Source organism: Morchella sextelata (assembly GCF_020137385.1).
Source record: "Morchella sextelata strain SCLS chromosome Unknown scls_10, whole genome shotgun sequence".
Taxonomy (NCBI): Eukaryota; Fungi; Ascomycota; class Pezizomycetes; order Pezizales; family Morchellaceae; genus Morchella; species Morchella sextelata.
This window is the reverse complement of record NW_025408625.1, coordinates 50,538-191,510: the sequence shown is the minus strand read 5'-3', so window position 1 is coordinate 191,510 and position 140,973 is coordinate 50,538. Positions and strand designations below refer to the sequence as shown.

General features: G+C 47.3%; 24 protein-coding genes across 24 annotated transcripts; 13 read left to right on the top strand and 11 right to left on the bottom strand.

Annotated features, from left to right (window-relative positions):
* Positions 1-802: 802 nt before the first annotated feature.
* H6S33_001030 (uncharacterized protein) lies at positions 803-3,408 on the top strand (the record flags this gene model as incomplete). The annotated part of the gene is made up of 5 exons (XM_044832702.1): positions 803-873; positions 1,006-1,926; positions 1,979-2,419; positions 2,506-2,902; positions 2,962-3,408. 5 exons carry the CDS (start codon positions 803-805, stop codon positions 3,406-3,408), a joined length of 2,277 nt encoding a protein of 758 aa, XP_044693997.1.
* A 5,050-nt stretch (positions 3,409-8,458) lies between these two features.
* On the bottom strand, positions 8,459-11,350 carry H6S33_001029 (uncharacterized protein; the record flags this gene model as incomplete). Its single annotated transcript, XM_044832691.1, has 1 exon — positions 8,459-11,350. The coding sequence occupies one exon, from the start codon at positions 11,348-11,350 to the stop codon at positions 8,459-8,461; it is 2,892 nt and encodes a 963-aa protein (XP_044693996.1).
* Positions 11,351-22,666: 11,316 nt separating this feature from the next.
* Positions 22,667-28,254, bottom strand: H6S33_001028 (uncharacterized protein; the record flags this gene model as incomplete). Its single annotated transcript, XM_044832680.1, has 3 exons — positions 22,667-22,734; positions 22,792-27,819; positions 28,017-28,254. The coding sequence occupies 3 exons, from the start codon at positions 28,252-28,254 to the stop codon at positions 22,667-22,669; spliced, it is 5,334 nt and encodes a 1,777-aa protein (XP_044693995.1).
* Positions 28,255-39,056: 10,802 nt separating this feature from the next.
* H6S33_001027 (uncharacterized protein) lies at positions 39,057-40,893 on the top strand (the record flags this gene model as incomplete). The annotated part of the gene is made up of 5 exons (XM_044832669.1): positions 39,057-39,221; positions 39,422-39,659; positions 39,744-39,967; positions 40,249-40,560; positions 40,615-40,893. 5 exons carry the CDS (start codon positions 39,057-39,059, stop codon positions 40,891-40,893), a joined length of 1,218 nt encoding a protein of 405 aa, XP_044693994.1.
* Positions 40,894-47,608: 6,715 nt separating this feature from the next.
* H6S33_001026 (uncharacterized protein) lies at positions 47,609-49,267 on the top strand (the record flags this gene model as incomplete). Its single annotated transcript, XM_044832658.1, has 6 exons — positions 47,609-47,902; positions 47,966-48,073; positions 48,137-48,525; positions 48,577-48,644; positions 48,703-48,796; positions 48,865-49,267. 6 exons carry the CDS (start codon positions 47,609-47,611, stop codon positions 49,265-49,267), a joined length of 1,356 nt encoding a protein of 451 aa, XP_044693993.1.
* Positions 49,268-54,102: 4,835 nt separating this feature from the next.
* Positions 54,103-54,351, top strand: H6S33_001025 (uncharacterized protein; the record flags this gene model as incomplete). The annotated part of the gene is made up of 1 exon (XM_044832646.1): positions 54,103-54,351. One exon carries the CDS (start codon positions 54,103-54,105, stop codon positions 54,349-54,351), a length of 249 nt encoding a protein of 82 aa, XP_044693992.1.
* A 1,219-nt stretch (positions 54,352-55,570) lies between these two features.
* H6S33_001024 (uncharacterized protein) lies at positions 55,571-57,170 on the top strand (the record flags this gene model as incomplete). The annotated part of the gene is made up of 8 exons (XM_044832635.1): positions 55,571-55,732; positions 55,909-55,927; positions 55,993-56,076; positions 56,157-56,185; positions 56,241-56,248; positions 56,703-56,794; positions 56,867-57,000; positions 57,141-57,170. 8 exons carry the CDS (start codon positions 55,571-55,573, stop codon positions 57,168-57,170), a joined length of 558 nt encoding a protein of 185 aa, XP_044693991.1.
* Positions 57,171-57,212: 42 nt separating this feature from the next.
* On the top strand, positions 57,213-58,199 carry H6S33_001023 (uncharacterized protein; the record flags this gene model as incomplete). The annotated part of the gene is made up of 3 exons (XM_044832624.1): positions 57,213-57,329; positions 57,382-57,840; positions 57,918-58,199. 3 exons carry the CDS (start codon positions 57,213-57,215, stop codon positions 58,197-58,199), a joined length of 858 nt encoding a protein of 285 aa, XP_044693990.1.
* A 5,081-nt stretch (positions 58,200-63,280) lies between these two features.
* Positions 63,281-64,992, top strand: H6S33_001022 (uncharacterized protein; the record flags this gene model as incomplete). The annotated part of the gene is made up of 4 exons (XM_044832613.1): positions 63,281-63,386; positions 63,493-63,653; positions 63,727-64,326; positions 64,390-64,992. 4 exons carry the CDS (start codon positions 63,281-63,283, stop codon positions 64,990-64,992), a joined length of 1,470 nt encoding a protein of 489 aa, XP_044693989.1.
* Positions 64,993-67,837: 2,845 nt separating this feature from the next.
* On the top strand, positions 67,838-69,639 carry H6S33_001021 (uncharacterized protein; the record flags this gene model as incomplete). The annotated part of the gene is made up of 3 exons (XM_044832602.1): positions 67,838-68,122; positions 68,193-68,986; positions 69,051-69,639. 3 exons carry the CDS (start codon positions 67,838-67,840, stop codon positions 69,637-69,639), a joined length of 1,668 nt encoding a protein of 555 aa, XP_044693988.1.
* Positions 69,640-71,971: 2,332 nt separating this feature from the next.
* Positions 71,972-73,305, bottom strand: H6S33_001020 (uncharacterized protein; the record flags this gene model as incomplete). Its single annotated transcript, XM_044832591.1, has 3 exons — positions 71,972-72,257; positions 72,323-72,951; positions 73,033-73,305. The coding sequence occupies 3 exons, from the start codon at positions 73,303-73,305 to the stop codon at positions 71,972-71,974; spliced, it is 1,188 nt and encodes a 395-aa protein (XP_044693987.1).
* A 3,235-nt stretch (positions 73,306-76,540) lies between these two features.
* H6S33_001019 (uncharacterized protein) lies at positions 76,541-76,952 on the bottom strand (the record flags this gene model as incomplete). Its single annotated transcript, XM_044832580.1, has 3 exons — positions 76,541-76,650; positions 76,718-76,840; positions 76,916-76,952. The coding sequence occupies 3 exons, from the start codon at positions 76,950-76,952 to the stop codon at positions 76,541-76,543; spliced, it is 270 nt and encodes an 89-aa protein (XP_044693986.1).
* Positions 76,953-81,762: 4,810 nt separating this feature from the next.
* H6S33_001018 (uncharacterized protein) lies at positions 81,763-83,414 on the bottom strand (the record flags this gene model as incomplete). The annotated part of the gene is made up of 10 exons (XM_044832569.1): positions 81,763-81,769; positions 81,823-81,881; positions 81,946-81,993; positions 82,058-82,105; positions 82,159-82,167; positions 82,254-82,407; positions 82,469-82,740; positions 82,805-82,967; positions 83,027-83,212; positions 83,284-83,414. The coding sequence occupies 10 exons, from the start codon at positions 83,412-83,414 to the stop codon at positions 81,763-81,765; spliced, it is 1,077 nt and encodes a 358-aa protein (XP_044693985.1).
* A 4,183-nt stretch (positions 83,415-87,597) lies between these two features.
* Positions 87,598-88,721, top strand: H6S33_001017 (uncharacterized protein; the record flags this gene model as incomplete). Its single annotated transcript, XM_044832558.1, has 4 exons — positions 87,598-87,840; positions 87,903-87,944; positions 88,005-88,320; positions 88,411-88,721. The coding sequence occupies 4 exons, from the start codon at positions 87,598-87,600 to the stop codon at positions 88,719-88,721; spliced, it is 912 nt and encodes a 303-aa protein (XP_044693984.1).
* Positions 88,722-89,845: 1,124 nt separating this feature from the next.
* On the bottom strand, positions 89,846-91,405 carry H6S33_001016 (uncharacterized protein; the record flags this gene model as incomplete). Its single annotated transcript, XM_044832547.1, has 1 exon — positions 89,846-91,405. The coding sequence occupies one exon, from the start codon at positions 91,403-91,405 to the stop codon at positions 89,846-89,848; it is 1,560 nt and encodes a 519-aa protein (XP_044693983.1).
* A 261-nt stretch (positions 91,406-91,666) lies between these two features.
* H6S33_001015 (uncharacterized protein) lies at positions 91,667-91,943 on the bottom strand (the record flags this gene model as incomplete). Its single annotated transcript, XM_044832535.1, has 1 exon — positions 91,667-91,943. A coding segment is annotated over one exon (277 nt), but the record flags the coding sequence as incomplete, so codon positions are not given.
* Positions 91,944-102,446: 10,503 nt separating this feature from the next.
* Positions 102,447-103,505, top strand: H6S33_001014 (uncharacterized protein; the record flags this gene model as incomplete). The annotated part of the gene is made up of 1 exon (XM_044832524.1): positions 102,447-103,505. The coding sequence occupies one exon, from the start codon at positions 102,447-102,449 to the stop codon at positions 103,503-103,505; it is 1,059 nt and encodes a 352-aa protein (XP_044693981.1).
* Positions 103,506-104,250: 745 nt separating this feature from the next.
* Positions 104,251-105,331, bottom strand: H6S33_001013 (uncharacterized protein; the record flags this gene model as incomplete). The annotated part of the gene is made up of 3 exons (XM_044832513.1): positions 104,251-104,897; positions 104,979-105,119; positions 105,196-105,331. 3 exons carry the CDS (start codon positions 105,329-105,331, stop codon positions 104,251-104,253), a joined length of 924 nt encoding a protein of 307 aa, XP_044693980.1.
* Positions 105,332-111,824: 6,493 nt separating this feature from the next.
* Positions 111,825-113,339, top strand: H6S33_001012 (uncharacterized protein; the record flags this gene model as incomplete). The annotated part of the gene is made up of 2 exons (XM_044832502.1): positions 111,825-111,858; positions 111,922-113,339. 2 exons carry the CDS (start codon positions 111,825-111,827, stop codon positions 113,337-113,339), a joined length of 1,452 nt encoding a protein of 483 aa, XP_044693979.1.
* A 195-nt stretch (positions 113,340-113,534) lies between these two features.
* H6S33_001011 (uncharacterized protein) lies at positions 113,535-115,538 on the top strand (the record flags this gene model as incomplete). The annotated part of the gene is made up of 1 exon (XM_044832491.1): positions 113,535-115,538. The coding sequence occupies one exon, from the start codon at positions 113,535-113,537 to the stop codon at positions 115,536-115,538; it is 2,004 nt and encodes a 667-aa protein (XP_044693978.1).
* A 1,697-nt stretch (positions 115,539-117,235) lies between these two features.
* H6S33_001010 (uncharacterized protein) lies at positions 117,236-117,550 on the bottom strand (the record flags this gene model as incomplete). Its single annotated transcript, XM_044832480.1, has 1 exon — positions 117,236-117,550. One exon carries the CDS (start codon positions 117,548-117,550, stop codon positions 117,236-117,238), a length of 315 nt encoding a protein of 104 aa, XP_044693977.1.
* A 5,535-nt stretch (positions 117,551-123,085) lies between these two features.
* On the top strand, positions 123,086-124,904 carry H6S33_001009 (uncharacterized protein; the record flags this gene model as incomplete). Its single annotated transcript, XM_044832469.1, has 4 exons — positions 123,086-123,385; positions 123,447-123,670; positions 123,738-124,393; positions 124,462-124,904. 4 exons carry the CDS (start codon positions 123,086-123,088, stop codon positions 124,902-124,904), a joined length of 1,623 nt encoding a protein of 540 aa, XP_044693976.1.
* A 6,156-nt stretch (positions 124,905-131,060) lies between these two features.
* On the bottom strand, positions 131,061-133,694 carry H6S33_001008 (uncharacterized protein; the record flags this gene model as incomplete). The annotated part of the gene is made up of 4 exons (XM_044832458.1): positions 131,061-131,839; positions 131,894-132,520; positions 132,594-133,278; positions 133,371-133,694. 4 exons carry the CDS (start codon positions 133,692-133,694, stop codon positions 131,061-131,063), a joined length of 2,415 nt encoding a protein of 804 aa, XP_044693975.1.
* Positions 133,695-134,842: 1,148 nt separating this feature from the next.
* Positions 134,843-136,048, bottom strand: H6S33_001007 (uncharacterized protein; the record flags this gene model as incomplete). Its single annotated transcript, XM_044832447.1, has 1 exon — positions 134,843-136,048. One exon carries the CDS (start codon positions 136,046-136,048, stop codon positions 134,843-134,845), a length of 1,206 nt encoding a protein of 401 aa, XP_044693974.1.
* Positions 136,049-140,973: the final 4,925 nt, after the last annotated feature.

The following is a 140,973-nucleotide window of genomic DNA, read 5'->3' as shown; positions in this document are numbered from 1 at the left end:
AGTAGATTTGTATATATATCATGGTGTACTGAGGGGCGGAGGTATATCATCTGTAGAATTCCATCTGGGTTTTGGTGGCCTGTAAATTTATTTTCATTGATATCATATCGCAAAATCAGTACGGTATTAGCAAGCTAGTCAATCGTTTCTGAAGATGCGGTTGATAAATATCTTAGAAACTTGAAACACACAATCCAAACTATCTTACGTGACTGAATATGGTTCTGTTGGTATCCAAATAGTTTTGCTGATATATATCCCAACAACTCATCTAGGAATATCATCTAGTACGAGCTAGCAGTTAAGACCATGCTAGATGTGTGACCTGTGGTACTACTTTGGGTCTTTTTGCTCGCCCAATTACCCCGAACCCCGAGACTCGAGCTGTCGTTAATATGATGTAGTCAGCCAGATTGTAGCTAGTCTTCGAATATAACCCGCATTTTAATCATTGACCCCCAATTGATCATAGGCAAACAGTACAGCATGGCCCTCAGATCAATAGCCATCCCCCCGCCCCAAACAAGCTCTCTCCGCATCGTAAACCCCAGGCACATCTATCAGAGATCTTCCAGTCGCACCGTGCCGTGCACCCGACCCCTGCGTACACTGCATGATCCAGAGTGACACCCAATGACCCGGCTATACCCCACGCCAAGACCGCCCATATCCGCGCTACATTTCCGCCCATAAGCAGGCCATTCCCGTCCCGTCCACAACCAAACACTCACCACACTCAAGCCTTTTTTTTCCCCTATCAGATCATCTCTCAAATAATTTAAAAAAATACTAGAAATAAAAAATGTTACGGCAAACACCACGGATAACAAAAGAGCGCCAGCGCGTCAGCCGGGCCTGTGACGCTTGTAAAAAGTTTACCCCCCTGCTAGACCCGAGAACCGCCCGGTCATTGCATGATGCATGGCGCGATTGATATTCGATTATCAGAGTAGCCCGGGGGAAAAAAACTGGATAGAACGGGACTAACGCGTGCTGGGACATTAGGAAGAAGATAAGATGCAGCGGGACACAGCCTTGCGTGCGCTGTGTCGAGTGGAACATCGAGTGTCTATACAACGCCGAATACAATCGAGGGAAGCCGCGCTCAAGGACGTGGAAAGCCTGTGGCGACACCTTAGGTCGAGGGGGAGGATCTGTAGCAGGGCTCAATAGTAGCAATAGTAGCAGCAGCACTAGCGCCGTCGACGGCACTAGAAGCATTGGTGGTGGTAGCATGGATAGTAGCAGTATTGGTAGTAGTTCTACCGCTGCTACTACTATCATTTCCACTGCCAGAGCTAAAACACACCACCACCACCACCACCACAGCCCATTGCAGATGGCGGATACCATGATGCCCTCCTCCTCCGCTGGGGCCACCACCGCCGCAGCCTCAAACTCTATCACGAACCCCCACTCACAGATATCCACGCCAGCGGCGAATCATGGTCGTACCTCTGTGTCCACGCCGCACTTGCACCCCTCCTCACTCCGTCCCGAGAGCTACTCCTCCCGCAACTCTCCAGAGCCCTTCCACACGGACCGTCAAGGCCAATATGTCGGCTCCTCATCCGGCGTGTCGTTCCTCCTCCGCGTCCAGAAGCGCCTCCACCTGATAAACTCGCCGGCGTCGAACTCGGCAATCTTCCCTAGTGGTGACGGGCTACCGAGTAGCTATGACGCAGCATCGTTTATCTTGCCGCCCAAGCAGGATGCTCTGGAGCTGCTGGAGGTGTATTTTAGCTATGCGATGCCTACGTATCGATTTCTGCATAGGCCAACGGTCGAGGCCTGGCTGGACGAGTTCTATGAGAACTTTGAAGAGGGCGGTTGCGAGAGGGAGAAAACGGCAATATTGTTGTTGATCTGGGCGCAGGCGAAGAAATACTCGGTGTTGACCAAGAGCCAGAAATCGAGTGATGGCGGGTGAGTCCATACTTTTCGCGTCATCTAATATCAACTAACATCACACTGTCAGTGCCCGATACTTCCACGCAGCTGAGCGATATCTTTCAGCAGACACAGGCCCAATACGCCTCACAAACGTGCAGGCCCGTCTCTGCCAGTGCTTCTACCTCCTGGCCTGCTCCCGTCTCAACCACTGCCGCTCCCTCTTCGGTACCATCGCCCACCTCATCCACGCCCTCGGGCTCCACCGCAAGCCTCGAAAGCCCCTCACCTCTGCTACTACACCAATCGACCATATCGAGCAAGAGTGCCGCAAGCGTGTCTTCTGGTGCGCCTACAACATGGACAAATACCTCTCCGCAGTCCTTGGCCGCCCTAGTATCTTCCACGACGACGATGTTGACCAAGAGCTCCCCTCCGAGGTCAACGACGAAGACTTGCAGCGCGATGGCATAGCGGGCCTAGGTGGAAGGTCACAGTGCATAATGACGGCACCAGTCCTACACGCTAAGTACGACTCCCATTAAATCTAATCACCACCCATCCATGCATGTGTATAGTTAGTAGTACCGTATTTCTCAAACCCTCCGATCACAGACTCGGCCGCATCCTCTCGGGCCTCCTCAAGGAGCTCTACAGCATCCACCGCACGCCAATGTCGCGAAGAGTCACGATCGCGACGCACTACACCACGCTGCTGCAGGCATGGCGGACGAGCCTTCCAGCGTTCCTCGACCCGGATAAGGTGGAGCCTTCGCTCCTTATCCCAATCTTGCAGCGCCAGAGCCGCATGCTGAGCTTAGCCTACGCACATACGGTTATATTAATTAACCGGCCGTTCCTGCTGAGTAGTTTTGCGAGTCTCAAGTGGCGGAAGGGCCATGAGGCTGGCGAGTACGAGGGGAATGTCCGCCAGTGTCTAGACGCAGCCATGATTATTGCTGGGATTGTGGACGACTATAGTGCTGGGCAGCAGGTGTTTTCTGCCTTCTGGGTAATTAGACCATAATCTCTCCATCTCTCGAGACGGTGATGCTGATATACAGAGAGTAGTTCACACAGTATGTAGCTTTCTGTGCGGTCGTAATACTCTATGTGTACACGATCCAACGCAAGCTCGACAGCCCGCTAGTGTGGGAAAAGTACTTCGAAGCGGCCGAGAAGTGTCAAGAGCAGCTCATGACCGCCGCCAAAGACAACTCTCTCGCACAGCGGTACCGCATCGTACTTGAAGAGCTGAAACTAGAAGCGACGGAACAGACGAGGGGGCAGCGGCAGCAGCAGGCGATCGATACGTTTGGGATGATGGGCGGGTATGAGGGCGAGGTTTGGACGGAGGAGATTGAGGAGACGAGTCCGAACAGTATAATGGCGGACCTGACGTCGTGGGAGGAGTTCGACTATTTAGTGATGGATTGTATGGGCAGCTCGGGGGCGGCGACGTTTGCACAGGGCGTGGGGTTTCATGATGCAGCGGCGTTGGGGATTGCGTTGTTGTGAACTGAGGCTTTGTATTCACGTATTAACCTTCTAAAGGAACTAATGGATGCAAACTTGGATCACCTGAGCTGCTAAAAGATTTCATTCGAGTGAGGATGATGAAGGTGATGATGATAATGATGGTGGTGGTGGTGTTGGTGATGATGATGATGTTCTACGATGAAAAGATGAAGTGAAATCTATACTAGGGCTTGTCTGTTCTGGCCACATATTCCCGCCCGTCTACGTTTCCACTGCTGAGTTCTTTCGTACCAATTACATGTACCTAAGCGGCATGCGCCACACAGTGCAGGTTCAACTTGAAGAATTCTACTTTTTAGAAACAAAGGTTCGCAAACATCTATACCATGCAGACGAACATGAAGCTCTACTTATCTCTCGACGATAAGTCGCTTTATTGAGAGGCTAGAAGAAAGATTATACAAATTGCCGCTGCTTGTATGTGTATAGTGATGGCACTCCCGCCCTAGTCGAGACCTATTTCAGATTTATAGAACTACATGTACTAGCCCGATTTTATCTGAGTTTATAAGCTTCTGGCAAAGTTTAGCAGGTTAGCTTGATAGCCTAAAAGATTAACAATTTATCTTGTAATCTTCTAGCCACCCCGTACATCTAATTCAGCCACACCAGAAAACAAATCGTACTAAACAACCAATTAAAATTGAGACCATATGTAAATTAAGTGAATTTTAAAGGCCAATGGCACTGACTACATCTTTATAACGAGAACCCGCTAGCTAGTAGATATCAGTCGTGACCCGAGTTCTGTTCACAAACCCCCGGACCGTTTATCTTATCTTGTAGTATCAGAGATTCAATAATATATACGTAGAGTGAGGCACAGCACCCACATAATAACAGAAAAGAGACTACATAAAATGATTGGAGCATAAAAGAGATTGATAGAGAAATGGCCAACCCCCCCAAAAAAATCACACCTCATCTTCATCCATCTTCTCTTCTAGTATTGAATTCTTGACCACATATGAAGAAATATGGTCCAGGGTTCAATATCAGAAAAGAGATCGATAAGAAAGGCGGGACTCTGGTTTCATCCTCATCCATCTCCTCCTCTAGTATCGAATTCTTGACCACATATGAAGAAATATGGTCCAGGGTTCAATATCAGAAAAGAGATCGATAAGAAAGGCGGGACTCTGGTTTCATCTTCATCCATCTCCTCCTCTAGTATCGAATTCTGAGCCACATCAAGAGGTATGGTCCAGTTTCAATAGCAGAAAATAGATCGATAAGAAAGGAGCAGTATGATAGGAGGAAGTAAGAAAAGAAACAAGAGGGCAACCCAGGACAGGCCTATTTAAGCAAACCCTGTAAACCTAAATGATTCGCCAACGTGGGGTTAACCCTGCCAATATCTTCTTGGCGTCATCAGTTATGATTCGTACCCGTATGTTCGCCCACAGGTGTTACATGTACCTTAGCAACAAGTACGTACAGGAATCCATTCGACACCGAAGCCCATCAGACATACACATAGATGTGTTAGGATTCTCTTTTGAAGGAAGGAAACTTGTAAGTACATGTACATATAACGTATCAATCTCAAGTAACCCATCCAGATCAATACATATATCCTTTAGCTTGCAATTGGTGAATAAGACGGATTACATTAATGTCCACACAGCTCGGCCATCCCTGTGTTTCCGCTTCTCCAGTGTATTCCAAGGCACAGCATCTTATCTTATAAACTATTTCTTTTACAAAAGCTAATAGCCGCATAGATTGTCATCTTATGACTACATGTAGTACGTAGTGTTATCTGTGAATATCCCATTAATATATTAACCCTCATGTTGGAGAAGATAGAACCAAGTTTCTAGCTCAAATACAAATTTATCAAACGGGCAATCAATAGCTGATACTCCCAGCAGAAATCTAGAGCTGAATGCAACTTCGAGAACACCCGGTAACCAGGGGCGAGCGATGCTAAGGTCGGGATGCCAAGTAAATGGACATTGATAATTCATACTTCTACATTTTCCCGAGTGCTCCATAGTGACGCACTCGTCGTTACTCTGAGCACGTGACTGTGCGACATGATAAAAAGATACATCGCAAATATGTTCAAGTCAGACATTATGGATATACCGGCTTATCAGTCTATATCTCTGAACCTGATAACCATATCTTGAACAAACCCACAAGCACTCTGATACATCACATCATCTTCTCCGGAATAGCATCCACACGCTAACCAATAATCACAGCTCGAACGATAAAGCCAATGTCGCCAATCCCGAGTATCTAAGAAGTGCACTCCCCCACTTCTCTCTCTTTACTTCTTCCTGCACCGAATTACCGATCCAAAGATTATCCTGCAGAAGCGAAAGATCTCACCTATCACTCAAGATTACACCATGGCAAATCATATCTTGAAACCGAATTGACTATGATAACGATCGAATGGGACACAATTGATGCCAAACATGTGTACTTAGTGGGACACGATACCGATGGATAACACTGCTGTAAACACTGCCTTCCTTCCAGAACCTACGTGATAATTCATGACCAACGAGACTAATGTGAACCTCAACTAGCTCAATGCAAGCCAAGAAAGCACATTGCGAAACACAAACCATGTGTCGATCCCTTCAACACAATTGGCTCCATCTTCCTCTTTTTTACTTCCCCCGCATCCTACGTGTTTTATCATTACCTTTTTTTTTCTCCTACATACGTTCCGGATTCCGCCACCTCACCGGAGCCTCATCTCTTTTTCTGCACTTACAAACTTGGCCTATCTGATTGAGAGTGACAGCTGGTATGGCAAAACTCAAATCCAGATATCGAATCAGGAACCCATGAACACATTCGGGTACGTGGGAGGCAGAAAAATTGCCGGCCTGCGCAGTATCCCATTTGTCTTTTGTGCTTCTAGAGTCCCCTAGGGCAACCCCAAGTAAGGCTGAGTAAATACACAGATACACTAAAGGGGACAGATAAGTGTGCCATTCTTGATTACTTAGCTACCGACATATTCACATACATACACCCAAACCTCCATAACGTGGGGGCTCCTCCATCACTGGATGAGGGCTGAAGACGCGAAACTGAGCTAGATTACCTATCCACATATCATCGACGAGCCTCACAAGGTCATGTCTCGGAAAAAATTGATCCGGGGACGTACGAAAAGAAAAGAAAAAAAAGATAGAGATCTGGTAAGATCCAAAGTTCGACTACTCTACCTACCCTACATACAAAGAAGAAGAAGAATCCCGGAGAGAGACAAGTACGTACCGGATAATTGTTTGGAATAGACCTACTTGAACAAGTAGCACTCCCGGCACCGAACCTCCCTGGCCACCGGTCTGAGACATGCAGACAGACTTGGTCCGTGCTTGAGACCATCAAAATCCGGGCGGCTTTTTCGGCGAAGAACGGTTGATTGATTGCCGTGATTGATTGTCGTTCACTAGAGTAGGAGAAATATACTAGAGCAGCCAGACATACGTGGGTGGTTGATTTCTGCATGATGTAAAGATTTCTTCGATTCGGGCGGAACGGAGCGAAAGCACACAACTAGGGCAGCAAATTTTCAAAGCGGTGGAGTGGATCAGATAGGCGACCATTCAAATACCAAGATGGCCGCAGCTTGGAAGGTGCGCAGAAACAAGCACCTTATTAGGGGCCAGCAGCTAGATACATGGCTCTTCCCTTATCGATTTCAAGGCAACTATGGGCGAGCGGTGAAAAAGTCCGAACCGTATACCCATCCGTACAATTACAATCTTTCAGCTGTCAACCAGTGTTTTACTCCCAACCAACCACGAACAACCACCACCGCTGTTACTGACTCGACTCACAATCGGAAGAAAGAAAAGCTTTCGATCGAATATCCTATTGATCATCAAGTGCACAATATCCACCTTCAGCTGTAGCGTTATCACAGATAACATCCCAACAATTTTTTTTTTTTTTCCCTCTCCTGCGCTTGTCTCCACCCAGCCAGTGATAACCGCGCCCCCCACAGCACAGCCGCGAGTGAGGGCTCATGACGGATCATACATTCTCACTCTTCCACCCCCCACGCTCTCCGCCCGGCCGGTGTTTGTGTTCATGCAGGATGTGGGCCATCACTCGACGAAATTTCTCATTGGGGCGAAAACCGGCAGCACGCATTGCAGCTTCTCATTCGCGAGGTTTCATGTATGCATTACACTTTATTCGATTGCTACTTTACACGTGCATATGTACCACCGGTCCCCATCGAAATAAAGAATTTCTAAATATAACAGCCACAGCCACAGGGCATAGCCATGCAGCCGGTGAAGTAAGGTAAAGAGAGATAAATAGAGAAAGATGGAAAAAATCTAGCTTATATATGTACTGGATACAAAGGGAAAAAATGGTTAAAAGAGCCTGTTTTGTGAAAGAAAAATTCATCACACATTATGTACTCGTAAAGGGAGAGTATATGTATGCATATATATATGTATACGCCAGATCCAAAAGGTAAAAGGGGATAAGTAAAAAAGCGCCTAGCTGGGCTGAACTGGCAGAACCTGGGACTGAAAGTGTTAGATAGTGAAACATGCCGTCGGCAATAGACCGCTATGACGATGATGATGATGTTGGTGTTGATGACAAAGGAAAAAGGTATTAAAAAGGATCGTTTTTATGATCGAATGAATGAGAGTGAGTACTGAGTGAGTGAGTTGACGATGAAACAGTTTTGTTGTTGTCATCCCCAACCCTCAGTTGTGCCGTGTCGCCAAGTTTTCCACATAGACGCGTTAAGAGAAACCCACAATGGGAAAAAATATCGCCGTAAACAAAGGAAAAAAAAAAAAAAAGACCACCCCCCATAATGAACCTCCCAAACAATTCGATATCCCCAGGGCCGTGAAAAAGAATACCCACAACCGGCCGAAAAATTGAAAAACATAATAGAAACAAAAAAGAAAAGATTAAAACGGCCAGCCCCAGCATCAGATCTTCTTTTTCAGAAAAATCTCCGCCCAATGATAATGGAAAAAAATGAAAGAAAATGCATAGAAAGGTCCACCATTTAGGCCTCCTCCTACTTTTTACCAAAGCCCCTGAACCAGCCCTTCTTCTTTTCCTTCAAGCTGGCCGCCACTATACTTGATGCCTTCTGCTTCTCCACCAGCACAACCGTTGCAGGCTTGCTCTCGCTCTCAACGGGGGTGATGCGGTAGCGCTCTCTTGTCTCTGAGAGCTGTGGTTTTGTAGTATTTGTAGAGACCAATTGCGGCGATGACCGGGACTGCGGTGATGACCGAGGCTGCGGTGTCCGTGATTGTGAATGTGACGGTGGTGTTCTTGACTGTTGACGCGGTGGTGGCGTCCGCGATTGTGGTCGCGGCTGTGGTGTCCGCGATTGCTGACGCGGTTGGGGGACGACATTGCTACTTGCCTGTCGCGGTCTTGCTGGCTGCGGGCGAGCCTGCGATTGCGGGGGTTGCGTTGGGCGCGGGGATTTCGTATTTATCCGCTGCGGGGGCGGCACCGAGGATGTTCGCTGTGTTTGTGGTGGTGGGGGGGGTGGCGGTGCGGCCTCAATGGCTAGTCTTCGTTGTCCCTGCACCTGCGGGGGAGCGGTACTCCTTCGGTCATCAGCTGTGAGCCTTTTTGGTTCTGCTGGTGCCGCTGCCGCTACCTCCTTCTCCTTCTCTACCTTGACTACCGCCCTGCTACTCTCCATACCCCGTCCTTCCTTCACGGCGATCATGTTCTCTACCCGGGTCTCATCCATCTTCTCCCATAGCTCCCTTAGCCCACCCTCACAGTTGTCCAGCGCGTCCTTGCACCCACCACATAGCCTTACTGCACACCATGTGCAGTAGTAGCTCCTGTTCACGGGGACCCCACGGCCTTCAAACTCCATGGCGCGGCACACGGCACATAGGATACTATGCTGCTTGTTCCTAAATGGTGCCCACGTGTGGTCCACCGCGCAGTCGAACTGTATCGTGTGTAGTGGTGCCCATGTGTGTTTCGACAGATCCGGGGCTGGCATGTGAATTGGGCTTGGCGGGCGTTGTGGTGGGCGCTGGAAGCTGGTGGGGCGTTGGCGGGGTGGTGCGGGTGTGCTGGAGGCGGGGTCGACAAAGTTGACACGTTTACCGGCGGGGAGGATATTGGTAGATGAGGCGGATGACGAGGCGGGGGTTGGTGGGCCGCGGCTGTAGGGCTCGGTATTGGTGCGAATAGAGAGCTGTGTTGAAGACTTGGAGGAGGTGGAGTCTTCGGTGAGAGGGGGCGTGGATGGGCCCGGACGCATCACGGAGGGCGGGACTGGTGCTGCCGTTGTGGTTGTTTCCGGGGAGGGGGTGCTGGTGGGCGTGATGTAGTATGATAGCTGGGTGCTAAGTTCCGTGGCGGGTTTGCTGAGGTCAATGTGGGAGGGTCTGGTGGTTGGTGCAGACTGCGGGAGTGATGAGGTCCTGGAAGTGAATTTTGCACTTGCGGTTGCCATGGCGGGGTGCTGCGTGTCAACGGTGAGGGTGTCGGGGATAATGGGCGGCATTGTTCTTGTCATCATGGTCGTAGTGGCGGTAACAGTGGTGGTGGCTGTTGGCATTTCTTCTTCTTCACTTGTATTTGTTGCAGCGGCAAGTGGTTCCGATGTCGTGCTATTGTTCTTCTTCTCCTCTTCTACTTTCTGCTGCGTCTGAACTGTAGTATTCTGGACTGTTGTGTTCTGAACTATTTCTTTCTGAGCAGTATTCTGAACTGTGGTATCCTGAAGTGTAGTATCCCGACGAATTGTAGTATCCGGACGAATTGCAGTATCCCGACGAATCAGAGTATCCTGAACTGTGGTATCCTGAACTGTGGTATCCTGAACTGTAGTATCCCGACGAATTGCAGTATCCCGACGAATTAGAGTATCCTGAAATGTGGTATCCTGAACTGTGGTAGTCTGAGCAGGAGCAAGATCTATAATCCCCGTATCCAACAAAGGCAATGAGAATTCCAATGGCGGTGCAGCAACAACAGGCGGTAGTAGTGCGCCTTTACCGTGCACGACAAGTCTTGACGGGCTCTTTTTATTACTATTATTATTATTTGTCGCAGCAGTGGCAGCCGTGGTGGACCTTCTTGCACTTCCGAACGGCAGTCTCGACGAGGATGAAGAAGCGGCGGCAGCAGCACGGGAGGAGGCAGTAGTAGAGGCAACAGCAAGAGAAGAAGGAGAAGGGGTCCTCTTCAATGTACTAGTAGTCGTCTGACTCTGACGTGGTTTCGACAATCTCTCCACAACAGATAAAGAAGAAGAGGTTTGTGTGACGGCAGCGCGGGCTGAAGAAGAAGACGAGCGATTACTCGAGGGGTGCAGGTGGTGGATCTGTCCCTGGGCCACTGGAACGCCAACAGACCCGCCAACCCCAGCCGATTGGTGCCGGCTCTCATCGCCAATCGAAACGTTCCCCTGCGTGGTAGTAGTGGAAGTTGTTCCAGTAGTGCTACCGGAGGTGCTTGTGGTGGTGGCCGTGGTGGTGGTGGTTGTGCAAGTTCTATTTTTTCCACCGCCAGTCAATGAACCCCCGCGCGTCAGGATGTTGTTGAGCCCGAAGCGGCGCTTCCATGACTCTGATCGCTGGAGTTTCGTGTTTGAATCTGCATTATTCTTATTCTTATCTTTAGCAGTGATGGTAGCTGTACTAGCTACACTGATGGTTGAGGCTCTTGAGGACCTAGTAAACGAGACGAAACTCCTCCGGGGTTCTGCCGGTTGTGACGATCCTTCTGCTGCAGCCACTGTTTTGGACTTCTTCAGGATAGATCGATGCTTCTGCATTGCTGGGACTGCTGTCGGTGTTGTGAGGGTAGTGGTGAGCCCATCATTAGTACTGGCACGAGCACTGGTGATGGTGTTTGTAGTTTTCCGAAGTCGACTAGAACCGGTGCTGCTGCCCTCGCGGGGCGAGGAGAAGAATGACGGCATCAATTGCAACACACAAAATCCTCATTCACTGTACAACGAGAAATGAAAACAAAAAACAAATGGGTATCGTGAATTGTATCTTTTTTTTGTTACTTCTTGTCTTTCGTCTCTCTTGGGTATCAATTCTTCGAGCTCTTCCTCCTCTTGTTCTTCACGTAGGTATAGAAAATAGTAAGTAGTAGGGCGCCGGTAGATTAGGCAGGTAGATTTGTATGGGTTGGTAAGGTATGGCAGTACGGTATGCAAATAGCCGGGGACCTTTAATTTTCCCACGTTTTCAGATCAAATTAAAGTCCGATTCTTGGGTTTTTCTGTATTCGGTATAGAAAGACAATAAAACAAATATTGGAGGAAGATTCGAAGGAGCGATGAGGAGGGGGGCGGTGGAACGAAAGGCGGCGGTGCAAATTGCTAGGGAGCTTGTCTGTAGCTAAAATTAAAGCGAGAGGCTGGCCGGATGAGATATCCTGGATGCGTAGCAGGAAACAAAACAAAACGCTCGAGACGGTTTTGAACAGGCTTCAATGCTGTAACTTTTGAAAAATAACAAAAAAGAGCGCGAGAAAGACAGTAGGGAGGTGTGTGGGCAGTATGTAGCAGTATGAAGGCAGAGAGAAAGTGGGCAGTTACAGACAGCAAGCCAGTAGCAGCAATACAAAACGATCGGATCTGGGGGTCTATTGAACGCGCAATACAAAAAAGTGCACAAAAAGGCTAACCTACCACTTCCAAATGGGCCGAACACGGCACTGGCTGTCAGAGCTCGAGCTTTCCACGGTTCTTTCCTTCCATTCCTGCTAGGTAAGCTACCCTTTCTGCATACAGAGAGACAAACCCTCTGTTCTCTCGTCCTGATCAGTCGTTCTCTCTCTACCAAAAACAAATAAAAAGAGGCTGAAATCCAAGACAGCCCCATCGTGACGTGGAGTGCCGAGGCCACATTCGTTCGCTGCCGAAGAAGCGAATTGATTAACCCCTCAGATTGGGATCTTCAAACACGGCTGAACCTCTGCGGTCCATCTAAATTGGGGATGTGATAAGATACCCGCCGACCAGGGTTTTTTCCCGCTTTTCCTGTCTTCTCTATGGTCGGTATTCGGGTGGAAGATACAACCGACCACCACTACCACGAGGGAGGCGAAAGGGAGGAAGCATAAATGAGATAGAGCGATACAGATAGATAAATAGATCCGACAGAATCAAACCAGAACTCGCTTGAAGTTGCGTATCAGGGTCCTCCATAGCTTCTCCACATCCAGAGTAGATAAACAGAGCTCAATGCCCTATCTGTATGCAACTGAGACCCTTTTGTGCGTTAGGTTTAGGTAGACCATTGTCCTGCGTGAACGTTGTTTCTCTCCACCAAAATCATAAAACCTTGTTACTCGTCGCGCCGTGATTCCGTAACTCAGGTACTAGTACTCTAAACCATGCTCTCTACAAACTAGAGTACGCCTACCCCAGTTATCGTGACATCACAGCCCCTTTCCCCAAAACAGATCCTGGCCAGATTCTCCCTCTTCTTGGCGATCCAACCCAAATGTTAAGAAGCCCCACCCACATCAATCACACACGGGCCAACTGAATCATTGACAACACAACGGAAGTACCCCCCCTCTCATCCACCCATCTTCTTCTTCTTCTTCCTTCTTTCGTCTCCCAACTCGATGCATGGAGCATACCGCGAATCGAACCAACAGATCTATGGGCATCTTTGTCTAAGAGTGCGATCTACTCTAGTCCATTATGCCCCAGGCTCGCAGTGTCGGAAGTATCTTAATGTACCCCTAGAGTTATGTACCCAAGAAACAACATTCATCCATCACTCACCAACGATAACAACTTTACATGTCTTGAGTGACAACATAAACTGTCTCCATCCAGGTTAGGTTAGGGCTAGCACCCCGATTTAGATTGAGATCGCCCCTTATTTTCTTTTCTCGCGCGCCAGGCCAGGATGAAAAAGAAACGTGGGCAACGAAGGAACAGGAACAGGCCAGGAACAGCCATCACTCCCTGGGTTTATGTTGACAACTGTCACCGTGGACCTGTCACTGATAACACGAGACGCCATGTTTACGGAATATTTCGTAGTTGGGCATGCCGACTCACACCATAAAAGGAAGAATCAATCTGCTTTGAGTCATGACAGGAAAACTGCATATCTAGGCTAGGCTACGAAGTTAATGTCTGTAAGACTTCTAGGACACCTCTAGCCGAAATTAGCCTTTACGGGTTAAAATGGTATCGTGAGCGCGTACCTGCGGCGAGTGAGACTTTATGAAGACACAGACCCGAACACTCTGACTAGTGGTGGGTGTTGTTTGGACATTAGTTTGTCGACGAGTATTGAAATAAGATCCTCGTCTAAGCGAATCTACGCGAGGTAGGTTAGTTACTGTAAATCTATGTACTCTACAATCCCTACTATATAATGAATGTACTTCCCCGCCTGGTATCTTCAAAGTGTTAATACTCTGGGTACATACCGGCGATTCGTGCAGCCTTGGGAATGGCCTATGGCGGGAGGATACTGACCTTACTGGGCTTACTGTTACCGGTTCTTGCTGTAAGCATTCCAACAAGGAAACGAAAACTCTCCTAATGGACTTGTATTCTGCAGGGTGCATGCATCATGCAAGTAATGTATTGCAAATATGATCGAGTAAGTAATAGGCACTCTTCTACCCTTGGTACTCGAAAGTAATCTGTAGACTTGACGAACGGTAAGTAGTCTTGTCCTGTAGAATTGAGCAAGTTTATAATTCAAGTCCGCGGAACCTTGCTCAGCAAAAGCGCGATTCTTCAATTCAGCGTTCTAGGCCATTGCAAAGAAGACTGGATATCGCTTGACTTGATTTTGCCATGTAGTCTGACATACCTTCGAAAATCAAAATACCTCGCTCATTGCTCCACCAAATCATTGTTCAGAAACCCATATCCAGAGTATAATCTCATTAGATAGTCGGCTACCGTTTAACAGCCTGTTGTGCCCATTTCATTCGGTCGTACCTCTTCTACCTACCTCGTTTTTGCTTGTGCAACTCCATTGTTCCCGCTTATGTACTCGTGCCGGCATGTGGTGAGTCTCAGCCGGTACAGATGTCTGAGAATCAGGTAGGATAATCAGCCGCACAGGTCACGGTGGCGGCCCTTACCAATCCTTAAATTCCCCTGCCGGGCTGCGTCTGGGTTCCTCGAGTGAGAGTCCGTGATGAGACTGAAAGTGCAGGTTATCTTTTTATCTGATTTCGTCCTATCAAGCCTGGCTAATGTTGCCTGGGAGACGTGAAAAATTATTCTGCTGGTTAGGTGGCGAGCCTTGGAGGTCTGGGCACTATATATACCATACAGATCGTCGCTGATATGCATCCACTTTGGTGAACATTTTTTTTTTTTTACATTGCTGGGTCTCATGCTCTCAGCCACCCGGCGCCACATTATTCGTGCTTATCAGACGATGCCCAGCCGTTACGCTACTAGAACATATGCGTAAACCTGTGGAGTGCAATCATTTGTGGGCATGATTTCCAGAGGTGCCGTTGAGATATAGGATTCCGAATCCGGCGTATACGATCGAGCGTTGCAACGATATTGCATACCGTTTTTTCCCGTTAGAAGTTCTCTATCGACCGTGGAACCTTAATTTGAGGTAACGTCATTTTTGGAATTTGATAGATACATACACAGAATATTAAATCCGTCTTTTTTTTTCTGTGGACTAATGTTACCGAATGGATAGGTAGAGTGGTGTGCGTATTTCATATCATGTGCTAATTTCTTGAAGAGCAGCATAGCTAGCCGATGTGGTGCTTCCGGATTAGGTATCGGACCAGCTATAAATGGCGTGTTATATGTATAGAGGCTGAATGAGGAAGCAGAAGCTTAATATCAGTCGATTGCTTTCCCATCGCAGAAGTGTATACCTCATTCAAGTTGTTCGGATTCTGAAAGTCTCTCAAATGGAACAGACGCTTCATGATACTCTCCAGCCATAAGAGGTCCCATGGGCCCCCAAGAAAGTTGATGACCACTCACTAAAGGCTCTGCTTAATTTCGACTGAATGAGATACACGGCGAGGAGAGGAAGACACAAGCCTATTTTCTTCCACAGCTGCGAATGTCGGTAGGACTAAAGATTTCCCTTCCAGAAATGGCTTTGGTCCGGTGTTTTTTGTTTGGCACCACACCAGTAATCGTCCGGTTTTGTTTGATTTGGGAGGTGGAATGACTGAGCTCGAGCGCATGCAAGGGACAACCTTGGCCCAACCTAGCAGGTCCATACAATTAACACTCCAGCATGGAGAGGCGTTTTTGTTCTTTGAGAGTATAGGAATCTGTAGGTAGGCCATTGGCCTATCGATTACGGGCAGTCCAGTGCATAACTATTGCACACCTTATCTTTACCAAAGATCGAGTGATATTTGATGATTCATCCGTCTTCCTTTACGGGTGAGGGCAAGAACTTACTGACTCTTGATTTCCAAAGTCAGTCTCATGATTTAAAATCATTGGGTAGGGGGTAGAGAGGACCTACGTGGAATGCTCTAAAAGCTGATGCTTGTAGCCCATACTGTCCCACGTTTTTAAGTCTGACATGCCACCAGCCGAGCATAGCCGAATAGTGCTATCGTAAGGTAGAGCCTCAAAAGTAATGAAGACGCAGTCTTTTTGTACGGCCACACATCTGCTGTAGATCCTATCAAATGAATGAAACAAAGTCAGCAGCTGTTTCAGTTGCAAGAGCGATCAGTGAAACTGCTGGAGGCTCAAAATGGCACTGATAAGGACATTTTCCTGCTGAACATTAGCAGATTTGACTTGGAAAAGGTATGTAGAAGAAGAGTATAAAGACGGAATAACAGTTTCTGGGTGATTTTACAGCAGCGATAGAGCGGGGTTGTCTAGGAGCAGCATAACGATGGGGAGGAGGGTTCTAGTACCTGCATTGATGGTTCAATGACCATAGGGGAGCTTTATTTGAATCCCGAAGATAAGAGAAGAAGTGCACTTGTATATGTAGGGAAGGTAGGGAATGAAGTTGATGTGGTACGGTGAAGACTTTGAAAATGACGTATGCATCTTTTGAGACTACGCACGTGACTCTCATCATGATAAGGCCTACAAGGGCCAGCCCATCTTCCCTGTGGGCGGCGCGATTGATAGAGAGCAGGGTTGAGATGATATGATCTACCTGCCACTCATACCGGAAATCTTAATCTGACCTTTCAGAGAAAAACTGAGTGCGGCTTGGCGACAGTTTTTTCATTGAAAAAGGCGCACCAAATATATAGTTCTGACGCTAAAAACCACCTCCTCGCATATATATTTCTCTGTGTGTTATTACTAGACTCGCGCCAAACTACCTCAATTTCTTTCATTCAGGATTCAGAACTACATGCACGTATATGTGCGTATATAATGAAGGGCCATATGGTAAAAATACTAATGCAGTTTTGCGGCTCTTTATTCCCAAGGCTTCCTACATTCAACGTTGGTACCCGTACCCTAACTTGCTGCATGTCTTTCAATTGAGTCCAACTAGCAAAAAAGCATATCTACTTTTATAGCAGCATGGCGCAGTGGAAGCGCGCCGGGCTCATAACCCGGAGGCCCCTTGATTGAAACGGGGTGCTGTTATTAATCTTTTTTTTTTTAGTTTAAGCCTGATTACATATAAGCTAATCAGAAAACTCTCGAGTGAGATTTTTCCCCTTTTAATTATTGATAAAAAGTATAATACCTCAATGTACCAGCTTTACAGTGTCTACATATACAGACGTTAAATGATTTCTAACAATTCCCTGCGCTGATCATGATCAAGTCGCCGGAGTGAACTTCGCAAGGAAGCCCTTCTAGGCTTTCCTTTTGCTAACATCTAATGTCTCACAGCTAGATTATTAAATAAGTTTAATAAGTATGCGTGAAAACCTCGATATAAGCTTCGTTTTATAGCTCATTTTAACCAAAGCACAAGCTCCGTTAGCCGAGTGATAATCAATGATTTCGTATTGCAAGGAAGGGGTTTTTTTTTTTTTATGTTTAATTCATTGCAAGGAAGGGTGTTAGCCGAGCGTATGCTGGTTCATAATCTCGTTTCAGCCTTTGTTACAGCTTCTGCTTGTTGGGGAAAGAGACTACTACAGTACGAAAAAACGGGGTGAAATCAGTACTGTATGACTACGGGACCTAGTGAATAATACGGAATTAAACCGGCATTACAAAAAGAATACCGTAGTAATGCCGTATTTTTGCTGCATTACTAGCGCATTAGTGGGAATAACGTAGCGAATCCATAACCTTTTTTGGCATTGTATGTAGTGACTTAGAAGATTAGAAATAGGTTTACCTCGAGCTCAGGAACCGCCGGTGCACATTTGATTGAGACTAATAGCGGAACTTTGGCCATGGTTTTTGAGATCCATATTATCCTACCGGTAAAAAAAGCAGACTAGAGTTAGGTTCGCGCGAATTCGGATCTAGGTTCAGGCATACGGGGGTATCAAAAAGATCGAAAAAACCCTGGCCTTGCGTAAAACCTTTTGGCTTTTTGGGACGTGGTTTATGTATCGATCTTTTCTTCTCTGGAAATATGGTCTCCTTAGTTTGTATGAATTTACTTACCCAAGAGAGCATTCGAAGTAGGCCAAGTAATGAATACTCTTCATTTCCACAATTTTTGTTTGTATGCGGTCCCACTCCAGTCCGGAAACGCTAGGAAGTTACGAGTACATGTACTCATATGTTGGCAAGTACTCCCAAAAGGTATCGTGACCTACGTAACTCTTCCTTGTAACACAAAAGGATTTATGAAAGCTCCAAGGTTTGTTGACAGAGCCAAAAAGTTTCTATCTCGTTGAGAAGCCTCTGGTCGTCCTTTCTTTGGCAATCGGGTTTGATATAAGTTCTCGTTTCCAATGTAGCCAAGTAACATATTATTGCCAGTGTATATATGGATCATAAATTACTCCGAGAGATTGGGTATATAACAGGTTCATTGCCGGAAGCTCTATGCACTCCATTCAAAATCTGACAGTGCCTGAGATTTAACCTTCCCGAATTTGATAGCGATATGAGCCTTTTATTTGAAGGGCTTCAGACTCAGTTAACTAGCGGATTTCTCTAGATTTTTGATGACGACGTAAAGAATACTTGTCCCTCCAGGGGGTGCCGTTTCCATTTGGACCTCACCCGTAAGTCTGTCTTTGCGGCTATTGTAGGCTAGATTATTACTGGTTTTCTTGGAATACCTCCATGCATGTACACCTAGGTGACCCCTAGGCTTTGACTCCTGGGATGGATGGTTATGATGAATTTTTTGCGTTTGAACGTTTATTCCAGGGTAGCATTCAGAAGTTGATATAAATAAGCCTCTCGGACGACTTTAGAGAATCAATCCAGGGGGTTGATATGCATTGCACGGGGGAGTGATCATCCGCATATATATGCACGGAGGTGATGGGTGTTTCTCTCCCAGTCCCGAGGTATACCTTAAATTTACAACTATAAAACGTGCGGATTAGTCTCAACCAGTACAGGGTGCTTAAAGCAAGGGCGGCCTTTTACAATGTCAAAGCTGCACAGAAACTTCGCGGGAGGCGCTCACAAGCCACTTCAGGCGGGGAGCTGATAGTGCATATCATATATCTAGGTTGAAAATACATGGCTTTTCAGATTTGAGCGATTGCTATTATGTACTCCGTAAAGACCAGAATTAGAGCTGGAGGGCTTATTATCACTCCTGAGTCAGGTTAGAAAGTACACACAAAGCTGAGAATTCTCGAAAACGTACGCAGGTTCTACCCCGCCAGTGTAATTCCCCCGAAAATGACGCTCGTTCCAGAATGTCCCCAAGCAGCAATCCTTTTAGCTCCGTGAAGAAGGTCTATTCGTTTAGCCATGCATTGCCACTCACACAGTGCTAGTACTAGAGCAGTGATCAAATAAAAGTTGACTTGACGTGTGGGCTTTAGTGCAGAGAGCCAAATTCTCAGATCATACCGCTGTACTACCCTTATATCTCGATCCCAACAGTCATACCTACCAATAATAATAGAAGCAAATTAGACAGCTAATGCTGCTGATGATAACAGTCTTAGTGATGATTAGGGAGCCACTGCAGTGGCTTGGTGAGCGGTTTCATCTCGATTATGAGACCTGTACCGGTGTCTTTTCCAAAGGGACGGCTATGAATTGTTTTGCAGCTGTTCGACAAGCAAGGCTGAAGGGGGCTCTGTACAACATCGAAGTTAAAGGCTGACGGCACTGGTGATAACGGCTGAAGTTGTAACGTTTTCTAAAGGTACTGGAGGCAAGGAGGGAAAGCATCGGGACAGCTATTGAAGGGATGGGGGAGGATTCCAAGGATCATACCCTGACTCTGGGCACAAAATATCAGCAAAGAAGAAAAAGGAAGAAAATAAATACTTAGTGGGGTTAGCCCTCTTCCTTGTGAAGAGGAAACATCGGCCAGTGGGAAGAGCAACTAGATGACCATGACCGTCCCTTGGTTCTTAGCTCGAGGTCCCTCGAGACAGCGGTAATATTACTGTTAGAGCTCCGGACGCTGCCCCGCCTTTTACTGGACATCGATCGCTACTCTGACTAGTTTGAGAATTGAATTTTGCTACACATTTGGTCACTTTGTCACGATTACAGTTAAAGACTTGTTGGACTAGCAAGATACCAATTTTTTGTTTAGATCTTGAAAGGTTGAAAAGATCTGTCTAAAAGAAAGAGCAGATCAAGACGAAAGAGAAAGAAAATAGTTAAAGAAAAAAGAAACTAAGGAGGAAAGAGAAAGAGAACCAAAGCCAACGTTGAATACCTCCAGCACAAAAGAAATACCAGATGCCGAAAATAGTACCAAACGATTGCCCCCGGGACTCGAGACCAGTTTTGAAAATTTCTATAGTAGATGTCAGGAACTACTAACTATCAAAGTCAAAGGGGAAAGTAGGGAAAGGGAGGGAACATACCGTCCGCAGAAATATCAGCACCAGACTCAAGAGCCCTTGCTACCTCAGTTCGGCCCTCCGGGCCTAGTAAGGATGATGTATCCATACTGGGCGTTCTCGAGATTCATTCTTCCACCGGTCGAGACGACTGTGTGGCACTTCTCCATGATGGATCCAACGGTGGCGAAGAGGCTATCGCAGTCGTAGCTGACGGGAGTGGACCAAATGCGACGGTCCAAGTCCTTGGGAGGGCAGATGCGAATTTCGGCAGTCTTGTAGGTCATTGGATAACATCTGGTGGACATGGCAGGGAGCCTTGGACGGTTGGTACGGCAGGTCGTAATGAACCTTACCAACAGGTCCTCTGCATCCTGGAGGTTGGGGTTTTCACCAGGAGTCATCATGCGACAGTCGGCAACAGCTGCATGAGTGAAGGGGGCGAGAAGGACGAGGAAAACAGCGAAGATGGTGATGCAATTGAAGAACATCTTGAGATTGATTGGATGGGGAGTGTTCTGGTGAAATACCTTGACTGGATCGAGGGTTCTTGGTAGTGGCGTGGATGTAAAAAAGAAAAATTTTTGGCTAGGAAGGGGAAAAATAGAAGAAAGGCGACTGACTACATCTATTTATACATTTAAAGTTTTCCTTGGCCGTTAGGTGTCATAGTATGGAACAAACGTTTTTTTTCTTTTGGTTTATCACCACTTAGTGATCCCGTGGGCACCTCTTTGGGCTTTTTATGAGATGCGAACCAACATGACCATTGATTACTGAGGTCAATTTACCTAGGCCTAAATCAAGAGTTTGAGATTTGAATTGATATCTGGACGCTGATTAAGCCTCTTCTCAGAGCCTACTTGAGCCGGTAAGAAGACACATTTTTTTTTTTTAGTTTAGCTCTTCACCCGTCCCTTCAAGCCACGACACATCTGCTATTACATAAGAGATTGATCTTCCTGCCGCAGAGACTATAAACCTTAAATTATCCATGTATCGTTTTGGGTGGGGGGAGCCTATTTTATCGGGTGCGAACTTTTAGGCTTTTTCTTAGGCACGCCTACACCTGTGCCCGAAGCGTGTATGCCATCTTTCATAGACATCCAAGCTTCATCTTGAAAATTCTCTACCATTTTCCATTTATCTCGTTAAAGCTGATAGTTCGACATACAGATTGTCTCGAGAACACTATTTGGATTTCACTAGGTCACCAGAGAGTTACACAAAACCCGAGTGATATTCCATGATTCATTGTTTTTCGAAGACTTTGGTTCTCTTAAGATTAGTTCGGACCATCCCCCAAAACTTGTTAATCACTAGACAGTTAATTTTCGAGTTATTACTTTTATCTCTAAGGCTCTGTTCGGACGGTGTGTATGCTAGTGTAGTATTTGAGTATTCGGATGGCCTAAATTATTGGTTTTGATACCATGAATACGCCACAAAATACCTCTGGAGGTATTTATTTCCCGTTGTCTCGTATCTTCATGCCTCTACCCAAAAATATCTCAACTCCATCTACTTTAGTCAGAGCAGCTCTTTCTTACGCTCAATAGAGCTTACGGAAAAGGCCCAAAATGACACACTTTCTGGTACACTTGATGTAGAGTAACACATAATTCAAAACGACACACTTAATTCTACGATGCAAAATAACACAGTTCAAAACTTCGGGCCCTTTTAGAAGAACCCGTCCTCTTTCATGATATAAGGCCCGACCTACATCATACGATAGATATCTTAGTTACAAGAAATGACTTCCAGAATCTTACCTTCCATTTGTTTTGCCAGCAGAACTATAATAATAGTTCGTCAACGGGTACATACTCTAAGTACAGTGCCGAATTTTGTGTTGATAGGTTACTATCAACGGGTCAAAAAGGCCCTCTAGTTCCGAATTTTATAGTAGTAGTGCGTCAACGGGTTCTTCTAAAAGGACCCAAAGTTTTGAACTGTGTCGTTTTGCATTATGTGTACAGTGTTACTCTACATCAAGTGTACCGGAAAGTGTGTCATTTTAGACCTTTTCCGTAGATCTTATTGATGACGTTTACTACCAGAACCCTCTCAGCCACTTGGAATCAAATTCTAATCGGTAAAAAAAGAAGACCTGTCAACTATGGTGAACAGTAGATATCGATCTATATTATGTGGGTCTCATTTACGTATCATAAGAGGAAAACAGAAACCATAGCTATGTGGAGCTTCATGTCTAAGTTAAAGGCGAGTTTCCAAAACAATTTATTTTGGCTATCATGATAGAAATGACTAATGAAAAATGCTATTCGCTAATTATAACTAATAAAAAAGATAAAGTCCATGTCCCATAAACCACTCGCCAATTAAAACAAATAATAGCTTAAACCGATGCCATCATGTCCGCAGAGTAATCAGCGTCCGCCATATATGTGGGCTCTTCATAATACGCTATACTCGTGTCAGAAGAACCCTAACCAAACATTCCGCCTAGAGACTCAAGTATACCTCCAGCGTCAGCCCCGCCCATTAAATCCTCTCCACCTCCACAGTCACCACCATAGTCCTCATATCCGCCTGTATCAGCGCCGTACTCTTCATAGCCCCCAGTGTCAGCACCATATTCTTCGCCTCCGCACTCACCACCAGTACCATCATCAGCAGCGTATTCCTCACCAGTGTATCCTTCCTCTGCATAGCCTTGGTCTGCACCACAGTCACCACCAGAATACTCTTCGCCACCAACATACTCTTCGCCAGCATATTCTTCACCAGCATACCCTTCCTCTACGTATCCACCCTCAACGCCACATTCCTCTCCACCCGTATATCCCCCTTCAGCATATCCGGCATTCGGATCCTCATAACCTGTAGTGTAATCCGCTCCAGCATTCGGATCTTCGTAGCCGGTATTGTAGTCAGCACCCGCATTGGGGTCCTCGTATGCGGCATATTCTGTGCCCGCACCTGCATTCGGATCTTCATAAGCAGCAGAGTTTTCATAACCAGCGTTGGGATCCTCATAACCAGCATTAGGGTACTCATAGCCAGCGTTAGGGTCCTCGTAACCAGCGTTGGGATCTTGGTAACCAGCGTTGGGGTCTTCATAACCAGCATTAGGATCCTCGTATACTGTAGTGTCCTGGTACGTTGTGGTTTCCTCATACGTAGCATTGTTCTGACATGTTGATGGGTCTTCATATACTGTAGTATCCTCATATATTGCTGTTTCCTGATATGTTGTAGTATCTTCATACGCGGCAGTATCCTGGTATGCACCTTGGTCTTCATATCCCGCACCAGTTGTTTCGGTAGCCGCAGGATCTTCATAGTACTGGCCCTCTGCTGCCACTGGGTCTTGATATCCTGCATCTGTTGTTCCGGCAGCTGCCGGGTCTTCATAATACTGGCCATCCGTTGTAGTGGGATCTTGATATGCCGTGGGGTCTTCGGCGTAGGTTTGGTCTTGTGCAGTGCCCTGGTCGGCATACGCCGTTTCCGTGTAGGTTACTTCGGTGTAGGTAGTCTCTACGACAACCTCCTCTTGCACGACGGCCTCTTCTTCTACGGCAGGCTCTTGCTCTGCTGCATACGGATCCTCTCCCGTACCTTCCTCGGCATACGTGCCATCATCTTGTGCTATTTCTCCCTCCTGACCTTGCTGGGGGTCTTGGGCTTGATCCTGTGGTGGATCTTGTTGGGGGTCTTGTTGCGGGTCCTGCTGCGGATCTTGCTGCTGTGGATCTTGTTGTGGATCTTGTTGTGGATCTTGTTGTGGATCTTGTTGTGGATCTTGTTGTGGATCTTGTTGTGGGTCCTGTCCCTGTCCCTGCTGCGCTTGTTCCTCCTGCTGCTGTTGCTGCTGCTGTTCTTGCTGCTGTTGCTGCTGCTGTTGTTGCTGCTGTTGCTGCTGCTCTTGTTGCTGCTGCTGCCTTTCTTGCTGATTCTGTTGCATAATCATCCTCTGCGCACTTTGCATCATACTCTGCTGCATCATACTTTGCTGCTGTTGTTGCTGCTGGTTCTGCTGCTGGTTTTGCTGGTTCTGCTGACCCCGGCCCATCATTATCCGTTGGGCAGCAAGACCAGCGCTCTGCATCATATTCTGGCGCCGCATCTGAGATTGTTGTTGTTGCAGGAACTGTTGCTGCTGCTGGATACTTTGCTGCTGCATTTGCTGTTGCATCTGTTGCTGTGCGAGTTGCTGTTGCTGCTGCTGAATTTGCTGCTGTTGAATCTGCTGCTGCTGTGTGAGCTGTTGGTTCTGCAAGAGCGCTTGCTGCTGTGCAAGCCCTTGATTCTGCGGCAGAACTTGCTGCTGTGACCCAGTTTGTTGGGTTTGCAAAGGCACCCCACGGCCAGCTCCCGGTCCCATGGGAGAGGAATTAAGTAGCCCAGTAGGAAGACTAGGCATGTTAGGCAGGCCAGATCCACGACCCATAGATGAGGTTCCAGCTCCACGACCAAGAGGTTGCATAGGACCTACCCCACGCCCAGCAGATTGAGGACTTAAGCTTTGTGTCATGGGGGGTTTACCATTCCCACGTCCTGTTGGGCCATGCTCTGAGGCCTGTGGCAATCCAGCCGGATTGAGTGGACTTACGCCAGGTGCAGGTGTTGATGCTGATGGATACTGTCCAGTTCCACGCCCCATAGAAGGCGTTGGAGTTTGTCCTTGTGGTGCCGGAGGTTTTCCACGTCCAGCCGCTTGAACGGGGCTTGGACCATGTGCATTAAGAGGTTGTGCATATGGAGTAGGGCTTTGCCCTGTTCCACGTCCCATCGGGGTAGCATGAGTTGCTCCACGGCCAGCTGGATGCGCAGGGCTTGGTCCATGCCCAATAGGAGCGTGACCTACACCACGACCAGCAGGTATTTGACCTGCAGAATCCTGTGCTATGCCTCTTCCTCTTCCCGCTACTACTCCTCTTCCAGCACCTAAACTCATTCCGCCTCTTACCATTGCTCTACCCCTACCTACAACTATCGTAGTCTGTGCCGGTGGTGGGACCCCACCAAAATCGGCGTGCAAGCCTTCCATCTGCTGCTGATGTGCACCCTCGCCCTGATTTACTGGAGGCAGAACGCCGCCAAAATCAGCATGCAGGCTTTCCAGTTGCTGCTGATGAGTACTGGGACCCTGATTTGCTGGAGGAATACCGCCGACATCAGCGTACATATTCTCCGTGTGGTCTTGTTGTGCATTAAATGCCGGTTGTGGGTGCTGGTAATCATGTGTGTTCAGCCCCTGTTGTGGTTGATAATCTTGTGAATTAATCATTGGCTGTTGTGGTAATGGGTTCTCTCCACTGACGAAGGTTGGGATTCCTCTCTCACCCACTACCGGGACACCTCTACCTCTACCTCTACCTCTTCCCCTCCCGACAGCTACCCCTCGGACCGGTCTACCTCTTCCCGCAGTTGCTCCTCGGGATGGTCCTCCCCGCCCTCCTAGACTACCACCTCTAAGCATTTTTCCTGCGGTTGGACCGGCGACCATTAGGATTCCTGTACTAACGCCGCTAGGGTCCATACTAGCTATAACTCGGGCAGCCCCCATAACACCTGCTGCCATTGGCGCGCTCAAGCCACCTCTCGCTTGTCCGCCATCAGCAGCGCCTCTTCCTCTGGACGCAACAACTCCTCTAGTGCCCCCTCTTCCAACGACTATACCACCTCTTGCTGTGGCTGTGGCGCCGCCCCTTACTGCTACTATGCCGCTGCCCGCTCTACCAACCGTGCTACCACCTCTTGTAGTCACTGCAATGGCTCCTCTAGTGGCAATGCCGCGACCTCTTGCAGCCATCACCGTGGGACCTCTACCTCGTACCATGACTCTTGTACCGCTACCCATCATTCCGGAAGACTGCAGCTGCGCTGGGGCTTGTTGAGCTTGCTGAATTGGGGCTTGCTGAACTGGAGCCGGCTGAGTCTCATACTGAAACTGTGGCTGTGGCTGTGGCTGTGGCTGTGGTTGAAGTTGAGGTTGAGGTTGAGGTTGAGGTTGAGGTTGAGGTTGAGGTTGAGGTTGAGGTTGTTGTTGAACTTTGGTCGGAGCAGGCTTCTTCTTTACCTTTGGAATAAAGAAGTTGCCTTTCTCCTCAAGAGCCTTCCTGGCAGCTAGAGCGCTAGCCTTCGCCATAGTACTGAAACCCTCTGCAGCCTTCAAAGCACCAGCAGAAACTGTGTCCTGCTTTGGTGCTTTTCGAGGTCGCAGAATCGAGGTTGAATGAGTTGATCTAGTTGTTGTCACTGTTTTATGGGGATTAATTGTGGATTCGAGGGTTAACGGCCGGTATTGAAGGTGAGTGGATGATCTTGGGAGTGGATTGGTAGTCTGCTGATTCGTGAATACGGGCATGGATTGCCTGTTTTGGAGGGTATGTTGTTGCTGTGCTTGCTGCTGAGGTACCTGTTGTTGAGGTACCTGTTGCTGATACACCTGTTGCTGCGGCGCCTGTTGTTGCTGATTCTGGTACTGCGGGACAGGCTGTTGCTGTATTTGGTTTTGCTGCACCTGATACTGCTGCTGAACTGGATGCTGCTGTTGAACGGGATGCTGCTGCTGAACCGGATGCTGCTGTTGGACCGAATTATGCTGCTGCTGTGCATTCATATTCCCCGGATGTGGAGTCTGGCTAAGATAAGTAGGGCCCGCACTTGCACTCTGTGGAACAGCCTTCCTCGGCTTGATAACGTTCAGATTGCCATAACTAGCAGACTGAGCTTGATACCCAGCACCCGGCGTAGCAGACCTCATACCGCCGTACTCCAGCGGCGTCTGCGTCATCGAAGCAGCCGACATCACCGAAGACTGGCTCGGGCTCCTAGCATGCTGCAAAAACGGCACATTCTTCGGCCCTGGTGGTACCTGTGGCATAGGGTGCTGTACATTCTGGACCTGGGAGGTTGCCGTCAATTGCGGCGGCGGCGACAGAGTGGGTACTCGGGCATTCGGCGTCTCGTGGGATTGAGACGCGGGGGGTGCGCTTATGCCGCTGGAGACAGTGATGTCTGTAAACATCCTGTCTTCGTCTGTGAAGCCTGTGAATTTTGCTGAGAGCTTTGGGGGCTCATCTTCGCGCTCGGAGGAAAGCATTAGCCCAGTTTCGAACCTTGGTTGTTGCTGTGGGGTAGCAGCAGCCTGCGGTGGGACCTCGCTGCCGGCGACTTCAGCGAATCCGAACGGGTGCGGTGTGGCTGTTGCGGAACGGAGACTTATGGGTCTACGATGCGTGCTGAGAGGTGAGACGGGAGTGTGAATGGGGTCGTATGTGGGCTGCTGCTGCTGCGCATACTGGTGTTTGTGGGCGGGAGTTTGGCTCATTTGTCTCTGATGTTGTTGGGACCATTGTTGCTGGTTCTGATTTTGGGGCTGCTGCTGGTGCTGTTGCTGTGGTTGCTGATATTGGTTATGTGGGCTCATTGCGGGTACTATGATTCCGCGCTGGCCATATATGGGCTGCTGTTGCTGCTGTTGGGAGTACATGCCAATTGAGCTTGCTGGGGGCGTTGGGAGCGCTTGGTTTGGCTGGGCTGTGACAATTACAATCATGGGATATCAGATATGCTCAGTAATTCAAATATTGATTAATCATAGTAAAAAATATAAGTCTCCAAATTTCTTCGAACACAACTCCATCGTGTATACAGTTATTCACCCCTCAACAACCTCATCCGGATAAGAAAATATGAAGATAGGAGGACAGAGGGACAGAGAAATCACCACTCACGATGGTCCCACGATACCACTCCCGTTTCTGTATTATGGAAATAGTACTTCTGCTGTCCCTGATCCCAGTATGCCAACCATCCCTGGGGCACCACTGGCGGCTGAGGTATCTCAGATGGTCCTCCATATGGGCGTGGTGTACTTGAGAATCCTGGCTGTTGCTGCTGCTGGTTCGCTTGGTTTGCTTGATACACTGGGTTCACTACCGCGGCGGGATACTGCGGATCGGTGAAGATCATCTTGCGACGGGAAGATAGAGTTGAAAGCTAGAGAAAGAAGGAGTGTCGTAGAGACAGGTATTCGATATCGACCCTCTCCCGAGAGATGGAATGGGTACTGCCGTGTATTACTGCCTGTATTCGACCTAGGCACAAATGTGATAAGCTGAGCACAAGTAGGCTGATATGATAAGTACGCGACCGCCCAGGTTCTTCTGAGAGAATGAAAACCACACTTCCTCAACACGAACACAAACGACGAGACGGAAGAGCTCCAAGGCCGAAAAATGAGGAGAAGGAAGAAAGAAAAAAAAGAAAAAACGACCCACCAGTCAGAATTATAATGCGCATCAGCCCAGCCCAGACGCTCACACAATGATGCGGGGCTTAGAAGCTATCTGTTAGGTACTCGAGAGGTACATACATGTAGCTAGGATATTATGGTGGTACAGGTATTTCAGCCGCAGCCAAGGGGGTCCCGGGCACTCTGGTGATCCTACATCCCCTCTCCGCCTCTATGTAACCAGACTAACAGCCACGGCGTTTATAGGTTGCGTCGAGATTTCATGTGTCCTGTTTTGAGGAGTGGGTGGTGGGGGTGTGGGATTGATTGATTGACTGACCGAGCGAGTGCTAGCACCGCCGTTTAAGGAACATTAACCGAGTCCTCGGCAAGGCTTAGTTGCACCTTTGTTTCCTTGCCCTTTCTCTTACTCGCTCTGCCATACAAATAACCTCATTGCATGTTCTGGTTCTAACCCTCATACCCGTGTATGCTCTCCTGCATATTGCCGGTAACGAATCCACCCAGCGCAAAGTGCAAACAACAATCTCCTCATTCTCAGCAAGCCGATATACATCCGTTCCCAGCGCACCGTGAAAGGAAACCCATTCGAGGGGAGGCTGTGTTACTGTCGTACAGCAGCTGTGGATACCGTGGTGTGTTGTACGGGGGTCAGGGTCGTACAAGAGGTGGGTAGTTCCGCAGGGGTATTAATAGATGTAGATGATCGTGATTGGTGATTGGTGAATGTCAGGGTTAGGGTCGCAACTGTAGCCGTTGGGTAACTTGTATTGTTTTGGCTGGACGGCTACGAATTGGCCGAGACATCTGGTATCTGTTGAGAACCTCCCGCGCGGGCAATTGTTGGTGGATGTTCTGGGTTCTTTGGGGCCCTGGTTTAGGGAAGGGCCAGTACATACTGTGAATATTAATGCGCTCATGAGAGCTACTCATCTAACTTGCATACTTCTCATTGGATATGAGGCCTTCAACCACAAATCCCAAAATATACCGTAGCTCTGGCAACGTACGTATTGTTGGGTGATAAAAGTTCTCGTGATTTTGTACGAGGATGGGTCATGAAACGACTACAGCTCCACGACCACAAAAGATATAAAGGAGATACTTATGTGATTAGAGAGCTGAAAATCGATAGAACATACCTCCTAGGTATGAATCCCGATTACCGACTTTGTGGAGAAAATCACGAGAACTTTTGTCACCCGACAATGCCCTCGAGAAGAACCGATACTCGTCCCAGAGTGTAGTGCCGAAATTCCGTTGCAGGACCTATAGGTTAAGTATGGGGCTAATCACACATACACACCCCCATAACCGCAGTGGCAGTTCCGTAGAAATATCGCCCGAATTGTCCTCAATCTAATGAAAACAAAATGGTGATGGATCATGGAATATCACTCGATTTTGGTTGTGGCATCGTGACTTTAGGCATTTGCTTGCACGAGGATCGTACAGAGGGGAATATGAGAGCGTTTTTATGCTGATAGGTTTGTGCCAAGGAGCTAGGTGTGTATGACTCCATCTTGACATATACTGCGACGGTTCTCCACAGATTTTGCAAACTATGACCGCTCTCTGACGTGACAGGCAGGACACTGCTCCCAGGTTCGCACCTGATAACCAAACTAGATGGAGCTTCTTTAGACAGCTATTTAAAGAGATATATATATAGCTAATTAGCTGCTGCTAGCCTTAATTTAGTGACAGGTTATGTGCTGTGTCGCCCTAGCTATAGATCGGTACCGTATATAACGGTGACCCTTTTAGCATAAAGCGCACCAAAGTATACGATAGATCGAATTCAAAGCCTCAGAGGCAATTGCGCAGAAGAATGGGGTATGACATTTACGCACGCTTACGCATTCTCTGCTTTCTATCTCACGAACAATGTCTGAAGAGCGCGACATGGTTTTCAAAACGTATATACGTTCAACTATATATCATCACAAGCTTATATCCGAGTAGTATACCTGATAGAAGCGGTATATTTTCCTGGGTGTCGATTTTATATATCGTCGGTACTCCTATACATGCTAGTGGCCATTACAATATGTATTTTCTAGACCGTTGGTAAAACGGTAGAATATCGAACATTTACTATGGTGTCTATCAGTCAATCAGAACAGGCCGATAAATATATTTACCTGTTCAATTCTCTGCGTTTTAAGCTCACTTGTCTTTTTTGTTTAAAGAGAATCAAAGACTGGCTACGGTAGGCCTGGAACCAGCGGGATTGTAAGAATGTTTTCTAATCCTAGTTTCACCAAGACCCTTCCCTCGGCCACACATTTGCTTCTCCGTATTTTTGTCAACAAAAGATTTAAAGGTCAATTGAGCTAAAGGTTCACAAAATAAAACCCTAAAGAGAAGTGAAAAAGAAATGCGCCGTAAGGGACTCGAACCCTTCCCAGTTGCTTGCTCTGCTTCCCGATAAGGATAACAATGGAAGGCAACTATGCTACCCCTGCACCAACGGCGCTTGAGATTTTCATCACTTTTTACCATACCTCAACTAAAAACTTAGGCTGGCGCTAGTGCAAATTGGGAATAGTCGGACCCTTGGATCTTGAGCATGATGTTTGTGAATTTGAGGCTGGAGGTTTCAGTAAACACGCAGACTGTTTTCTTTATATAGCTTTGATAGTATTATGGTGATAAGTCGATCCAATAAAAATAATGATTTACCCCCAAAGAGCTCGTGGCCGGCCCATCTAGGAGAAATCACATGTAAATTGTCAATATCAAACTTTTCTAGTTAATTATAAGCATTCTGTTATCCCATAGTCCGGTGATGCTGCCCCCCCTATAATACAGAAATTAAATTTGTATGGGACATCTATTATTTGATAAGTGAGATAACAGCATCTGTTAGTATAGCCACACACAATTTCCTTTTTTTTTTGGGGGGGGGGCAGCATTTTTCGCGCCAGACGAAGGGATAGGTGACTAAATTGATTATAAACACAAATACCTCCGTAGTTGTTGTTTTCATGAGGCCTCCTTTTGGATTGTGGTAGCGATATTCTAGATAGAAATCTAGTACTGTTTGCAGTTCTTGTCCTTTTCAATACCACAAACGGGGTTGCGAATACCGCGAGAAAGAATATCTTGATAGTCATAGTTCTCAGGGTATGACACCATTGACGATTCAGAACCACAACCACAACTTCATTTAACTGTCCAGTTATTGAAAGTACTATGCGAGGGATACCCAGATAAACTCCGACCAAGATCGATACCGGGAGAACAACGGCAATATGAAGAGATTACGATACCATAGGTCCCAGATATCTCAAAATGCCTAATAAGATCATCAAAGAGGATCTACAAAGGGTGCGGTATCGCTCAAAGTCTTATTTTGAGGTCTAGGTTAGGAGATCACAGCTGCCACTGAGATCCTGAAACCTTCCCTTCATAGTCACCTATGGCCGACCCCCAGATTTTGGTCTCTAAACATTTCCAATTAAGTGCATACCACATGATTTCAGGAAACCTGAATATTAGTTTTTAATCGGTGCCTGGGAATATTAGTAAAAGAAATTGGCTTTGATCTCTTCTCAAAGCTGTTTAAGTCCGTTCCCCTCCTAGCGGTTTATCTTTTTTTTGGGGGGGGCAATTAATCCGATATCTTGTATACTCCAAGACAAAGGGGTCCCTTTGTGCTCTTCGGGGTGTGGGCTTATCCACGGGGGCGAAAAATAATTAATGAATTAAACAAAAATAAAAAATAAAGAAAAACGGGGGCGAAAAATCACCTCTGTTTGCCTCTATCTGCCCCAAGAGCAGGTATCGTTCGAAGTGGCAAGGGGTCGAGTTTTGGTGGCGTAGAATTTCTAGAGCTATTTTATCTCTTTTGAGGACGTGAGAAGTTCTCTTGCGAATACCATTTTTGGCGTGGGTTGCGTCATGAAAACTCACTCGATATTCCAGTGGGGGTCAACCAGGCGCAAATCCTCAGACAGTTCACTTCACATCACCTATCAGATACTTAAAGTAGAATCTTAAAAACATTATGTCTGTGATATATATAGTACCCACGGACCCTGCGGTCCGGTTAACGGACTCCACTGTCCAAAGGTATGCACTCGAGCTCCTCATACCCCGGGCTTGACAATCCCTAGCTCTTCATTGGCTCGCACAACCACCACCACGAGAATCCTCACCTGTCGATCCTCTTGGCAGAAGGTCTGCGTGCTATTGGCCGGCCTAACATCACTGCCATCTCCCCGCAAAAACGCCCCCACCTTCGATGTCCACTGCCTTCGCTGCGGCCGCGTTCGTGATTCCCGGTTTCTGCAGAGGTAGATCTCCGGCTCGGACCCTATCGATTTGCAACTTGCATAATTCAGGTTATCTGTATGTCAACAGAAAAGGGCTCGCATATAATGGCGATATTTAGGCCAATGATTGACCCCGCCAAGGATAGGGAGAAGGAACGTCCAGGTACCGGCGACTGAAACGGGCATCTAGTTACTGTTTAGGTATGTGATTCAGGATAGCTCAGCTAAATTAGGTGGAAAGATAATCGAAACGGGCCCAACGGCGGATACGATCAGGTGGTGAATTACTAGTAGTCGAAAAATTGGGTTTGCCTAGCCATTCGCGGGGCAGCCACATCCGCTGTGTAAACGCATTTGGTTTTTGATCTGCTGTTAAGTGAAGTACATTCCGTCTGCTATCGTCAGATCATTCGAGTCAGTAGAAATTAGTCATTTTTGATTTCTAATCATAAGTAAAGTTAATAAAACAGACTAGGCAACTCTTTGCGGTCATGAGGAAATATTCTAATCCGAAGTCTTATTACAATTCACAGCCCCGTAGCCCGTCCAACCGTTGACTCTACATGATATTCATGAAAGCGGTTGGGAACGGTGTATGAGGCCTAATGGCGGAGTAATGAGTAAGCAAGCATCCTCATGACTCCCTGGATCTCGATCGAGTGATATTTCGAGATCGCTTATAACCGCAACAGGCTATAAGGGTTAGGTTGGATTGTAACGTTGTAAACCCACCCACTGAGTCAATAATATACCACTTCTCCGAAACCTACCGGAGGAAATAAAAATTTGCATAATCGGACGTGGCACACATGTGGCTACCTGCATAAATAACTGAGTGTTTATGTAGGTATTGGCCCTGACATTGGTCTTTGGTCGGATAGACGGTGATCCGGAAATATTTCCGTATTTTTTGTAGTTTTGATCAGTGGTATGTGAAGTGTCCACGACATGAAGGTACTGTAGTTCACCAGGCTGGAATCATCTGGCATCACTCGGCGACTTCGGAGCGCGCGATACTAGAGGACTTTCCAAGTTGCTAGTACTCAAGTTTCCTAGTTTCCCTACCATGTGATGTCCCAAATAGTGTGTCTCCGGAAGAGCCTCTGGTCATGTTCGGCCACGAGGTTCGTCCCGCCAAGCTGTCGGTTTCTCGACATTCTCAGTAGCCCATCTGCGCAGCTTCGTGAATCCAACCTTACCTGAAGTTCTCCCCATGCTTCTAGATCAATTGTTACTGGTAACTGAATGTGAACTGTACATCAGACAATATTATTCACACCCACGTTTTTGGTAAACCCCGATCCTGCACGTTCGCTCGCACAGAAAGCCGCCATGCCAAATGAACGGAAAGCTTATAATCAACTGACGTCAATACAAGGGGGAAAAGAAAAGAAAAAGAGGGACCAGAAAAAGGAAAAAAAAAAGAAAAAGGCATTCGAAGAACTCAACGCCGGTCGTGGCACCGGTAGCACAAGGCGGTCTATCTTATCGCCTCCAGCGGCGGTGTGATCATTCGACACTTTCCACCTGTAGAGTACCAATCTCTGTGGTTTGTGAAAGGTTGCGTTGTCACACGCATTGCCTCAGCCCTGCAGCTAACAGATGCGCTAGAAGCATGTTTTGATAGCTGCTTGTGATCGAAACTTTCCGACGCACTCTCCTCAGGTTCTCCGCCTCTGTCCCCGCTGCAAGATCACGTCACATCACTCGACCGCAGTTCGGAGGGGTTAACAAGAGGAACCTAGCAGGTGCGATGGAAATAATACGGTTAACATAATCGGAAGTCCCAAGGTGCGGTGAAGAGGTGAACCCAGAAGTACCCGGTCGGTACCGGGGGGTGGGTGTTACATGATAGCCGACCACAACCGGATTAATACCGGTTTCCGTAGAAGCGCTCGAACCGCGGTGCTAAATAAACCCAAGTACATTACATACTTTAGATGAACATTTTACTTGAAGAGCTTTCTGGCATGAGTACATATGCCAAGGGCATAAGCTTCTCAGAAGCTGCAAGGTCTAAAGGATCGACACCTTTATACGCTCTCCAGCACCGTTCTACAGCTTGCTTCTTTCGACAAATGTCATAATAGTAACATTGTTGCGTAGTAGGATCATCGATTTCCAATGGGGATCAAGAGGCCTTGATTTACGATAGATATCCCCAATGCTGTTATTCTTATGTAGCCATTGGCCCAGCAAAACGTCAACTGCTATGCACTGCACCAGTTCCCTGGGAGACCTATTCAACCGGCAGATACCCAGCTCCATGAAATCATGATCTCCATCTCCCTGGTCAAGTCTTGGCAAGACATCTCCACGAGCAGAAAACTCAATGACGAATTTGCAGACAAAATGGAGGGGTATAAACCTAAATTTTCTCGGTATCATATATAGAAGAGGGGTGATTTTTTAGAAGAGGCCGGATTGGTGAGGCCTTCCGAGCCGCTGGTTGTGATATCTGATTTGGCAAACGAATTGAGATGGTTGTGGAGGTTGTAGTTGTGCTCTGTCTTCTTTTTTTTTTTTTTTTTTTTGTACCGGGATTGGTCTGCGGGGTTCCTGTTGCAGCGCAGCGGGGGATCGCGTACATACGCTCGGACGAACACCGTTCCTCATCGTAGGTTCTGTATGTCATTGGTTTTGTTTGCTATCGGTATCCTCTAAAAACAGTTTATTCAACGCCCTCCTTCGAGCAGCACCAGGCACCTTGCATCTCTAGAAACTCGTAAGAATCTAGATGGCTCGCTAGAATCTCACTAAGGTGTCGGGCCGAGAACATTGGTTAGCCGTGTTTCCTAGCAGAGAAGGCTGTTTTTTCTCTCTTGCCTCTCCGTGAACCGGAATTCATTTTCAGCTCCGGTGTAAATTCTAGCGCTGGATCCACTCTCATAGCCACGCCGACTAGAGCTAGATTCATTAGTAGGATTTCTAGACCTTCTAGCTCACAGGCTAGAACTTGACGATTGGACGTAAACGAGTGAGAACCAGTGAAGTCACACGAGCTAGGTTATTCGTTGGACAGGACAGCTCTGTAGGTACAGTTATTCCGTAGCCGCATCAATCTATTATTACTTACCAAATACGCCTTAGAAACCTGCAATTTCCTTCAATTGGCTTTGCCCATGTTATGGGGGTCAAAGTAGAGTAAAACTGACGACGATAGCAATTTAGATATGCATGTCGTACATATCGCAGTCACAAGCGAGTATTTTCAATCTAGATCTGGTCAGTTATCTTATAATATGATCCTCTATTAATTCCCCCACGCAAATTAAGTGCGGTATGTCCTGTTGCTGGGTTAAGGCACCGTATACCCGTTTTCCCGGAGCAGCAGGACCCTTAAACTTCAACCCGCAGAGTTTGTAGTTCGCGCGGGCTCGGGAAGATTCAATTTCTTGGCACAGGGGCAGGCAGACAAAGGTTAAGACAAGGGGAGAAGCGGTTTTGAATCAACGCCATCTAAGGCAGCCAATCCCAGCCTTTTGTTTCCCAAGCAAATTCCGGCAAACAGTAGTTTCTTATCAAGAGATTTTTTTTCGAGTTACGCGAAGCTGCTGTGACACTGGTGGGGAATAGCAGGCATAAATAAAGAGGTTAGTTTTTGAATCGAACCAGGGAAGTCGCTCATGGCTGTTACCAAGAGCAGGAGCTCGAAGCGGCCAGGCCAGGGGCCTACCGATGGCACGTGCGGGAAACAAACAGGCTATGTTGAATTTGAATTGAAGGGAACCCCCTTCATGTAAAGTAGAGTAAGTACCCCAGTATCAAAAGCAGATGGTAGCAACATCAGGAGCGGTCAAGGGGGGTGAGAGATGGGGAGAGGTTGGTAGGGGGAGGGAAGGAACGGGCAACGACAATCGGTGTGATGGATATGGATGGATGGAGGAAGCTCCGTTTTGTGGATACCTCGGGGGAGAGGGTAAGGGAAGGGGAAAGGGAAGGGAGGAGGAGATGAGAGAGAAATATTCCGTAGGAGGTGTACCGTTTCATCAATCCGTTTGTAGGTACATGTAGGTACTCTGGCACATGGTATCATACCGTTTCTCTCACTTCTCTCACCCCAACACTCAACATACTCGCCTGTCCACTTGCTACAACGAGTACCACCTACATGGTGTACCTTTTTCAACAACCTTCCACGCAATTGAAAAATTGACTTCACTCGCTCACGGACGGCGCAGTTGCGTAATTAGAGTAGGTACATTGTACCTACAGGACACTACATATGTGCAAGGTATGTTTCAGTACAGTTGCTGATCATGGAGAGCTTCAACAGAGCTGTACATACGTGCATGCACCATTCATGTAAGTAAACAATTGCGTCAGGCCGAAGGGCAGCTTACCCGAGGAAGGTGTGGTGAGCGCGCCCGTAGCTCCTGCTTAGCTCCTTATCGGGCGACAGGAGCTTTGACCTTGCAGTGCAGCGCGTGTGTCATTTCAACGGCGGAAAAGAGGAAAAAAAAAAGGGAAAAAGAAAAGAAAATTTTCTTTTCCATTATTTCACAACAAGTGGAGAGGAAGGAGGATGCCGATGGGCAGGCAGGCAGGCAAACCTTGGTAAATGCAAGAGGAAGCGAGCAACATTAAGGTGGGAAGGAGACAAGATGCCTAGAAGTGGCTGAAGATATGTACTTTAAAATTTAAATAAGGGAAAGAGAAAAAAAAAAAAAATGTAAGCCTTGTGCGCGATATCGTGTTTAGATGGGGATAAAGAGATGGGGGGATGGGGATGGATGAACGGGTGGACGGGGGATAGAGTAGGGGCAGAGAGATGAGAACGAGGAAGAAGAAAAATGACATGAAAAGAGCTTTATCGCTGTGTGTGTCCCCGTTGAATGTATTATGTGCAAAGTATCACTCTACTTGTATCTGTACAGCACCTATTTTTGTGGCCATGGATGATGGAGCAAGACCATCACGGTAGACGACATCATGCGGTGTGTGTGTGCCTACGGTACCTGGCTACCGTGTGGGGGGGAAGAGAGCAAATAGACGACTTGTAGAGAAGGATCCGGTTGAGAAATCTTCCGTGGAGTTCGGTTCAGTCGCGTTAAGCGTTGAGACAGCTTTAAACAACAACCAACTGGTAGGCACAGTAAAGTACCTACAAGTTACAACAACATGCCTACAGCATGCCTACATGTAGGACCCCCCGGAGGTACTACATGTATGCTATGATTCGTACTGTTGCTACCTTATGTAGTAGGTGTGCTAGTCACGCAGTTGTAAGGTTGGTTGATAGCTACATGTACTACCACCTATCTCTTTGTTTGCTACAGCTTCTCAGCTAGATACATGATGTAGGAACTCTAGCATGCTCTACAAATAATAATAATGACAAGATGTCTCCTTTGGGTCTTGGTACGAGTTATGTGCACCATGGTGCAACCCAAAGTGCCTCGGGGACAGCTCTCCATCCCTATCCCCCGTTCTGGAGCCACCCATGGCCCAGTGAGCTCTCTCTCGGTTTCCTGGAGCTCTATTTACGAGTCTATGTTCTCTCACTCGGGTTGAGAAAATTTTCTGCCTTCTCCTCTCCTCTCTCCCCTTCCTTCTCCCCTCCCCCAGTCTCCCCCCAGTCTCTCCCGCCTCTTGCAAGCCCACAAACAACCTTCTTGCATGGTCAACTGCCGATTACATTTCGCCCACCGCAGTATTTAGCTCCTTCTAACTCCACTCAGCTTAGCGACCCCGGCAACCCCCCCTCCATATCCCATCTCCATCCTCCTCTTCTTCTCCCACCCCCCCGCTGCCAAGGCACCCACCACGCACAGCTCGTCACTTCGAGCGCCCGGAGCTTCCACCAATCATTTGTAGGTGAATGTGAAAGAGCTAGCTGCTGGAGGGAAGCTATCATCCATTTTCGGCCTGTTTACTCCTCTCTGGTGCCGATTTCCTGGAACTTTTTTCTTTCCTAAACTTTTTTCTACCACTCCCGATTCCGATTTCTTTTCTCTGCGTCTCTTTTTCCTTCCCAGCTCTCCCACCCCCCCCCCACCGGTGCCCACACACACCTACAAAGTTCACCTCACCTCACATTACCTCTCACACACCTACCTCTACCTCATATCTTCGCCCTCACACCCACCTTCAAAACACCCATAATCAATCAATCAATCCTCAATTGAACACAACTTCAAGGGTCCCACACATAATTTCCTCCACAGCGAAAGGAAAAAAACTACACCTATACCAAAAACCTTCAATAATTCAATAACCCTCTTATAATATTGCCCAACATGCCCGTAATGGCGAAAACAACATTGAACTCGAAAAACCCTAGTACTGTCGCTAAAAAGGTCTCTGGAACCGGTGGAGGAATCTTGGGTGGACAGGGCAGCAGCGAGGTTGTGTGTCCTCTTCAGAATGCAGATGGATCAGTGTGCAGGAAAAAGTGCATCGGTGTGAGTCTTGAACAATTTTTCCCAATAAGCAGCAGCCTAAATTCACCCGAAGGGGACCTCTGGACAAAAAGAGAGCTTCGAAGGGGGAGGATGGCAATTGTTTTTAGAAATAAAAATCGCAAAGCGAAAGAGGAATTAGAGTGTTAATTGTTTGCTCTCGAGAGACCTATTGGGTCTTATTGGGGCGCGATATATTATAGAACTTTGCCTACCGCTCAATATGTGAGCACATTCGTCGAGCTCATCCAGACAATTGGATCCCAAAGCTACCAGCTAGCGCTGAGACCTTCGCAAAGATGGTCAGCCTATCCAGAGGAGGAATCCCATCAGGCGCATTCCCTCTTGTAAGGAAGCCAATCCCATCCGCCATCAACACTGGATACCGAAAAGCTTCAAAGTGTGAGTTGATTCCCCTCTGCTGGAAAGAATTCTGCAATGGTTCGTGGTAGTTGAATCCGTTGTTGTCGGTCCAATCATGGATTATCAATCATTTTGTTTTGGTTACTAATGACGCCATTACAGCTATGCCCAAACTCGAAGATGACCAATACATCGACGGCATGTCACCACCTTCATCGGCAAACGAATCAGAAACTTTACACTCAATCTCATTATCAACAAACCCGGCCAACTTTCAATCAAAATTCCCTGCAGCAATGTCGGATTTTGAGCACGATGAAGATGAAGATTCCTTTATGGATGATGAGGAAATGGGAATTGATAGCCACGAAGAACGAAGTGGAACAGTGAGTTTGCCCGAATCTTCGTCATTCATGTTCCTTATTCGCCCCCCAAACGTTTATACCCCATCCGGAGCTATCAATCGGTCATGAGAGCTGTTTTCCTCCGCGGACTCGCACCTGAGGGGCGTTTCTACCGGAAAACAGCTTCCATCCGAGCTCAATGATTTGGGCACCTCTGTTAGTGGAGCGGTTTGATAGCTCTTCTCCCACAAAGCTTTCAAAACGTCAATTTATTGTACCAAATATAGAATTTTGCTGATATATGTCATTTGTGGACTTTTCAGGAAACTGAAGATGATGAACGACGAGGACGTGTTCAACATGCCATCTTCCACCGTGGGATGCGTGGGATAAGCTCACCTCACATCAAGGACTTCAACTTTATCAACCAAGAGCACCGTTCTGGATCATCAAAACGAAAACGCCAGGCTCACCCATATGGTGACAGCACTGAGAGCTCCATGTATGGAAGCCGCCAATCTTCGCTCGGTGCATCACGCTGGGACGAACTGATCGAAGCCGCCACCACTCGCGCCGTGGTCGAAGTCGGGGAATACGCACACTACCACCACATACACGACAACAACGATGCACCTGTTCGCCTCCCTCCTATGCCTGGCTGCTTCTCATCTCCTCTAACCTTCGACCAGCAGACACCCCCGTCTCCTCCCACAACAGCATCCTCTTCCCACGCGCCGATCCTTACCGCATCCCCCTCATCGCGCCAGTCAATATTTTCGCCATCCAGTCGATGCCTCATTTGCGCTACCTGCGAGAATCCCTCCCCAATTGGGAACTCCTTTGCGTGCACTGAGTGTATGGCAGGCTTCTGCGCCGATTGCGCGTTCAGTGCGGGCAAGCGGGGAAGCTGTGGTGAGTGCCGAGCCGTCGGTGCAAAATTCAAGCCTCTCCGGATCATCGTCCGATAAAAAAAAAGTTTTTGATTTTTCCTGTTAATTTTTACTTTTCCAAAATTTCCTTCTTCTCTACATATGGAGCGACACAGCATAGGCACGGCATGGCGGTCAAGTTTTGTTTCTTTACTATTACTTTCTTCCAATTCCAACCATTTCCTGTTGATGCTTTTTCATAAGGGTTTTACTTTGAAATCCTTTATCGATCTCTTTTGTTAAATCTTCAATTGGGGAAAAATATGTGGCGTTAATATAGTCTGTTATTAGTTGTTATTTTCCTATGTTTCTTTCCTTTATCTTGGAGTAATATCAATTGTGGGGCACTTGTCTGATTTTTTTCATCAAAAGTCAAAAGTTTATTTTTTTTGTTTTGTTATCCCAAAAGGGGTGTTGTGCGGGGTGGGGTTTTTTTTTTCTCCAGGGGCATGCATGTCAGGGCAGGGGGAGGCGAAAAAAATACGATTATCGGAGTTAGGCAGTGGGGATAATCTCGACCTGTTTCTATAGCTAGCGGGGCCACTACGAGTAAAGCTTTTGTTTCTTGGAACCAAACCGTTTTTCTTTGCCTTTTCCGTTTCCATTTCGTTTTGTTTCCGGAAGTACTTTCTTTTTTGGAGCTTCAGAAGGAGGAGGAGGAGAAGAAGAAGAAGAAGAATGAATGAATGCATGAGAGAGAAGGCGGGGCTTTCTGGATGGTATCATCCATGTATCTTACGGACGGAGTTGATTTTTTTATCCCTATTATTTTTGTTTTTTTTCCACAGCTTCATCTAACTCTACCAATCGTATTGTTTATTGGTGCGTTTATTCTTCATGTACAGTATCTTACATACATGTATGCACATGTATAAGTACATATGGTGGGGTTTTTGATTTCGCCTTGAGATCTCTGCGAGTTCATGTACTCTGGTTATTTATTAGGAAATAAAATCATAGGCGTTTACACATATTAGGGCAGAGTGTCGAACTCGTTTCCTGGTTTTTCTTTTGTTTTTTTCTGTCCACTTCTTTTCTTTTTTTCTTTTTAGCAAAAAAACGCCATCTGAGAAAAGCAGGCAGCAGAAAGAAATCCAGGTTTTAGGGAATCTGCAGAAGAAGCTCTCCCAAGTCCTACATACGACTTACATGTAGCTAAATAATAGTTTCACGTGGAAAAAGAGGGGTAGGTTTGTTTAGCATGGAGCTAGGGCAGGGCAAGACCAGGGAGGGCACGGAGACATTCTCACATCGTCTTGATAAGGTTAGGGTCAGCAGTAGGTTTGTGGGCGAAATGGGTTTTTTACTCTTTTTTTCTTTCCTTTTCATATGTCGTGATGGAGATATCAACACCAACCTTGACTCTCAATAGAAAATTACCCCAAGATCAACACCAGATCATCGTGTGATGCCATACCTATTTCCTACACGAACTAGAACCTAACCGAGCCCAGTGCAATGTGAAATCCAATTCATATCATACATTACATACGCACATATGGGGTAGGTAGGTACGCTCGAACCAATTTGTGGCCGTGTTGATCATATCCCGTGCTGTAGTAATTTTTTCTCCCACTTCCCTTCTCTGCGGTATCTTGCTTTTCTCCTCCACTCTACATACTCACCGAGCTCCCCCCAGCTATGTACCTAGCTCAAGCCAAAAACGTCCAAATTCCAAAAACGGAAAAGGGAAAAATGGGAAGAAGAAAAAAAGATCATGCTTGTGAAAGGGGCAGAAAAATTGGCTTGTCGGTTCATCGCGAGCTACAAAAATAGGGACGAACTAGCGGTGATCATTTCAAATGATAGGCGTTGAGCTGAGCAGTTAGTCGGGTCGGGGTTCACGACAGACAGCGGCGGGCGGTTCTGGGCCGCGTTCTTACTCGTTCGGCTCTTGGCAGGCATTGGAAATGAGGATATGTATGTGGCGGTTTCGATTCAGTCGGGGGGAAGGGGAAGAGGGAAGGGACTTTTTTCTCCAAAGTGGATTTTATGTAGGTTCCCGCGCGCCGCACAGCAAGCTAGGGAAAAAGTTGAAATGCCGCCAACGCAGGTGGCCGTATTGAGGTTTAAATGAGTAAATGAAAGGGTAGTGAATTCGGGCCGTTCGTTTTTGGGGGGGGGGGGGGGGGGGGGGAGGGGGAAGGGGATGGGGGGAGAGGTCTCGGTTCGGGGGTGTCCATAAGGTGGATCAGGGAGAAGGGTGGATTAGGGGACCCCCTAATCCTGGAGGGAGTTGGGTTGAGCCATCCCATGATCTGAGCTTGTATGCCAAGACATGGCTGGTACTCCTGAACGTCGATATAAGTTACATGTTACATACAGAATTTACTACGCGTCAAAAGCGTTTAGCTGGAGAAGAATAAAACGTCAGTTCTCTTGAACGCAATTATACGTGCAGGACTGGGGCGCCACCAAACTCATGTCAACAGAGTCTAAAGGACATCCAGACTCGTTGGTATATATGTAGGTACATATGTACCTCCTACATACATACAGATGCAGGTGACCATCCCATCCCACCTCATACTAGGAGTTTGGCACGATAACCACAGGTTTCGAGATGCTCCATACATATGTAGACAAATTGTCGGCCAGACGATACTCGTCGTTGGGTGCAACGAATTATAAACCTGGTAATGATGTTTCAAATCCTACCGTATCACTGGAGGGAGTCTTTGGCTTTGACCCTGATGATCAGATCAAGATGCCGCCACCGCTCTCAGATATCAACCATGGAGGAGATGAACCAAGACGCTGGTCTGAACCATAATTCTTATTTCAACGTCTTCGTACGGACAAAGTGGTTGTTGTGGTTATCCGTCCCGTGCATCATTATTTATCACTCGATATAAAATGGGATAGTGGCGGCATTAAAGTTATCGACCTAGACAAACCACTAACATTGATATGTTAGCTCATCGTTTCATATTACTAGCCATGAAATGATTGGTTCAACAACCCACATTCATGAACTGTGTAATTTGAGGAAATACTTACTAGAGATTCCAGTTCTGCATGGCAGACTGAAAGAGGAGACCGAGAAAGAAAGTAAAAAAGAAATATCTCGGTTGCGTGCTCGTAGTCACCCGAGCATAGAGCGCCGTGTTAACTCCAGTGACTCCATAAAACGTTCAAGTTACTATCTTGGGTGAATTACTCCTATTCACCTGTCCTATTGGCCTGAAAAAGCAACCTCAACGTCTTGTGCGACTATTAAAAAAACAGCATCTCCCCCCACAAAAGAAAAGAAATAACCCCCTCCCGAAAAAAAGAAACATGGCTCTAGACTTACCGAGCGTTATCCCTCTATTGTAAACCTTGCAGCACATCGAATTCCGGGGCCCCTCATTTGTCCTCGCAAAATCCAGGGTCCTGATAGAGTAGTCATTCGTTTTGCTAATTATTTTTTCAAGTCGTTAGTGATATTTCTTTTTTACGGCATATCAAAATATTCTCCTAGAGATTGATTAGTTGACTTATACATGCTCCATCACCGACAAATTATATTCATAATATCGAAAATAATAAAACCAAAGGCTAAGGGTCTCGGTCGTAGGAGAGATAGAAATCCCAGAAATAAAACATCGTATATGTGCGAGGCCTCTCAATTGCCGTACCCCACATCATGAGCGTGTCGAAATTTCTTTTGTGGGGGTTAAACGCAACAAGATATTTGGGTGAATAATGAATAATCTTTCAGGAATTTATTGGCCAAGCTAGCATCTTAGCCTCCGCGGAAAAAAAGCTCGTATATCTACAGGATATGAAATTCTTCTGTGAGTCTCACTCCCAAAAAGCAACGGTAAAGATTTAGATTTAAGAGTCTCACCGTATGAATTTTGAATAATCATGATAGTTTTGCAGCTAGCTAGTGCATTGAGTGGTCCACGTGACCGCGGGAGGGATTAATGATATGGCTCGGGGGTGCACGTCTCACAGGGCCTGGTTTCTTCAATCTAGCTGCGGAGTACATCTGTAGATTGAAGCCACTTTCTGAAGAACTCAAGTCAATTGACAAGATACTAAACTCACGGTTGTAGAAGAATATTACTCACAAAGCTTGAGGGATACATTCATCTTCCTAGATAGCGATGAAAGGTGAGCGTTCATTGTTGTCGGAAGTAAATTTAGTAGCTTTGAAAGGTAATGCATGATCGATGAAGGTGTACATGTAGAGGGTGAGGTCGTGGAGTTTGATGATATGAAGTTGCTGTACTTCTGCTGTCGATTGTATGCTAGCTTTGTAAAGATGTTTCCGTAGGTAAGCAGGCGACATTCTGAGGACCGTGCACCACGTGGCGTCGGAACTTTATGTTTGCCGGGATACCGGTGGGCTTTGACAATGCTAGGTTTTGATAACAACCTCAGGGTACTAAAATCTTTTGGAGTTCTTCCATCTCTTCTAAAAGACCTATCTCTCGATACACAGTACAGCCAGTGGTTTCAATGCATTCCAGTCCTAGGGCGTTGCTGCTTTTGACCCGGACACAATGCGAATTCTCGGTCGCTAACAGGCCCATAATTATCCGGAACGCCGCTCTAGAAGTGATCTGTCATTGATCTAATATATCCTCACAGGCTCGAGACCACATCGAGTGAGTGACTATGCACCAAATGTATCTCTCAATCGGCCAACTGCAAGAAACGAACAATCACTACTAATTGGGCTTCTGTTAGTATGCCATGACAAGGCTTAATCGAACCTGTCTCAAACTGATTTTTCTGGGTCAGCGTCGGGGCCACAAAGTGTTCCTTCTCGTCAGGAACATTGATTGGGGTTGTTTCGCACGGAATACACACTATAGTCGCGTCGATTGGCGCATATAAAGCTATAGGCGGACCACGAAAACCAAAGGATCTGCCGCGTAATCTAGTTGTATTTTAGAAATCAAAAATCTACCGAGAACCTCGATATATACATAACGAAGTGCAAAAGGAAGAAGTCATAATTTGTGATTATATCTTGTCTGAAACGCAGAATTCGATGGCATATTACTTTCTGAGCTTCCTCCGTTGTCCAGTCTCACTGCAGGGTCCCTACCGTCCGTCTTGAAGCCGAGTAACTTGGCCCTGGTAGGCATATATCGGGACACGAATCAGGAAGTGAGTGGTGATGTCTCATTGAGATACGATAACTGACCCCGGATTTAGAAAATTATATACAGCACATGATAAGATGGCTATATTATGTTATTGAGATTTGATGACGGGAAGATGTGATTATCTAAGATCAGGGTTCTTATATGCATGCTGTGAATCTGTCACTAAAAGCGCTAGTATATCCTGACAAATAATAGGACCTCAAAATGGCCATGGTTAATAATCCTGGTTGACTTACATATGGTCAATGATATTTGGAGCTTTTGGAACTAGTAAAACCCAACCCAGACATCACTCGAGCGGGAGCATGAAATGACATCATACTATCCCCTCAATACTATACTCTCTTATCATTTCAATGCTCTATTTTAACCTCGAGATCGTCCGGATTATGGTTACTCAGTGCACATACATTTAATCAAAAATCCTCTGATCATGCACGACTACCCCTCGGCTAGCACATAATTATCTGGTAGCGAAACCCCAGTGAACGGGTTTATTCCAGAAGAGCTTCCATTGTGGCGGAGGAGTGAGGAGGCTCACGTAAGATGTCAGAGATGCAGAACAAGGATTTGGCGGGCTATATATAGTAGCATATATATTTGCATAACCGGGTTCTTGGTAAGCAGTACTTACATGTAGTTAGTTACCGTGATACAAGAACACCATGCCACACTCTATGAGTGCGAGAACGAGAGGCTCTAAAGTTCGTCGGTGGCTTCCCGGCAGAATATTTTTGGTGGGCATCGAAAGCGAGTACCAGATCTGGTGGAATAGCACGTTTTATATTTATATTAAGGTTAACTCTACTCGGTCGGAACTTTGTTAAAAGAAAAGAAGCATGGTGAATGCATGTGAGTAAGTATCTGTGATTTAGTTGGTGGTGCAGTTGATCTGGTCCAAGAAGTAGTACTGATCTCATCGACTACAAGATAGGGCACATAATTAAGGCGTAGACATCTTGTATTAATCTATCTATACTAGGTGATTCATCATTTGGAGTGCCTAGAGCGGATATGTACTATTCTACCATTAACCGACTTATGCACTGAAACTGTGTACAGCCACAAATGTTCCAGTTCCACATGCCATATCACACTACATTGGGAAGGTAGCAACCTACTATCACCACCACCACAGTCCATTGTCCATAAACAAAAGGCGAGTGCGGAGCAGTCGATGTTTGTAGCGTGCCTCCGAGCCATATTACTTTGTCAACAAATGCATGGCTCAGGAGGCGCGGATACTCGATTCCGCAACCCACCACCGGTCACTCCTTGCTCAACTCTAAATGCCACAACCGCACGCAAGCGGCTCAGATCCTTTTCAAGTAAGGGAGAGATAATCTGAAACCTTTTATATATATGACAATCTTCATAACAATGTATATAGGCTTTTCCAAAACACCACTGGGGAGAGTTGCACTTCCGGTTGAATAAGAGGGATATATGCTCCAGATGGATATTACATACATTTGAGGATTATGAGACAGACAAAGGCATTCCTTCAATACCACATGCCCATATCGATTGGGCCCATAACCCGGAGACAATAACAAACTCAACTAATTCACCTTATATCTTGTCTTGCACCACTCTTCAGTTCTACTAAAGTGTTTGGAGTTAGATTCGAACTCCTTCAACTAGCAACTATGTCGACAAACAACACCCAGATTCTTCCCTCAATAACCGCAGAGGACTGGATGAACCTCAAATCCATCAAACACCTTGCTGCCGAGAATAACCTCAAGGGCTTCAACCAAGATTTTATTCCCCCTCGGTTCACAGACCCAAACTATGTCATGTCAGATAAGGGAAATGTCCTTTTTGTGCTGAATATTGTGATGGTATCGGTTGTATTTATGGTTGTGGCGTTAAGGTACTATGCAAGAGTATTTATCGCAGGCGGGCTAGGGGCAGATGATGTTGCTATTGGGTTTGCAGTGGTAGGTTTATGATGTCAAGTGAGCAGGCTGAGAGAGATATGGCGCTGACTAATATTTGGGCAGTTATCATTCGTTGGATCTTGTTCACTTTACTGTTTCTCTGTAAAGACTGGTGGGTTCGGGCGTCACATATATGACCTTGATTCCGAGACGATCTGCAACCTGCTCAAGGTACGCCATGAAGATATTAAAACTTTGCTTAAAATGCCCAAAACACTAATATGTATTTACTAGGAAACATACATTATGCCTATTCTCTACAACGTTGGCGTTTTTTTTATCAAGCTTTCGCTTCTCCTCTTCTACCGGCGCCTCTTCGGGCCCAACCGGCTACTACAGCGCCTCGTCATCATCTTCATCGTCTTCCAAGTAATATATACCGTTGGCTCTACAGGCGGTCTCATCTTCATCTGCTCCCCCGTATACGCATGGTGGTATGTTTCGTTACGTGCAACAAAGTGTCCGGATTTTATAAAGACAATGACGATCTTCTTGAGTTTGAGGGCGGTCAGCGTATTCACGGATGTGTTGGTACTACTTTTACCGATGAAAATGCTGTGGGACTTGAAGATCCCAGTTCGGCAGAAGCTTGGGTTGGGGGTGGTATTTGGCTTGGGGATCATGTGAGCTCTCGCCCTAACTTGAATTGTGCTTATGGGCTAATGATATAATAGGGCGTGCGTAACTGCTGCACTTCGTTTGGCATACCTTCCACGACTCCTAACAACCGTCGATGTATCATGTAAGTTTACACATTGATTGACGTTGTCATCTTTGACATAGAGCTAACATCATCCTAGGGCACGTAATTCCCGTCGCGATCTGTGACGTGCTCGAGCAATCTCTCGGCATCATCACCGCGTCCCTCCCGGCCCTCACCGCCATAATCGCCAAGTACAAGCCCCTCCCATCTTCTCCAAACCCATCCTCTGCAAATCCACCCCCACTAACCTCCCGCGCAGATTCCGCGGAAGTGTGAAGCCCGCTCTAAAATGCTCAGGCACAAACAATCCCGACTCGGCCTGCGAGTCAACGACATCGTTCATTGAGCGGACAAAGCCGGAATCGCTATTACCGACTCATGGAAGAACTGGTAGCATAGGGAACTTCGGGCATAACGCCAGTACTAGGGAAAGAAATACACCTACGCCACCGGAATTCGATTTTCTGAGTGTGGCGTATGACCCAGACAATGTGAACATGGGTTTTGCGGTACGAGCTTGGGTGACAGGACCTGAGAGGAAGCGTGGGGGCTGGTGGAGGAGAGTTAGAGGGGACAGCAGTGAGGAAAACCTAGTAAGGGGCTTGGATGGGATTTCAAAAACAACGACTGTGGAGATGAAGGTGGATAGAAGGATTGTATAAAGTTTTGGGATTATGGGTTTTTTTGGAGTTGTATAAATTTTGGTTCATTTTCTTTTGAGTTACGTATGAAATGTATGTGTGTTATATAGATTGGGGTTATGGGGTTATGGGGTTTCTGGCATGGTTATGTTTATTAGATGTGGTTGGATCATGGGTACATATGGAAAACTAAACGGTTGGGATAGCTGGCTGTCTATTTAATAAAGAACCACATCATCAAATCAATGTCGCATTAGTACATTACCGCCCGAATGGGTATTTTTATAAGCCTCCAGTAACGATTTACTGTCAAATAATGCTTAATTAAGCACTCTTTGACGAAAAAGGGTGATATTAGTGTTAATTTGATATAAGGCTCTTTTCTGGGTAAGGGTTGATGCAAAATAAGACACATATATGGCTTATTCTATGAATAACTATTAAACTTAGATAATTATTATCAAATAGCTTAAGCCTTTATACTAGATCTCCCTTATTCATCACATAAGGCTTTTTTAAGGCTTTTCGGTGGATAATATTTGTATCAGGCTTATAAATTCGCATTATATTGGCCATATATTACTTCCAGCAGCAGATTTTCAGTTCTCCTATGGCTCAGTGGGTAGCATGAGGTATATGCTACCTGCAAGGCTCTGGGTTCAACCCCCCGCCCTTTTCTTTTTGTCACCCACAAGTACATGTCCTTATTTAAAAATAGGCCTTAAAATTCAATAAGCGTTATATAAGCGTTATATAATTATAATCCGAAATAAGCCTTATAATTTCAAACAATCCTTACTTGAGATAATGATTATTGGTCCGATTTATTACTGGAGACGTAAAAACGGAATAAGCAATATGCGAGCAAAAACGGTTAAATAAGCCTTATTTAAGCGTTATATAACCCTTATAAAAATACCCCTTCGGGCCATAAAGTACCTGCAGCTGCTCGTTCTCTATCTTTCATCTCTATATGAAAATTCTATACACGGGATAATTCCTTAAAACAATAAAGGTAGCATCACAAGTTATCACTCACATTTCTTGGATAATGTAAAGTACATGTAGTTACCACCCCTCGCTATCAAGTCAACGAACATTTTCAATCTTTGAAAGTCGCCACCCAGCTTCTCCTCCATTCTGTACACAGATATTGAGGGTAGGGTACTCGTATTCATAAACTAATGTACTAAGACAGAGGCCAGTCCTACGTCCCATGACCCCCAAAACTAATGAACATCTCCATTATATATAGCTACTGGCGGTATATACCACTGTCACAAGACCTGCAGTCATAAAATACCAATGCTGATGCGCTCTCCTGGTCGGACCGCCTAAGCATGCTGTGTCAGAGATCCATCCTCGCGGAACTACAATATTTGAGAAAATTGTCGTTCGCAGCATTTATACACGAATAACCAGAAACTGGCTGCAGTCACAGCTGCTTGACGCTGTACAACCACCAGTGTATGATCTACAGGTATGCTCGAGGAGAGGTCTCATGGTATCTGCGAGGCGCCTCGTGCTTACTGACACTTGTCCTTATCCGTCCTCGCGGCCGAGGTGTGCATGTGAGGAATTTGATCTCGAGGTAACTCGAGGATAATAGATTTTGTAGCTGCCTGCAGAGTTGACAACCACATTTTTTAATCTCGGTATGAAAGATATTTTGAAAACAGGATTTTACTGACATTGTTAACTTTACCAGTATATAAAGATCTAGTTACAGTTAACTGCAAAAATCTTGATATTTTCTCTAGAGCTATTTTACTTTTTTACTCGAGTTGTTTTCATCCCAAGGTGCAAAATCTTTCAGCTCTCAAATAAGAAGTACTGGCTGATCTAGATAGCGTCCAAAAACAATCCTCGACTTTACAGACCCTGTTTTAATTACTATAGATTTGTAGTTCCCCCCTAACTCAGCTTTCAAAACTCCATAGTGCTGCTTCCAGGCTGGCCTCCCTCATGCCAGCAGACCCCCCCTCCTCTCCTCGAGTCTCCTGACTCCAAATTAGATTTTTTTTTAATTGTGAACATGGCTCTGCCGCCGGTTTCTCTGTTTCCATTTTTTGGAACGGGGGCTTGACCGAGACTTTCGCAGTTGAATATTTTCACAAATATGACCAATCTCGCGCGTCCCGGAAGCGCCCCGAGAAAATGACACATAACGGTCTCGACGAACCCTGTACTTACATACTACTGGCCTTATATATCATCAAAGCCACATACTCAAGGCAAAGACACAAGGTCACTCGTCCTCGTGGACCACACTGCCCGCCACGTTCAGCTGGGGCGGCAGTGCCTTCATGAATTATCACTCGGTTAAAAGGACGCCGATATGTGCTAGGACTTCAGCCGACGGAGGGAAGCATCGGGATATTTTCTAGCTCTGGGCCCTTCGAAGGGCTTTTCTGCACACCTGTGCGCGCGTATACATAGCTGTTCGAAAAGATTATTTGGCTATATATATTGTAACCCTAACCCTGGGTAATACCACCGCCGTTATTATCAACTCATTAACTGTATGTGGCCTTAAGTTTGAAAGGCTATAGCTGTTTTTAACCCATTAGCTGTAACTGTATGTACCCTTAAGTTCATAAGGCTTTGGCAATATCTGGCTATCCCGGGAATTCCCCTCCAACCGCCGCTTTCAATCTAAAGATAAGAAAATAAATGGCGTATTATCTGATAGACGCCTAAAGTTGGGGAAGTTTTCTCGTATAGGAAGAAAAAGCCTTATCTGCATGCGCATATCTGACCAAATTCTTAATATAAGAGAGCCCGAGCGGAATCGATGACCGACCTCCGCGGAAGGTGTGCATGTGGTAAGCTTTCCACGCGACCATCTAAATTTTCAACTATCGGGCCTTTTGCTTTGTGCTTTAGTACCCCGCGTCGTTCCTTCATGCCATAGGCGTAGTAAGAATAACCTTTTACATAATTGCGGAACCGCCTAGCTAGCTTAAATAAAGCCTCGTTGATATATAATTCGACGCATTTTTTTTTTAAATGCGGAGAGAGAAAAGGAGGGGGTTTGAGGTTTAATCGCGCCTATACCTCCTCCTGTTTGAAAGGCTTTTGGCCAATTGTCTGTGTATCAATACTTGTACCAAATATAGTGGGAGAAGTGCTTATCGGCCCTATGATGTCATACATGACCAATTGTACTGTGCTGACTCAGTGACTGCGATCAATTGATCCTGCAGCTGTGGGTACCCCCAGTAGATACTTCGCACCTGCACTTGCACTGTGTATCATGATTGTGTTTTACGCACGTTTAATGTGTGAACTCAGGATCTGGAGAAACTACATATCCATGTAGCAAGTAGAGCAGAAAGTGAATATTCGAATGTGATGCTGTATGAACGTACGATTGGCCCACAATGCGCGCTCTCCTCCAGTCCCCATGAGGTCTAGAGCACACACACGAGCTAGCCCTACTTGTGACTGACAAGCGGATAAACTAAATTAATCCATCCGTCGTGCTGCAGCACTCGGGCCAGAGAGCCTTAACCTCCATTCTTCATGCTGTTCTGGATTGCATCTCATTAACGTCGGGGTCCATCATCACGAACACTCCCACCGCTGCTCATTGACACAGTCTCACCTCGAACTGACACCAACCTGAGTCTCCTAAGCAGCTTGTACCTACTCTTTATCCTTAGCCCTCTAAGTAAGGCAGAAAAAAAAAGTCCCCCAGAGTCAGGAACAGCGAGTTTTCTCACCCCGGCCGAATAACTAGTGCCAACGTCCTGCACTTTGATGGTAAATAGGGATCACACCCACCTACCGATCCAGTACCTGAGTTATGTAGCCCACCACCATATGCAGGGCAACCAGCTAGCAAGTCAAACCCCTAGATATAGATCGCACCTCCAAACCCTCCACCCCCGATCTCCGCGGCCTGCTTCACAATTAATCCACCACAACAAACCCCAATCACCACCCAGCACGTTACCTCCCGCACGTTTCACCTTACGACCCTTTACACCCCGCCAAGATCTCCGGCCGATCATACATGCACATCTTGGTCTGTATGTATATGTACCCTACATGACATTCGGTGCCAGGCCGGTGGGGTAGGTGTGCAGTCGTCCTTTGCTGACATTCTTGTGCTGTTACTATTTATAGGCTCCCCCGGCCCCGGCTCCATCCACCCCCTTGTCCTCGCAGTTAACGGCGGCGGTCTGACACACAGCCTATCACTCGACGGTTATTACTGTGCCGGCCACGCGGTTATATTAACTGTGTGGCGCCAAGTGTGGCGGTGCTGTGTCATGAACATACCACTCCTTCTGTGGTCTGGTGATGGAGGAAGGGGGGGAGGCGGTTAAGAAGGCATGAATTAACAGTCATATCCCACTGTCTGGAAATAGTAGAGGGTAGGATCCTTAATTGGTGTTTGTTGCTGGTGGTGTGTGGTGGTAGGCTGGCAGTGGCTGAGCCTCGTCTCAGCCAGTTGAATAGTAGTGCGGACCTGGGAACGGATGAAATCAAGATATTTTTGGCCCTGGACCTATGACGGCATGATCGGGCTGCAGCTGGCAATTGAACATTTTTTTTTTTTGCTTGCTTCGAACACTTCTTCTCCTTTCCCCTGGCTTGAACGCGAACGCTCTGGAGGCTACGGTTTCCTTCCGCGGGCGTCCCAGTGCGGTGTGTGATTGCCACTGTGGTTCCTCGGGACTGGCTGGGGCTCTGGACATATATCTGGCCGCTCTCCTCGCCCCCCTGTACTGCACCGGCTCAACACTAGTATTCCTACGATAAAGATAAACGCTTCAACGTTCACGATACCTACAACCACCACCTCAACACCTACAATCACCACAACGAACAAACACATAAAGAAAATTATGCACTCCCTCCCCATCCCGCTTCCAATCCTGCCCTACACCAGCACCCCAGACTTCATCACGCAGCTCCAGACCTGGGACCACCACCTCAAGTCCCGCCCGCCGCCAACAGAAGCTCAGGTCGCCCGCGCGATACGGCAGAGTCTGTATGCGAGCCGCCACCTGAGTTATAAGGTCCTGGGCTACGAGAACGCGGGGATCGAGGGGTCGAGGTTCGTCGAGGTCTTTTATGGGCCTGGGTGGCCTTGAGCTTGAAATTCCTAGGAGCAATGGGCATGTGGGCGTCTTTTTGTGGAAGGAGGTGATTAGCTGGTATGTACTATGTTGCTGTGTGTATGGACGGGGGGGAGAAGATGTTAATGGGGGGTGTGATAGGGCTTGGAAATACCTCCGGTAGCTGCGCTGGTTAGAGATCGGGCAACAGGCACCGGCATGGGCCTTATGGCCAAGACTCTCTGCTGCACTGGGCTGGATTACTGGACCGAATTGTTGACATTGCCATTGTATATTGGGAAATAGACTCGTACGGCTTACCGGCGTCTGGGGTCCGTGGCACAGCAGGGGAGATCCCGGGCGCCGGTGGCAACGGGGAATGGATGATCTGCGGCAGCGTGGTGGATGGTCATATCTGGGCTACATATACCGGCCGGGGTTCATGCGTGGGGATTATGGGCCTCTGCGGAATGCTTTGTGAGCTTGATGCTGCTGCTGGGGGAGTTGGATTGCGTGTTTCGTCTTCTGCGCGATGATTTGATTGAGCCTGTTGTTTTGGGCTTGACACTCTTTTGGTTTTTGTTTCTTTTGTTGTTTCTTTTGTCTTGGTTCTTTTGTCTTTTGGGTCGGCTTATTTGCATCTTATGAGGGGTAATGGTAATGTGGCTATGTTATAATTATGTGTTGCATGTATAAAATTTTCATATGTCTGCTCTAATTACGGGGTGTCCTGGTGTTTGTTTTTGGTATACGTAGCTTAATAGACTCTTACGCAATATTTCAGTAATGTCTCTGGGCACGATAGTACACTGTATTGGAGACATCGTTAGATGATTTTTACTATGGGTGGGGGCGGGTGGATCGAGATGGGATATCCTCTGGTGGTGATAATTAATGGTAGATTTATCTTTTGATATTTTTGGTTATCCGGGGTGTTTCGTAGTCTAAATTCCATAGCGGTTTCATGTTTGCTATTGAATTCCATTGTTTCATTTTGGTCATGTTGTGATTACCAATTTCAACCCCCAATCGCGGCTCACCACCGGCCACAATCTACATATGGGGGGTGCCATATTCTCAGCCACTATAACCTACCAAGTATGTACCTTCAATAACCCATAAACCTACAAATCTACAAACCCATACTCGTCACCTACCCACCGGCATAACTCATCCCAGCGTCCCCCCCCCTTAATACCACTTTATATTTACCAACGTCGCTGACAAAGCACCACCACCACCGTGCTGCCTTATCATGTTCATGTTATCCGATGCTATTATCCCGCGCACAACCGTTTTTGTTTTGCACTTTGATACGCGCGTCGTTGTCGTCTCTAGTTGCCGTAGTGGAAGATATATAGCTGCTGAGATTGCCGACGGAGATACAACCGCGAATATGCATCTGTTGCTCGTGCACGTATGTATTGTATATATATATGTGTGTGTCGACGTCGGGCGGGGTTGTCTTGGCCATGGTGTAAGCCGCGCTGCTGCTGGAGCGGGGTACTTACTGTCTCTCCATCTTTTCCATCCTGTTGACTGGCTGGAATCAAACCCTCGAATTCCTCCCCACGACGTAGACTGCCGGATAAGGCGAAATTCTTCCTTGTAGGTATTTACACAGATCCAGGTTTCCTTTCCTCCGCGCAAGGCAGGGCAGTGCTGATGAAAAAAAAGTCAAAATTTTTCCTTGTGAGGTGGAGGTGGAGGTGGGGGTGGAAGTGGAGGTGGAGGTGGTAGAGGGGGGGATACGCGTCTTATGTCTGTCTGTCGTGTCTGATCGGATAAATGTAGCTGGGCGAGTGAGAGGTTGTGAAGAGCTGGGTTGTTACTATTGTTAGTAGCGGCCGTGGATGCGGTTGCTTGGTTGGTGGGTGTTATCTTATCGATCAGATCAATTGCGTAAGTCGCTAAGACAGTAGCAGACGGGGCAGTGAGTAACGGAAGGAAGGAGGGTGTTTGTCGAAGGCTTTCTTCTTCTGACTCCGAGCAGTGAGCATGGGCACAGAAGTCAATATTAAACCTCCCCGTGGACCGCCTGATCCCAGCCCTCGTATCGTATCCGCTTATATCCCGTTAATTACGAGTAGAGCCTGCCTTATTTCGCGAGCAAACACTACATACTACATACCCCGTCGTAAGAGAGATTTGATCCGCAATCTCGTGCGTGACGACGACTCGAGGCTGTGTTCGCAGAAAACACACACAGACACAGAGAGAGACAAGAGAGCCGCGTTACCGGTTTTTCCTCTCGTGGGAGCGTAACTGCTGCTGGCTGGCTGGCTGGCTGGTTGGCTGGCATACGTAATGGTGTGAGTTATGCGCAGACACCAACTACCCTGCTCACGCACACACCCGAACCAGGTATTGTGTGTAGTGTAGTGTAGTGACAGGGTTGCTGCACTCCACTCCGTCACGAATCTTGGAACTTCGATAGCAGAGACAGATGCTTTGAGCAGCTGGAGATGGCGGTCCTCGAGTAATTGCTTCCCTGATTTGATGGCTGCATCGCCTTCGATGGGTTCGCCTAATACCAAGACGCACGGTGTAGCTGTAGGTGGCCCTGGAGAGAGCCACCGACCGGTTCATCAGACACTTCACCGCCGGTGTGGTGGTGGGAAAGAAAGGAAGACAGAGAGAGAGGATGGGTATATAGGTGATCGTGTGCGCCCCCGCTGTCTGCTCGTAAGTCTTGCATTTGCTTGATACTTGTTCGCTCGTTCGTTAAATCCTATTGTCCAATTTCACTACTGCTACTGCTGCTCCAACATATCAGTTTGTTTGCTCGTTCGTTATTATTCCTCATTAAGGCCTTGTCGTATCAGTTGTCGATCGCAGAGTGGGTATTATACTAGCTGGTAGGTAGAAGATACTCCACAGCAGTAACAACAGCAGCTATGCGTTTCTCCGCCGTCATCCCGATCGTCCTGTCGACGGTCGCGCTGGCCCTCACATGTCTCGCGCTGTTCTCTGGCCGCGAGAAAGACTTCCTCACAGACGTCTACATCATTAGAGTAAGTCACATCCTCAATACATATCAGCAAACAATACTAACCCCCCCCACAGCTCAACACCACCAACATCGGCGCCAACGCCACCATCCCCACCACCGGCATCGCCAGCGTCGACACGCTCACCTCCCAACTCACCTCCTCCCTCATCTCCTCCACCGCCGCCGCCCTCGGCCTCTCAAACGCCTACACCTTCCACCCCACCGGCTACTGCGAGGCCGCCAACTCCACGGCCATCACCCGCTGCACCTCGCGCCCCATGTTCACGTTCGACCCCGTGGGCATCCTGTCGAAGGAGCTCAACGCCACGGGATTGGGCATCACGTTAGATGACATTGGCTTTCCCACGGACGACGTAAATACCGCGGTAGAGGCGCTCAATATCGCGTATAAGGTCATGTTTGTCACGTACTGTATTGGCGCTGGTGCCGCCGCGATCTGTATCATGGCGGGCCTGATCGGCTGTGGCGGCGGCGGGAGGGGCGTGGCGTGCTGTAATTGGATTTTTGCGACCGTGAGTTCCCCCCCCCCCCCCCCCCCTCCAGTAGTAGTATTATTATAGATGGACATTCTGACTAACATGTTTTGCAGATTGGCTTCCTCGCACTCGGCATTGCCTCCGGCGTCGGCACCGCGCTGGCCGTGAAGCTGACGGAGATTGCGAACCGCGAGCTGCGCAACGTTGGCGTGACGGCCGAGTATAGTGTTGAGTATCTGGGCATCACGTGGGGCGCTGTTGGCGCGATATTGGTGGTGGGCTTGTATTGGTGCGGGGCGTGTATCTCGGGCAGGAGCGAGGGGAGGAGGAGTAAGGAGTATGCGGATGAGGGGGCGATGGGCACGGGGGAGGGGAGGAGGAGGGGGTATTGGTAGGGGGTGTGTGGTAGTTGAGAATTAAGCGTGGATCTGGTGTGGTGGCGGTGGGGGATGGGTGAGAGATGGGGAGGGTTGGGTTGTAGGATGGGATGGGAGCGAGAGGGTAATGATTGAAATGATGGCTTTTCGGACGTGGGCTTGTGGGTGCGGGTCGGATGGAGTTTGGCGTGGCTTTTTTTCATTAAATTTGTAGTTTTTTTTTTCACTTTCTTACACTCTCTCTCGATCTCTATCACTGTCTCTTGGCTTGGTTTCTCTTTCCTTTTTTTGTTTTAAAGATTTCTCTCTTTTTTTTTTTTGTCGGGTCCGCTCCATGTACCATCATCTCATCTGGATCACAGTCATGATACTAGTTTTATTGGGGACAAAAATTTATATACTATCTATGTGTGTTTTTTGAAATGCGTTGGTATCTGGCTGCTATGCTATGCTAACTAATCTGTTTCTTCGTTTTGGGTTTGGGGTGCGGTGGGGGTGGTGGGATCTCTGGTGTTGGTGGTGGGCGTGGAAAATTATAGGGTGCCGGTACCGGGCCGGTGTGTTGGGAGCGAGTGATGGCGTGTGATCCGGTGTGCGGGTGGGCGTGGGGGCGGGGTTTGTGTGATTGTCATATACCGAGACTTATGTAATGAGGCATGGAGAATGTGGTTTTGGTGTTAGCTGGGGATTGAGGTGGGTTATATATGTTTGTAATAAGCCAAATGTTAGTTACGTAGGGGCGGCACGTTGGAACTTGAACTTGCAATACGTATTCAGCGTCCGGTTCATGTAATTTTGAAACATGATTTTTCTATTTTATGCAAGTTTTCATTGACGGAGGTCTAACATTCCCTCTTGCAATTGCGAGACCGGGTAGTGGGGAATATCGCGTTTGGATGTGGTGCGGCCGCGAGTATGGGAACGATAGATGATTACTTCCTGGCACTTTTATTACGTGGTAGTATACGTGGTTTTTAGATGTATACGTATGAGTAGAGGAGGACTCTCAAAGTTAAAGCCAACAAGCTTAAGGTCGAAATATACAAGATTGTAGTGGGAAATGATGGAATAGACATGTTTCGTAACCGGTATTTATGATTTTTTTTTCCCCCGAAATCCCTTCTGGTTGGCATGCGCAGAAAGTGGATTGTACGTAGTTTCGTCACCGTAGAGAAATTATTTACTCCCATTAACCCCCTCGGGACCTGTTTTCTTTTTATTCTTATACTCAAGACTTTCCGGACCCCTGTTTGTTGGTTATCTGGTGGATGATCGAGGGGCGGACAGGCAGGTCTGGGAGTTATGGGTTATATGGGGTGATCTGTTCTTTCCTTGACCTAGTCCGAATAGGCGGTGGCCTTTTTGATTTCCGTTCTCCACAAACGGTGCCAGTGGAAGAGAGAACGGTCTGTTTTGTTTTTGGGCTGTTTTCTAAGGGCTTGGGTTTTCGGCTTTGAGTATATATTGCGGTTGGTTCGGGCGGGTTCTGGAGTACTAGTGTTTCGGGGTGGAATAGAGGCTTTGCTCTTGTGTTTTTATCGGGGGTTCGTTTTGTTTCTGGGTGGAAATGTCATCCCCGGAGGGGGTATATGTAGAGTAGTCCAAATCCGAAAAACTTTGTGTCAGTACGGCCGGGGAAATGTGTCGGGTTTCGACAGAGATAGTTGGCTAGCTAGGCTGCTGGGTCTGGTTAAGATCTACCGCTCGTCTTAACGTATCTGGCCTTTCAACCTTTTTGAACACCTTCACAGACCAGGTGAGCATATATAGACAATATCCAAACCACCCATCAATCCAGAACCGCATCTCTCCAAGCCTCTCTTCCTCCACCTCGGCTGTTCAGGCCAGAAACCTTTGCAATTGTACGCCGCCGGAAGAGACAGCGACCGTCTTCCACGTCGGAACCTACGCGGATGATCTTTCTGCTTGTAGTTTTCCGTGCTTGCCGTGGTATATAAGAAGGCCTGGATTCCTCAACTCAACCCGGGGCGTTGTTAGACCAGGTTGTTCTGGTTATGTTGGTGGGAGGGAGGGTTGCCGGATGCTTAGTTATATGGCGCCGTGTGTGTGTGTCCTTGCGGGGTGGTGTCGTGAGAAGAGGTAGAAGTGATCAAACATGGGAGTTCTTTCTTACCGGCCATCCGATGCGGCCGTGTCTTTAATTGGCTCTTCATTTCGATGGCGATAGTGGACCCACCTAATTTCTCTTTACTGTTGTCGCCAAAGCAATTCAACGGAGTCCGCTATTATATAGCATCAGGCCTGCTAGAGCTAGCTAGCCACTCTAACCCACATCGCCGCGGGCTTCATAACGCGACCGGTACTTCCCACAATGCTATTCACCGCTCCCGAAAGAAGCCGTATTATACGGCCACTCCGTCTCATACCTTCCGCTCCCAGCTGGCGCACCGGGTTTCTGGGGCTGTTGATTCGGTGCCGAGTGCAAATGGACACCGGCTAAGGGATGGGTGTTGTCGCGCGCGAAGTTGTAGTTTGGCGGGTTGTGGCGGGGAGCGTGCGGTGATGCGGAGCGGAGGGTGCGGGTGTAGTGTCGCAACCGCTGGGATGGTGTTGGCTGGGTCTGCTGGTTATATGTGGGGGGGATATGTTCTCCCAGAGAGGGAAGTGTGGGTGCGGTAGAAACACTGCAGTGGGGGGGTTGTAGGGGAGCGTGTTTGATGAGCGGCGACAGATGCGTCGGTGTTTCGTGGTGGGACGTTTGGAGTGACAGAGACCTCCTGGTTGGGACATCACTTTTGGAAACAGTAATAAAATAATGGTAATAATAGATAATAGTACATAAATAGTAGAAAATAGTACTGCAGCTCACAGAGAACTCTACCGCATCTGGCACACACATACATTCCAGCTAGCCCGCATTCGACCCAAATAGTAGAATAGTAGATCCCACTCTTCCCCCCCCCTCCACACACACACACACACACACACACACACACACACACACACACACACACACACACACACACACAACAGAAATAGCCATCCATGCCATTACAAATCCCTCTACAAGTCCCCCTCCACAACCGTTTCTCATTCCCCAGGATCACCGATCATCGGATCTCCGGGCGGAACACACGAGCAAAAGGGCAGTGAGGTGAAGGTGGAAGGGTTCGAACATGGATGCCTCTCCCACCACCCGAAACGTGATTGGCACTTCCCTATTTCCGTGATTGAAATTTCGGGCCTCCGTCCGCCCTGCACACAGAGAAGAACTGGGACTAAAATAAGGGCCCACGCGGCACTTTTACACACATAGCTTGCGGGTTAATTCTGGCTTACGGTGCGGTGCGGTGCAGTGCAGCGGGGGAGAAAAAGGTGTGGAAATCAGAAATCTCCAAGAGGTGCTTCGTAAGTCCCAAGAAAGAGCAGAGTAGAAAGGGAAGGGCCTTGCAGAGAGCCTAGCTAGCTGCAAGGGTGTGTGGGTGTGGTGGGTGTGCTGCTGCACCAAGCGAGCACTAACCCTAACCCACCCTGCGGTCGGAGAATTATTTCGGGGCCCGGGGGGGGGGGGGGAATGCAGACAAGACAGACAGACATGCGTAGCTGTGGCGGCGACGGCGGCACAGACAAGAGAGCCAGGGAAAAACGGGTTTTCCTTCGAGAAGCGGTGGAGGGAGAGATAGGGTGGTTAAATTAGAGGAAGAGAGGAGTTGAGGGGGGTGGGGGGGGGGGGGGGGAGACTCGGGAGAGGGGAGAGGGTGGAGGATAAATTTGGCAATTAGAGTAGACTTACATGCAGTGGGTGTCGGCGCTTCGTTTGGATGGTTTGGGTGGTTTCAGTGGGTTGGGCGCACCGTTGAACGGTGCTGCTGCACGATGCACGTAGGGCAGCTGGGTGCATAGACGCGCGAGTTCTACTCTGCTCTCCTGTGGGTTTCTACTGGGCCAATGCTCATCTCAAGAACGCTCAAGCAGCAGAAGACACAGAAATGTGAGTTGACTCTCTCTCTCTGATCTAGTACATGATGCACCATGGTAAATAAAGAACCGGTGATCGCATACGCGGCTTACTGGGCTTTTCTCGTGTGGGGAAGGGAAGGGAAGGAAGGGAAGGGAACGAGGGAACAAAGGATGGAAGGGACTCAACTGCAGTAACTGCAGTAGCAGCACTGCCCCAATGTCAAGAGACGCAAACGCAAACAGGTAGGGGGGTGAGGCTCGTTTCTGGGCCTACGTGTGTTTCACGTTGGGCTGGAATAGGGAACAGGGAGTTAGCCCCTGGATCTTGGACCCTTCCCCAGCTCTCTCTCTCTCTCTCTCGAGGGGGGAGAAGTCACTGTTCCGTCTCTGTTGCTACTGCTGCTACTGACTGATAATACCACCTCTTGCTCGAAAGAAAGAAAAAGAACAGGAATACATACACTCTCTTTAAGTTTCCTGTGTTCCTTTCGACGTTAAGGCTGTAAGTACACATACTCCCAAACCTGTCACATTGACCTCGTAACTTCTCACCTGCAGCAGGTTGTTTCTCGTCAAAGTCTGCAGGCCTTACACCACCCCTCCCCCCTCCCCCTACTACTTCGTCCCATCATCATCATCATCATCATCATCTTGGAGAAGGAGGACCACTCTCTACCCTCTTCCCCCCTCCACTACCCCCCCCCCCCCCCCCCCCCTCTCCATCCCTTTCATCATTATCTCATCATTCCCCCACGATCCTATCAAATCAGATCTGGTCGGCTTTACTCTCGTTACATAGCACCTGACCTCCTCTGACATTGATTTGCTTTTTTGCTCTATTCTAGTTTACCTGCTCTCTCTCACTCAGCCTGGTGCATCACCTTCGTTAAGTTCCAACAGCAACCTGCAGGGTGCCTATCCAAGTTCTTCTCTGGTCGAAGATCGCATCAGCCCGTCTGCGCCCACTCGCTCTCAGTCTCTCAGTCACTCTCTCACTCGATCGTTTCTTTTCTTTCCTTCTTACTTTCTTTCTTTCCTTCCTTTCGTCCCTACTCAGCAGCAGCAGCAGCTCATCAAGAACGCCTCTGCCTGTCTCTCCCGTCACCAGATTCAATATAACGAAGCCACACCCGCCCCCCACCCACACTCGCTAGAATTCGCGACACGAATTCACAACCATGAAGTTCTCTTCGCTCGCACGAGCACTCGCTTCTACAGCACTGCTAACGGCCTCCCTGTTCTCGAGCTCGGCCGTGGCCATCGATGTCGACCCGACCAACCAAGGTGTGTGTGTTGCTGTTGCTGTTGTGTTGAGCGGCGGCTACAAGCCCCTATTTGTACCCGCCGAGAGTGGAGTAGAGTGACGCTGACATGAACGGCCCCCACGCAGACTCTCTGTTCACCGCTACACAAGAGGTCGCCCTGAAGCTCCGCGCTCTGTACCCCGACAACGAGACCTGGTTCGTGGCCGGTGAGTTTGGGCTCATCCAGACGGCCGATGGAAAGAACAATCAGGGCTACTACTGGTGGGAGGCTGGTGCCACAATGGGGGTATGAGAGCTCCCTGCTGCTGCTGCTGCTGCTGTTTGCGCCGTGTCGCTAATTGGTTTTTTTTTCTCTCCAGGCTTGGATCGAGTATTGGCACTACACGGGCGACGACCAGTTCAACGATATCGTGACGAAGGCACTGCTCAACCAGGTCGGTGAGGACGACAACTACGAGCCCTCCGCGCAGACGCTCTCCCTCGGTAACGACGACCAGGCCTTCTGGGCGCTTTCAGTGCTGTCGGCGGCCGAGCGCGTGTTCCCCAACCCGCCATCGGATAAGCCGCAATGGCTCACGCTGGCCATGGCCGTGTTCAACAGGCAGGCGTCACGCTGGGACGAGCTCAACTGCGGCGGTGGGCTGAGGTGGCAGGTGGTGTCTACGAACGCTGGGTACGACTACAAGAATGCCATCTCCAACGGGCTGTTCTTCCAGATGGGCGCAAGGCTGGCGAGGTATACAGGGAATGCGACGTACGCGGAGTGGGCGGAGAAGGTGTATGATTGGTCAAAGACGACGGGCATCATCTCGAGCGATTACAAAGTCTATGATGGGTCGCATATCCCGACGGACACGAATGGCGATGGAAAGGAGCCTGACTGCCCGGTCACTGAGGTCTATCAGTGGTCGTACAATGCCGGTGTCTACCTCGCTGGTGCCGCCTTCATGTACAACTATGTAATTTCCCCTCTTACCCCCCAGTTCCCCATATTTTGCTTTTGATAGCTAACATCAAGCCAGACCGAGGGTAGCGCAAAATGGCAAAACGAAACCAACAACCTCATGCAGGCCATCCAATCGCCCTTCTTCACCTCCGACTACATCATGCGCGAGTCCGCCTGCGACCCCGCCCCCAGCGACAAGGCCGCCACATGCAACACCGACCAGCGTTCCTTCAAGGCCTACCTCTCCCGCTTCATGGCCTACACCTACCAGATGGCGCCCTTCACCCAGTCCTGGATCCTGCCGCGCCTGCAAGCCAGCGCCGTCGCCGCCGCCGCAACCTGCAACGGCGGCACAGACGGGAAGGTGTGCGGTCTCGCGTGGGTCAAGAAGACATACGACGACTCACCGTACGGTATCGCCGTCGGCGGCCTCGGTGAGCATCTCTCGGTCATGGAGGTCCTGCAGGCAAACTTCATCACTACGGCGGTCCCACCGGTGACGAACAGCACTGGTGGAACGAGTGTGGGTGACCCGACAGCGGGGACGGGAACGTCGTCGCTGGAGAGTAAGCTGCAGACGGACCCGTCGACGACGGGGGATAAGGCGGGCGCGGGCATATTGACGGCGATTGTGCTGGGACTGTTGTTGAGCTTGACGTATTGGCTGCTGAGGGGCTAAACGGTGGATGTACTTATAGTGGTGTTTTTTTTTTATACGTTTTTTCTTTCTTGCGCTTTTTTATTATATATTAGTGGGTCCGGAATTGGGATTTTTTTATTTCTTTTTGGGAGGCTGTGGATCCTGCGATGTGGGGTGGTGGGAGGTGTTTTTTTTTTTTCACAGCCTTTTTTTTTTGTGTGCTTTATTATGTTCTTTCAGGACGGGTTGATTCCTTTGTTGCTAATACCCCCCAGGGGACTACTACCTGACCCACCTACCTTACTCTATTTTTGAAAAAAAAAAACCCTCCCCGCCGTATGGGACATATACCATATCCAACTTTTGGTATACGTCTTCACTCTTCTGTATCTTATCTCATCGTATCTACAAAATCCTTCTTTTTGTTGTCCATTTTTTTTTTTTGTGTGTGTGTGTGTTTGTGTTTGTGGTTGATGCTGTTCTTGTTAATGTTTACTCTTTTTTTTTTTTTTATTTTTTACTTCACTTATATTCGTTTCGGTACTACTGCTTAGGTGGTTTACTGTGAGCCTTTTTTTTGTGTGTGTTTTGTTGTAGATAGAACAATTGGAATATAGCGCTAGATCTAATTACGTACAATGTAGTAGTGAGGAAGGTTTGGCAGTGAGAATGAGTGCGATTGAGTGAGAGCGAGTGAGGGGGAATGTGCGAGTGAGTGCAAGTGACTGAGCGAGCGAAAGAGTGGGAGTGGTGCCAAGAGAGAGGTATACGTAACCTATGACCCATGCCAAGAAGGGGCGAGTGATGGACTGTGCGGTGGTGGGATTTTCGGGGAGGTGTCTTGGGGCGTGTGTGGAGTGAAAGCGGACGATCGGGGTGGAAAAGGTGGAGGGGATGTCGGGGTGGGGATATGGGTAGAGGGAGGAGCTAGAGGTGAGAATATAAAGCCGGTGATGAGGTATGAATACCAGCCCTCGAGCTCGGGGACTAGAAAGCTTTCACGATGTTGATCTGCGAGACATATGTCTCGCTGCCTACATACTTTTCTGTAGAAACCACCGAACCACGGCTCCGCCCGAGACTATCATAGCCAAGGGTTGCGGTTCTCTGTGGATCGCCGAGGTAGGTATGCGATAGGGAGGAGTAAGTACTGCAGTTTGTATCTATGGTGCCATAGGAGTTTTGGCTGAAGGGCAGAGAGTGCTTCGGGTTGTATCTTCCACCCCCACATGGCCAACACGCGTCGCCACCGCCGGCTTATCGCCGCTGTCGAGGGGGGGAAACTTGTTCAACTCCTCCAAGTGGAACCGTGTGGACGGCGTTCAGTGTATATGCTAGATTTTGTAGTTATGTTGTTTAGCAGTTTATCTTCCAGTGGTCGGAAAGGCGTCGACTCGCTGAGGAGCTACCATGCCAAACCTTCGCTTTCTGCAGCAATAGTTGGTTACTAATCAGTTGCTACTATTTCGGCCGCATTGGGAAGTGCTTAGTAGCGGGTCATGGGCTATCACCCGCTAGCTGTCACGCACGCGACATTTCTGCCCCGCCAGCGAAAAATGCATTCTCTGGGGAGATGTAAACTCGGCTCGAGGTGGTTGTGTAATCGATAGGAGCTACTGCGAGGGAGCCAGGAATAAGCTTTGTATTCCGTGAAGGTCCTGTCTGTATTGTTGTAGCCACGAGCAAACCTTACACGTACCGCAGCGCTCATTATCGACTAAACGAAGATGCTGCCGTGCTCTAGATGCTGGCTGACCGTTATAGGCTGGGGTGTAGGTTGGAAGGTCGTGGGTGCATGTAGTGGGTGGTGCCGAAGGCCTGGCCGGCTAGCTTACGTAGCTGGATGACCCCGCTCCCGCGCTCACTCAGCACCTCCGCGTCCGCTGTCCTCATCCTGGTGATTAGGCCGAGGGTGGTGTGCTTTCGTACAGAGATTGAGTGTTCTCTGGTATTATCTATGTGAGGGCGTGGGGTTGGGAGCTTGCAGAGCGAGAGGTTCTATCGAATTGCAATTGAGACCTGGCCGTAGACATAGATGGAGGTGGTAGGCCGGAGGCCAAATAATTCAGGTATAACCCTAACCTTAGCGTAATCTACAACAATGCGGCATTCGGAAACGGATTTGTACATGAGGTTTCTTGAAAAACAGAATGGAGTTGCGATTAGCATATGGTACTCTTTGCTATGTGTTATTCTGTCTAGTCAGTATTAGATAACTTGCCCTACCCTTTACTTGAGACCTTTCTTGCGTTGGGAGGATACTTGGTTTTATGTGTAGCGTTTACCTATTCTGCTTAAACCTCTACTAATTTCCGTTGCCGTGAACATCCGAATAGCCGGTAAGATGGCTCGCTGTTTCTCAGCCCGTAAACACCGTATCAAAATGCAGCCCTAGCAAGAGCAGAGGGCCCAACGTCTTTCCAAACTAGAAACCGCCATATAATGCCCCATTATTGCAGCGCGTCTTTCGGTGTTGCGGTGCCGTTTATCTCCAGGGTATAAAACCACTCTTACAGCTGCTTTCAAGATCGGCAGCCCCACGATACGTCGATCCCCAACGCCTTGGCAATGTCCCCGATGTCCGCGGCCAATGATGTATTTGGGTTTGCACCCTTCGTGGAGAGCTTCGTATTGCTTATTGGACGCGGAATGTTACTCTTGCCTGGTCAGAGTAAAGAGAGGCCGAAATGGCAGGCGGGGAGGGCTGCATCAGTGGGTTCGTCGTCTTCTTAAGGTAGCGAGGTATAATAAGTTATGAGTGGTATAGGGTGAAATATAAAGTATGCTCCTGGTAGCAGTATCTAGATATCCGGATAGCAGTGAGAAAGGATACTCATCTCTGTCCTGACATCCACTGCAGCAGCTACTCCATACGCACCTCACAATGGTCACCGTCCCGCCCTACCTGCAGATCTCGCAGCAAAAGCTGAAAGAGCGCGCTGCCCAAATCCCAACTGAATATTTGCTTACCCCCGAACAGCTCTCACAGTTGAACTCCCAACACAACATCACGCACCTCCCTAGATCTGAGGAGTTCTTCACCCCCGCCGAGATCACAATAATCAACTCCTCCGCGCCAACCATCGTCGCAAAGACCAGCGCCGGCGAGTGGAGTGTGCAGGAAGTGATAGAGGCGTTTCTTAAAGCTGCGATGATTGCGCACCAGGCGGTATACCGCCCTTCTTTACCAGTAAGCTGGGGGCGTGTTTCTGTAGTAGAGCTGACAGTAGCGGCGACAGACAAACTGCCTCACAGAGATCCCCATCCCTGAAGCTCGCGCGCTCGCAAAAAGCCTTGACACCACCCCAACTGCTCCACGAGGCCCCCTCTATGGTCTCCCCATCTCGCTCAAAGACTGCTTCAACATCTACCCCTCCGTCTACTCCACCTCTCTGGGCCTCACCGCATGGGCCACCGCACAGACCCCCGCACCCCCCGAGTCCATACTCGTCACGCTCCTCCGCGACCTCGGCGCAATCCCAGGCCACGTCAAGACCAACGTGCCTACCGGGATGATGATGATCGAGGGCGAGAACCGCCTCTGGGGGCAGACTCTTAACCCATTCAGCAAGGTTCTCTCCCCCGGGGGATCGTCAACTGGCGAGGGTGTGCTCGGTGCGCTGCGCGGCGCCCTGGTCGGCGTCGGAACAGACATTGGCGGGAGCATCAGGGTCCCGGCGAGCTGGGGGGGACTGTATTCGCTGAAGCCGTCGTCTGGGAGGTTCCCGATTATGGGGACGAGGAGCATTATAAGTGGGCTGCGCGCGATCAATATGGTGAATGGGCCGATGGCAGCAGAGCTGGAGAGCGTGAGGATGTATTGTAAGGCTGTGGTGGGCGCGGAGCCGTGGAGGTATGATCCGGGGTGTGTGCCGATTCAGTGGCGGGAGGGGCAGATGCCGGTGGGGAGGAAGTTGAGGGTTGGGGTGCTGAGGAATGATGGGGTTGTGAGGTGCCAGCCGCCGGTGGAGAGAGCGGTGGATACTGTTAGGAAGGCGCTGGAAGACTCGGGGGAGGTGGAGGTTGTGGACTGGTGAGTGTAGTATTTCAATTTGATATTAGTATCGTCGAGTATTGGAAAACTCACACCTCTATAGGGAACCATTCAAACACGCCGAAATCAGCACCCTTGTGGGAAGAATCTTGACCGCTGACGGCGGCCGCTATATCGCCGGCCTAATCAACGCAACCCAGGAGCCCTGGTACGACTCGATGCTCCCCTACAAGGCTGTGTCTAGCTCCCCCGACACCGACATCCCTACCAGCGCCATGTGGGGGCTGCAGAACCTCCAGAGCACCCTACAAAAGGAGCACCTCGACCACTGGCGCGCCAGTGGCGTGGACGCCGTGATTGCACCTGTGGCGCCGTGGGCGGCTGTCCGCAGAAGGGCGAGCGCAAGGATGCCGTATATGGGGTACACGTCTGTATGGAACTTCCATGACTATGTGGCGGCGACGCTGCCAGTCACGATGGCGGATAGGAGCGTGGATCTCAGGGATGAGGGATATGTGCCGGTTAATGAGATAGATAGGGCCGTGTGGGAGGACTATGAGCCTGATGTGTATCATGAGGGGCCGGCGGGGGTGCAGGTTCTATGTGGGAGGTTGGAGGAGGAGAAGTGTTTGGAGGTGGTGGGGTTTGTGGATGCGTTGTTGAGAGGTAAGGCAGCGAGTGATGGGATGTGAATCAGAATTGTTTGTTTGTGTCCTCGGCGGGTACGTGGAGTATCTATCTAGTTAATGAAAAGAGAGCGTATGTGTTGGGATTTTGTTAAAACTATATCTCCACTTCTGTACACGCCTTAATTGAAATGAAAATCAAAGTACGAACTGAAATACTCAGCGTTGGTGATGGTCCGGGGTTACGGCGCGGCGTGATAACTATTCGGAGATTATAGGCCCTATAGAAAAAGGTTTAGAATGGTGGTTGATAATCGTCGCTAAGTGAGAAAATCTTAAAGGAAATGCAGCTGTCTAACAGAGGGTCAGCCTTCAAGCACAAGTGCTTCTGTTTCTTTTTACCCTGATTTATATCCATCCATCAACCCAGGTTTCGTGATATGCGCCTTGTGGTGATATATATGGCGTGCCTCCATGCTTCTGTTGGCCACGAAAGTGTAGCCTACACCATGGCTAGAAATTGTCGAGCAGCTGCTTCAGTTTGTTTTTTTGGGGGGGGGTGTTTTCTTGAATAAATCTTGGGTTCAGGGCGTCTCCGAGATTCGATATTGTGGGTAGTAGTTGAAGAGAGTGTGTGTGTAGGGGGAAGATGGTGGGAGGGAGAGTGAAGAAAGAAGAGGAAGGGGAGAGAGGAGCAAAGAGAGGAGGTTGATAGACGATGATATTCGTATATTCATATACTTAAGTGATCAGGCTGCTTCGTATGCAAGTCTGGGTATACATGTAGAACACTAGTAACACATCACCCCTCTATAAACGGATTAAGAAAAATACATACCATCTACCGCCGTAGCCCAGTCGCTATGGTGTCGCCCAGAGGGGCCGAGGTCGGCGGTTAGAATCGCCCACCTCCCAGGCTTGGTGGAAACACTGTGTGACTGGGTAGAAAGGAGCAGAGCGGGATGCCTCTCCTTTTTGTTGCTCTTGACCTTTGAACGGGATTATCTTTTTCTTCAGGTTTGCTAGTTTCTGTTCGGGGGTAAAAGGATATTGGGGCTGTGGTCTGTGTGGCGGGATCGGAGTATCATGTGGGGATATATTGTAGGGGTGGGGGGTTGTGTGTTGGTGGGTATAAGTACTAGCAGTGGCCAAACTCGCGGCCGCAGGTTGTTGATTTTCCAATGCGTACGTACTGTGAGGATATATACCTGTTGATATTCCTTTCAATTCTCTCCCCGATCTATCTCTCCCGTGAGATCCGAAGACCGCCCCCGCCGGTGAAGTTAATGATTACCCCATACTAGTATCCCGTTGACGATGCTACCCAGTGAATAGAACGATTTAATGACACCTCCCTGTACCCGCGTGGATAAATAGCTTTTGATACGTCCCCGTTGATCAATTGATGATAGTTTTAGATCTCTCTATATACCCCCAGTTTCACGAACTTGACAAAGTACCGTTTAACATTTGGTTTGCATTATATCAGGTATGCCCTTGGGGGATGGCCGTGGGTGGACTGGTTGCAATCATGCAGGGTGTGTGACAAAACCTTCAAATCCTTAAAACCTTATTTGAACCTCGGGCACACACTCACCCGCATATATATAGACATCAGTGTCAAGGCTGGATTGAATTCAAAGCTTCTCCCTTCATATTCTCTTCCATCTTCACCACCTTCGTCAAGTTTCAACACTCGCTCATCTACCGTCACTAGTTGGTCCTGTTAGGAAAAGTCACTGGTCACCCGTCAGCGGTGCTAGTAGAGGGTAGCGGGTAGTTAGTGGATAGCGTGTAGTTAGCAGCATACCATGTACTTAGCTGTTCCGTGTCACGACACTCCTAATCTAATCACTTCATCAAAAGGTCCATGCTTCATCAACACTCACTCGCTTGTCGTCTTTGTCACCATAGAGTAGCACGCGCGCACGGCTCAATGGGGGAGGTGGATCGATATAGTAATATGCGTGAGGTGCTTGGGAATAGAAGCTGGTATTGTAAATGACATTCTATCTAATGATCTATATATAAAATACGCGTTACGTTCTAGTGACGATGCTCCGGTCGGTTTCGCGCGTGCAGTGTTGTAAATCTAATCATCGATGTGTTCCGTATATAGGGTTAGGTTTATAGATTAGCTACCTCTCACTCGCAAAGTTGGAATCAGAATTTGTAAGGTGAAAAGAGAATCTCGATTCTTTAAAACGATAAGCTAATTTGATTTGCGTTACATTCTGATAAAATGAGAAAAATAAAATAGCTGAGAATCTGAAAAATTGAAAAAATAATCAAACGATCCGCCCTCGCAAATCCAAAGAAATGTTGAACTCAAAGAGAAGAGAATCCCCCCGCGGCCTGCTTTCGAGTTCCAGTAAAGACTATGGCAGACGCGCTATATCTATTTACCGCTGTTGTTGTAGGCAAGCCTGGTAGTGGTGGTGTCACGCGCACGGCTGGTCACGCGCACGGCATTAGGAACTCCAAGGTTCTTGATCCTAACAGTAACCGCTTTTGAACCCGAAATTCCCTCATCGGCAATAAGACAGGCAGCCAGGCCAGCTACGTGAGGACTTGCCATGGAGGTACCACTGATGGTATCGGTGGCGTCGTTTGAGCCAATCCACGCCGATGTTATTTCATGTCCTGGTGCAAAGATATCGACAGCGGGCCCAAAGTTGGAGTACCTATCAAATCATTTGTGTTAGGGATTGATTCACAACAGCCAAAAGCGAGACTGGGATCTACATACTCAGTCATCTCGTCTTTGATGTTGGTTGCGCCAACAGTAATGGCAGACTGGGCGGAAGCTGGCGAGGTAGTCGATGCATCCACCCCCTCATTTCCCGCGGCAACAACGAAGGTCATGCCAGAGGCGGCAGCGGCGTTGACGGCCTTATTGAGAGCAGCAGAGTATCCACCACCAAGAGACATGTTTGCAACACACTTGGACGATTTTCCCTTGGATCTGGCGTCGGATGTAGCCCATTCAATGCCCTTCATGACACCAGAGTTGGATCCGGTTCCATATTTGCCACCAAGAACCTTGACAGCAATAAGATGGGCCTTTTTAGCAAGGCCGTAGGTAGAACCGGCGATGGTACCGGCAACATGTGTCCCATGTCCACCTTCATCATCATTAATAGCGTCCACCATGTTGGTCCCCCATGTAGCCCGACCGCCAAACTCCTCGTGTTTGATGTTGATGCCAGTGTCAATTACATACGCATTGACGCCCTCTCCGGCGGACTCGGGGTAGTGATAGCTCGATAGATCACCCCCGGCCTTATGTGAGATGCGTGCAAGACCCCATGATGGGACCGTGTCCTGCGTGACAAATTTCTGTGCACGCATCACTTGGTCTTGTTCGACAAAGTCCACCTATAATTGTTGGCGATATAGTTAGAAATATGACTAGAGATAAAGTTTAGGAGGATATGGTATGTCAGTATTTCTACGAACCTCAGGGCTGTTCTTGATGTGTTCAAGGGTGTCTGGATGAAAAGCACCGTAGTAGGACTTGAAACTGCCAAAGCAGCATCTCTCGCGCAATCCACACAGGGTGGAGTCTTCGGTGCTGCTGGCGCTCATGCGGTCCGTGTGATGGGACATTACTGACTGGACATGGGTCTCGAAATTCTCTTCCTCAACGTCTTCCTTGAGGACAACGATGTAGTTTTTGGAAATGGCCTCTACGGAAGCAGTGCTCATTTCAGGTTCGGGAAAGGGATGCATGATGAATAGGATTTGGAAGGTTGAAGTTTGAGTGAGTTTTTTTTTGAAATCTTTAGAAGGATCTTTGAGTAGTGGAGGATGGGTAGATGAAGTGGAGATGATGTTGTGAGAAAATTAACGTTTCGCGGTGGGAACAGACCGGCCTTTATAGATACAGAATTCCGGGGTCCTTCTCCCCCACAATGATGAATCCTACTACTAACAAGACTATCAGATGCCTTATTGTCAGACCCCGCAAGCTAGGTGCTTACTTTGGACAGCCTTGCCAACCCTGTGCCCTGAACCGGTCTTGACATCTGGAGCCGGGGGGATATCTGTTTCGTCGATCGAGAGCTGAGAGCAAGCATACATCGTTCAGAGAAAGCTATAGCAAGCCTCATGCTCACGAATCTGACAACCCGTGATGTCATGATACCATTGCTTAATGCGGATTGACTGAATATATCGCGCACATTAAGGACTTACTATCCTGAAAGGTTGTTATTCCCCGTATCAGAGCTTTAGCTAAAGTGACTCCCCACTCTTTTGGGCGTCAAGAACATAGAATTGTATGGGCACTACATCCTTACTTCTATAGGTAGAGTTCCGATAACACAATGTCGTATCTATGGCGCACAAAGAACTTGAAATGATATCGTGGCATGCTAGGATAAGTACTTTTATTTTCAGAAGGACAAGGAGTTAACGTACAATACCTAATAATCCCAGCCATCGCACTACTAGTGTGTACTTGAATCTTTGTAGCAACGTCAGTGCCAACGAAACTATACGACTGCAAAAGAAAATCCACACAAAGCAGTATCAAATACTAGTAGCAACGAGTCAAGCAACCAATGAAGCGTTGTGAGGTGCGGACTTCGTCATGACACTCATATGAGTATGAGTACCGACGGTTTGCCCCTCAAGAACCTCGAAGAACGAAAGAAAGCTCTTCAGCCTGCAATACTCACGAGCCAGTGAGATACAGTAATAGTAACGAGATGTGCAGTTTCTACTTGATGCGCGCGCTGCCCACATTACGCGTCACGTGTAGCAACCTGACAGGTCAACTTCAGTTGGATTAGCAGGGTCGACTTAACTACGATATGCGCCGAACGAAGGCCAGATACCCGGTCTGATAGGGGCATCGCAGGATCTACCAGATACGAGATGGGCTTGATGGAAATCAATGTAAACATTGATGTCATTACCCATCACGAAAAAGGGATCATCACCCTTAGCTACCGTTGATTTGACGTTGATGTAAAGCAAGTGCCATGGAGCCATCTGTCAAAAGTGGTTTCCTGAACCAAACACACTGCTTAACGCTAACGTCGATCTTCTGACAGGCATTAATGATCACTGGTGCGATACAATCTGCTGCATGGCGGGATCTTATTGCTGCACGGGGGTGCTACGCTAGCGCTACCGAGCCCAATCAAGAGGTTGATTGGAGAGGTTGCACCGTAAAAAGCAATCGGAGTGTGGGCGTGAGGAGGGCCAATCAGGATCAACCTAAATAGCTGCGAGATGTGTTGACTGACTGGGAGAGCAGAGACGTTTAAACAAAGTGTGGCAAACAAAGATGGCTGAGTACATAGCTGTGAATCGCAGATATCGCCACTTGGTACACTGAGGAGTAGCTTTTGTTTCGTTTTGATCAATTGAGAATACTAGTAACAGGCCCCCCCCGCCCTTCACGCCGATGTCCCAATTCATCTCTTTCTCGCCCTAGTTAAAACACAACGAAACAACACGTAAGATTATTGGTGGCGGCTAGGCAGGTCGAATCGACAGCGAGTATCACAACTAAAGGAGATCCATATCCGCGATTGTTTCGAACCCGTGATTTGTTTACCGATATAGACTTTCACAAGGGCGCCAGCAGCAAGCGTCGAGATACCACATGGCACAAGCTTCCCGAAAAGGACCAGGAGCTGAGCGCTCAGGCAGAAACCCGCTTTGACATATGCATGTCTTCCAAAGTGCAGATTGCGAGATGGGAGGCCTCAATCGTTGTATGGATGCGCGGGAGCGGAGACGTACCGAGGATCTTCTATGGGGTGGCAGGATGGCGGTAGGGCTGACTTGATGCTCGTGTATGTAGCCTTACTCTTTGCTCGGGGGGAGTCATGTGCTGTATTAGCACTGGGTTTGGTGATGTGTTGGAAAGTGGTTATATGTATCATTTCCATCCCAAAGCGTGTGAAACACCCTAGGCCAAGATGGGATACCCAAGTACTCTCGTCGCAACCACGTACCCCATGGATTGAAGCAATAACTTGATATGGATCTCAGTCTCGCTATCCAGCGCTGTCAAGTATGTTGGGTGCATGTAAGTATGGATCATGTATGTAGCACTGCTACACTCCAATTATCATGATTCCGAAATAGACTCTCATTTGAACGTGCCGCTGCATGTATTACTCATCCCGACAGCTACCATTGCCGAAAGTGCAGAATCAACGGGCTGGACTGGGTCTGCTTCGGGGTTGCCTGCGGGCGGGGATGCGTGTAACAAGCGGGATTTTCCGTCCGGGTGGGTTTTGCCTTTTATTCTTTGCGGGGAGAGGTGCATGCGCGAGAGAGGGGGGAAGAGGTGATGATTTGAGGGAGTGGTGGTGAGTTGGTGGGTTGGTTGGGTAGGTGGTAGCGAGGAGCGATAGGGCTGAGTTCTTGAGATAGCAAAGTGAATGTTGCACTAGGGGAGCGAGAGAGATGATATTTGTTCATGATGATCACTTAATAGGTGTCTTTTTTATTTAACTACCCTTTTTTGAGACACAGGGAGTTGTAAATTTCAGGAAGAATGTTGAATTTAAATCTAAGTGAAGTACCCGTGGTACTGTGAGTACAGCAGCTGCTGTAGTGAAACATATATAGGGTTAGGGGATCGTGCGTTAAGTCTGTTAAGAACGCTGGACTTAGAAAACCACTATTCTATAAAAACTTGAATAAGTAGAATATGCTAGTAGAAATCTAATAGACTATGTACGTATTCTGAAATTTGTACAGATTCATTTCGATTCTCAAGTCTGAGGTTGTTGCCAAGCTTGATCCTTGTAAGGATAATAATTTATTCATATATGCCAACCAGTAGCTACCAATCCGTTGTGGTGTAATGGTTAGCATCAGTCGCTCTCACTGACTAGATCGGGGTTCAATTCCCCGCAACGGAATTCAATTCAAAACTTTTATTTTTCCAAAGATAATCCTCTCGTCGCAAAGGACGTACTTGCGCTGCCGAGTGCGTTTGTTAATGAAATGGGGATGTCTGGAAAGCAGTGGCCCCCCAAACGCCCTTTTGCTTCTTCCCATTATCGTGGATTCGGGACATAGATTGCTGGTCTTTCTTTGATTGGGGGACTACCGAAGGCTTGTTAGTAAGCTCAGTTAACCCGCGTATAAGTACACACATCGAAGAAAGACGAACCCATACCCACCCGTCTCATGTGCTTGACTCGGACCCCACCCGTCTCATGTGCTTGACTCGGACCCCACCCATTCAGCGCTGGCCTATTGAGTGCTCTCGGTCTGCTTCTACGGCTGCTTGATGCTGCGAGGATCAAGTTCGAATCATAGAATATCACTCGTCAATACAAAGAGTGTAGCCAGCCGAACCGCAACGTACCATGTGTGGAATAGATGATTGGGTATTGGATCTGCATGTAAAATACGGGTACTGGTTACAAGCACGCTGACAGTGTCATACCGGATGCACGTCGAGGCTGTGCTTCAATGAATCGCCGACCTTAACACTTTGGTAGCTGAGATCTTGGTAGTCAGTGGGTATCATGAGGCATAGGCTATGTTTTGAGAGGGATGGGTCTAGGGGGTTGGGTAGTCGTTCATGCTCCTGCGTACGGTATTGCTATGCGGTGGGGATCGTGACATATGTTTTCGTAGCTTTGGAGGATCGCGGCGGTGTATTTCCCAGTAGGTGTGTCGTGGAAGGGTTGAAAGATGGACCCCGATAGATGCGCCATATTGCCATTGTGGCAGTATGCAAAATGGATCCTGCACTTTATTAGAACCGCGGACGTGGGATGTTGCCTTGGGTGGTTTTGCGTGACACGAGAATCAATGGTTGCCTTAGGCGACGCTTGTTTTGGGGTGTGACGGATGTTGAGGAGGCCACTTTGGATAAGTGTCCAGATTCATTATCAGTCGAAAGATTCGCTGGTGTACATCGTTATAGCCACTTATTCTCACTTGCACACCACGCTCATGAATTCCTGCGCAATCGCTATACAAGTTCAGATATCTCTTCCAGAAGTATATATGTAGAAGTTAGTGGAGATCGACATTTCCAATTGATTAGCTGCAGATGACCATTTCCGCAAACAGGTAAAAAAAACACGCTTACCGAACTTGTGCATACTGTAAATGGAAGTATTGGTTACGTATCTGGGTAATATACTGAGGTTGAGCCTAGCTATTGCCCGGGGGGACACATAGAGGGCCTGAGAGATTTTAGTTTTAAGAATTGCTGATAATGGACCAGGGAGAACCAAATATCCGCTGTAAAGCTTCAACTCCCAAGAAATGAATCAAGTTGGATTCCCGGTGTTTGTTCTCCTGATCACTTGATTTGCTGTTGCCTAGGCCTAGGCAACGATGTGGCTATGGAGGTAGAGAGGGGTTGCAAAGTACCGATAGCTTAATCCAGCTAGCACTCTAGGATGAAGGATTTTTTACTCTCCGCCGCTCCAATATTGCCAAGAAGTTACGCCGGGGGTCGGCCTGGCCGGTTGTGCAAGTTACCTCAAGTATTCGTCGTTGGTGGTTGACTAGGACTTGAGATAATGAGGTGATCGGTTCAAGGTATGGAAATGTCCCATATATATCTAGCGTTTTCTAAAAGGGGTTTTCGTGCAGCGTACGTGATCGAACTTACACCTCGCTCTCCGATAGCGGTTATGAACATTACCGGTACCTCTTCAATCAAGGCCAAAAGAGCGGAGGCGGGTTCTCGGGATGGGCTTCGATTGATTGAGCGGGATTCATAATTTCTACGATCGACAATCTTCTCGGGGGTGGCGGTATGATGAGCCGATATCCAGATTTATTAATGACAGAAGCGTTTTGAGCTGAGCACATACAGCGAGTTTGTATCCCAGTGTGATGTCGAAGCTGAATATCTTGAGCTAGGGGAGCTGACTTGGGAAATCGATTTCGTCTGAAGTGGTCTCTTGTGTCGGGTTTGTCTGGAAGAGGCTGGAGGTAGTGAAACCATTCCCGGAATGCAATTTGGGAGAGTGAATCATCTGGATTTAACCCACAAGCCTTGGTATCGATTTAACTTTGGAACTTTGTATCGAAGAGCTCAAATTTTAAGTGAGGATACTTCTAGATTAATATTCTGACCTTTTATTTTCTTGGAGAACGCTCGCATATCTGTCGATATATGTAGATTTAAGTTGGCGTTTCCAGTTTAGAAGTGATCTGTCAAGCCTGAAATGTGATGGCTAGTGCAGCCAGGTGTCAGTTGTTTGGCGCGATCTCGCCACCAGCTATCGTCGGTGGGGGTTGATGACGAAGATATTATGTATATATGTATATGCGTAGCTACATTAGCTGGCCGTTTGTGATGAGGTGAGGTCAAAGATAACGTATACGTAAGTCACCGTACGTACCTTAAAAGAAGGCCTAGCCTACAACGGAGAAATGGGTAAGATGCCAGCCGGATCATCTAGCTCAACTGATCACGACACCAGATGGAGAAGCGGTTATAGAGAGCTAGTATGCTACTATTGCGGGTTTTCAAAAATAACCGGAAATTTGCGTTACAACCAAGATTTGTATGGGAATGCAACTTCAACGTCGCTTTACACCAGAATTATAAGAGGAATAGGACAAGAGATTTAAGTTCTGTGATTCTTCATAGTTGTATTGTATAGAATTTTAATACGGGGTCAAGGGTGGTACTTTCAAAATTTGGTTGTTCTAGGCCATTTACTTGGTTGCGAGGCTCGTTTCCGGTTATTTTTGACAACCCACTGTACCATGTGCTTTCTGTGTATCGAGCTTCGGATATGCAGTCCCTTAACCACCTATTGAGTTTGTGAGTGTTACTGACATGCACGCGTACCAAGGCCGCCACATGACAACCTCGTTGGATGCAGGTACACGTATACAGCGAGGTCATAAATCATGACAAGGCGCCCATTTTACACCAAAAATGCCACTTTTCAACCCGGTCCTCAACTACCAATTATGATAGATATTTTCTGAGAATTAAAATACTATATATTTTATATATGAATAATCACTCTACCAGCTGAAAATTACAATCCCACACCTCCAGCATGAGGTGCGCCGGTCCTGTTACGTTGAGTTGCAAAAAATGCGCCAAGACCCAAATCTCCAAGTCTCTCTACTTCTAGCTCATGTAACTTCTTCCACATATGACTTCAGAGAGTGCCCTTTTAGATTTATTAAACCTGATAGCCAACATTTCACCCCCCAAAGCCTTGTTTATTATTGATGGCAATTGCGTTGTGAGTGGTGGTTGCATTTAGACCAATTTTTGACGAATTTTGGTGTGGTTTGGTTGCCTTCCCATGATTTATGACCTCGCACTTATACGTACTCTAGTGCCCGATATTGTGCAGAATTCGAAAGCTTCTAGAAATTGAAGTGCATGATGCAGATTCGCTAAGTAAGAATCCTTTACACTTAAAGTAAAAAGGGTGTTGAGCAGATTACGCCCGAGGAGGGTGGGAGATCCGGAAGAGTGCCTTGGGGTGTTTCACGTGGACTTCGAATTCCGTTCTTTGCAAGCGCCTCTCATCAACGCATACGTATATACTACATGTTAATCACGTGTAATTCAAACAATAAAATAGACACACAGAGAACATGTGCTTCTGATCCCAGCCGCGGTCAATGCTCAGAGCGGCATACATATATGCAGGTTATAGATCCCGCAGGCGCTCCGGCTGCTTGCTACCGAATTCAAGGTCGATCCGCTAGCTAATGCAGGTCTCAAAAGACCGGTGGACCACCCTAGATGATGGGGCCGAGGATACTCGACTCTAGGATGGAGTGGTACTCTACTCCACTCTACTACTCCAGTCTGGGACTCCAAGTTCCTGCAGGCTCGCATCCTTACGACACCAAGGCTAGATATATTAGGATATAAGTCAGTTCTGTCTCTCTGGATTACTAATGAATTAAACAAAAAAAAAGATATTTCTGGATCACAAGGTATCACTCGGTACCATATACTCGTGACAGAAAGTACCGCTGATACATAACGACATGAAGCTGGCCGATTCAAGGCCTCATTACTTCACACGGTGGTAAATCTCATTGAATGACCACGAATTAAGTGTAGAGATTCAAGAAATTATTATCGAAATGCAGCGTATCCGTTTATACCACCGTCCCACCGTCCCACCATCCAACCGTCCTATCATCCCACCACACGACCTATCCGTTTGTACCACCACCACCCCACCACTCAACAGCTACCTCGTTCCACCAATTTTCCCCCCCGAACATCCAAAAAGAAGAAAAAGCACAGGGCACAGTAGCCCACTACCACAAACCCTCCCTCGCATACCAAAACCAACACCGCGCGCGATATCCAGCCTACCCATTCTAGAGAATAAATGATGTTAAGAAGCCTGCAGTGGAGAGATGGATGCGAGGACAATTCAGAAGAAATAATTCTTACTAGTCCAGTTCATCCACCATTTATAGTCACGCTGTTGTGACTAGTCCTGTGTGATGTTTAGCAACTTACTATAAGGAGTAGAAGGGTATTACCTACCTCGAGTGCTTCAATTCGTGAGCTTCATAGTGTATTGGTTAGTGAGTCACTCCTGCGAGAAGGGGTAGTTGAGGGGACTTACGATTGTGCGTTCCGGATCCTTTGTAATGTTATGTTCTGATGGCCATTGTACTTGATCGAGCTGGAGCCCACTCACCTTTCCCTCCGGTCGTGACGATTAGCCGGTCAGAAGGCTATTTCACTCAAGGATGAGACGTCTACTCACTCGCTGTACGTGGTAAAATAATTGTCAGAGAGCTTAAAGCGACTACATAATTCGATACCTCAGCGGTGTGGGGTCTACTCACGCCCTGCATACGGTCAATCGAACGAAGTCCTCGGCGGTGTGAGGTCTACTCACAGCCTGCGTACGGTCAGCACATCATCGATCGAAGTCCCTGGCGGTGTGAGGTCTACTCACTCCCTGCATATTATCAGCACACCATCGAAGTCCTCAGCGATGTGCGGTCTACTCACTCCCTGCATACGGTCAGCACACCACCGAAGTCCTCAGCGGTGTGCGGTCTACTCACTCCCTGTATACGGTCAGCACATCATCGATCGAAGTCCCTAGCGATGTGAGGTCTACTCACTCCCTGCATATTATCAGCACACCATCGAAGTCCTCAGCGGTGTGCGGTCGACTCACCTCCTGTATATTATCAGCAAATCATCGAAGTCCTAAGCGGTGTGGGGTCTACTCACCCCCTGGATACGGTCAGCACACCACCAAAGTCCTCAGCGGTGTGCGGTCGACTCACCAGCTGTATACGGTCAGCACATCATCGAAGTCCTCAGCGGTGTGCGGTCTACTCACTCCCTGTATACGGTCAGCACACCACCGAAGTCCTCAGCGGTGTGGGGTCTACTCACTCCCTGTATACGGTCAGCACATCATCGAAGTCCTCAGCGGTGTGGGGTCTACTCACCACCTGTATACGGTCAGCACATCATCGAAGTCCTCAGCGGTGTGGGGTCTACTCACTCCCTGTATACGGTCAGCACATCATCGAAGTCCTCAGCGGTGTGGGGTCTACTCACTCCCTGTATACGGTCAGCACATCTATCATTGAAATGATAAGCGGGGGTCTACACACGGTTTGTGCCTGATTAAGTCTTAGTCAGAGTGCTACAACGTATACGTAGGGAATTAGAAGATTTCTTCACTTCACCTGCTGTCAATCTCATTTACACGGATGTGAAACCGTTGTATATGCATCAAGTCGTCATCCTTTGAAGGCTCGCCACTATTCGAACTTAAACCGTTTTGTTGCTCGGTGGCATCCGGATCAATTTCAACAACCGTAATTTGCGAGGTTATTTGAAACCACCGTTTACAATACGTACTGTCAGACGTATAATTTAGTCACAATTCCCTCGCCCCAGAGTTAACAGTCGATCAATTACCAGTTCACGCGCTCTAGCTGGTAGCCAGTACCAACGGACCCGGTGTATTCTGTTTTGCAAGCCGGGCACCTATAGTCATTTTCGCCTTTTTCTATCTTCTTCCGTACGACTATTGCCATTGAAAGCAGAATGCCAGGCCTGATATTGTTACGCCAATCTTCCATTCTCATGAGCGCGCCGCTCTCTTCGTTCACGATATCGTATTCCCCACGTTCAACAAATGACTTTCCCGCAGATTCCTTGAAACTCATTTGGATCAAAGACCGAAAATCCTTTAATAATAACATCAGTAATGTCGCAAGGCGCATGAAGTCGTAGACTAAACAAGGCTCATACCTCCCATTTTAAGCACAACTCCCATGGTAATAGACGTTGTCCGTTCAGTGCGTCAATAAATCTAATTGGATCATGGTCTGGAGAAAAGCCGACATATTTCATCCCGTTTTCGACTCGTTTCAAGACGACATTGGTTTCTCGAACTTCGTCTGTGACCATTTTCCTGGAAACCAGCTCTGTAAGAATCTAACTGGCAATTGAACTAGGTTCGTGGTTAAATACATCGAGCCGCTAAGGAAGAGCATATCTATCGTAGCAAGACCTCTTTCGAGCTTCGACCTGTATTCTTGAAACCTTTCCCTTCCCCGTACCTCCCATGCCGCTCGCCGGAATGACCTTCCTTTCACAAGCTTTCGGTTTAGCTGCTCGAGAACATTTAGGGTCGCTAAGGCCTCTGAAAGTTGTTCCCTAGCAAGTTTAGCAACGGGTGGTGGTAGATCTGAGTTAGCAGGCATAGGTCACGATCAACGATTTCCAACCTAGCTTTTAATTTCATTAAATCCGCCGTCAGGTCCTCGCGCTCTTTTTTGGCTCCGCTAACGTTTACCCATAACTTGAACCCGATTTTAGTTATCAAAAGAACATCGCCGATACTGACACCGAACGACATGATGAAAGCCGCACTACTGGAGATAATATGTTGCAAATAGTAGCCTAGCTAGGTGTTGTATTAATAGTGTGGTAGTTTACGGTACATGTAGCTCTAAAGCGGGGGTGGCCTAGTGGCACGATAACATAGCCACACATGCTCAAGGCACCGCCACTGACATTTTGTAATTGGCTATGGTTTTCTTTAGCACCCTGCAATAACGGCCAACCACTGATTTGAAATTTTACAGATTCTTATAAAGACATACTCCGTTTCCCTGCTCAGCGAGATTCCTATTGACCGAGAATCGTGCTCTCCCACCACGTAAAAACTAGCCTCCGAGCCTGCGGCTAAGAAATAGTTATATCTCGCTGAGTAGGGAAACGGAGTACAGATAGTGATTGTAACCTATATATGTGTTCAGTACGGATACCTACATATAATATTATATACCTAGTCGTCATACTGTAGCCTCTAGTAGCCGTGGAAATGCATCAATCTTGACGTTTCCCGTACAAAAAGTGGTGAGATACACATTATTTGATGCAATAACAGACCGGCTGTGTGTTAAAGGCATTCCTGTCCCATTACCGACACTTTGCCTACACATATACTGATGCATTTACCTGTTAAAGGCAATAAGATACGACTTTACTGAGGACATTCCCTGTTAAAGGCATGTTAAAGGCAATAAAATACGACTTTACTGATGCCTTTCCAATGGTTTCCGGTGTTTCCCGTTTTCCGCCGGAAAATCAAGGTTTTCCTATGAGGCCTCTCCTCTAGATCTCGAGATAGTTGAGTCCCCAAAGAGAATATTTCGATGGGGTCATCAAATGGTATCTGGCATCAATGGGCTTGTAACAGTTGGGGAATACAATTTCATTTTGGTGGATCCATTGTTTGGCATATGCATGCAGGCTATTCTGGCTTGATGCTCCAGGTATAATAGTAGGATGCTCTTTGATGATTCGTTTCATTGGCAATGGCCTTCGTCAATCATGTGAAGCATCACCGGTGGCCAAAACTTATCCCCCCTTGTGTATACGCCCAAAATGAGTGACAGAAGCGTGACAGGTAAAGTCGTCGGTAAAGTCATTAAAAATCGTCTGTAAAGTCGTCCGATTTCCCTTAAAACGACTTTCCCTCCGCCAAAATATTGACATTACCCAGCAAAATGAAATCAATTCCCGACGACTTTACTGAATATTATTCAATATTTTCAGGTACACATTTCCACGGCGCCTAGAGAGCGCTGGGGTCGTTAGTCGGTATTGTTTAGAGTGGCTGGAAATCGGGTAAGCTCGGAGTTTTCGAACCCTAGAGCTTTGAGTTTCCCATTAGACTTATATTGACCTGAAATGGATAAGTATAAAGTGATTATAGATGATAGATGTAGGTATTTCTTGTGCTAGGATTCTAGAGTAGGTCTTTTGCCAAGATATGCACTACTTAAGTACCCAGCTTGTGTTTCCAACCTTACTCAGCTAACATGTCTTGGCCACTGCTCAGCTAACATGTCTTGGCCACTGCTCAGCTAACATGTCTTGGCCACTGCTCAGCTACTTTGGTCTCTAGTACTGACCCTTCGTCTGTCCCCGCGATTCACAACGACTTTTTTCCGAACAAAAGGCGTGGTGGTAGGCACAATTCTCACGATAAATGGTATACACCACTACTCTTTTTACCAATTTTGCGTCGCCGGCTAATGCTGAAAGTTGGTCTCTGGGTTTTGTATAGTGAGCCACAAACCGCCACAAGTTCTGGGTACAGACAAATTAGGATCCGGTACTCTCCTATAGTGCCATTATCCAGCACCTGAACTTGGCTCCATGAAAAGCAAGAGGAGCGTGGGTGCATGTAGTTAAGCCATATATGGATGATGTAAACCATTACACGTTCAATTTGGGAATTACTAGGTTTGAGGAGCCGGCGGCAGCTTCAGCGAGAGGTACATACGCCCGGCCTTTGACCATCGGCTTTTCCAGGTCGACCAATTCATATACACATTTTATTAGTCCTGCGGCATGCATTATACATGTAGTTCGCGATGGGCTTTTTACTAGCTCTGTCTCACCAACCCAGATCCGATCCTCTGGACTGGGGCCTAGGCTGAACGACTGTAGTACAAATAGCGGTGTTGTAAGTTCGGCAGGTTTCTATCCAGATCTGGGGCAAGCATACGTGTATACATCCTCCGGCTTTTCTCAAGTGCGTGTATGGCCATGGTGTGCCGAACTTAAAGGCGAGGAAGGCCAATTGCTACAGCCCCGGCCACCATATTAGAATTACATGTGAGATATATAAAATTCTATAGGGTATAATTACAAGACCAGAGCAGACATAGCGATGAAAAGAGCTACACAGTTTCTATATACTTTCCAGTGAAAGGACTTACGGCGGGGGTGCGTGCGGTGTCTTCGGCGACAACGTACGTGACTATCAATTAGCGCTGTAATCGATTCAGGCGCAGCCTAGGCCTGGGCCAAGGTTGGCATACATGTGATAATGTATCTCGTAGAAGCTACAGTATGTATGTATGAGAAACATCCGGATTCCAGAGACGTCTATATACCAACGCCGGTAGTTACAAAAGATCGAAGTGTATAGATACAGCCCATTCTCATATCACCTGAAGTTAAAGCAGAACCGGTGTCAACCGTACGCCCACTCTACCAGTGGCACTCGCTCCGGTTCACAGGATATCACTCGTGTGTTACAAGATGCCGAATCCCTGCGCGCATCGCCGAAGATCACATCCGAACACTGACAAATCCGGCGAAATAGAGCTCCAGCTGCAGACAGACGCAAACCTCGAACAGGAGATCTTCGCATATTCCCTGATCCGGCCAAGGGCAGATCCGCCATGCAGGTTCCGGATGTCCAGAAAAGTGCAGCGGCTACGTACTCTACCTTATACCTGTACTCGAAGCTATCCTTTTCATGTGGCAGAGCTTCTTCAATTGCAAGGGAACGGCAGTTGCAGAGCTTTCAAAAGGGCTGCTTGAGTGAGCCTCGGACCTCGATTCTGTGGCCGGTGCATAATCTCCTTGTGTGAGATCAGATGGTAGAGTAGACTCCTAGCTGTTGCATCTACGGATAGCTAGCATAGTACCGGCAGATCATATTGATTATCGGTCCTATCCCCAAAGCTGTCGATGCTGAATCCCCTACAACAGTGGAATGAGAGATCACATGATATATATGCACGAGAGAGATTTTGCAGTGCCTCATTCGTCCAGGGGATAGAACTGCATGCATGCATGTACCTGTGAAGTGTGGGGTCGGAGTTAGTCCCGGGCTCTTGGCACTGAGCTTGTTGCAACATCAGCTCTGGGAGGGAGGTACTCTACAGATGTAATAATAATTATAATGCGCCAAGAGTACCGAGAGAACGGTACCGGCGATCATTTACACCGTATGCATAGAAACCTATTCTTTCGGCGGTTACGAGTAATTCCCAACGCCCGCTCGCCAAATCAGAAAGCAGAACTCACTCCCGCGGTCTCAGCTCGGCCCCGTTTCGTTGCCATTGCTGTCGAGCCTTTACGGGATGAGTTACGTGCGCGTACGTCATCAATTATTCAGCGATTCTGTTTGGCGTGTGGCCTTTAATTCTCTACATACATGTGCCATGCATATGTGAAGATATATGCCGCTTCAAGCCAGAACTACATACATGAGCATGCGCAGAGGCCATGAAGACCCTAAGAAACTCAGATGACTTGTATGATTGACTGAAGAGACCAAGTACATCATGCTCTCCCTCAGACCCTGTTTAATTGAGCTGGAAGTAGATGCTACAAATGGATCTTTCTCAGGAAACATGCTCTGTCGGCCGTGTACCGAAGTGCCGGCCTGTGTTACGGGTCTATCAAACCAGGAGAGGAGTTTAGCACGTGTTTGACGGCACCGATCGTGATGGACGAGTCTTCTCAATTGCTCAAGCTGCGGCATGTGCTTTGTATCAGCCAATTGCAATGAAGGAAGCATCTAAAGCTAGCTCAAAGCAGAGTTGTGCCCAGCAATGCTCACGAGCAGCGCCTAGGAATATTGGGAGGAAACTGCCAGACTGTTCTGTTGGAGGGCATATATGATGGTCTCCACATTGAAGTAATATTTAGAGCGAACCGTCTATATAAACCGCCTCCACCCACCTCCGAACAAGTTCAGCATCCACAATTCTCCACTACAAACCATCATCATGAGCGAAGTATCAAGCAACATCGCTGCCCGCACCCCTCTGTGCTCAACCCTCTTCTTCCACACCTCCCACGGCCTAACAGAGGTACACCCGGTGGTGTTTCACCTCGACGCTGAGGGCAATCTCTGGCGCAGAGGATGGGGTGGAGAAGAAAAAATCGATCTTAGTGAGGACGCAAAGCCTCATCCCACTGCAGGAATGGCCGTGCTCGGGCGGGGAAGCGATATCCACAGCATCTTCAATGTACGAATTCTATCACCTTCATAATACTGTCTTTCTAGCTTGCTCACATTACCCAATCTCAGATGCGCCTCTACTACACCAACAAGGATGGCAAGATCTTCGAGGTAAAACACACTTGAGCCCATCTGAACGTAGAGAGAGTGACCGCTGACAATATTGGACAGCACTGCTACACCCAAGGGCGTGGTTGGTACCCGGGTGCACTGACTGGCCAGTTCTGCGCCTTTCCGGGCTCAGGGCTTGGGGTCCGTGGCAGCGACAACGGAGCCTTGACGTGGCTCTTCTACCAAGACCCTAAAACGTGCGGGATCCACACCATGTTCCGTAGCTCTTTGGATGGTGCATTCGAGCAAACGAGTGTCTGTTTTGCGCCGGGGATGAAGTGCACCGAGATAGCGGTTGATCCAAAGGGGAATGCGGGCGTGTTCTACCAGAAGCCAGATGGCAAGATCACGCAGGCCGAAGCCACTACGCCTTACGGTAAGACCTCGAGAACCCTGGTGCGGATGAGGGTGCTGCAGTGAGATATATGTAGTACACGTACTGACTATGAGTCCACCTGACCTTCAGAGCCGTTCGCTGGCAACACCATATATCCACCCGGTACAGCCATCGCGACAACGAAAGACAAGATGTTTTGTGTTACAGGAGACAACAAAATTGAGGTCAACATATATGATCCCGACAGCCACAAGTGGCAGCCGCCTACGGTGATTGAGGGCGTGAGTGTGATCCCAATGGCACCACTGTCAGCAAACATGCACCAGCCTCCGAGAGATGGCACATATACCATCACGATGATAACGCAGAAGGCGAAGCATGAAATTACAAAGATTGGGTACACGGATCCGAAAAACGTTGTTATTGCCACTGTCAACTAGGTATGTTGGTGATGGGCTTTGACTCTTTCTTTGGGAGGCCGGTTGGAATTACGATGGGATTACTACATGTAGCTATAGCGCTATATGAGCATTTGTCGTTGAAATTAATTATTCGAAATGGAGAGAATAGTGCTTTTGAACATCGTTTGTCGTGAATATGCTGTTGGCTGTTCCAGTTGAAACATCGAGTACTCGAACATAATTGTGTAATTGTAATCCAGGGTTAGGGTTCTTGCGTTGAAGTCACAGGTTATCACTCGCCAAGTAGACATTTATCGATAAGGATTTCTTTGTTCAATTGGTTCCTGAATGTAGCACTAAGACGTCGACGACGCTCAGTCTGTAGCTAGTATTAAGCCCCCCTTGATAAAGGAATATGACGAAAATAGAATCTAGGTATGGCTTGATCAATTGATAAGGATAAAATCTTTAATTATCCCGGCCTAGATCGACGAGCAGGAGGAAAAGCTCGACTCGGCTTATGATAGAAGCTGTTAGAATTAACTAGACCTTCGGACTCTCGAGTGGCTCGGGAAGTGCTCGAGCCCCGCTCCTTGAAGTAATTTCAGATCTGTTTGTAGAAACATACGTTATGAGGGTTAGGGTTTGATCTTCCGAGATTTTAAAATTGAATTACCAAGAATGTTAATTGTATCTATGGTGGGAGCTTACGGCACATGAAGTAACACCTGAAAGGGCTGGAGCCAACTTTCTCGTGAGGATGGCTGCTCGTGGCTGCTCGAGCTTTGGGCTCGAGTCGAGGACTCGAGTTAACTCGTCTTGTCGACCACACTAGCCATAGGTGACGATATATAGATATAGGTTAATTTCCTAATGAGTTCAAGCTCATGAGTAGAGTATAAGTTACTAATAAAACATTTGCTAATTGGAGGATATTGTCGAGAAGATGACTTGAAATCCAATTTTAATACAATGAGTCGGCACCCAACATCTGTACTTAATTATTTTGATAAATATGATACCCGTGAAAACCAAGGCCGCGAAGCGGCCACTAGACCTTGGAATAACAAGCATTTTGGAAGTATGACGAAAGAAAGGATAAAAAAGAGAGTCAACACCGACTACATCGCACCATACAGCAAGATCAGACTAAATGCCCACCGTCAGTTTCTCTTCTTTTTCCGGTTACGTCTTCTCCTGCGCCCAAGATATCCGTATTGCTTATCCTTGTCAACAACTGACCCCTTCGCCGTATCCCCAGGCACGAGAACATCAAGCTCCAAATGATTTCCTCCCATATCTCTAATCTTGATAACCTGACTCAACGTCCTGTCCAGGCCAATACCAGCAAAGTGTTTTCGACAACATTGGTAGAAGGACCGCTGCCCAGGCATAGCGTAGCGTACTCCGGTCTTGACTTCCAGGACTGGATGATATTGCCCCGGTAGCATTGCCATATAGATCCTCATAGCACGAACAGAACATGGGTCGAGAGGATTACCACTCCAAGGATGGATGTGCGTGTTGATATGCGGAATCCGTAAACGTAACAATGGCTCCTGAGAGGTGGGGATGTGAAATTTGTGTAATCCATCAAGGGCTCTGGCATCAGATGGACTGGAAGAATCTGTCGGCCTTCGCGGGGGTATACGAGGGGGTACTCCTGTATATTGCGTCAGGGAACGCTCAAGATGGAGTAGAAATCCGTGGTAGGTACCGCCGACATGTAGTTCGAAGTCGGTAGCGTTATAATAGTACAACATGTTGGTCTGGAAAGGCGAAACAGCGGTTTCGGCTGTCCCCTCGGGATAGATAATACTAAACGCGAGACAAACTAGGGGTGACCAATTTGAGTTTTCATGATATTTAGCCGGCTTTAATTCAGTCCGGCGGATGTACTCCTTTTGTGGTCCCGTTGGACGAGGGGCCGGACGCTTTCCGGCCTCCGACCACCGCCATGACATGTTTTTATAGAACAGTTGTTCGTGCATAGAATCGAGCCAATTCTCGTGACACAAAAACATCTTCGGGGATTCCTTCTTGATACGGCCGTTTTCATGATACGAGAGATAGTCGTTGAGAATCGTCAAATCTGGACTGAATTCTGGGTTGACTGACCAGCCGCTTGAGGAGGCTGTAGCAGTCTTGAGCGTTGCAGACCTCGAGCGGACAATTAACTTATCGGCGTAGTCCGAATGAGTCGAGCTAAACACAAATGTAATCGAGTCACTAAACCGCCCGTTACTTCGCAATGGCCGCCCTTCTGTCATCCAGACTGTCACATTCTCGACGACATAATCAAGTTCTGCTATAGCTATGGGTAGCAAGTCGTGATTACTTATCAGCTCGCCACCCGAGCTCCCCGGAATAACCTCCAGATAGCACCATTCTGGTCGTAAGGTATTATTACTCCGACTCGAAATGTTGCATGAATATTGCTTCATTCTTGTCCGGCATACTGTGTGGGATTCGATGCCAGGGAATTCTCCGCCAAACATATTATTTGTGTCGGGACAACTGGCAGAGGTTTTGTTGTAAAGCGTTGCGTCGATAATTGAATTGTAGGCGTCAAGCCTGTCATGATACATCAGTCCAGCGAACGGGGTTCCACCGATTGTCCAGTTGGAGTCATTGATATTGCGATCCAGGACAGTAGTGGTATTGACCGGAAGCCAGCCATCGCCATCATGGAACCTATGGAAGACGTTTTCCGTTTCCAGCATCTGTGCAGGCAGTTTATACCAATACCCTGGGAGCACATGAGGAAGGCTGTAAGTATGATTATATTCTAGGGATTCATTTGCACCATGCAGATAAGCTTCATTACTCAGATACCAGTCAATGATTATATGTGGTGGGTATCCGCGTTCATAGGAGTCAGATGTGGTATTAACCGGTATATCTGGTAAGTAGAACCAGTCCTGGCGCGGTGTCATCAGTACTGCGCTGGCTGGCCCCGACAATGAGCATAAAAGGCTGCCCACGAAGAAAAAGGCCAAGAGAGGTAGTAAGCTGCCTTCTTAATCGCTGCTGCTCACTGGAAAGCTCAGCTTTACCCGCCAACTCACCCCTCCTACTAGCACCACCTCGCAGCGCAGAGAGGCAGTAGCGTACGGCCACCCAAAACTCACGTGAGACTAGTAGTGAAAGGTTCGAGAATAGGGTCTCGGCACCCAAGAGCCCCAGCAGTGTGCCATTCTTCATCAGACACGACTGGATCCACTGCCGTGTAATGTTCGCTAGACTGCTAATGATGATCATCCCGTGAAGCTTTGCCGCTAGCTGTAACGCCCCCAATGTAGTTTCTAGTCTCCCGCGGGGTCTTCCCGACTTCCGTACCAATATAGTACTCGGAAAAGTTGAAGAACAGTACTCCTGTGCCGAGGCATGATATGATCGCCGGAATATGCCACAAAAGGCGTTTGAGAGTGCTGCTTGAAAATACGGACTTTCTTTCCTCCACATTAGACATCGAATAGCCCCTGACTGCATCTTGGGTCAAATAATAAACGGTTAGGGACTCTAGATATATAAGACGTGCTAGTATAAGGTAATTGGCATACAGTGCTTACGAACCTCTTAGGTACGAGGGCCATTGCCATGGCATACGGATATCTCGAAGATTCCTCATCTGTCACTAATTCGTTCGTCGTCTGATGGAATAGGTCCTTGCCCTAACCACACGTGAAATGTTAGATTGGACCAGGGGGGCGGGTGCCCTTGCGCTCTTTCTTGGCGAATCAATGAAGTCTCGGTGGTATTCGTAGAGGATTTCAACGGCTCAACTGCATGTGTACTAGTATTTGGCAGGACCGTTGACTTGTATCGATGATACATATACAGTTGCAATCGATGATGATGATAAAAGGAAAGGGAAGAAGGAGAAGGAGAAGGAGAGCGAGCTGACAGGTAAAGATAAAGACAGGACAGGCGCGCCCTTTTGCTCCACCACGACCCGGACCCTTGTCCGGCCGAAGCTACGACAACAAGGGCGAGGAGGGATTAGGAGCTATCTGGAAGAATGTCCTAGGTGCTGATGAGTACGGGAATCAAGGTTTGAGCTGATACACCGTACCGCCCCCCGAAAATATGTTTTCTTCCTCCTTTTCTCCAGCTCACTATGGATATTGGTATGCGTTATCAAAGACAGAATTGGCCCGGTGTTAGATGGCAGGGGAATTGAGAGATATTCCTCATGCTCAGTTAAGGCACCGTAGCTTTTCCCGCGAGATTGCTTATTTGTGAAACTCAGCGATACATAGTCCTCATAGGTAGAGGTATGTCTGTCTCATATGATTGCCGCAGCAGCGTATCTGCCATAAGATTAGTAGAAGTGCACAAACATGACCAATAAAATACCTTATGTGAGCGAGCTAGGGCTCAGCAGAGGGACACAGCCTTCACGGCTGGTAGATATCCAGTGGCGAACTATTACATTTATCAGCATAATTCTAGAGTAATTACAGGATTGGGCTAGACTCTTCTTGCCACAGACATTTTCCAGCCGTAACATTGAGAGTAAAGTACCAAGAGTATCATACGTAGGAAATAGCGGCATAACCTACATAGTATAAGAAGTCCATTAGTTGGGCTCCATAGATTTCAGGGTGTGTTTCTAAGACTAGTGCTGAAAGAAAAATGATATATGACATCCTGCCTGAATGCATCTGCATGCCCTTACTCGCGACCAGCAAGAAGAACCCGAAAATGCAAGTCTTATGCGTGTCTTGGACATGGGGTTCGCGCCGGGGTCATGATTGGAGGTAATCACAACCATTCCGAAAAGTACAATTGTTATGATCGTGAAGTGTTCGTCAAAGCCATGAAGTGTTCGTCAGCGCCGTGAATTATCCTCCCAACACCGTCAAGTGTTCGTCAATGCCGTTAACTGTCCTCCCAATGCCGTGAAGTGTCTTGTGAACGCTGTGAGCTATGGTTGCCATTAAGACTGCGGAAATCTCCTACAAGCAACGATGCTACGTTAAATGTCTCCGGTTTGAATCTGGATGGATATATGCCAAAATTGCGGTGGACCAGAACCTTTCTATATCTACATTGTTCGATATCTGACATAAACCAACAACTCCCCAGAAGAAAAAGGGCAGGCCTTTTAGTATTGATACACCTACATATCGTCGGTTGGTTTATACAGCTACCCTGAACACTGAAAATCGTCGGAAATCCTACACTGCAATTGCCGAAATCTGTGAAGTCAACGCGTACAAGAGTACTCTTTGCAAAGTTTTACCTTGGAGGGATATGGATGAAGAATTGCACGAAAGAAGGTCTTTCTGAGGGCTGAAACCAAGGAAAAATGCCTCAACTTTGCCTTGAGCTATCGACACTGGACAATATATGACTGGAGATGAATCATTTGGATAGACGAGTGCTATATTTGGCTAGATGGAGCCCGTGGCAATATTTGGGTTACCAGATGGCCAGAAGAGATGTATACAGAAGATTGTATCGTGAATAAGTTCAAAAAACAGAACTCTTTCATGGTCTGGGGTGGAGTTCTAGGCGGCAAAAAAACACCACTAATTCTCTGGGACAAACAGAGCTGGGGGACAATCACAGCGAACACCTACATCCACAATGTTCTTACTCCGATTCTATGGCTCTTCTGGTACTGGAAAAACCAAGCAGTAGGAAGTGGAATTGTTGTGATGGAGGATGGTGCCCCGGCCTACAAGGCAGGGCCAACACAAGAACAGTGAGATTTGTACCAGATGCCCTCTCTACAATGGCCACCCTTGTCACCAGACCTTAATGCTATTGAGAATGTGTGGAATCTGTTGAAAAACAGACTTAATTCTAGAAGACCTCGCCCTAGGGGGGTTGACCAGACCAGGGCAGCAATACTTGACGAATGGAACAATAGTATCATAGAGGAGGAAATACTAGAATTTGTTGATAGAATGCCAGAGTGCATTGCTGCTGTAGTTGAGGCACAGGGAGGACACACCCGCTGGTAGAACATGTATTTAGATTTCGAAAACATTGATTTTTATATTTTTTATATACTGTCTCGCACTCCTCCAATCATGACCCCGGTGCGAACCCCATGTCCAAGACACGCATAAGACTTGCATTTTTGGGTTCTTGCTGGTCGCGAGTAGAACCTTACCGGCATTTCCGGACTGAACTGGCCATGGGTCTGCATATGGGTGAAAATCGTGCATAACAACCATATTTTGGTGGTATGCAGACCCAGTCCAGTCCGGAAACTCCAAAAAAAATAACGTTTTTAAACTGGGCCGCTATTACATAACATACTAAATCATCGTCTCCGGGTGTTTTTGTAACATGGTATGCCATGATTAGAGGGAGAAATGAGTAAAGGTAAAATCTACACCCGAACGCTTACCTGTCGTTGCCATCCGCTGACTGGCACATGGCCATGCTTACTCATTTGCTACGCTTTAAAATTTGATGCACGAACCCTCTTACAGTGGATGATACGACGGTAGTTACGGTTTTGAAGGTAACCTTTGAAGACGTAGGAGTGTCACGGTCTTGAAGCTATTTGTGGGGGATGTTTCAAGAAGAGACGCTGTCGGAAGAAAACAAGGCAAGGGTTTTATTAGGGCCATTTTGCACCCGAGGGGTCACGATAAGTCCAAATCAAAATCGTTACCGAACCAGATATTGTAGCTATGTATCCTCCGATAAACGCGGTTCCTATTTATTCTGTCCTCGAATTTCTTCCCACACGCTAGAAATTAAGCTCCACCTGCTCCACTAGAGATAGGGAGAGAATGAGTATTTGTAACGGCAGCTAGACGGATTGGCTATGTGAGTTGTCTGGGTACAAGGGAGAAGGATTATGCAGTGTGGTTGGGTTTAGTGAAGTGGGTTTCTATTATGTTCTATTTGTTTCTGTTACGCGAGGGTATGAGTCAGCATTGGGATAGGGTATGGATATATAAGGGGGGCGTTGTCTCGTGATTTCTTGTTTCTCTTTCTTTCTCTTTTCTCTTTATGCAACCTCTGTACTTTACAGTCACGAATACTATTTGGTTCGCGCTACGTCATAGGGTTTACCCGGTATACTAGACCAGGTACAACCATCCATAGTCCATAGTCCACAGTCTCCGTTCTTGCCTTAGGTGTACCCTTCGGCCCCATAGTCCATAGTCCACGAACTTCCTACGTCCACGTCTTCGCCTCGGTTGTATTCCTTGGCTTCATAGTCCCTACGCCCATAGTCCCCGTTAGACTTAGGTTGCATCCTCTACAGCCAACCAATACAACACCGCCTCGCTTAGCTCTGGTCGCGACCATGTCCGACATCACTCAAGATACGTTGTTGCAGCGTCTTTCAGAATTTTTGACCATATATGGTCCTCTCCCAGCGGATATAGACTTCGGTGATGAACTTACCGAGGCCCATAATCTCATTGCTGAATGTTTGGAGGCTTTCACCAAGCCTTCCGAAATCCCCGAACCCGTTATCAACACGGCTCAAGAAGAGGTCATTATCGATCTCACCAAGGAACTCGAAGCAGCTGACGAAAAGGCTGCCGATCTATTGCAAACCTTGTCCGAATGCCAGGAAGACTTTACCGAGACTATCCAGGGCCGCGATGAAGTTATCGTTGCTCTCAAGGGCGAGCTCGAAGAATCAAAGGCCGAAGAAGAAGAACTTCGGTATCGTCTCGCCCTACACCAGGAAAGTCTCGCCATTGCCGACGAGAACCTCGCCGATGCTGAAGACGAAATTCTTCACATCATCTCTGCTGCAAAAGCCTGGGAAGCCCAAGCCAATGCCACTATTGCCGGTCTTCGTTCTCGTATCTCCGTCTCTGCCGCTACAGTTAAACCTCGCCATGTCTCCAAGTCTCGCTATCTGTCCCCTCGCTCTCAGGATCCCCGTACCATTAGTAATTGGCGAGAAAGGCCAATTGAAAATGTGTCCCCAAAGCCGGCGCTAAAAGGTCAGCCCCTTTGGTAAAAAATGGCAAACCAAAGGGGCCAGCCCCGCCACCTGTTTCTGTTCTCCCTGCTGCTGCTGTGTCTGAGGATAAGATGTCCGAAGACTCTCTTGTTGTTACCTGTTCGGTCTCTCAGAATTCCGACTCCTTCATTCCCACCTACGCTCTCATTGATACTGGAGCATCAGGATATGCTTTTATCGATGAATCTTTCGTACGTTACAATAATCTTGCAATGACCCCTCTTAGGAAACCTCGCCAGGTAGATGTTATGGATGGAAGACCTATCCAGTCAGGAGAAATTACCCACATTGTCGATGTTTCACTAGATATTCATGGCCACCGAGAAATTGCTTCATGTTTCGTTACAAAGTTGGGACATTATCCGATCGTGATGGGAATACCGTGGATGCGACGGCACGATGTCACCATTCGGCCAAAGGATAATCTACTTGTTTTTGATTCTCGGGACTGTATTAAACACTGTTCACTCAATGAAACTGCAGTCACTGTCCATGGAATATCGATCCCTCTACCAGAACATCATACTATTGTCGTTTCAGCAGTTGAGAAATCCACCGTCAACGTCAAGCAACTAGTACCAAAGGAGTTCCACCATCGTCTCCACATGTTCCAAGAATATGATGCTTCTGTCCTGCCGCCACATCGACAGTCCCATGATATTGAGATCGTATTGGAGGAAGGTAAACGACCTCCATATGGACCAATATACGGCCTGTCCCAGATTGAATTAAAAGCGCTACGGGAATACCTCGATGAAAATCTACCAAAGGGATTTATCAGAGCTAGTGAATCACCGGCAGGAGCACCTATACTATTCGTAAAGAAAAGTGATGGGACTCTCCGGCTATGTGTGGATTACCGAGGTCTCAATGCGATCACAGTCAAAAATCGGTACCCGTTACCACTGTTAAAGGAAACTTTGGCTAAACTTTCGAAGGCACAGTACTATACCAAGTTGGATCTACGTTGGGGATACAATCAGATCAGGGTAGCGGAGGGAGACGAATGGAAAACGGCATTTAGAACTCGATATGGACATTTCGAGTATACAGTAATGCCGTTTGGATTAGCCAACGCCCCCGCCACCTTTCAACATTGGATTAATGATATTCTACGCCCCTACCTCGACCAATTTGTAACGGCGTATTTGGACGATATCCTGATTTATTCCGAAACTCTATCGGAACACAAGGAACACATTCAAAAGGTTTTGAAGGTACTTGATGAGAATCATGTCCATCTTAAACCTGAGAAGTGTGAGTTTATGGTTCAAGAAACAAAGTATCTTGGTTTGATTCTCACCCCGGATGGGAATCGAATGGATCCGAAGAAAGTTGTCGATGTTTTGGAGTGGTCTACACCAAGGAACCTTCATGATGTTCAAGTATTTTTGGGATTTGCGAATTTCTATCGACGGTTTATTTTAGGATATTCAAGGATTGTTGCTCCGCTTACGGCTTTGACCAAGAAAAATATTAAATTTGAATGGACGGATGAGAGGGAGGAGGCATTCCAGATATTGAAGAAGATGTTCATAACGGCACCCATACTAATGCATTTTGATCCGGATCGGAAAATCGTGGTAGAAACCGATGCATCCGACTATGTTTCTGCTGGAATCCTGTCCCAACGTGACAACGAAGGAATTCTACATCCAGTCGCTTTCTTCTCTAAGAAACATTCCCCTGCGGAATGTAACTATGAGATCTATGACAAAGAACTCCTGGCGATCGTACGATGTTTTGAGGAATGGCGACATCATTTAGAGGGGGCACAATTCCCAATTGAAGTTCTGAGCGACCATCGGAACCTTGAATATTTCATGTCAACAAAGTTATTAAACCGTCGACAAGCCCGTTGGTCGGAATTTCTTTCACGTTTCGATTTCGTCATTCAATTTAGACCAGGAAAACAAGGGGCGAAACCAGATGCATTGACTAGGAGGTCGCGTGACCTGCCTAAAGAAGGGGATGAGCGGTTGACCCATCAGAGTCAAGTGGTGTTGAAGCGAAAAAATTTAGATGCAAAGCTAAGTTTGTTCGCGGGTTCTTTTTCAAATGAATCCGCTGAAGGAATGTCCACTGTAGAAGAGTTGTTTTTAAATGCTTACCAAGTTGACAGTTTCCCGAACAAAGTACTCGCGATGCTTCGGAACGGCGTCCGTCACTCGAATAAGATCTCGCTTGCCGAATGTACGGAAGATAATAACGGTCGGCTACTTTACCGTGGCGCACTCTATGTACCGGATGTCGACGACCTTCGGCTAAGACTCCTAAAGGAACATCATGACAAACCATCGGCAGGCCATCCAGGTAGAGCGAAGACTTTGGAACTCCTGAATCGAGAGTACTACTGGCCACAGATGCGAAAATATGTCGACCAGTACGTTAGGAATTGCAGTGTGTGTGCCCGGAGCAAGGCACCACGCAATGCACCTTATGGGGTACTTCGACCTATGCCAATACCCGATGGACCATGGACAGATGTGTCAATGGATTTTGTTACCGACCTCCCAGAGAGCGATGGATACAATGCAATCTTGGTCGTGGTGGATAGGTTAACTAAGATGCGACACCTAATACCAACAACAAAGGAGGCGGATTCAAGGGAAGTAGCGAGACTGTATATTGACAATGTTTGGAAATTACATGGGTTACCCGACACTATGGTATCCGATCGAGGGACACAATTCGTTGCGGAATTCTGGAGGTCTCTTTGCGACCGTCTGGAAATATCACCAAAGTTTTCTACTGCGTTCCACCCTCAGACGGATGGGCAGACGGAAAGGATTAATGCCGTGATGGAACAGTACCTTCGGAGTTATGTTTCCTATCAACAAGATGACTGGACTCGATGGTTACCAATGGCTGAATTTGCGACCAACAATCACACTTCAGAAACAACAAAGATATCTCCTTTCTTTGCCAATTCAGGACGAAATCCAAGAATGACGTTCGGTCCTTTGGAACATGGTAGGACGACAGCAGAGGATCAGGCTAATGGTATCGCACGGGAGATGAAGGAGGTATTAGATTTTCTACGAGATGAGTTGTTCCGAGCGCAAAGGATTCAAGAAGAGTCGGCCAATACCAGTCGGGCTCCCGCTCCTCACTATCGTGTGGGAGATAAGGTTTTCCTATCCACCCGCCATGTCCTTACCAAACGACCCTCGAAGAAACTCGATTGGAAGCGTATTGGGCCATATGTTATTAAACGAATTGTCAATCCCTATGCCTATGAATTAGAACTTCCTCGTTCTATGAAGGTCCACCCTGTATTTCATGTTTCGTTACTGTCGCCGGAAGCCATTGATCCCCTACCAGGACAACAACAGTTACCACCACCACCGGTCGAAGTTGAAGGACAGGAGGAGTGGGAAGTCGAGAATATTTTGGATTCCAGGGATCGTCGAGGAAGATTTGAATACTTGGTTAAGTATGCCGGTTATGACGAAGCTTCGTGGCAGCCATTGTCGGATGTCGAACACTCGCCTGATATTGTCAAACGATTTCACGAACGATATCCACGGAAGCCTAAGCCTACCAGGAGGTAGGCCGTAGAGGGGGGAGTGGTCTGTAACGGCAGCTAGACGGATTGGCTATGTGAGTTGTCTGGGTACAAGGGAGAAGGATTATGCAGTGTGGTTGGGTTTAGTGAAGTGGGTTTCTATTATGTTCTATTTGTTTCTGTTACGCGAGGGTATGAGTCAGCATTGGGATAGGGTATGGATATATAAGGGGGGCGTTGTCTCGTGATTTCTTGTTTCTCTTTCTTTCTCTTTTCTCTTTATGCAACCTCTGTACTTTACAGTCACGAATACTATTTGGTTCGCGCTACGTCATAGGGTTTACCCGGTATACTAGACCAGGTACAACCATCCATAGTCCATAGTCCACAGTCTCCGTTCTTGCCTTAGGTGTACCCTTCGGCCCCATAGTCCATAGTCCACGAACTTCCTACGTCCACGTCTTCGCCTCGGTTGTATTCCTTGGCTTCATAGTCCCTACGCCCATAGTCCCCGTTAGAGTATTAAGTGCGTTCAACTGAGCACACCCAGCCATATCTGGTTCGGTAACGATTTCGATTTGGACTGGCCTCCTAATTAAATAGTCAAGACGGGGAGGGGTCACACTTCGTGTGAGGTTGAGGCTCAACACATCCGCACCCGACCAGCCCGAAGGCCAATATCTCCAGTCCAGTTTGTTATTTCCGCAGTGTGAGCTATAGAACCGCATTCCCCTAACAATGCGGCATTCTTTGAACTGCCCCAGTGCTGCCATAGCACTGCAGCAGTAATATCACCCCGATTTTTGCTCCTGTATGTACCAGTAATTGAAGCTAGAAACTTCGCCCGATTAGGCGATGGACCAAGCGAGATGGACGGGGCCTTCCCCTCAGAGAAAACGTTTACGATACCATGTAAAGCCGGGGGGGTCGGTTTACAATACCATGACCCGCTAAAAATTACCATGACAACGAAACTTAAGCGTGTCAATAACAAAGTAGTATAGTAGATAGAGAAACTATAGAGTGATTGTTTTCTTTCTTTTTCATCTCTAGTAGCGGGTTCTCTGTCATCATCAACCATCACTCAAGATGTCAAATCCTATCGAGGTTGGCCAGTTTTTTGAATCCTTTGATGCACTTAAGACAGCTGTGCAAGACTGGTCCATCAGGGATAAATTTACCTATAGAACACGGCTCAGAGACCGCCAGCGGGTGGATTTCTGCTGTCATTCCTTCAAGGAGGGATGCAGTTGGCGGGTTTTTGCAACAAAGAAGGATGATACTGATGTGCAAGTACGAATTGTGAATATTCAGCATTCTTGTCTGGGGGCCGCTCTACCATCACGGCCCACTGCAAATTCACAGTCCTGGTTGATGCGAGTAGTACCGACTATTCTCATTATCACTCGTGATACGACTGCACAGGATATCATCAATTCTGTTCAATTACATCATAATGAACAGATAACCTATCAGGCTGCAAATGAGACTCGAACAAGACTCCTCCAGATTCAAGCAAAACAACAGGCAAAACAGTTTGAGCGTATCCCCGAATACCTTGTCGCCGTACAGAAAGAAAACTTGCAGTTGTATAGCAATTTGCAAGTACTTCCAAATCAAATTGAAAATACTACAGTATATTTCCGCCGGGTTTTTATTTGTCCATCTCAGTCACGGGCCTCTTTCTTTCATTGCCGTCCTTTTCTTGCAGTTGATGGAACATTTCTTAAATCACATTACCAGCAGACTCTCCTGTTAGCGGTAACCGTGGACGCAAATAATCATTATCTTCTACTCGCTTGGGCAATCGTGGAGAGCGAGAATGTTGAATCATGGTCATATTTCTTTCACCACCTAAGAGCTGCAATCTCAAGGGGGTGAGTAGCGAGTATTCCGCAGGGTACGAAGAGTGTAGTAGGGGACGGTATGGAAGCCCGCAATAGGGGTACTACGGGGCTCTAGCGTTGGAAGGTTCGATGAGACGAGGAGAAAGCGAGGCGGTGGTCTTCTTAAAGAAAGAAGAGGACGATAATATTGTATAGCAATAGACAGCGTAGATACAGAAGACGTTGCGTAAGGAAAAGAAGAAGACGAAGAACGAGAAATACAAACAAAACCCCCCTTAATATACTCAAAGGAATCCCAGCGATGACAAATCCAACATGACTGATACCTTAACGATCAACAGAACCCGGTAGAACCCAATAGAACCTTTCTGACTAATCCGACTCTTCACAACCCCGTACCTCTACTAGTCGATCCATGAAATGCAATTCCCGAGGTCTGTACTGCAACAATAATGAGCGATCGTGACAAAGGATTGCTTTTAGGGATGAATGTTCTCGGGGAAGGAATAGTTAGACTGTATTGTCTTGAACACCTCCGGCAGAACTTTCTACGTCGACACGGGCAAACAAATGAAATGTATTTCTGGAAAACCGTAAATGCAGTATCAGAAGCAGACTATTTCACAGCAATAAACCATATACAACAAGAGCAAGGGTCTGCTGCACAGTATTTACTAAGTATCGACAGAAAAATTTGGGTTACCGCATTCATACCTGGTGGAGCAGCGAGAAAATTTGGTCAGAAAACATCAAATGCGGTTGAAGTAATGAATTCCGTCTTTAGAAAAGCAAGAGAACTACCAGTACTCGAGCTTCTTCAAGAAATTTGGCACCACTTGATGGAGTCAAGGTTTGCCAAACTCGAAGCATCAAGAAAAGTCGCAGCTGGACAAATCTTTACCCCATACTGTGAAAAGATTCTTATGCAGGAACGTCAAACTGCAAGGCAGTTTTTAGTCCGTAGGGGTGGCGATCAGAATGCTCTTATCATGAAACCTGGACCGGAGAATCTGGTATGGGCTGTTAACTTGGGTACCTGCACCTGTTCATGCCGAGAATTTCAGAACCATGATATTCCTTGTCAACACGCAATTGCATTTATCTACACTCTTGGACACCGTCTAGATGCATACATCTCAGTAGCATTTCTTGTCGACAATTGGAAAAGAATCTATTCAGAAAATCTTCGCCCCATCACTTTCCTAACAACCACAGCGGAAACTCAAGCCCAAGGGTTGAATAACCAACCGGAAAATCTCGGCGCTGCACTCAGCGCTCCACTCGGCGTTGGTATCGGCGGTGCACCAGCTATGGAAGAGCGGGAGCCTGTACTGGCTGCCGGAATGACTGTTATAGCCCCAACTGGACGGGCCACTATAGGAAAGAGAAAGAAGGCCAGAGGAGTTGTTGGCCAGAGGAGCCGGGCTACTGGGCAAACTCAACAGCAGTGCTCTAGCTGTGGGGAGAGTGGGCATAATGCCAGGAGTTGTAGGATCCGCACTTTTAAGTAAATTAGCGGACAGTTATTCTTGTATCTTATTACTTTCCAGCAATTTCATCATTACTTCAACTGCAAAGTTTCGTTGCCATGGTAATTTTTAGCGGGTCATGGTATTTTAAACCGACCCCCCCGGCTTTACATGGTATCGTAAACGTTTTCTCTTCCCCTCAATGCTTGTCTTCATGGAGGGTCACTCGGGTCATGTATGGTCACTCGGCGTCACGTTGAATCACTCGGACGCTCTGTGCGCTTGTGGCTCCTGGGATTAGCGCAGGGGTGGTTAGTTATTCCACCCCCTGTCAACCGAATGTCAGTAGACGTACGCGTATCTACATGTAGTTCTGCACCGGCGGGGAGAATCAAACGGGAGGCGCTGCCAGAGTGGAAATGTTTGTAATGAAAGAACTGGCAATTAAACATTGTCCGCTATGGCAGAACCACATGTACACAGTTCAAAACACGGTGTTGGGCTGCATCGGATATACACAAGTATGGACAAGAAGGGCGCTTCAGAGCAGGTAATATAAACGAAAAGGTGTTTGGAGCAGGAAAGAAGAGGACACCATCTAAATTAGAGCCAGATCACCATGAGAGGAGTGGACACAAAGATGAACCGGTGCCAAGACAAAGAGGCCTTTGGAAATAGGCGTATTTAGAAGAAGACTTGCATCCAGTGAGAGAAAGAAGAGCAGGATGATCTGGGCGGTTTCCCCCTTGATCAACGGCTCTCGCTGCACCACTGTCTCCACCACCGCTCACTCCTTCATCTCAACCTCCCCACCACCCTCGGCCTCCACCGCCCCCTTCTTCTTCCCACCGCGACCCTTGCGCGACCTCCTCAGCTTTGCAGCCGGAAACCTCTCCACCGACACATGCACCTCCAGCCGCGTAGCCCCATGATACTTCTTACACTCGTTGCGCATCAGCCGCATCTCCTTCGTCGAGCCGAACGCATAGTAGCGCGGCGCCTCACGGTGCTCATTCTCCCTCTCCCACACCGTCGGTATAGCAAACGCCATATTGATCCCCCCCCCACTGTCGATCCCCTCCGCGGCAAGCGCGTCGCGGGCACGGTCGAGCAGCTGCTGGTAGCTGGTCTCCTGGCCCAGGAGCACGGCAAAGTACTGGCCCGTGGAGCCTTGGTCGTTGGTCAGCGGGGTGAGGTTGAGCGACATGGTGTAGCTGTATTTTGCGCGCTTGCGACGGGGCCGTTTGGCGCGGGGGTCTGGTGTGGCTTGGACATCGGCGGGGGGCTCTGCGGAAGGGCCTTCGCTGGGGGTGAGGAGGGTGTGGCGGAACATGTTTGCTAGCTTTCTCATACCCTTCTGCCGGGCGTAGCGGCGCCGCTCTGGGGTGGCGTGCACTTCCGGGTCGCCGCTGTTGTCCGGTATGTTGCGGATGGCTGTCGATAGGGGCGGTGGTTAGTATACTGTCACTCTCTCTCGACTGGCCGCATTTGCGTTGGTCCGGGAAGATCAATTACGTTTCCTGTCGTTGGCAGCCTTCGCGGGTGGGCTAGATGCTTCTTGGTCCCTGTATGGCAAGGCGATTGCGAGACTGCGCTCCATGTACTGAGCCAAGTCATCGCTTTCTCGGACCGGTCCTTTCTCCTTTCCGGTTCCTCCTGCGCCGCGACCATTGGTTAGTATTCCCCTCTTCATGCCGACTTTCTCCGTATTGCTTCGAGGTGCGTTTCTTACCGTCTTGATCATGCTTAATTGTACTTGTTGGTTGGCCTGCACTAGTGCTTGCAATTGGGCCGGAGTAGGTCCAGGATGGGCTGCCGAATGTGGCGTGACCGGCGGTGCTTGGTTGGGGGAAGGTGTGTTGCGCCATGGTGAGTGTGGGGGATTTGTGGTCCGGAGGGGGGGGTGGGGGAGGATGCACGTCAAGTCGTTGGGTAAGGTGGAGGTTGAAGGTTGAAGGTTGAGGTGCGGCTGTTACTCCTCGTGGGGTTTGCTATCAGCGTGGTGTACGAGGGTGGGGTGTGGGGTCAGAAGAGCAGGGTGAGGGGTGTACCTGGTGGGGGAAAGAAGTGGGATGCAAGTTGAGATAGAGATGGGGGTAGGAGATGAGATGGAAAAAGCAGAGGGCCTGTGGACAGCGTGAGCCAGCAGCGCTGTGGCCACTATGGCAGAGAAGGCGTCACCGAATATTTTACCCTGAAGGCAATTCTTCCAGATATCTGATGTCTAGTCGTTCTTGCACGAAGTGTAAGGGATGGAATAGTTTGTAGATTCGTTGCTCGTTGATATATATGGTGTGGTTAGAAGAACACTAACCCTGGGTATGGATTCCCATAGAATGGCTAACCGTGAAACAGCACCATATACTAGCCCAACTTGTATAATTATTTGTCGCGACTTGAACGAGAATCACTTCAACGGATAAAACACTCGACGAGACTTTCACAGTACCCATCTTCAACCTCAAGATTGTCATGGCGCCACCCGTTTGGAACATTGCTCCCCATACATGTCCTCCAAGGATTGATGCCTCGCCAATATTCCCTTAAATTCATGCAGTCCGAATGGGCCCCGGAGTTAATGGGCCATTTGCCTGAGATGAACTGTTTTATTCCATAGCTGAGTTAACCTATAAACGAGTATTGATGTGTATATTGATGATGCAGATATGAACGGGTATCACGCCTATATGTGGTGCGCCCACTCTTAAAGGTAACCATAAGTGACGGAAAGTCAATCGCTTATAACTTCACCACCAAAAAAGATATCAAAAAAAGGGGCATGATAGAAGTATAGTAGGAGTGATGAAGAAGTTCGGTTCTATCATTACAGATTTTTGATATCTATCATGGTCATGAAGTTATTAGAGCTTACAATTGGCTGTTTTTGTATGTAAAAAGCGCCAAGACTGAACAAAGTCGAACCGTATTATACCCATTTGTACCCCGTAAAAAGCAAACCCGATCGAGTTGTGGCAGTGATGCAGCAAAATGGCTAGAAATGAACCCTCTGGTTGGCTCATGAATCCATATTGCAGCCACAATTGTTCCACATCCATATGCCGCCATGTCACCTTTAAGAGTGTGCGCACCATATATGCGTGATGCCAAGGCTACTAGTATTACATAAGAAAGAGAACGTGGCGTGACAGTGTGATTACAAGGGTATGAAACTAGCTAGTTCTGCGAATGACATTTCAAGCAGGAGGTTAATAGGTAGGCAGATTAAAGAGAGGCGGATAATTTCTAGTTCACGTCATAATCTACTCACTGCTCATAGCTTAGTATCTATAGCTACATGTATCGGAAGTAAATTTATTTCCCGGGATTGGTGCGGCGAGTGGGCTGCTTCACGGGATATCACTCGATCATGAGGAACGTGTATGTTGACCTCCTGGCTTGGTGAATGAAAACAGCGGAGTGTTGATCCATAAACATATATACACCTGAAAGCTTTGTCAAGTAATATGAGTCCATATATACACATATCAGGGGATATGATGCAGGAGCCGTGCATGATGATAGGAAGGAGTGCGAGTAGTGATGAGTAAGCGGCGAGTGTTAGCAACGCCGAGAGTGATTACGAGGAAAGGACACAAGGAGTCTTGCCAACATGTCATCAGTAGTAACGTAGTTAAGAGGACGAGAGTCTTCTCTCCTCTTATATTAGACAATCATCAATCAAGATAACTATCAAGAATCTAGATATTATCGAGCCACTTCATATGAAGTCCCAAGGTACGTACATGTGTGTATCCCTTGGGCGCGTGAGACATCTTGCGAAATCTCTCTCACGGATTAGCGTGATCTATTCAGGTCGAAATGAGTGACTGAAATAAGGCAGCGACCTGCAAAGTCTTTGGCAATATATATATAGGCGTACTACAAGCTAGTACGTACTGGAAAACGCAGCGAACAGCTTACCCTGAAGTTTCCTCACGCGCTCAAGCGATAGCCCCAAAAGGGTTGTCATATAATTAATCCGGCCTTGACTTTGTAAATTCGCATTCCCTGGTTCTTATGCTGAAGCAGCTCAGCGCAGGAACGCAAAAGTAGGCAAGATCTTTCTAGCTGCATCCCATAACGCAACTGCTGGTGGTGCCGGGGTGCCAAGACTATCGCGCACGTGCGCACTCGATTCTTACTCGGGGTATGTAGCGCAGTGGTTGGCGTCTGAGATTATGCGGGTGGCTCTTTGTTTGGTAGGTTGATCCTGCTGATCCTGCTGATCCTGTTGATTCCGATTATTTACTATTGGGTACTGTCGTTCACGGGGGTACTCGGGTACTCGGGTTAGAACCAGAACATGCAATGAGGTTATTTGTATGGCAGAGCGGCGCCACTCCATACAAATAATCCCTGTCTCTTCACTTGCATGTTCTGGTTCTTACTGCTACACCCGAGTATTGGCGGACGCTTGGTGTTGACGGACAAGCCATTAAGGTCTTTAACTGTGATATGTCATGACATAGTGGGGAATACGGTTCATAAGCTGTCTTTTTGGGGAGCCTCAGGTTCAAATATTAGCGAAAGTTAGGCTAGCTGCGGGTGTAGGGGTAGATATGTCATGTAGTTTATGCTGGAGAAAACGGCCTGAGAACGGTGGTCGGTATAACGAGGACTTAGTACATAAGCATGTGGTATTAAGCCAAGAGGACACGCGGTCACATGATGTTGTGGTGGCCTGTATTTAGGAGTGGATTAAGAGGCGAGCATGAGGCTTTCCCTCTTACCATAATCATCATCGTGGTACATATGCAATCAATAAAGTAGCAAGTTTATTACACTCCAGCGTGTTTCTAGGTGTACTAACACTCATCTGTCGTCCCGCCGGCTACCACTCGACGACACCAGCAGCCCATTTCTCCCATCTCGTATTAGAATAAACCCATGGTAAACATAAATATGGTGGAGCTGGAGCGTAGATCGCCATACCGCCATTGAGAATTGGGTAAGCCTCTAGCTCATGCTGATTGGCTTTATTAGTTCCTAACATTGCCTATGGAAACCAGACACTGGATTGACCGGTCAGCTCAATTCTCTTATATATGCATGCGTCGTTTTGATAAGGCCATCTAAATAAGTGGCGGTTTCTGTCTGTCACATCGGCGTTCCTGCCGCCAAAGCGAAGGCAAGTAGGGAGATGATGAAACGACTGCAAGCGCTCTCAAGGCACATGCTCGGACAGGGCTCTTCCACAGGTAGAAGGAGTTAGAAGTAGAAATAAGCTTCCAAAAGGATTCCATGAGTTACCTCCCACCTGACGGCCCGGGTAAGCTCGGACGAACCCTGGCCAAGCCTTCTGCAGCTGCTGTTCTGAATTGGTCTGTGCAATATCACATCGCAGGCTGGCTGGCGGTTTTAGCTCGATTTTAATTGCAGGCGGTTATCCATGTGATGGTAATTCCTTCTCTTTTTAAAAGCTACCTATCATCCCTGCTAATATATAATAATGCCTGCATAGAAGCCCGAGAGAATAAATTCCGAAAGTCCCAGCAGTCTGGACAGGTACATAATCGTTTTGATTCGAGCCCACCAATGCAATGGAACAGTCGGCGCACACGTGTCCTATCATTAAGAATCTATTTCTATAGCAACAATCGATTCCTCGAGCCAGAGTACTTACACTGCTAACAACAACATATCGGTGCCAAACACCGGGTTTACTTAATTTCAGCCCGAGGCGCACAAACTGTGCATGCCCGCGACTACATGCGTGCATCGATTGAGCTGGGATACGTATGGTCTGCAGTATATAAGGTACAATATATAGGCAAGTTGTCTACATACATGTAAGTACTCTATACCCATGAAACTTCAGGCACACCTGTACACACATGCTCTTTGCGTCTGACATTTGAGTATAGATCAATCTTGCGTTCCTATCGCATGGCTGGATAACCTGAACGTAATATATAAAGTATGTACCAAATTTCCGATATACCCTTCGAGTGCTGATTGGAGTGAGTACAAGGCTGTTAATAAAATAGTAATAGACGTACAGCGGCCATGTCATGTGTTTCCGGAGATCTCTGAATTAGTTTTTCGAGTACAACTGGCTATGCATGCTCGGCGAAGCGCGCATGGGAGGGCGGCACTGTTAAAACGATGTCCCGGGGCGCCGCTGTCAGCTGTATTAGCTTTTCCGACGGGGATTCGCAAGGTTGACAGCCCGGGCCGTTAATAAATTCTCAGCCTTCTGGGTTCGTCATTTTCCTCCCATAGGGATCGAATATCAGACTTTGTATCTGGATCTACGACTCATTGATCGGCCCGATCCTCAAGGTGTCAATATCCTGCGCCATCTAAAACGGGGCAGCTCCCCGTCACCACCAAAATATGAATACAGCGCTTTGTTTGGTAACTGGTTAGTGGGGGCTTCCGATTCAAATAACTATGGTCACACAGCGCCTGAACCTGTTCGTTCAATTGCAATACCATCTCCACGGAGATTCAAGGTCTTTACCTCCTATACGTACCGCCCAGTACTATCCCACCGCCTTAGGACTTCCCTGTGCGTAATCCGCTCAGAACGAGGCGTGGCCTTTAATTGCGCACTTCCGAACAGGATACCAGTTTCAGTCTACCAAACAAAGATAGATATATCAATGATTCCAATAAAAGATTCTGCGTATACTCTTACATCATTGGGTAGCGCGCAGGGAATGAGGTAGTGGAGGTCCTAATGATAGCCGTATCGGTGGTTCCGGTTCATATGTCGTAAAAATTAAACGTCAATCTTGGTTCAGTGGCGAGTTTTTGCGATACCATACGTCCACGGAATGCGGAGCGAATGCGGAATTCGACGTACCAGGCCAACGCTTCCTACCTCTACGGATATATGCAAGTTGAGCCCTTCGTCTTATCCCAGGTACGTCTGGTGTTCGAATGGATGGCCCCATTTATCTCATGTTAGACAAGGCTGCTGTGCTATTCGCATACTCAATTCCTACCTGAAGGAGTTCTATTTAATAAAGCGTGGTCTCCGCCTTCATTAATATACTGTATATCCCACAAGACCTCCCCACAAGATCCCTTGAGTCTCTCAACTTACAAAAACCTTTACACCCCTACATTTACGCTTATTTCACTACAAAATACCTCGACTATGGTTACCCATAATCCTTTATTTGCCTGCTTTCGAGATGATGTATTATACCCATGCGAATCTAGATTTCCTCCGATTGCTGTGGGTTAATGTTCCTGATATGTAAACAGGCAGAGCCAGAGTCGAAATTTGGCCTCGAAGCTATAAACCCAACAGTAGATAACAGCCTGGAGTCCAAGCGGTGTATTGACGTTGAAGATTTGCTCCCCTAACAAAAACATGCAAATATGTAGTCATTAAATTGGATCCGACTAACCCCACACACAGTATCGTGGCAGTTCATGGACTAGGTGGACACCGCAGGAAAACATGGCAGCATAATAAGTCGAAGTTTTTTTGGCTGGAAGAACTTGGGAAGGAAACTTGTCTAGGAGGGACCGCAAGGGTGTTCACATTTGGCTACGATGCTTCCGTGGTGTTCACACGATCTACTGCTAGGATTAACACTATTGCAGACAATTTACTAGACGCGCTGGGAAGAAAAAGAAAAGACCAGGAGGTATGTTCCCTCCACGATTACGTTATCTTTGTTGAACAGAGGTATGAGATGACGGGGATAGTGCGCATGGTGCTTACTTTGATTGAAGCACGAAGCTAGGCGCCCCATAATCTTCATATGCCACAGTTTAGGGGGTATCATAGTTAAAAAGGTCTGCCGATACATAAGTCTATGTATATATAACCCGTGAGAAAGCTAGCTGACAACTCGTGCTGCTTCAGGCCATGTTGAACGCCGTTCACAATATCACACATGCGGCATTGTTTAAATCAATTTTTGGTATTATCTTTCTTGGTACACCACACCAAGGAAGTGCCACAGCAAATTTAGCTAGTACAGTGATCAGGATTGCACAACTCTCAAAGTGGTCAAGAGCTTCTGGGCTTCTCAGGGCCCTAACAGTCGATTCGGAGACACTCGAAACCATCTCGAATGATTTCCGACACCATTCTTCGGGAGACAACCGAAAACTTGAAAAAATAGTTTCCATCTTTGAAACACAGACTACGTCCGGATTGGGCGAGCCGGTTGGTTTCCATTCCATTGCCACCGAACCCCCATTGCCCCCCCCCGTTCGAAGAAATGAACTAATGTAAGCATTGTGGATATTTAGGTCGTACCTAAGAGCTCAGCTGTCCTGAACCTCAGCGGGGAAATTGAAAATCAGGTAGGAATGAACACAGATCACAGAGGGTTATGCAAATTCCCCTCAGCAGACTCGGATTCTTTCAAACAACTATTCGATTATATCCGTGAAATGGCAGAAGGGGCGGTGGAGAGACAGGCAGATAGTTAGTACCCATGAATACCAATGCTTTATGTTCAGTTCCTGTATTAAACTGGATTTCCTGTAGATATTTCTCCAGAATATCAGGAGCTGCGCCGGACACTGCACAGGGTCAATTACGAGGCCCACCTGGAAGATATATTGGCAAAGAGGTCACATAATACTGCTAGATGGATCTTCGAAAACGAGGCGTTTCGGAATTGGAAAAATTCCCCGGGATCGCGGGTTCTTTGGCTCACTGGTATAGTTGGGAGCGGTAAAACAGTGACGGCTGCGTCTGTGATCAACGAATTGACAGAGGAGTCCAATTCTATCGTTGCGCACCGTGTTCGGCCTTTGATTCTTTACTTTTTCTCTGATAGCAAAGAAACCGCAAAATCGGATCCTCTGAACCTTCTCTCCTGTCTTATGCGTCAGATCTTGCACTACCGAGTAGCTTACGGAAAGAGGATCAAACATGCCACAAGTAGTGCAACCGATTCCTTTTTGATTGCTCTTGGGAAGACGATGGACATCATGCGAGAGCTCTTCTCTCGGATACCGAAAGTCTACATTATCCTTGATGCATTGGACGAATGTTCTGGCGCGAAAGGAGAACTGCTTACCAGGATTTTTCAAGCAGCCAAGCTGAGCTCGAGCTGTGTGAAGGTTTTGGTGACCACCAGAATCCACCCAGGAACGGAGCTCGACCGGGCATTTCAGAACCCATCATACGGGAAGCTTATCGTCAAGATGTCGCTGGTGGAGAGCCAGGTCAAACTGGACATTGACAAATTCCTTTTGCAGAAGATTGAGGCAACTCCAGGTCTGAGAGCATTGGGCAACGAGCTGAGGCAGAAAGTGAAAAATACCATAGCGCAGCACGCCGCTGGTGTGTTTCTATGGGCCTCAATGGCGTGGGAGATGTTCTGCGGCCAGGCGGTCAGTGGATGGACACTCGAGATAGTTAACAAGGGCCTTGCTATGCTTGGAGATCTCTGCAACCGGACCACTGCCATATCACGAGAGGCAGAGATAAAATCTTCTCGACCACAGTCGCCTCTGTATGGATTCTACACCGCAGTCCTGGATCGGGTTCCCGGGACTCAACGGGAAGACACGAAGCGGCTATTCCAGTTTATCATCTTCGCACACACACCTCTCACATTGCGCCAGCTAGGTGCCGCTTGTGCTGTTCGGGTCGGAGATAAAGACCTCAAATCGATAGAAGAGCGCATGTGCTTTGCTCTTGCTGATGAGGTCAAGACAAGGTGCTATCCCTTTGTGCAGATCGTGGGCGCCGACCAGACTATCAAGGTGGTGCACTCGTCTATCAAAGAGTATTTCCTGGACGGAGGCTCTGGGGAGTACTGCTTCACCGATGATCATCACCGCGCACATCTTGACATTTCCCTGACGTGTCTCACTTATCTTACCTTCACTGACTTTGCCAAAGATCACTCGACAAATCCAAACAGCACGCTGGTGGAGGAGGAAGTCCTTTAAACAATGGGAGCACACCCCTTTATCAAATACTCTGCTACCCACTGGTCAGATCATGCAAAACTGGTCCGCGACCATCCACAGATTTGGAGCTTATTCCTTCGCTGGCATGAAAGCCCAGGCGGTAGTATGGAGACTTCTTTCCGGATATATTGGCGTACCAGAGGAAAGGGAACATTCCCACGGAAGACGACACCAATGCATATGCTCTACTATATGGGCCTGGAGAACCTGATAGAGCTCGCAACGGGTGAGCGCAGGGCAAGTGTCAAATGGGCCTCAGAGATCTACCCCGATAGTGTTGGTAGAACACCCTTACACTGGGCCGCAGCAAATGGGCATGAGAGGATAGTGGCCAGCTTTCTACAGAAGCATTCCGATCTGCAGGAAAATCTCTGCACCCCCGAAGTCTCCAAAAGCTCACCGCTGGCATTAGCCGTTGATTACGGGCACATGGGAATCGTTGAGATGTTGTTGAAGAATTCCAAAGGACAGAAGGAACATATCCAGTTACTCGAGCTGGCATCCTCAGGCGGTCACTTGGAGCTTGTTAAGTTGATCTTTAGTCTTGGTGTTGATATCAATATCAAGGTTGGTGATTTTGGCTCTGCCCTTCACGCCGCTGCATATGGAGATCACATCGAGATAGTCCACTGGCTTGTGAAACAGGGGGCCAAGGTGAATGAGAACCATGGCAAACATGGCACCCCCCTACAGACAGCTGCATTCGAGGGAAACCCCACCATTGTTGCGTTTCTCTTGGAACATGGGGCGGATGTCAACTCTACCGGGGGCTGTCACGGGAGTCCTCTTCAGGCGGCAGCCTATAGAAACTGGATGCAGATTGCGACTACCCTTATCGAATACGGTGCAAAGGTCAATGCTGCTGGAGGAGATCATGGAAGCCCCTTGGGCGCTGCCATGTACTCTGGCCACACCGATATGATTAAGCTTCTCAAGGCTAAGGGCGCCCGCCCAACCGACAACACCACCCTACGCAAGCCCTCAATATTGGATCAAGCTACGGTTTCTGCAATCGCCCAAATAGGCGGTGAGTTTCAGAAGGGAAAGATGGAGGTTGTTGAGAAGAGAGTGGAAAAGGTCGCCAAGGAATTCTTTGTTGCTATCGCCTCGGGAAACGAAAGAACACTCCGTGTACTTCTCCAGATTGGCCTCAGAACATTCAAGGTTGCGCTCAAACTGCAAGGAGCCGATGCCTTGCTTCTCCTGATCGTGAAAACGGCACTCATGATATTGGAAGATGTTGTTGCAAACGAGTTCTCCGCCGGTATAGATATTATCACACGGCAGTACAGGGATGCTTTGTACTACGCTCTTGACCAAGGCAGGACCTCCCTGGTTGAGACATTGCTATTTGACTGCTCAAATGCCTTCCGTACCTACCTAGAGGCCGGGGAGGATGAAAAAGCCAAGAACATCAACATCGGCGGCATGGAACTCCTCTTCACGGTTGTTAGGGCAGGGAGAAGAGACGTAATTGAGATGATTGCTAGGCAGTGGGTCGGTATTATTGAAGCTCTCATGGGCGAGCAGCACGAAGCGAAGTTTATCGGGATCATTAAAGGATTCGCTGAGAAATGGGTCATCGCTGCTAGTGAAAGAAATACCGGTATAGTCCTGACTTATGGTAGAGCTGCCATGGAGGAACTCCTCGCCGCCGTTTCAACGGGTAAAAAACAGTTCGCCAACCGTCTTTCAAATGTTTGCAGCGAAGCAGTTCAAAAGGTCTTTGATTCCAAGGAAAGCGATGTCTGGCTTGTCAATCTCTTCAAAGAGCAGATCTCCGAGCTTCAGCTATCACAGTGTGATGATAAGGAGCTGAGCAGAATATGCGCATTCAGCATTGAATTCTTGCTCGCCACAGAGAGAGTGGGTCGGAGTAGACGGAACTGCCAAATCGCACAGAAAAAATGCCTAGAAATAACTGTTCCTATCCTCAAAGATCTTGAACATCGCGGTTTGCTGGATACTCTGGAGAATACTACGCGAACGGCCCTCCAGGACAAGCTTTCTGATTGCGTTGATGCGACCCAGGTCAAGCATGTGCAAAGGGATATCTCCCGAGTTTTGTCAGCGATCATGAAATTACACAGTCCGGCAATCAAGGATTCCTTATCCCGCATTACTCAGCGTATCGAAGAATGCACAAAAGACATCATCAGGACCAGATGGGGAGAATAGTTGTATTATCGCATGGTGCGACCCCTACCAAGTTTCCAGCTACTGTACAGAGCTAACTAATTTTTCCAGGGGGAGAGGGGCGATAACCGTAGCTCAGATTGACCGGACTGGCGAAGTAGGTCACTGAAGGTTGCTAGTCCTCTTTTAGGACGCCACGCGAATAGTCGAAAAATCTCCGAAGTCCTCATTTCGGGAGTATACCATTCTATATGATTCATTCCTTTTGTTATCTTCATACTATACTTTCCCTTTGTGTCTCGATTTTCAATGTTATTATACAGATAATACGCCCTTCAAAGAGGGTTACGCCCCGCCAGCACTGGAATAATAAATATAATCCCAGAAATATTCCCGCGTTCATAGAGCTAGAGATCATACAACATGCATTCCCTCATGGCTTTATCTTTACTAAATCACTGCGATTGATGATGATCACCCCCTTGATACCCACCGGAGATATGATTTTACTTCTAGACTCTGGAGACGAAAAGGCCTACTGTATTTAAGCTCTTTTCACCTCTTGTGGAAGAGATATCGTGTTAATAATACTATGTACTCCCTCTTGAATGAACATACCACTGGTAGAGGTAAGCATAGCTTGCATTGTAAGATACGGAACTCTGCAGAGTAGGTAAGGGAGCCTCTTATGGTTTCGGCTGAAAATACTGAGCAAGAAATCAATTACTCAATCACAAGAGTCGGGTCTGGGTCAAATACGGATCGGACACAGCTCTGGGGATGCTGTTTAACACTGTGTATGCTGGATAACCCTAACCCTGTAAGCGTAAGATGAACCAGTAAACAACCCTAGCCCTGACTATTTGTGTGGCCAGGTCGAGTGATGGCACATGATGAAGCCACCGCTTGATTTCTCGATAAAGGGGGGAATGATGTGGAGAGAATCAGTACATTTTAAGCTTCTGCTCAAAATAATCCAGAATTCTATCCCCCGCTTAGCGTTAGAGCTGTTGCCCGCATCTTGTCATTTTTTACAGTTCTTGTGACCTTATGCCTACTAGTCGCTTCGTTCAGCAGGATGTGGAATACCCCAACCGGCTCAAGGCCAGCACTCATACCTAGCCACACTCCATCACCAGTCCGCATGTCCCATTTGGGCGCCGGGTGCATGGAAAACTCTCCCCAGGAGCATAAACCATCCCACATGCCAAGCCAGGAAAGGAAACCACGATTAATATCCCCTGGGTCACCGCCCCTACAGGATTCGAACCTGCGACCTTGCCCACCCTCGGAAAGTTTCCTCATCGGGATAACGATCTCGCACGATCACCAATTAACCATTAAACGTGATCTCGTTCTTTCGCATGATTATGTGAGACATTAGACAATCTATCCTATAGTATACATTCACTAATGGCTCCATTTATATTCCGAGTAAAATAGGTCTCAAATGATAGCAATCATAATAGAGTGATTGATTTCCATGAGAGTAGACCATGTTACCTACATAACTGAACAACATCCATTGTAAATTGAACTTGAATAACAGTTGTATTCTCCCTCATGAATATACGATCAGATATACATATTGAACGATAAAAACGAGTGAACATTAACTCATCCTCCCGCAACATCCGGACCCACCCCATACTTCCCCTACATCAACAGTTCTCTATCCCCATTCAGTTCCTCTCTCCGTCTGTCGAGGTTGACTGAAAAAGTCTTCCTTTCGCTTCCCTCTACCATGTCTTATAGGCCTTGAAGTACTTATCGGGGCTTACGTTGGTTGATCCGGTTCCCCTCTTGTACTCTCCCGCTGTACACATTGTGTCGGTGTAGAATGCGACAGTATCGACGTTTATATTTCCTTCAAGATAGAAGGTGGCAACGGGGGAGTTGGAAATTGCGAGCACTTCGCAACCAGAGTTGCGGAAGCCATGCGCAGTGATTTGTTTGCCGTTCGCGTAGCTGATGGAGAGTTTCCAGTCGGCATTGGCAAAGCCCAAGAGAAAGAGGAAGGGAAGGAGGAGGAGATGAGGGTTGAGAACAAGCATTGGTACGTGAACGAGAGATAAATGGGACTATGGTCGAGGTAGGTAAGAATGATTTTCAAAAGGTGTCTTATGGGAAACGATTATGGTTCTTTGCGATCTTCGAGGATGGTGTTGGGAGACAGAAGGCTTCACACAAGCGATTAGGCACAGCTTTTATACTTCTTCCGGGCGGGTGGGGCGCGAGTGAAGGCGGGATTGATGATCGTGTTGTATTCGGTATCTATATATAGTAGTTAGCCTGTATATACTCTCATAATGATGTGCACCTGCAGCTGTGGAGCTGGTATGTAATAATATTAATACGAGGATCGACACTAGATGACTGCCCCAATGACAGTGCAATACTGAAATTTATGATATGCAGATTTGGTACGAAATAGTGTCCAGCCACTACGTATTCGAGTAAAGAATCCCCGGCACGGCAGCAACTGCCATTTACAATTGCAACCCCAGAATCAAACTACAGTCGTTCACCGTCTCTTGACGAATACTGCCACTTGACGAACAAGGATTCCAACTATGGCAAGAAACAGTCAAGCAACAGCCAAGCTACGAGATCTCCATTCATTTTAATTTCTATTAGCCCAAAGTCCCCTGTTCTTCAACCAGCAGTGTTCATCAAGCGACGGTGAACGACAGTAATGATTCCATTTCACGAGTGCTATTATTGTACGTACGCCAAGATCAAAAGTCACAGAATTAATTGTCAGGCTGCAAGGCCTACTACTGGCTGCATCCATTCTCGAGTGAAGGTCTTCTTATTATAAGGAGAACCTATCAAGAGTACATGTAGCTATCATGATGTCACTACAACATTACTACTCGGAATATCCTAGAATGTTATAAGCACATAAACTATAAATCTCTAGAGAGGTATTCCCTGGATGTATGAGACGTCGACAGTGGGAACATCTCTCTAATGCATTAGTGTGGCCCATCCAGGAAATGATTGACTGAGGTAAGGCAGCGAACTGCGAACTTTATAGCACTATTAACTATTCCAAAGACCGGCAAAGGTAGCAAGCTACTTACGTATTCAAGGTCACATGAAGCTCATGCATGAGAGAGATTTTCCCAATATTGTCTCATACATCCAGGCCGGGATACCTCTCTTGAGGTTTATAGCGACGCTCATGGTTTCGCCAGCACAGCATTCTTTAATATAATCTAGGGTAATAATATCATGTACTTGCTGTACTACGCGAGATTCGTTACCAAGTACCGGTACGTTTATCAATAGGGCACACGAAGTCTGCGCCCCCCCCTCCCGTACAACGTAACTACCGGGCGAACACACTTCATTCATCGATATAACCGGCTATGTATAACACTGTACTGGGCAATCAGGAGCCAACGAATAGGAATATATATATATTACTGTAGACATACAGGCCGTTACCTAGCTGTTCCTTGGATAATGTCACACAAGCTTTTAACGGTTTTCGTAAAATTATTCCCACATACCCCTGTGGTCGCAGAATCTGTGCTGAATGGTTACGACCCCTGGAATTTGAATCCATGTTACTGCTTAATTGCCTAGTGCCTCGTATCCCGAGACATCCTCAAATCGAGCTTAGCGACTTGGCAGAGATTCTCGAGTTCTACTGGCCAGCTAGTGGAGGGATCAACTCAGTTAATTAGCATTGCAGGCACAGCATGTAGAAATATGGAGGAGCCCTATTGACTTGACTAATGAGTTAAAACTTCAAAGGTCGGAATTCTGTGCGGGGATTCGGTTGCACAACTTCCCACCCTTTAATTGTTTCGCTGTAAGAAACAATGGTCAGCTGAAAACAGGGTTAGGCCAATAGAACTCCTCTCACATATATCTCTATACAATCTTACCACTTGCTGTGCTGTACAGATACTCTATAGTTCATGCAAATAGGCGCCAGGGGTGAGCGTGCAGCAGAGCTCTATGGAAATGCAGGGTTCGTGAAGATCACTTCTAAATCGTCGAATACCATCCCCAGAATGATTTACAGTCGCAACTCGATATGTCAGAACTCAATACACCGGATCCCTTGCTGTCCCGTATGAGATCCTCTGAGAATATTGTTTTTCCTACTGCACAATCAATTTGCTATCGCGGATTTTTTGCTATCCTGTACGAAATCCTTAGAATCTTGGCAATCCGGCATATCGAGTTGCAACTGTAAATGCCTGTACTGTAGCAGTAGACATGCAGGCTTATTTACGGCCAGGTGTGGTAAATTCACGGGAACAGTCATTAGAAGCACTGGGCTCCATTGCTGTGGTTGGCTACAAGGGGGGGGTGACACGGTGATATCACCTTGCGGTGATCACCGCGGCCTAAAGTGGGGTGCGTTTTGTCGTATTCTTGGCGCTGCGGAAGAACTCTAAGTTGACTGCATATTTAAGTGCATGTATATTCCATTCAGCCAATTTACCGCGAATCGATTTTCCGCAATATGATCATATATATAAAAGGTTCCTATGGATATGCGGTTTTCGTTTCCACACTTGAGTGCAAGTTCGCAAAATGCTCGGATCAATGAAAATATCTTATAGTCGCGCCTTGCTATGCCGGACGGCAGGCGTCCTGCACAGGATAGCGGATTGATATTTTTATATGCACAGTAGGAAAAAAACAAAGTTTCCTGAGCATGTTGCATGAGATAGCAAGGGATCTAGCATACTAAGTCCCGTCAGAGCGCGGTATGACTGTATGTTGATATGAGGTCGTTAATTTATTAATATATGACCTAGATCTGCATATACCAATCGCATTTGTCATTCGCTATATATACATACCGCCAAGACCACCCAAGAAAGACTTGCTGACAAGGAAACGTATGGAACCTAACCAGGCATGACAGAGTGGCTTTTGTGTAGGATGAAGTGTTTAGGAAGGTCGGTGTCGGGTTTGTGGTGGGCGGGGGTGAAAGTCAGGCGGGGTAGTACGGGGGTTCCATCGTGAATATTGCAAGATGTTCTAACCCTGGTAACATAGAGTACAACTCCGGCACTTGAGCGCTATTTGGGGTGTTGGCGGTCACAGCTACACTAGATGAAGAACTATCGGTCAGGGAACTTCAACTTTTAGTCCAATTATCACTTGATTGGTGAAAACCATGCAGCCTATCATCTTGGATCGAGAGTTAATTACTATACACACCCTCCGCGGCCCCTGTACCGGGGGTGCGCGAAGCCGTTTGATAACTCCCTACCAACGTTTTTAGGGATCGGGATACGGTATCCCGAAGATTGGGATGTGCTATCCCCTTGGAGGATAGTTTGGGACATTTGGGCGGTTTGGGATAATTATTCCCTATATGGGTATATCACATAATGATCATATATAGTTTAAAAAGATACAAGTACAGCGATTCACAGGCATTTGGCGAATACACCGATTTGGCGAATTTGTATGTAGCAACCAGCCAGCAACCAGTCAAACTGCGAGTTTGACTAAGATATCCTGATTCTTATTGGCCGTGACCCCTGTTCGTCAAATGGGTGTATTCGCCAAATGCCTGCGAATCGCTGTACATATAGGAGATTTTGATAAAGTATCCCCGCCAAGAGATAGATGTCTCAGTTTATCTTCAGGTAAAGATACATGTTTTAAGTCATCTTGGCAAATGATACGGTATTTGAGGATAGAATATCTTTTCCCGCGGATAGAACTTTGTGTCCTCTGATAAGGATATCGGTTATATCCTTGACACTGGATATCAGTTGTGGCTTCAAATGTTCCAGTGCTGGTAGTATTTCGCGTCCCTAGCAATTTTGTACTGAGTCAAATTCGATTTTTTTGGCTGTCGAATTTTTAGACAGGAGGTTGATGCTAACGATGTGTAGAAACTTTCAATCTAAACCACTAGCATAGTTGGCAACGTTTTTTATATCCAATTCCAATGGTGTAAGCTCAATATTTCCCCTAACTTCCATTCTTCTTTAGCTTAAGCTTTTAATGGTAATATCACCTTCGAACCTACCAATCAGAACATACCCACTTGATGAAATGTCTCTCCTTAACTAAGGATATCTTACTATACTTCGGTGAAGACCAAGGATATGTCATCCTTTTCGGATACGATATCCAGCAAATCGATGGGTCGTACCCAATAGTTAAGATAGCGCGCCCTCCTGCAGTAGGATATCCTATCCCAGCCCGGAGATGGTATTTGTCGAAAAACAGTATCCTGCCTACGCAGAAGAGATATCCAGAATTTTTGGTACACTAGCATCTACCTCCCAACATAAAAGCCATTCTAGTTGCCCATTGGCTATTGCTTAATTGTGGTGGTATTTGTTGTCTATGAGCTCGACTCTTCCGCCACCCAACCAGACTCCATCTCTCCCTGACGAACGATGGTTGGTGGGGATATATATAGGAATATTGATATGATTTCAATTAGGGGTTTGGAATGCGGTCCTCATATAGATCTATTGCTTTTTAGGTTAGCTATCCAGCCCGAGGAATATTCGAACGAGTGGTGGAAGCTGGGCCGAAGCCGCACTTTTGATATTAATATTCAAAGAATGTCTTTATCGGGATGCGTGACTAATATTACTCCAAATGTATAGGTACTATATCAGTCCTGATTATAATTAACCCTTTGAGTGTAGCGCAATTATGTCCCATCATGCTGTGGCTCTGAGCGCACACTCACCGGAGGACGCCGAAAGGATAGTACTTGCAGTAAGATTGGATAAGCCATTCTTTAATAAAGCGTAGTTAAGGTCAAAATCCTGTCCGCCAATGATCTGAACATTTATCGTTATTTGGCGAGTAATTAAGCGCACGATAAGCCGCCGAGACCCCGCCCCCACGGCCGGAATCGCCAAATTAAACCAAACACCAAAAGCGAAGTGGACATCGCCAATGATTCCACTTCCATAGGATGTTTGTAGGAATATGACCTAGAAAGTAATAGTGCAGATTTATTTGGTTGTTTGGGGTAGTTTCGCTCTACGAATTTGATGAGACATGAAAGATCACTCGGGGTTTAATTTTTAAAAATTGAAAACATTTAAAGCTAATTCGATTCTATATCTTTCTCTTAACTATGCATCCTCTCGAAGTCGAGGAAGACTTGAAATTATTTTAAAAAGTGAGCGTTGGCCGATAGTGAGCTCGGTGAAGTCCAATCACTGGACACAGGGCTTGGCGAGTGTGAAAGGAGGCTGACAAGAATATCTTGGCGAGAGCGTATGTCTAATTATTGGGTACGGCTCTCCCCACTTTTAATTTTCTATACCTCTCAAAGCTCCATCACAAATAGTTTATCCCGTGGATATCTTGACATGTGTTTTCTGTGCCCTAGATTAAAGGGTAGGAATCGCAAGGAGGAAGGCGAGTTACCAGTGCGCCTAGTGATCATGAAGCCCAACAGCAACACAGTTAATCGTATCTCACCCCCGCCGTCGCGCGTTACAACTCCTCGAGCAGCTTCAATCCATAGCAAACCCCTTTTGGTCTAAAGGTACTTTTCTCCGGACATGACCCAATCGTTGAGTATGATAACCCTAAAGAATACGATGAATACACCAATATTGACCCTATGCATGGCTTACAGTGTGATCGCGGTGCATGGACTTGACGGTCATCGAGAAAGGTCTTGGATAGCAGATAATGGTGTATTCTGGCTTCGCGATGAACTTTGTAGGATCAGTACCAACTCACGTATCTTGACGTGGGGCTACGACGGCCGGACCCACGGCTCCACGCCATTAAGCTGCCAGACTCTGTACGATCATGCTGTCAGCCTGGTCGCAGATCTTAGCTTGGAGAGACGAAGGACTAAGACAGACGAGCGGCCGATTAGTTTTCTTGCCCATAGTATAGGGGGTATCATTGTTAAAAGTGTACCTTTGATCAGGTCTCCCTAGTTTCCACTGTCATCGATTGACCTGAACGAACCTACAGGCTCTCATACACTCGCATTCTACCGGAGAAGGCGATCTTGAACACCACAAGGCAATTGAACTTTCGACATATGGTGTGCTCTTTTTTGGTGTGCCGCACCAGGGCACAGATAGCTTCCAGTGGAAACAAATCTTCTTGAATGCGGCCTCAATGCTCACCCACACGAGTGATGTCTACAAAAACCTTGAGAGAGATTCGGAGTGGCTCCAACAACAGTTGACACAGTACACACGTATCGCAAAAGACTTCGATACGAGTTGTCTCGGGGAGCGTAGAGCGTTGTTTCTTCAGAGCTAACGGTGCCGACGGTACCAAACACATCCATACTATCTCCGCTACCAAGTCCGAAGTGCACGGTAACGTGAAATTGAGGGGTGGTGAGGCACACGGGATCTCTGTGGGGTCGGTGTATGCGATTTACCCGTGGAACGCCACCGATCTAACCGATCCTACAAGCCGTATATCCAAGGTTATTGTTACCCAGGCTTTCGGGATGAGATCGGAGGCCAAGATCCTTGGAGACCCTATTGAAAAGCTGCCAGGTGGTACCCAAATAGTTCTTCTGGCGAGACCCAGCCCCATACGGATCAAGCTCCGACAGCGCTCGGATATCCCAACCGATATTCCCCAGACGGAGATGCTGGACCAAATTCGCAATATGGACTGGAAAAAGTACGGTAGTGGTACATTTCCATTGAGCTTGCTTTCGGACGATGACAGAGGCAGTATAAATTTTCACCTAGTGGTGAATGACCGCCGAGAATACGAATTGTGGGATCCAAGCCAGGACAACAAACCGTTCCCCAATGTGCCATCTTCACGTGATCCAGAGATGGTTCTTACAAGTGCGGCACACCTAGGGCAGTTCTTCTCTACCCGAGAGTCAAAGAACATCAGGATGCCTTCGGGGCTACGGGGCAACTTCACGTTTGAAATATTGGATCGAGGTAAGGAATATCCCTCTGTGCTGACTGACCTGTCTTCAAACGTCCTGATCCTGATATCCGGACCCCAGAACCTGAAAATGGAATCTACCAAATACCCGAAGGGGAATCGATCACACTCCGCTTCAAGAACCTAGCACAGGACCCAGTAAACTTGACGATTCTCAACTACGGGTCTGAATATGGCATCACTCAAATCTACCCGATGAACACAGACTATGAAACGATCGATAGTAACCATGACTGCACACTGCCAGTAGAGCTCAAGACAACCCCGGGTATCCACACCATAAAAGCAATGATCACGCTTAAGACTACCTCCTTTAGGACTCTTGAGATGCCCGATATCGACTTGGCACCCACCGTCATTTCCAGTAGTTGGAATGGCGAAGTAATAGAGAAGATTGAAAAGATAGCCAACCAAGGGGCTGTCGACGACGACGACGAGGAATTAAATGATTGGGAATCCAAATCTCTGAGGATACACATCATGGCCCCTCCGGCACCTGCATAAGTCTCAACCTGATCATAACGCTCTTTGCTTCTGTAGGTGATCCCGCAAACCTCTATTTATCAATGTTCGTCTTGAAGGTCTTTTGTATATAAAGACATTATTCTTCAAGTAGCTCTACTGATATATATCTTAGACTGTGGACGGTTGAAATGTGACAGGTGGTTCTGGTCTTTGTTTTCGAAGGCCCCCCGGGGGCGGGGGGAGATCTACGGTGGGTCTTTTTCCCTTCTTTTTCTTTCGTCCTTTCTCATTCTTTCTTGTTTTCCTTTTTGGGTGGTGGGAGGGGGGAGCTTGGTAGTGTTGTATCTATATATTAGAACCACTAGGGTTTAATTTTTCACGAACTGAGCTTTCTTATATTCTTCGCGTGAACATTCCTGGACGTACTAGTACTTGGTGAATCAATCAAACAATCGGGTGAACATTCAACAAGCCTGACCGAGTTTGGATAACCCTATCCCACGTGCACTTGTCGCTACAGACTCTGTGACTATTGTATGTTGACTACCTGTAGTTTCGGTATACAATATGTGGCCACTATGTTACTGATAACCTTGAGCCTCTAAATCTAGTAGTCATAACACTACGAGATGATTATATAATCCAAGTGAGCACCGCAAGAATTCGTTTCAGCGGGCGCTCACATGGACGTTCAATTTCCTTGATCTGGTCATTTGTGTTGAACTGCCCCCTATATAATCTTCCCTAATACGCACTGTAAAAGGCAACCTCGACGTCTGTGTAATTACTTAACCATCCGCTGATACAAACTATATACAGCCTACGGTTATCCGTACTTGAATTGAAACAAATGATCAGGAACCAGGTACGACAAGACTAATCCCTGCGCTCTAAATACAGTCGCACCTTGCATTGGCGGATCCCAATATGGCGGATCCATTGCTATCCCGGAGGATTGGGTGGTCACTTCTTTTTTCACATAAAGGAATTTGCTATCCGGGATTTTGCCCATCTCGTACCAGATGATAATTTTCAGGAACTTTACCCCTATCTATATAGGGATTAATTTTGCTTTCCCGGATATGGTTGTAGGTTTTGTGGTTGCCATGGTTCTTGCCAGGACGCAGTTGTGGTCATTGACAAAGTTAGGGTTGGCCTCCTCAATCTCCCAAGGGAGTACGGTGGGGAAGCCTTGACCCCGAGCGCTTCACGCGCCCGTAGAGCGGCCACCCGACTAAAACGATTATAGCTCCGCAACCAAAATCAAGGAATCTTATTTTAGTAGATGGAGTTATTCTATTACTTTTTCTCTATCTTTTTCTCTGCTTTGATTATAGAAATAAGATTTCATGTAATAGATTGAAAAGCTAGTTTTTGGGTGAGGGGCTGAGGAATGGAATGTCGTGCCTACAAAGAAAACTGAGTGATAGTTCATAATTCTGATCAATGAAGAGGAGGAGGAAGAATTGGATATTTCCGCTTTTGATATTTTATTACATTACTCATAGGATGTCACTCGCGCCAAGTCTTGAATTCTCCAAGCGCAACCACGCCAATCACTCCCACCGCCCCCCCACTGCATACGAAAGCAGCATAACCCGCAACACTAAGTACATAATCACAACAACCACCTTTTCATATGCGTAGGCAGAACAACCCACAACAACCAACTTCTCCTCAACACCCGTAATTTCGCCTCGGCCGAGCGCACGACATCGCTCATACCAAGACCTCCGACCAATTGTGCTACAGAATGTATTGGAGAATAACTACAGTACGAAAAAAGAGGATGTAATAGGTATCTACTGTACCAATACGGAGTTGTGCAAAACTTCCGAATTAAATCGGAATCTTAACTATTATAGCACGGTAGCAATACCGTCACAATACCGTAACCATACGGTATTTTGCCAGATATGGTACTGGATCCACCCGCTTTTTTGGTACTGTATTCATCCTACTCGGCCCTTAGCGCCATGTCTACAGTGTTACTCCAGCACAAAAGCACAACTAAAGTAAGGTGGACTATGGCCAAATCTACTCTACTTCGTTGCCCAGCACTACGCCTGCACAATGTTTCCATCACCGCCGTTGTTACAGCGAAAGCATTTAAGGCCAACCCAGGTCTACCCCCCCCCCCCCCCCCGCGTTGCCCAGCACCACCGCATTAATGCTCGTGCAAAAAGAATGCGTACCCAATATCTCCACGCCGCTTCCCGTATATACTACCGCCGTTGCACAGTAGACCACACCACACCGCCATATGCATAACAGGCTAATCTAGGCGGTTGCCAAGCACCACCCCTGGGGCGTTGCTCCAGTAAAAGGCAAGGTGTAGCAGTGATCGGGTCTACAGCGTTGCTCAGCACGAGGGCATTGCTCGAAGCACCATCACTAAATCTATGGTGTTGCTCTGTACCACGCCATATTGACTGCAGCACTACATGTAACTACTCCGTCGCCCTCAGCACCACGCCGTTGCCCCACACCGCGGCGTTGTCTAGCACCAGCAGAACGGCGTTGCCCAGCACCAAGCCTAATCACACTGCGGCTGATATGATGTCGCCGCAGCATTCCTTCTTCCGCAGCACAGCGGCCAGCATAACGACGTTGCTCCAGCGCAACAGCGCGGTTTGCACTACGTTTCTTGCAGCCTTATCGCTTTTGCCGCACAACCTCCAATAGCCCGCCTCGCCCTGTCAGCTGTAATCTCCCAACAGTGCAGATTCTAAATACAACAGCTCACCGGAGGTGATATGTCATTTCCATGTCCAAAGATTGCAAATAACTCGCGATATCGCCCATTCCTCATCCCCCCCCCCCCCCCCCCCGGGGGCCGATTCTCTACAGTTAATCATAAGATATCAATCGCCGAACCTCTCCACCTCAATCAACCCTCCACATTACTCATCTTGAAATAGTACGCTTAGCACATTTCATAGTATTGGAGGATTCTCATTTGTCATTATGAGTCACGGGTTCTGACTCATTCTTTTACTGGTATTTATTTGTCATGTCTTTCTATTACTTATACGGCTATGATTCACTATGTTTTGTGTTACCTTTCTTTAGTATAAATATGGGGCATTATCCCCTCTAGTTAGTTGGAATAACATGCTCAATTAGTACACTTCTCTACATATATTTTCTCTAACTAACACACCCAACATCATTACCACTCAATAAGATGCCATGGCAACAACCCCGTTCTGTAGGGGTAGGTTATGTTGAAGCAGACGAGCTGAGAATGGTGGTCGGTGTAACAAGCACGAAGGAAGCATTTGGCATCAACCCAAGAGTACACACGATCACATGATGTTATAGTGGCCTGTATTTAGGAGTGGATTAAGAGGCAAGCATGAGGCTTTCCCTCTTACCATAATCATCATCATGGTACATATGCAATCAATAAAGTAGCAAGTTGATTCATCCATTTAGCACACTTTACGTTCGCTCCCAACCGTAATTCCGCTACATCCAAACACACGGCATCACTCGCGCCAAGACCTCTGATCGTGAACTTCTCCACTCCCACCCATGGAAATTACTCCGAAACCTATGAAAATTCTCCGATCAACACGAGACAGAATCCCCCTCCGCCAACAACCCCTTCTCTCAAACTGTAACTTTCGCTAAAGCCAAATACACGATCTCACTCGCGCCAAGACCTCCACCCTAGTAAATCCTGCATCAGAAACCAATTGATTCATACCTACCTCCTATCACGGTAAGAGCTACGACCAAGAAGGATCCAGCATCGACAGAAGCGATGAAACTATTTAATTTAACATGCAATCACCTCCAGCGGAAAGCATATCAGTATTGCTTGCATAATTACGTAAAGACCTCACTACTGGAGATCTTTCCCAATGCTTTCATATGCTGTGTTAGTGTTTGAAATAGAAGGTCAATGGCGTTGCTCTAATAAAAGTAGTCCCACCTGTGCAGCGTTTAGTCCGACCATGTCTACGACCTTGTACAGCACCATTGAGTTTCCCCGCGAAAAGGAAGGTGTAGCCCACCACCATGGTGTTGCTCCAGTGAAAAGCAAACGCTGCAGCACTTAGGTCTACGTCATTGCCCACCGCCACCCCGCAGAAGGTCTAAACCGCCACGTCATTGCTCCTGGATCGTTGCCCACCACTACAAGTTCGGAACAACAGCCAGCACGAACCCGAAAAAACGGCCCCACACACCACCAGTAGCCGCCCACAACACAATACTGCAACGCTGCAATCCTCGGTATGGCACCCTAATCAGTCTACTCTATCACCTACACATCTCCAACTACTGAATAGAACATGACACCGTTGCTGTTTACGCCTGCCTGGAAAATCGGTACGCTTAATCATCAGATGTCACTCGCGCCAAGATCCCGATTGTGAGAAGGATCTCCGCCAGTGACTGAATTCCTCGCTTAGGAGTAACCAATAACCCCCACCACATTACCATGTCCCACTGTACTGCTTTAGCTTCCAACCAAGCATACGATGTCATACTCAAGAGTTCCGCTGGAGCCAATTACACAAGATCACTCGCGCCAAGCCATCCCGATCGAGTAAAGCCCTCAGCAAAAGAAATGCCCCTAGGTCATAATTCCTCAGCTAATGTCTCCAGATCAAAACCGCAGAAACTATAGCGAGCATCTCCATGTCATAAATCTTGTAGTTGACCTCTACCTCATTGAACTTGCGAGATTGGTATACTACTGAGTGTAGAATACTATCCTCGAAGACTTGAGAAAATACTGCGGCCTAAGCCCAGTAACTCGCATAAGTTTTCATCATTGGTTCGTGGTATTTATCATAATGTCGGAGTATTGGAGTGGACGTAAATCTCCTCTTGAGCTCATCGAAAGCTTTTTGCTGTTCCCTGTCCTATTTCCATACGGCCTCTTTCTTCGGGAGATTGGTCAATGGTCTACTAACTTCAGAGCAGTTGTGGATGAATAGTCATAGGAAGTTGGCCAAACCTAGAAAGTATTGAAGTTCTTTGATCTTGATCATTGCTAATCATTACGTGATCGCCTTCACTTTCTCACGCGAGACTTGGTTTCCCTTTCCTGAGAGAGTGAATAGCAGGAGTCCTACTTCTATTGATACCATGCAATTTTCTCGATGTTTCCGTAGAGATAGTGTTGTTGTAATCGTTCTAAAATCTTCCATACAAGAGCGATATGCTATTCCTTAGACTTTGAATACATCAAGATGTCATCCAGATTCTCAAGGGGCGAGTAGCGAGTATTCCGCAGGGTACGAAGGGGGGTAGTAGAGGTCGGTGTGGGAGCTTGTAATAGGTGTTCCAAGGGACTCTAGCGTCGGTAACAGTCAACGGGGCAAGAGGGCAGCAAACCGTGGTCTTCTTGAGTAAAGAAGAGGAAAATAATATTGTATAGTAATAGATAGCGTAGGTATAGAAGACGTTGCGTAAAGAAAGAAAGGAAAGAAACAGGAACAAGAAACGAAGGCGAACTCTCCTAATATACCCAAGGAAATCCCAACGATGACAAATCCAAAGTGACTCATACATTAACGACTGACAGAACCCGACAGAACCCAATAGAATCTTCCTGACTAATCCAACTCCTCGTAACCCAGTGTATTAGCTAATCGATCTATAAAACAGGTAAACAACAAGGCATTGGTCAAACAGATCCTTGAATATCATCAGCAAGATTGTACATTTTAAGCAGCCTCCCAACAGTCTCCTGAGTCTCCTGAGATTCTCCTGAGACAACAAAACGGTTTTTGATTCTCTGGAGGCTCAGGAGATGCTTTTTGGAAATTGTTCAGTTTCCTGATGATGATATTGACCATAACTTGGAATGATGCCGGTGTATTGGTCTCAAGGGGGCGAGTAGCGAGTATTCCGCAGGGTACGAAGAGGATAGTAGAGGTCGGTGTGGTAACTCAGAATAGAGGTCCTGAGGGACTTCAGCGTCGGCAAGGGAAAATAAGACAGGGGGCAGCGAAGCGGTGATCTTCTCGAGTAAAGAAGAGGAAGATAATATTGTATAGTAATAGACAGCGTAGATGCAGAAGACGTTGCGTAGTAAAAGAAAGAAAAGAAGAAGAACAAGAAACGAAAGCAAAACCTCCTTAATATACCCAAGGAAATCCTAGCGATGACAAACCCAAAGTGACTCACACGCTTACGACCCACAGAATCCGATAGAACCAAATAGAACCTTTCTGACTAATCCAACTCCTCGTATCCCAGTATGTTCACTAGTCGATCCATGAAAGTAGCCCCCCTCTTTAAGCGCGAGCTCCTGCGAGCCTTAACCTTAATCTTCCCTTCTAATGGTCCAGGTTTGTCGGGGTAACGTGTATGGAAGGTATCAACGGCGGCGGTGTTATCGTGGTATGCGGCGGGTTCCCAGGTAGGGTCAGTATAGCCTGTCCATTTAACAAAATATTGGAGGCCGTTGTTTCTTGTTTCCCTTGAGTCCAAGATTTCCTCAACTGCATACTCCTCTTCCTGTTCAACGATAATAGGCGGGGGTGGTGGTTGAGTTTGCCCTGGGACAGGGTCATTTGCGGCGGGGTTTAGCAACGATACATGGAAGACGGGGTGCACTTTCATACTCCTAGGTAGGTCGATTCGGTATGCATATGGCGATATGATTTCTTTGACGGGGAATGGTCCCAGTTTCTTCCAGTCCAACTTCCGAGAGTTACGGGTGGTTCGGATGTTTTTTGCTGAAACAAACACCATATCGCCGATATCGTACCGCGGAGCCGGCGTTCGTTTGGTATTAGCGGCCTGCTCTTGTTGGTCTTGCACCGTCCGAATATTGGAGCGCAGGTGTTCGTGGAGTTCTTTCATCTTCGAGGTGAAGTCTTTAGCATTGAGGCTTGGTGGGGTCCTGTCAAGCGATTTGATCGTCACTGTAAACCGAGGGTGGAAACCATAGTTCGCGAAGAATGGTGTAGCTTTGGTGGATGCGGAGACCTGATTATTGGCGGAGAATTCTGCCATAGGGAGTCATTTTACCCAATCGTCCTGTTGATAAGAGACATACCCACCTAGATATTGTTCCATTATGGCGTTCAGCCTTTCAGTTTGGCCGTCGGTTTCTGGGTGGAAGGCGGTGGACATTCTGGCTTCGATGTCGAGGTGTTTACAGAGAGCCCTCCAGAACTTGGCTGTAAATTGCGTACCGCGGTCGGAGGTAACATGTGTGGGTAGTCCATAGAGCTTCCATATATATCGCAGATATAGTTGGGCGATGTCTTCGGAGTTGACGGTGGTATTACAGGACAGGAGATGTCGCATCTTTGTTAACCGGTCAACAACTACGATAATCGCATCGTACCCTTCGCTCACCAGTAGGCCAGTGACGAAGTCCATTGATACCTCCTGCCATGGTTGTTCGGGAATTGGTAAAGGTCGAAGTACGCCGAGTTTTCCATGGGTGTTGGGTTTGCTTCGTTGACAGGTGTGGCAGTTCCGAACGTAGCGGGCAATATAATTCCGCATGAGGGGCCAGTAGTAGTCTCGACTGATGAGTTCGAATGTTTTTTCGCGTCCAGTAGTAGTCTCGACTGATGAGTTCGAATGTTTTTTCGCATCCAGGGTGTCCGGCAGAGGCAGCGTCATGGTAAAGTTGGAGGACTCGGAGCTTGAGAGGGTCGTAGTCGGGTACATATATGCTACATCGTTAGAGCAATCGGCCTTCAACTTCGGTGCATTTGGCGAGTGATATGTCCTTTGATTGTCGTTCACCTTTGTTCCGCATATCCAGTATCTTCTGTGGAAATGGGTCAGCGCTATATCCTTCATCTAATAGTCTATTCAGTGAGGCGTTCTTTTCAGCGGGCTCATTTGAGAAAGAACCCGCCAATAAACTTAGCTTTGCATCAAGATTCTCCTTCTTTAATACAATTTGACTCTGGTGTAATTGTCTTTCATCCCCCTCTCCAGGCAGATCTGCTGATCTTCTTGTCAATGCATCCGGTTTCCCTCCCTGTTTCCCTGGTCGGTACTTAATGACGAAATTAAACCGTGATAAATATTCCGCCCACCGGGCTTGTCTCCGGTTGAGTTGTTTAGTACGCATAAAGTATTGGAGATTCTTATGATCGGATATGACGGCGATGGGGTATGCAGCCCCTTCAAGTTCCGGTCGCCATTCCTCAAAGGATCGAATAATCGCCAGTAATTCCTTCTCGTAAATCTCGTAGTTGCATTCGGCGGGGGAGTGCTTCTTTGAGAAGTATGCGACGGGTCGAAGGGTACCATTATCATCGTATTGGGAGAGCACACCGGCAGAGACATAGTCAGATGCATCGGTTTCCACGGTAATTTCTTTCTCCAGGTCGAAGTGGGTAAGGATGGGAGCGGTTGTAAAGGCTTTTTTCAAGGCGTTGAAGGCAGTTTGGGCTTCGGGTGTCCATTCGAACGATATGTCCTTGCGTGTCAGTCTGGTAAGGGGGAAGCCAGTTCCGAGAACCCACGTATGAATTGGCGGTAAAAATTAGCGAAACCTAGGAATGCTTGCACATCTTGAACTGTTTTGGGGACGGTCCAATGCTTCACTGTCTCCACTTTCCTTGGATCCATTTTAATGCCGTTGGGTCCGATGATGAGGCCGAGGTAGGTGGTGCTTTGTGTATGAAATTCGCATTTCTCTGGTTTCAGCAATACTCCATTTCTTTCTAGGGCTTCCAGGACCTTTTCGACGTGTACTTGATGTTCCTCGAAGGTGTCGCTGTAGATAAGAATATCGTCAAGGTAGGCTGTACAGAACATATCAAGATAGTCACGGACGCAATCATTAATGAAGTGTTGGAAGGTGGCCGGCGCATTGGTAAGGCCGAAGGGCATCACCGTATATTCGAAATGTCCGTAACGTGTACGGAAGGCTGTTTTCTATTCTTCACCCTCAGCCATTCGGATCTGATTATATCCTTGGTGAAGGTCAAGTTTGGTGTACCACTTGGCTTTGGAGAGGCGGTCGAGAGTTTCTTGGATGAGCGGCAGCGGGTAGCGGTTTTTAACAGTGAGTTCGTTGAGGCCACGATAATCGACACAGAGACGTAGTGTTCCATCGGCCTTTTTAACAAATAGGACAGCAGCACCGACAGGTGAAGAGCTGGCCTGAATGAAGCCTTTTTGGAGGTTGTCCTGCATGTATTGCTTAAGCACTATGAGCTCCTCACGGGACATACCATAAAGTGGCCCAAACGGGGGCTCTTTTCCTTCCTTAAGCGGTATCTTATGGTCATATAGGCGGCGAGGCGGCATCTCGTTAGCGAACTTCTCGTCCATCATCTTATGAAACTTCTTGTACCGGGTTGGGACTCGGTTCCTCCAGTCTTCCGTAGGGGGCTTGCGCATGGCTTGGTCTATTTCCACGATAGTTGTGCTGAAGATTTGGAGCTTGTCCCTTCGAGCGAAGCGGCAGAGAGCAGCTGAATTGACGAGGTGGAAACGGGGTGGTGGTGTAATCCCACTCATAGGAACGGGTGTTACGGAGGAGTTGCACTTGCGCTTGCAGTATTCGGAGTCGAACAGTATGCTATTGTCCTTAAACCGTAATGTGGCGTCGTGTAATTGAAGCCAAGGGATTCCGAGTACGAGTGAATATGAGCCGAGTTTGGTGACGAAGAAGGGGATAGTTTCATGGTGGGAGTCAATTGATAGCGGTAGGTAGTAGAGGTAAGTAATCTGTCCAGAGGATATGGGCCGTCCTTCGATGACTTAAAGAGTGCGGGGTGATTTAAGGGAGAGAAACGGGAGGTTGTTATGGTACGCGAACGTTTCATCAATGAATGCGAACCCGGAGCGACCGGTATCAATCAATGCATGGGTTTGAATGGATATTTTATTGTTTACAATTTTACACGAAGCAACAAAATGATCCCCATCCAATTTATCCTCCACAGACGATACCGAGAAGCCAGAGATAAAGAACGCAGACAAAGGAGAAAGATTAGAAGGTCCCAGGCAGGGGCCATTGATCAAGCCCGGGACTACTGAAAACCCGACTCGGAAGAGTCGGGGCTAGCGATCGGTGGGGCAGCGAAGTCTGCGGCATTATGAGCAGGTGCGAGGAGAGAGCCCCTCATAACCGGTTGATTACCACGCGGGCGATTGGCAGAGGGGCAGTTGGCGAAGACATGGCCGGGGTTGGCGCAGTACATACAGAGATTGTTGTCCCTTCGCCATTGTTTTTCGGCCGCAGAGGTTTTACGTTGTCCATTGACAAAGGTGTATCTTTGTTCGGCGGCAGGGCGTTGAGCGGAACGGGCCTGGAGGGCGGAGAGGTCCATTGGGGCGAGGCCTCCGGCGGTATGAGATGGGTGTGCGACAGCGGCGGGGGTGGTAAATTGTCCCATTGTATTACGGATGGCCCGTTGTTCAGCTTTACGGCCCCGAACCTGGTTGTCGATTGTCATTAACATGGTCGCGTATGCCTCTACCGTGTTATGCCTGTCTGTCCGGTATGTCATGGCATTCTTCAGGTCTTCCGACAGTCCTTCGGCCAGGGCATCGATCTTGGCTCCTTCGTTGTAGTCTAGGTAGGCTACAATACGGAGGAACTGGGAGTAATAGGTGGCAAAGTCCCCTTTGCCTTGCTTCAGGGCGACGAGTTGGCGACGGGTGGTACCCCGGGGATCTGGGTCTCCAAATGAGGCTTCCAGGTGGACAACGAAGGCAGTGACGGAGGAGAAGGGGGCAGCAGGGTTAGCGTTAACGAGTGGAACGACCTGGTCAAGGGCCCTTCCTTCCAAGCGGCTAACGGCATAGATAACCTTTGCTGCCTCGTTTCGGAATCGATCATGGTTGACCTCGAGTTTCATTCGGAGTTGGGTGGTGAATCCGGGGAGCTTGGTATGGGTGCCGTCGAATTTTTCAGGGTCTGGGAACTTTTCGGACCTGAAGGCGGGGACAGTAGTAGATGGGGGAGCAGCGGTGACGGGGATGGAGACGGTGGGAGCGGGGGCGGCGCGAGCGACATTGAAGTCGAGGTTGAGCCGGATTACCTGCTCCTCAAGGTTGTAAATGGTTTCATTGGCGGCGGCGAGTTGTGTACGGGAGGTATCCCTCTCGAGGCGGATGCGTTGGACAAGGACGGCGATGTTGTTAAATAATTCAACAGCGTTGACCTCATACTGCCGCTTGAATTCTTCTACATCATTGGGTGCGGCCCATGTAGATGGGTCGGGGGTGGACATGTCGTACGGTGCGAATGACGACGCAACGTAATCTCGAGGGTGCGAGTAGCGAGTATTCCGCAGGGTACGAAGAGGATAGTAGAGGTCGGTGTGGTAACTCGCAATAGGGGTCCTGAAGGACTTCAGCCTCCGCAAGGGCAAATAAGACAGGGGGCAGCGAAGCGGTGGTCTTCTCGAGTAAAGAAGAGGAAGATAATAGTGTATAGTAATAGACAGCATATATGCAGAAGACATTGCGTAGTAAAAGAAAGAAAAGAAGAAGAACAAGAAACGAAAGCAAAATCTCCTTAATATACCCAAGGAAATCCTAGCGATGACAAACTCAAAGTGACTCACACGCTTACGACCCACAGAACCCGATAGAACCAAATAGAACCTTTCTGACTAATCCAACTCCTCGTATCCCAGTATGTTCACTAGTCGATCCATGAAAATTGGTCAATCTGAAAGGCATCACTCTGTATTCGTAGTGACCATACATTGTTCTGAAAGTTGTTTTCCATTCTTCAACTTTGGCGATCCGAATAAGATTCTAGTCGTTCTTCAGGTCAATTTTGGTAAAGTAGATCACTTCTTTTATTGCGTCGATCAACTCTATCATAAGTGGCAATGGGTATCGATTCTTAATTGTGATGGCGGTCAAGCCTCGATAATCGATACATAACCGTAGCTTCCCATTTGCCTTCGGAATGAACAGGATGAGTGTCATTGCGGGGTTAGTGGATGGGGCTATTTTGCCAGAGTCTAACATTTTGTCCAAGTACTCCCGAAGTGTCTTTTTTGCAGTTGGAGAGAGCGAGTAGATCAGTCCCTATAGAGGCTACTTTCCTTCCATCAGGGGAATGAGATGGCCCCAATCAGAGTGTTCAGGTAATCAATCGGCTCCTTTTTTGGAGAACATGTTGAAATTTTCCTGATGCACTATCAGGATAGCACTTACAAGAGTTTTGTTTCCCGATGCCTTTACTCAAAAAGTATGTTGTTCAATCGTCATCTCATTCTCAGTTAACACCCACAACAGCCTAATGACCAGCTATTCTAGGGCTTCATCGTATATGTTTTAGAGTGATACGAAGCATCCTTTGACCATACAGTTGTTGTTATAGAAGCCAACACTCCTCCGCTCCCAATGGATAGTTGTTTGATGCTCAGTGAGCTATCGATTTGTTGTGATGATGTCCTCTCCTGCAAATGAGCTAACCTTACAGATAACAGCCCTTCATCAGGAAACTGAACAATTTCCAAAAAGCATCTCCTGAGCCTCCAGAGAATCAAAAACCGTTTTGTTGTCTCAGGAGAATCTCAGGAGACTCAGGAGACTGTTGGGAGGCTGCTTAAAATGTACAATCTTGCTGATGTTTCCAGATGTTTCTCGATGTGAAGGGTGAGGGGTTGAGTAGTGTGAGTATAGGAGTTAGGTACAGGGGTATCATGAGCTTGTCTTATAATGAGGAGCTTTGGACGAGGTTGAGTGGGTATCTTTACACGTTGGATACAGTCTCAGGATATGATCCAGTCCTCTGTTTCCCTGGCTAGAGGTATGTTGACCATGTCAGTATATTTTGTACTAGTCGCGGGATGTTCCCAAGAGATCTCGATCTCGAGTTGAGTTCTTTGAGTATGTGAAGATGTATTGTGTTTGTTTCATATGGGTAGAGTAAGGTATCGTTGGTTTGGTATTACTTGTTTCGATATTCTGTGATGAATTGTTGTTGTTGTGCTTGGGTGCGGGGTGTTTGGGTTTATATGAAAAATTCGGTTTTGATGAAGATCATGATACAACACTTACACAACAGGCATTTTCTAACAGGGCGGGGTTCTAATACAAAGATGTAGATAGGTACCGAGGCAAGGATCGACTCAGGATACGTTCTAGGATGAGGACAGGGGACCGAGCTGAATACCGATCGAAACAGAATAGGATTTACTAACAAACAGAATGAAGACGTTGCGTAGAGAAGGAAGAAAGAGAAGTACAGAGAGTGAGGACGAAGCCCCGAATATAACCCCCAAAAAGAAACCTGATTACTAACCCCAGTAATCACACCTAAAGAAATCTCAAACGAACATAATAAAGTCCTATAACCGATCCCGATCCTTCTTACCGCAATCCTAACCCGAAGCGCCTAGTGCTTACTGTATCTTCCGTGCACCTTCCTATCTCATCCAACATAACCAATATCATCCCGATCCTTCACCCACCGACACGATTCCGTAGAGTTCTCGATGGCAAGGCAGGTGAGGGTGGTCGAGCTGTGATACATTTAGGGGTTTAAGCCAATCCTGAGAGTGTGTATAAAGAGAATTAAATTTCCGCACATAGGACATAAGAAATAAAATCATTTTGTATCCAATGAGATAATACAACTGCAAACCATAGAGAACCCTTGTTGCCTTGAACTTAAACATAAAACCCGTAACACAACATATAGAGAATACCAGAAACAAATTCTGTAAAGCAAAAATAGAAATACTCAATCAATTTAAGTCTCTAGAGTCGTATTTATCGACCTAAATGCCTCACTTTGGGGTCCTAATTTCCATTTATTTTCACCCCTCTTCTGTGGTTCTTTCCTCTTCAAGTTCGTTAACCTAACCTTGCTTGTTGTAACGTGAGCTTTCGCGAAGTAGTTATCTCGACCGCAACAGAAATACTTTTCTTCCTACTGCCACTCCCAATTTTCTTTCTTGTTGAGATTTAAGTCTTCCAATAGTTTGCGGTTGTTTGCTGGTACCGAGAAAGGTTTCCGAGATGCGAGGATTATTGCGTGATTTCGCTGTTCCGACTGTGAGGGTTCACAAAGTTTACCGCATCCTTGCTATGGAGGATCTCAATGCGGGATTTAACTTCACTATCTTTGCGTCTCAGCTTCTTGACCTATGCCAGCCAGTCTGCGAAATCTTCCGCCTCTTCAATCACGTGGGAGAGTCGTTATTCTAAAGTAAAGTTTATTCCAGTCAGGGTCATAAATTCCATTATGGTAGCTCTGACTTTTGCACTTCATTCCAAATTTTGCATCTCGTTGATGTAGTCATCGGTTGAGCCAATTTGATGGAGCTTTTCCATTTACTACTTATCATATTCTTGACTTATCCAGTTGCTATACTGGTTCTATAATTCCTACTTAAAATTCTCCCAAGTCCTGATTCTTTTGTCCAACTTTAACCGTTCTACGAAATTTCGGTAGAAGTTTGATGTGATACCCGTAAACTCTAGCAATTCCCACAAAACCTTGGTCCTGTCATCATACTGAACCTTCTGTGGGAGGTCAATCAACATTTCTATTTGGTCTATCCAGAGTCGTACGTTCTGCTCAGATTTTCTGGAGATTGGGTTTTAGCCTGTTTGGGTATCTTTCCCAAGGTGGCACAAGATAGATGTAAGAGTTCTATTTCTCACTGCCTGTTATGGGGCCTTTATTCTTCCTTTCTTTTCCGACGTTCCATTTGCTAATGGAACTCATCTTCTGAATCAGAAGAGCTGGATTATGGTGGAGTTAGTGGAGCTCCACCTGCTGTTGGACAATGGGTATTGTAATAACAATTAACTGGTTACAAAACTCCGTGGTTATGAATCAAATTCTTTGGTTTAAGTAGGTTAATAACAATTCAAAATGACAATATTATGACTACAACATAAAATATCGATAACTGTTATCTCTACATTCTTGTTTTTAATTAATATACATGTTAAAAAGATGTTAAAATACCCATGTATTGAACAGTAGCTCCGCCTTTGCTTCCTCTATTCCTGTTAGGTCTGTTCTTCCTGTTCTGGCTACTATGGTTATTGGATGATGCGGGTGATTTAGTTAGGTTATTAACTGACTCGGAATTTAATAGCTGTTCCTCAGGTTCTCCATCTAGGATGGTGCCTACTGAAGAATTCTGTGAGGGAGATGGAGAGGGTACTATCCAACTTCCTCCTGAGTTCACAACCGGTGCTACAGCCATTTTACTGGCTGTATTCTTCACTTGCAACATCATAGCGTCAATCAATTTCCGAGTTGGGGCTGCCTCATTTCTCAAGGCTGCTCATTCTTCCCTTTCCCTCTCTATCCTCTCAAAGGCTGCGGTGATCTCCATATGGAGCTGAATCTGGCGATCTTGTGGAAGCTGCTAAATACAGTTGCTCAGTGCTATTATGTGCTTGACTTGTTCTTCCTGCCACTGTTGTTGTATCCCACCGGTCTCACTCATCTGTTCCAGAAATGGAGTGATCCTGTTGGTGGTTATGGTGCTCTCTGACCATAATTGGGATACAATTTGGCTAAGATTGTTGTCCAAATGGACTCTTTCTTCCATGAACTTGGTTTGCAGCTGCTCTACATGACTGTTGATCTACTTATGCTGCTACTACATGATTTCTTGAATTAGTGATAGGTCTTGGACACTGACGCCAAGCTCTATGAGACCTTGGCTCAAATGCTGCATGATAGGGACCCCTTGTCGCTATAGTTCTCTTCAGGTTTTTCAGTGAATGGACCCGCAACTGGGTGCTTCTCGGTGTCTATATCTGTGTCATCGTTGTCTATTACCCTGCTGGCCCAGGTCCTCGGATCTCAAGAGGGCGAGTAGCGAGTATTCCGCAGGGTATGAAGGAGGTAGTAGAGGTCGGTGGGGGAGCCCGCAATAGGGGTCCTGAGGGACTCTGGTGTTTGGTAAGGGTCAATAGGACAAGGGGAGCAGCAGCACAGTGGTCTTCTTGAGTAAAGAAGAGGATATGATATTGTATAGTAATAGACAGGGTAGGTACAGAAGTCGTTGCGTATCGAAAGGAAAGAAGATGAAGAGAAAAGAAACGAGAATGAAACCATTCTAATATACCCAAGGAAATCCCAGCGATAACAAATCCAAAGTGACTCATACCCTTGTGACTGACAGAACGCGATGGAATTCAATAGAATCTTCCTGACTAATCCAAC